Source organism: Nyctereutes procyonoides, unplaced genomic scaffold (genome assembly GCF_905146905.1).
Source record: "Nyctereutes procyonoides isolate TBG_1078 unplaced genomic scaffold, NYPRO_anot_genome, whole genome shotgun sequence".
Lineage (NCBI taxonomy): Eukaryota > Metazoa > Chordata > Mammalia > Carnivora > Canidae > Nyctereutes > Nyctereutes procyonoides.
The window spans coordinates 81,646,520-81,767,176 of record NW_026575146.1 but is presented as its reverse complement, the minus strand read 5'-3'; the positions used below and the strand labels follow the sequence as shown (position 1 = coordinate 81,767,176).

Genomic DNA, 120,657 nt, shown 5'->3' with positions numbered 1-120,657 from the left:
AAACCCACCTCAAAAGAATCTTAAGCCCTAGCTGACCAATGGGTTACTTACATGTGGACACAGGTACCAAAAAAGGAAATTCTGTACTTCTCATACCTTCACACCTTCCCCCTTTAACTACAGCCCCCCACCCCTGCCTCACAGCAGACAGTTTCTGCTTTGCTGTCCCACCCACTGCTCCCTTGCAGTGTATTCGATAAACTTCTATCTCCCTTGTTCTGCCTTGAATGAATCCGGCTTTTACTAGCTTGGCATACCCCCACATTTGGTGGCCTCCACCAGATTAGGGGACCCCACAAATATCTTAGTTGTCAGTTATCCATCTTTGAAATTTGTATAAATGCAAATCAAATTGTATGAATTTATCTTGCTTAGATATTAAAACTCCTAATTGAATTAACTTAAAGCTCTATACTTTAAAGTTTTTGCAAAAGGAAAAGTATGCCCATTCAGTCATGAAAATTATTTTCCTCAGTTATTACTGTGTTGTGGGACCCCAAAATCAATACTCCCTCCAAGGTTGAATGATTCACTAGAAGAACTCGCAGTGAAACAATACAAAGCAAAATTAGTAAGGAGTTAAGGTGCATGGAGTAAAGTCCAGGAAAAACCAGGTGCATATTTCCAAGGATCCTTTCCAAGTAGAGTCACACAAGACATTAATTTCCCCTGCAATGAGTTGTGACAACACATGTGAAATGCTGCCAACCAGCGAAGCTCATTAGACATTCAGTACCTAGACTTTTTATTATGGGCTGGACACATAGGCAGCTTCTTTTAGGTGCATACCAGAATTTCAGAATAAAAGCAAGTGTTTAACATAAACTATATGATATGTACAAACAGGCATAGTAGGCCATTCTTATCAGGATATTGGGAACCCCCTCTGGAAAACGAAGTTCTAGATGTAAGTCAAGCCCAACTGTGAATGCAGGACTACAGGGATAAGAATTCTCGGGTCTGGGGAAGCCTGGATGGCTCAAGGTTGAGCATCTGCCTTCAGCTCAGGTTGTAATCCCTGGGTCCTGGGATCGAGTCCTGCACTGGGCTCCCCGGGAGGGACTGCTTCTCCCTCTGCCTATGTCTCTGCCTCTCTCTGTCATGAATAAATAAATAAAATCTTAAAAAAAAAGAATTCTCAGGTCTGCTGTGTTAAGGCTTTTCTGCACACTACTGTCCTAAACAAAATGTCTGGCTTTCAACAACAACAAAAATTATAAGACAAATGAAAAGGCAAGGAAAAAAAATCAAGATGCTCCCAAGAGACCAAAAAAAAAAAATCATAACTAAACTCCGGTGTCCTCCACTTGTTGCTGCATAAGTTCAGTCTCTACCTCATCTTCACAAGGCCTTCTCTGGTATGTCTTTTCTCTTCTGTTATAAAGGCACTTGTTTTTGGATTTAGGTCACACCCAGATAATCCAGGATGAACTCCTAGAGATCCTTAAATTAATTGCATCTACAAAGCTCCTTTTACCAAGGAAGGTTAATGAGGGAGCAAAAGGTAAGCTGAGGACAAGGCACAAGCTGAGACTGTCCCACCCCCAGCTCCCAGGAGAGATATGTGTAACATTCCTCAGATACTTTTGGCTTCCCTAAAACTAAGGAAAAGGAAAAACAGATTGTTTCTGATAAAGATCACAGTTCTTTTTTAATATTTTATTTATTGATTGATGAGAGGCACAGAGAGAGAGGCAGAGACATAGGCAGAGGGAGAAGCAGGCTCCCTGTGGAGTCCAATGGGGGACTCGATCCCAGGACCCCGGGATCATGACCTGAGCCAAAAGCAGACACTCAACCACTGAGCCACCCAGGAGCCCCAAGATCACAGTTCTGCAGGACATGAGTGTCCATCAATTTATAAATGTCTTAGTGATATACAAATAAAAAGCATTCTTATCAATAGCCTAACTTTCAGAAACCTATAACTCAATTTCCTGGAACCCTAACATCACCCTCCCCTCCATGAGTGATGGAGGCAGAAGGGAATGTAAACAAAATTAAGTTTCTTTATGACCTGTAGTCCATTGACAAATACTTGAGATAGAAAGTCCTTTTGGAAACCTCCCTTTTCCTTACTTTCCCCAACTCCCAAGTATATAAAAGTGTGAGGTCACCCCTCACACTTGTAATGCAGCTCTTTATGTCCACGAGTCCTGTCACTGTGCTTTAATAAAGTCACCTTTTTGCACCAAAGATGTCTCAAGAGTCCTTTTCTTGAACATTGGCTCTGGACCCTAACACTATCCAAAACTACATCAAGATCACACACATGTCTTGGGAGTTAGGATATAGACATATCTCTGGGGTGCCACAATTTAGCCCTCTACGCGTTATTATCTTTAGTCTTACCCTAATAGATTTCTTTAGAATTCTCATCCTCTCACTACTATAAATGCCACCTAGGTACTGGCAACATGTAAATGTTTTTCCTTATTTTAAAAAAATATTTTATTTGTTTATTTGAGAGAGAGAGAGAGAGAGAGAGAGAGAGCTAGCACAAGCAGGGGAAAGGGAGAGGGAGAAGCAGACTCCTGCTGAGCAGGAAGCCCAATGCTGAACTCATTGAGGGGCTCATTCCCAGGACCCCAGGATCGTGAGCTGAGCCAAAGGCAGATGCTTAATCGACTGAGCCACTCAGGTACCCCAAATATTTCTCTTTAACATGGACTATTTTGGTTTAAGAGAGCAAAGAGAAAATTCTTCATACACCCCCTAAAGCTTGTTCATTCCATAGTTGATTTTTTAAAAAGATTATTTATTTATTTATTTATTTATTTATTTATTTATTTATTTAATTAATTTGAGAGAGAGCTCATGCACTTAGGCGAACATGGCATGCAGAGGCAAGGCAAAGGGAGAGGGAGAGAATCCCAAGTAGATTCCTCACTCTTCCTTGAATATACCAGGCTTATATCCAATGCCTGGCATTTATGTTTTGGTGTTTTCTTTGTTTATAATTTGCTTTATCCAAATATATTCAAATGTCACTGCTCCTTCCTTTTGGTTTTGTTAAAATATTTTCTTCTTAGTTAGGCTTTTCCTAACTATTTCACTTAAAATTGCAATTCCCAGGACATCTGGCTTCTAAGTCAGAATAGCATGCAACTCTTGGTCTCAGGGTTGTGAGTTCAAGCCCTACATTGGTGTAGAGACTACTTAAATAAAACTTTAAAAATGCAATTCCCCTGGGACTCATCCCATTTCCAAGCTTTATTTTTCTCTACAGAGCATAACTTTATCTAGAATACTACATATTTCATTGACATGTTCATTGGCAACTTTCTCTGACTAGAATGTAAACTCCTTGAGGAAAGGAAATTTTGGCCATTTTGTTCACTGATGCTTTTCTATAATAGAACATGGCGCAGATAAAGGGCTCAATAGGTCACACTGAGCTGCTAAATGAAGGAATACAGTGTTTGACAGGAACAGGAAATAGGCACTCTCATAAATTTTTTGATGGGAATGGAAAGTGATTCATCTTATGTGGATTGCAAATATTTATAAATAAGCTTTGGCCCGGTGCTTCTTAAAGGAATTTATTACAAAGATGCATGCACATCTATCCAAAGCTGAAATTTTGGTATCCCAGAATTATACAAACCTGAAAACAACCTAAATATTCATTAATATGGTGTTAAAATATGACATTTCCCCTACCACAAAATACCGTACCGCTATACGAAGGAATAAGGAATATGTATTAATATGGGATGTCTCCTAAGAAATAATAGTGAGTAACAAGCAGGATGTTTTATAGTATACTAACATTTGTGAAAAACAAAGATGAGGGGCTTTATGTACATAGATATGTTGGTATAAATATAGAATTACACAAAGTAGTTTACATATAAACTAGTTACAGTCGATGCAAGTGGAGAAGAGAAATAGTTGAAAGGGACACTTCTTTTTTCATTATAACCTTGGTCAAATATTTAAGATGAGTAAGATGGTTCCTTTAAAAACAATTGCAAAATTTAAAAAAATTGACAGAAAGGAGAGCTGGGGGAAAGCAGCAATGATTTCTAGGCTAATAACCTCAAGAGATGATGAAAGTTGCTGAAATATGACTGTGGGAAATAAATGATAATGGGAAATGCAGATGTAAAAAATAAACATGAAGCTTTTAGCACTAGGAAGATAGAAAATGGAATGTAGTAAAACAGAAACCGCAGTGTGCAACAATAATAGTTTTGAAATACTGTTGATTTGTAAAGGACTGACGGCACATGTAGGCTATGACAATGAAGAGAATATGCCTCCCCCCCTTTTAGGATTACTTAAATAAAAGAGGGCACTGATACAGGGAGAATGATGACAGAAGGATTCACATCAACCAAGACTGAAGGATAGTAGGGAAATCCTGAAAAACATTTCAGTGGTGTCAGCTCTCCCACTGAACACTTGGGTCCTGCCTTATCCCAGGCAAATCTGGCTGGTTCTCACTCACGCACTTGGAGAGTATCTCCTTCACATTTCCTCTATTCACCACCCATGGGTCTCTCTTCTTGTTCCAACCTAAATACTTTACCCAGTTTGGTGATGTGATAGCCTATATCTAGGAAAGTGACATAAGATTGAATTTCAATTCACACCATCCCCAAAATCAGACAGAGCCTGGGTCTTTAAGGAGGTTACCACATAAAGAAGAACAAAGTAAATGACCTTTTACCTTAAAGGTTGAGCATATACAATCATATGGCAGAGGGCTTGAGAATACCTGAAACATGTATCTCAAAGCTGAATATATTATGCCATGTAAAGTGTCTAAATATTTCAGAAATGGAAAAGAGACAGCATTTTACTTTTAAAAATTGGATTATAGAGGAGCTCTCCATGACTATTCTGGCTGTGTTGCTCTAGGTCTCCAGCATCACTTCCCTGTACAGCTTCCTCTGAACATCTTTTAATTGTGGTTGATACTTCTGGTTGAATTGAACAATTACATCTCCAAATATTTGTTCTATCAATGACTCCAAGAGAACAGAAAAAAGTAAATGGGGGCAAGACAGTGGACAAAACAAATACTCCTATATAGAGCAAAGTATACCTTGTTAAAATGTCGTACTGATTTGTTTTTCTATTCCAGAACAAATGGTTGGAACCTTAAGAGTTCATGTAAAAATAACAGGTTATTTATTGTATAAATTAAAATGTACCTTTCCCTCTTAAAATAGAAGCTCCAGGAAGATATACCCTTATTATCAGTTTGAAGAGGAAATAAGGCTTGCAGGATTCAGATTCCTCAGGCACCCATACTGAGATGACCCACATTCATGTGATCACACACATACTCAGATCCATACCTGCAGGGATCCAGACACTCTTGCCCTACCAGCTGTACACAATTACCTCAACCACACATCCCCATGATATGACCCTCCAGCCTCACAAAGCCACACATAATTTTCATTCTACCACTCTGTCACACTCACCAATTTTACCCACCTGCAGTTTTTCTTTCACTCAACTGTCCTTTCCCCGAACCAGTCACACATATAATCTCACTACTGTCTTACACGGGACCTCCTCTGTCCACTTTCACATATATGACTGGGCTTGAAGATTCCTCTCTTTGAAACTCCCCAGGCTGATTTGGTCACAGATGCTCAGGTCCACATTTGGGTTGGTTCTTCTGACAAGGTCCTCAACAGCCTGCCTCAAGAGCGCTTTTGTATTTCCAGGGAAAAACAGAATTCCGAGCACCCTCCAGGGCACTTAAAGTGAGACCAGGCCTCACCTCAGTGCCTAGCGGATGCAATTTACCTTGGCCTGGTCCATCTGGCCTTTGGCAAAGTCCAAGACTGCATTTCCCAGGAGGGCCCAGTATGTTGCAGAGTGAGTGGTCAAAGCCTGAGAGAGCCGCACTGGGGGCTATGTCAACGAAAAACTTTTCTAGGCAAGTTAAATAGGTAAGGAAGACTTTCTTAAAGACTGTGGCAATGGAGAAGAGAGGCTGAACTCAGCTCAGTATATAACAGTAGCTTGGATTTATAGCCAATGGGCAGGGTGAGGGAGTCAGTGAATAGAAATTACTAAGAGGAGCTTGGTTAAATATCAAGAGCAGGGGGACTCTTGCTGAACTATAGTCAGCAGGTCAAGAATGAGACCTAGTCAAGAGGAGGCTCAGAGGAGCCTGAGCACAGTTTGGTCGAAGGACTCCTAGTTAGCTGACACTCGCGGGAACCTCCAGTGCGCGGCTCGGCCAGAAGGCGCAATTCTGGCTGGGTCCAGGCTCCTTGCCACGCACCAGTGGAGATACCCAGAAGACAGCTTTTTAACAATGTCCCTACTACAGCTGTACTACATCTCCCAGAGGCCTCTAGGCTCAGTACTCCCTCTCGCGAGAACTATACCTTCTCCTGAGGAGTGGGCGGGATCTTCTGGCGGGTTGGGGCAAACGACCTCCGGGCGCCGTAGGAGCTGCCGCGTTCGACCCGTTCCAAGCTGAGTAGAGGGGTGCTGACCCTCCCGAAGGAAGCATAGGTGAGGTGGCCGGGAACCCGGGGTTGGGGCCGGCGTGTCTAGGACCTCTGGCCTGTGCGGGCTGTGTGGCGGAGCCAGCGGAGCAGGGGAGATTGTGAAGAGGGTGTGTGTCTAAATGTGACTGTGTCTCTGTGTCAGTGAGAGCGTGTACGGAACTGTGAGGGCGGGGAGGAGGTCTGGATTTGCGGGTGTGATTGTTCAGGTGTGATGAGGTTTAATTGTGTGACCGGGTGTTTGCTAGCGTAGCGTTCTTTGACCGCCGTTGTAAAACCGGGTGTCTTCTTGGTGCGTGTGTGTTTATGACCATTTGCTGAACCGTGAGTGCGGGATGCCTTGACTGTGAGGTCTGTGATTGTGTTTACCCATGCTGTTATGTATTTGTGATATTATTGGTGTAGGATGCGTGTCAGTTCGTTGTTGTCACTGTGTCCCCGTGAAGTGTGGCCGTGGGAATGTGAGTGTGTGGGGTGCCTATGACTGCGATTGTGACTGTGCCCGTTCCTGTGGTGTGTATGCCTGTGTGACCATGTGCAGCCGGTTGTGTTTAGGTTTGGGGTGCCTGCGTCCCCATGGTGCGAGTTTGTGAGACTCTGTCCGTATAGCACTGTAGTTGTGGGGCGCCTTTGTCTGTCTTTGTGACTCCAGCGCTCTGCTCCCAGGGGACCTCTGTGAGCTCAGGGACAGATTTCTGCCCAGAACTGCAGTGACCCTGCTCTTGTACAGGACGTCCTAGCCTTGCCTGACTTAACATTTAAAGGTGGCGGGAGGTTGGTTGACCTGGGGTCCCAGAAGAACCTGATGTTTCCTGACTCTTTTCTTCTTCCCCAGCTCTGCTTTGCTTGCACAGAGGCTTCCAGAGTGGAGTGAAGAATGGCTGTGGAACATGTACAAGGCTCCAGCAAGGTAGTTTGTCATTTCCCCTTGTTTCCTGAAATCCCCTTTTCTTTGTCAAGACTTGACTTGCTTTTCTCCGCTTGAAAATTCTTGCCCGTTAGGTGACTTGATCCCTGGAATTTCCACTTTGATAAAATGTGATTGGCTGCAAACCCTAAGTCTTCAGGGCCACCTGATTTTCTCTTACTAATTTGTCAATGGTTTAATTTTCCTTTATGCTTCTTTTTTTTAAATACTATTTCTTCCTACTTGTAAAAGTAAAATGACTATTTAAAATAATTTCAAAAGTGTGTCTTTTGAAGAAAATTTCAATTCCCAGTTAAAGCCAATACTTTTTTGTATTTTCTGTTTTATGTACAAAATGTGATCCTGTTCTGTTTTATATAATAAAATGTGAATTTTGAAGATTGAATTCATTCAGCATTTACCATTATAGCCTGCATTTTTACACAAAATTGTATTCAAGTATTTTCCCACATGATTTAATATTTGAAACATTTTTAGAAGCGCATGTTTATTTGAATGCCTGTGGCTTTTTTTCTCCTCCCAAATTAGGAACAGAAATGGCATAACCTAGTCATATGTGCCATTTCATACATAATTATAAAGACTCACATAGGGAGTACCTAAGATATAAAATACAATCATTTCTAAAGAAACCTCTGATGTCCCATTAAGCAGTCACAAATAATTGTGTTCCTCTGGTGATGACCACTGTGATCATTTCTTTGCCTTTCATTAGAACTTTAGTGTATGAATTCCAAAATCATATAGGTTTAGTTTGTGTTTTCTCTTTGTATGAATAGACATTCTTTTATGTCTTTTTTTTAGTAAAAAATAAGACCTTCATTCATGTTTCCTCTAACTACAGTTCATTTTTTCCCCGTTGCTGTACATATATTATCTTGTATGATGGCATCACAATTTACTATTTATCCATTCTACCTTTCATGGATACATGACCTGCTTCTAGTTTTTGGCTGTTACAAGCAATGTGACTATGAATATCTTGTACACATATTTTGGCACATGTGTGTTTGCATTTATTTAGCTGATATGCTAAAATTATGATTAAATTGCTGAGGGATGGAATTTGTACGTCTTCAGTTTTACTAGAGCATGTCAAACTGTTCTCTAAAGACACTGTGCAAGTTTTTTACTTGTATGAGTAGTTTGTAAAGGTTCTTTTTGTTCCACATCCATGCCAGCCCTTGGCATTGTCATACTTTTAAATTTTTGCCAATTTGGTGGATGTCTAATGTTATTAATCACATATTTAATTGATATTTCCTTGATTAGCAATGAAACAACACAATTCTTGCCCAACCAGATGTCCTCTTTTATAAAATGCTTGTTCAAATGTTATTCCAATTTTTAATTGGGTTTTCTCTGATTAATGTGTGTGTGTATTTATCTTCTGAATAATGATGACTAAATATTTTCTTCTGCTCTGGCTTGGTTTTTCATTCTGGTGACTTTTGATGAACAGAGGTTCGAGATTTAAATGTAATGAAATCTTTTTCAGTGGTTAGTGTTTGTTTAAGAAATTTTCTGCTACCTTGAGGTAATGAAGATTTTCTTATGTTCTCTTCTGAAAGTTTTCTAGTCTTTGGCTTTAACGTATAGGTCTTTACACTACCAGGAATTGATTTCTGTAGGCAGTGATGTAATTTCATTTTATCCCCCATGTGGGTATCCGGTTGTTCCAGTATCATTTATTGAAAAGTTTATCTTTCTTACACTGATCTGCAGTGGCTATTTTAGTAAAAAATCAAGTGATCATATATATCTACATCTATTTCTGGACATTATATTCTGTTCCATTGCTCTGTTTTTCTCTCCTTGCAGCAATATCATGCTATCTTATTCACTGTGATTTTATAATATTTGGAGCAAGTCCTCTTACCTCTTGTTCCTGAAGAGTATCTTCGCTGTTTGTGTTCCTCTACATTTCCATATAAATTTTTTGAAATAGCTTGGTTTCATTCAAGCATCTTTTGTAATTTAGGTTGAATTGCATTGTATCTGTAATTGTGTGAGTAGAAATTTGGGATCCTTGTAATAACATAAACCTCTCGGTTGTTCTAGGTCTTCGTAAGGTTTCTCAACAAGTTCTTGCTTATCTCCTGTAAATAGTTCTAGGCCAATAGGAACCATATAACCCATTGTATTAGTGTTTTCCTTTTGCGTTGATTGCCAGTAATGTAAGCACTTCAAATAATGATCAATCATAGTAATTTTTGCCTGGGTTAATGATATTGAGTACCTATTACCTATGACCATTGTGTATGATTAAAAATTTTTTTCCTTAATTCTTAGCCCCCTCAAATACATTTTTGGAAGTGAGGATATAAAAGTTGGGTAGGGGATGCCTGACTGGCTCAGTCAGTGGAGAGAGCACCTCTTGATCTTGGGGGTTGTGAGTTCAAGCCCCACTTTGGGTGTAGAAATTACTTAAAATCTTTTAAAAAATAGGTATAGCCTTAGATACAGATGTAGCTATCTATTGTCTAATATTTTTATTTTAATAACATTCTGGTCCAGCCAGTTCTGCTTTTTATGGTACCTTTACTGTTCTCTCCTTATTATATTTCTTTTTTATTTGCCTTTTCCTCTTCCCTCTGCCCTCCATTGTCCTTTGTCAGGTGGTTTCTGCTTCTGCATCTTTGCCATTTATTCTCGTTAACTGTTTAGTTTGTTTATTTATTTATTTTTTTAAAAAGTCAGTAATATGTTACTCTTGAGAATTTTACTTTTTTAAAAAAGATTATTTATTTATTTATTAATGAGCGACACGAGAGAGAGAGAGAGAGAGAGAGAGAGAGAGAGAGGCAGAGACACAGGCAGAGGGAGAAGCAGGCTCCATGCAGGGAGCCTGAGGTCGGACTGGATCCTGGGTCTCCAGGATCACACCATGGGCTGAAGGCGGCGCTAAACCGCTGAGCCCCCCGGGCCGCCCAACTGTTTAGTTTAAATATTGGCTTCTTCAGAAAAAAAAAATCATCTCTCAGATTATTTTACCTATGCTAGTCTCTCTAACATGGTGTGAAAAGCATAGGTTCTAGTATCATATGTGGCTTTTGAGCTTAGCTGCACCACCTGTAGCTGTTTATACTGTAAATGAGAGGTTCTTATTCTCACTTAATGTTGAGAACGAAATAAGATATATGTAGAACACTTGGTACACATCAGAAGTTCAATAAATGTTAGCTCTCTTCTCTGCTACTTCTCATTTTTAGGACCTCTATATCAATTACAGTATAAAGCAATCATCTAAAGATCTTTGGTGATTCCCAAAAGAATTTTTTAAATTGAGGTGTAATTGACATGTAACATTATATTAGTTTCATAAGTACAAGATAATGAATTGATATTTGTGTATATTTTGAAATGACCCCACAGTAAGTCCATCACAATTAATATCCATCACCATTCATAATTTTTTCTTGTGATGAGGATTTTTAGGATTTAGTCTGTTAGCAACTTTCAAATATGCAATGCAGTATTATTAACTCCCCCTGACTTATTTGTTTTATAACTGGAAGTTTGTACCTTTTGAACCCCTTTATCCATTTCACACCCCCACTCCCAGTCTCTGGCAACTACAAGTCTGTTCTCTGTTTCTATGAGCTTGGTTTTTGTTTGCTTAAATTTCATATATAAATGAAAGAATATGGTAGGTATTTGTTTTTGTCTGACTTACTTCACTTGGCGTAATGCCTTCAAGGTCTACCCAAGTTGTCACAGATGGCAAGATTTCTTTTTTTTTTAATTTTTATTTATTTATGATAGTGTGAGAGAGAGAGAGAGAGAGGCAGAGACACAGAGACACAGGCAGAGGGAGAAGCAGGCTCCATGCACCCGGAGCCCGACGTGGGATTCGATCTGGGGTCTCCAGGATCGCGCCCTGGGCCAAAGGCAGGCGCCAAACCGCTGCGCCACCCAGGGATCCCAGATGGCAAGATTTCATTCTTTTTTATGACTGAATAATATTCCAATAATCTTTATTCATTTATCATTGGTTATTCAGATTGTTGCTGTATCTTAGCTATTATAAACAGTGCTGCAGTGAACATGGGGGTGCATATATCTTTCTGAATTTGTGTTTTCATTTTCTTTGGAAAAATACTCAGAAGGGGAATTGCTGGATCATACGGTAATCCTATTTTTAATTTTTTGAGGAACCTCCATACTGTTTTCCATAGTGGCTGCACCAATTTACATTCCTGTCAGCAGGGCACAAGGGTTCCCTTTTCTCCATATCCTTCTCAACACATTATTTCTTGTCTTTTTGGTAATAGCCACTCTAATAGTCATAAGATGATATCTCATTGTAGTTTTGATTTGCATTTCTCTGATAGTAATGTTGAGCATCATTTCACATACCTGTTGACCCTTATGTCCTTCTTTGGAGCAATATCTGTTCAAAACCTCTGCCCATTTTAAAAATAAGAATATTTATTTGCTGTTGAGTTGTATTCTTTATATATTTTAGATATTGTCATATACCCCCTTATCAGGTATATGATTTGCAAATACTCATTTCAGTAGGTTGCCTTTTTATTTTGTTGATGATTTCCATTGCTATTCAGAAGCTTTTAAGTTTGATATAGTGTATTTGTTTATTTTTGCTTTTTTGCCTTTGTTTGTGGAGTTATATCTAAAAAATCATATCTAAGACCAATGTCAAGTAGCTAACAGCCTCTGTTTTCTTCTAGTTGTTTACAGTTTCAGGTTTTACATTCAAGTCTTTAATCCATTTTGAGTTATTTTTTTGTATGGTGTAAGATAATAATCTAGTTTTATTCTTTTGCATGTGGCTGTCTAGTTTTTTCAATACCATTTTTTAAAGAGATTGTCCTTTCCCTTTTGTGTATTTTTGGCTCCTTTGTTGAAATTAATTGACCATAGTTTATTTCTGGGTTTGTGGTGTGTATGTTTATTTCTAGGTATCTATTCTGTTCCACTGAATGTGTGTCTATTTTTATACTAATACCATACTATTTTGATTACTATATCAAAACAATAATATACTTTAAAATCAGGGAACATATGTCCAGCCTTGTTCCCCAAAGGATCTTCTAGGCAAATTTTGCTCCCCAAATGCTTTGTAAATCATTGGGCGCCAGGACTCTGTGTGTGTGTGTGTGTGTGTGTGTGTGTGTGTGTATGTATATACATATATATATATAATATAACTTTTTTTTTAAGATTTTATTTATTCATGAGAGACACACAAAGAGACACAGGCAGAGACACAGGCAGAGGGAGAAGCGGGGTCTGTGCAGGGAGCCTGATGTGGGACTCGATCCCGGGACTCTAGGATCATGCCCTGGGCCAAAGGCAGGTGCTAAACCGCTGAGCCACCCAGGGTTCCCGTTATATAGATAACTTTTAATCCATTTTAGATTTGTTTTACTGTGTATTGGGGATCTAAATTCAATTTTTTTCATTTACTCAGTATTGTTCCAGTATCTTTTATCCAGTAATAACTTATTTCCTTTTCCATTACTTTGCACTATTTACTTGGTATTATGTTATTTAAATAGGCTGTATTATCTATTAAATTTTTAAAGAATTTATGTCTCTGTGCTTGTACCTGTGCCATGTTTAGATAATTTCCTTTTACAAGTTTTTGAATACCTGATCAAATATGTCACTTTTTTCTGATAATAGCTGTATTCTCTGTTCCTTTCATTACAAAATAATTCTTATTAATAACAAATTTAGAAAATAAAGAGAAGCAGAAATAAAAGACAAAGGTCATCTGTAGTCCTATCAATTAAAGACTGCTGTCAAATTGTTAGAGCAAATGCTTAGAATTCTTTCTTTAATGTGATCATACTATGGCCACTGACTTGTAACTCATCTTTATCATGCCAAAATACATAATGAACAGCTGTCATGTTTGTTCACATTTATATTCACCATGAGTTATAATGGTCTCATAGTGTTACCATTTTTTTTAGATTTATTTACATATTCATGAGAGACACACACACACACAGAGAGGCAGACACATGCAGAGATACAAGCAGGCTCCTCACAGGGAGCCCAATGCAGGACTGGATCCCAGATCCTGGGGTCATGACCTGGGCTGAAGGCAGGTAGCCAACTGCTGAGCCACCCAGGCATCCCTCGTGTTACCATTTTAATCAAGCCCTTCTGTGTTGAATATGGTTTGCTTATAGACTATTGCCTTTGTAAATAAGTATGTCCTTATCCTGAATGCTAGTGTTTTCCTTTTTAAATTTTAGTTTTTTTTTAATTCTTATTTATTTATGATAGTCACAGAGAGAGAGAGAGAGAGAGGCAGAGACATAGGCAGAGGGAGAAGCAGGCTCCATGCACCGGGAGCCCGATGTGGGATTCGATCCTGGGTCTCCAGGATCGCGCTCTGGGCCAAAGGCAGGCGCTAAACCGCTGCGCACCAGGATCCAGCCACCCAGGGATCCCTTAAATTTTAGTTTTAGTTAAATCATAATCATATATTTTTTCTTATACTTTATATGTTATGGAGGGGCTCATGTGACCACAGTCCCCAATCCCAGGTGTCTATCCAAAGTACCCAAAGGTAGCCACTGTTGTAATTTAATTATTTATAACAAGTTTTGGCTTTTGGTGCAGTCAGAAAAAGGAGTTTAGAGACATCCAGGAAAGATGACTTACCTACGGCGGAATTTATGTGTCTATTTCTCAAATCATAAGTAGATTTTGAACATAAATGAAGAATGTAACACTTCCCTCCCCAACATTGGTATGCTTATCATATATGTTAAATCATTTTATAAAGTTGTGATATCTTAAAATGGTAAGACTTAAAACGAAATTCTAATACAACTGTATTAGAGAATCAGGAGGAAAAAAGTAATAGGTTATCTGACGGTTCACTGGATGAAGTGTCTAACAGAGTACTTTTTATTAGAATTTTGTGGACTTACACAAAATAACTAGCATAATAAGATAGGGATAATTGATAAATAAAAATGGCATTTCTTGAGCTTTATTATGTTCAAGGCACAATATATACGTTAGAAACTGATAATTTTTTTTACCAATATTCTATAGAGGAGAAAACTAAGTTTTAGTGGGACAAATAATTTACCCAAAGACATAAGTGTTAGGTCCTAGATTTTAGGACCTGGATTGAAAGCTGAGTTTGTCAGACTTTAGAGCTAATGATCTTAACCAAGATAGTTTGGATTGAAATCTCCAGGAAAGATATAAAAAATAAAATTAGCTAACATATCATGGACAAAATGGAAGTTTATTCTCACTTAGGGAAAGGCAGTTTTCTTGAATGTTCTCAAACTTTTCAGTTGTACTAAGAAAAGACAAGATTTGTCTTGCTAAATCGTGCTGTACATGTACTATGATTCTTACTTAAACAACATATACACATACACATATATCTATATGCTATTTCATTTCAATAGCTGTATGACTTTATCATACTTTACCCAATATATATATTTTGTGTATTTTTGGGTTTTCAACTATTTGCTCTTAATAAAAACTGTTGCTATGAACATTCTAGGATGTGTTTTTCCCAGGAGTGCAATTGCTGAATCATAGGAATATGTATATTAACCTAGATAATACTAAACAGTTTCAGAGTGGTTCTATGAGATTCTGTTTCGAAAAGGGTATGTTTATGTGTACTGCTTTACATCTTTGCCAATATTTGAAATCCTTATGCTTTTTATCTATCTGACTTATGTATAGTGATCTGTCATTACAGTTTTAATTTATAATATATTACTAATGAAACAACATATTTCTGTTCTGATTTTCTTTTGGCTTTTTTTCAAAAATTTTTCTTATTTGAATTCATATAATAGTTAACCATTTTATTTTTATTTTCTTAAGATTTTATTTATTTGACAGAGAGAGAGAGAGAGAGAGTGAGAGGAGAGAGAGAAGCAGGCCCCCTACTGAGCAGGGAGTCTGACAAGGGTCTCAATCTCAGGACCCTGGGATCATGCCCTGAACTGCAGGCAGACGCTTAACTGAGACACCCAGGCACCCCAATAGTTAATCTATTCTAATATTAGAATGTACAGTTCAGTTGTAGTAGTGTAAATTCTATGGTATTTAACCTATCTTTGCAATGTTGTGCATACACCAGCTCTCTCTAGTTTCAAACTTTTCTTCACCCCATAAAGCACCCTTACCCATTTGAAGCACAAAACCTTTAACTTTGATGATTTAAAATGTATTTTTTATTACTTATATTTTTGGTGTCAAATCTAAGAATATATTGCCAATTCCAAGGTCATAAAGATTTATAAATCCCTGTTTTCTTGAAAGAGTTTTATATGAGGCACCTGGGTGGCTCTGTTGGTTAAGTATCTGCCTTCAGCTTAGGTCATAATGCTAATCAAGTCCCATGTTGGGCTCCCTGCTCACTGGGGAGCTTCCCTTTCTCTGTCTGCCCCCTCTACTCTGCTTGTATTCTCTCTCTCTTGCATTCTCTTTTTCTCTCAAATAAATAAAATCTTTTAAAAAAAAGAAAAAAATTAATGAGTTAGCTCTTATATTTAAGCTATTGATCCATTTTCAGCTAATTTTTTAATTGTTAAGCCAATTTTTATGAAAAAGGGCTTTAATTTTTTTTAATTCTAATACAATTAATATACAGTGTTATATTAGTTTCAGGTATACAACATAATGATTCAGCAATTCTATACATTATTCATTGCTTATCACAATAGTGTACTGCTAATCCCTTTCACCTATTTCAGCCATCCCCCTACTGACATCTCCCCTGATAACCACCAGTTTATTCTGTGTATTTTAGTCTTTTTTTGTCTCTTTTTTCTTTCTTTGTTTTGTTTCTGAAATTCTACATATGAGTGAAATCATATGATACTTGTCTTTGACTTATTTTACTTAGCATTGTACCCTCTAGATCCATCCATGTTGTTGCAAATGGTAAGATTTTATTCTTTTTTATGGCTGAGTAATATTCCATTGAATATATATACCACATCTTTATCCCTTCATCTATTTATGGACATTTGGGTTGCTTCTATAATTTGGCTATTGTAAATAATGCTGTGTTAAATATAGGGGTACATATATCTTTTTGAATTAGTGTTTTCATATTCTTTGGTTAAATACCAGTAGCAGAATTACTGGATCATATATATGGTCATTCTACTTTTAATTTTTTTAGAGGAATCTCCATATTATTTTCCACAGTGTCTGCAATAGTTTGCATTCCCACCAACAGTGCTGGAAGGTTCCTTTTTCTCCACATCATCACCAATACTTGTTTCTTTGTTACTGATTTTAGTCATTCTGACAGGTAAGAGGTGCTATTTCATTGTGGTTTCTACTTGCATTTCCCTGATAATAAGTGATGTTGAGCATCTCTTCATGTGTTTGTTGGCCATCTGTGAGTCGTCTCTGGAGAAATACCTGTTCATGGGTTTTGCCCATTTCTTAATTGGATTATTTGGTTTTGAGGTGTTGAATTGTGTATATTCTTTATATATTTTGGATTCTAGCCCTTTATTGAATATATCATTTGAAAATATCTTCTTCCATTCAATAGGTTGTCTTTTAGTTCTGTTGATTGTTTCCTTTGCTGTGCAGAACCTTTGTATTTTGATGTAGTTTATTTTTCCTTTATTTTCCTTGTTTCAGGAGACAAGCATCATGAAAAATGTTGCTGTGACTGATGTTGGGGAAATAACTGCTTGTGCTCTGTTCTGAGGTTTTCTGGTTTCAGGTCTCACATTAGGTCCTTAATCCATTTTGAGGTTATTTTTGTGTGTAGAGTAAGAAATTGGATCCACTTTCATGTTAATTTTTCATATGAAGTGAGATTGAGGGTTTGACTTCATTCTTTTGCATATGTTTATCCAGTTTTCCTAGCACCATTTGTTAAAGAAATGTTTCTTTCCCCACTGAATAGACTTGTCATCCTTGTTGAAAATCAATTGGTCATAGATGTTTAAGTTTATTTCTAGATTCTCAGTTCTATCGCATTAGTCTATATGTCTAACCTTGTGTCAGTATTGCAATATTTTGATTACTGTAACTTTTTGTTAGTAAGTTTCAAAATGGGGAAGTAATTGTCATAGTTTGTTTTTCTTTTGTAATATTGTTTTTCATTTCTCCAGAAAGACCATTGAAATTTTGATAGAGGTTACATTGACTCTGCAGATTGCTTTAAGTTTTGCCATCTTTTAACACTAAATCTTCCAGTCCATGCATGTGGGATGTTATTCTGTTTTAACCCCAAATGGTTATTGCAGTTGAATTCTGTCACTAACCACCCTGAGTTAGTGTCAGACTCCACAGGTTTTAACTGTTTATCTCACTCTACTTTAGACCAAATCTGTTTGGGAAGAAAGTCCCCATGACTGTCCTTGCCAAATTTAATAATTTACTAGAATGACTCTTAGAATTCAGGAAAGCACTATACTCAAAATTAAAACTTTATAGTAAATAATAAAGATACAAATCAGGAATAGCAAAATAAAGAGATACATAAAGTTGGAAAGGAATCCAAGTACAGTTTCTGTAGAATTTCCTTGTGAAATTAAGGGTACATTACCTTTCTGGTTCATCAATGTGTTCATCAACCAGAAAGTTCTACTGAGCTTCAGCGTCCAGACTTTTTATTGGGGTTCCATTATGTGGCGTAAATGATTTATCCCTGGCTTAATGATTGAACTCAATCTCCAGTTTCACTTCCTTCTTCCAGAGGTTGGGTAGGTTCATTCTTTCTGGTGACCATCTCTAAGCCTGAAGCTACCTATACAGTCACACCATGAGTTACCTCATTAGCAAAACTCAAGTGTGATCCAATGACAAAGACACTTCTATCACTTGGGAAATTCCAAGAGTTTTAGAAACTATGATCTAGAAACCTGGGACACAGACCAGATAAATTGTTTATAACGTAACAGATATCTTATTTATTTAGTGGTTCCTTTTCTCTTGGATTATTTAGCTTTTTATTAATGATTTGAAAAAGATCTTTATATTTTGGGTACTAGATTTTTGATAAATATTTTATAAATATCTTCTCCATTCTAAGGCTCCTTTCTTTACTCATTGTCATGGATTTATTTATAACTGAGGTGTGAGTCATGTTTGCCTTGTTCTACAACTTTATTTTCTATGTAATTAATATTGCCTGTTTTTTTTTGCCTGTTTTTTAAGTGAGGGTTATGCCTCATTGTTCATATAATATCACTAATTCATACTCAGAGTCTTTCAGAAAAAAAATTTCTGGGAATTCTGTCAGTTTCCTATGTTTAGACCACACTCCTTCAATCCTTTGTCCTTCTCTGTCTACTATTATTCCAAATTTTGCCTTTTTGAATTCTGCGCTCTTCTGTGTTGAGTTGTTATTTCTTAGATTTCATGCCTTCTTGTTTCTTGGTTTACTCCAAGAAAACTTCAAATTATCAAAATTGTTTTTTTGGGGTGCCTGGGTGGCTCAGTCAATTAAGTGTCTGCCTTCAGCTCAGGTCATGATCCCAGAGTCCTGGGATCGTGCCCCATGTTGGACTTCCTGCTCAGTGGGGAGTTTGCTTTTCCCTCTTCCTCTATCCCTCCCCGCCCCGGCTTATGTGAGTTCGGTCTCTCAAATAAATAAAATCTTTTCAAAATATTGGTATTTTATATATGTGGCATGTAAGAATGGATAAATGTGTTGAACTTGTGAGATCTGATAAGGGCTTTTTCAACCAGTACATTGGTTCTTTTGCAGGACAGGAATTCTACATCAAATTACTTTAAAAAAAAAGATTTTATTTGTTTATTCATCAGAGACACACACACACACAGAGGCAGAGACACAGGCAGAGGGAGAAGCAGGCTCCACGCAGGGAGCCCGACATGGGACTCGATCCCAGGTCTCCAGGGCCACACCCTGGGCTGAAGGCAGCGCTAAACCGCTGAGCCACCCTGGCTGCCCGAAATTACTTTTCTTTAGAACTTTGTAGCTATGACTTCTGGCTTAAAATATTATTAAGAACTCTAAAGCCATTTTCATTCCTGCTCTTTTATTTATGCCCTGTTTTTACTCTTTGGAGCCTTTTATGGTCTTTTCTTTGTTTCTAGTGTCCTAGAACCTAATGTAAAATACATCTTAGGGTGAATCATTTTTATTCTTTTTTTTAAGATCTTATTAATTTATTTGAGAGAGAGCACCAGCAGGGGGTTATGGGGTAGAGGGAGCAGCAGACTCCCCACTGAGCAGAAAGCCCAACGTGGGGCTTATCCCAGGATCCTGGGACAATGACCCAAGCTGAAGGCAGATGTCCAACCAACTGAGCCACTCACCCAGATACCCCAGTCATTTTAATTTTTTATGCTATCAAGTGAATCCATTAAATGTGGAGATTCATGTCCTTCAGGTATGGAGAGTTTCTTAAATGCTACTTTCTAAAACAACCTGTAATTTCTGAAAATTTTCTGATATACAGCAAAATTGAAAGAACATTCCAGTGTATATTATATAGTCATCACTTGAAATTGCCTATTGTTCATATTTTGCCACATTTGCTTTATGTGTCTAAACACACACGTGCACACACACACACACACACTTTTTTTTTTGTCTTTTTTGCCCTGGAATCATTTGAAAATAAGTTGAGAATATCTGGACATTTTACCTTTAATACTTTTAGCTTGTATTTTCTTTTCTTTAAAGATTTATTTATTCATGAGAGGCACAGAGACACAGGCAGAGGGGGAAGCAGGCTCCATGCAGGGAGCCCAATGCGGGACTCAGTCCCTGGACTCCAGGATCACACCCTGGGTGGAAGGCAGGCACTCAACCACGAGCCACTCAGGCACTCTGTGCATTTTCCGAATAACAACAGTGACATAGCAAATCTATGAAAATTTATATTAACTCATTAATATCACCTCCAACATTTCATATTCAAGTATTTCCAATGGTTCCCAAAAATGTTCTTTTAGCTGATGTAATGTTTTTTGTTTATTTGCTTGGTCACTTGCTTGATCTAGGATCCAGTCCCTTTAGTCTCTTTTAATCTAGAACAGACTTTCATTGTTTGTTTAATATGACACTGAATGTTTTAGACAATTCAGGACAGTTGTCTTATAGATGGTCTCAACAACCTCCATTTGTCTGATGGCTTTCTCATGGAAATTGAAGGCTTAGATTCAGTGTAAGTATTTAGTAAGCATACTATATAGATGACAGGATGGTGTAGCTTTTATTCTATTACATTGGGAGGCATAGGTTGTTGCACCATTCATGATGCCCAGTTTTATAAATTAAGGTTAAAGGTGGTGAATACTAAATCTTCCCAGTGTAAAGGTATATTTTTCCCTTTATAATTAGTAAATAGTCTGTAGAATGATACTGTGAGAACAGTAAATATCCTTTAACTCAACAGCTATTCACTTTCTAGTTTTAGAATTTACTGAGAATCTTTTCCTGAGTCAATAATTAGATTGCTGTTTTCAAAATGATGATTTTTCTGGTTTCTTCATTCCTTCTAGCACACTGCCTGACTTGGCAGATGCTTAGCACACTTTTAAAAATGATCTCTTTCCATTAGATACTGAGCTGCCTTGCATGACCTTCCAATTTTCATTCATTTTCCATTTCCGTATCTTGCTGTACTTTTTTAAATAAAGATTTTATTTATTTATTCATGAGAGACAGAGAGAGAGAGAGAGAGGCAGAGACACAGGCAGAGGGAGAAGCAGGCTCCATGCAGGGAGCGTGATGTGGGACTTGATCCCAGGACCCCAGGATCAAGCCCTGAGCCAAAGGCAGATGTTCAACCACTGAACCACCCAGGTGTCCCCTTGCTGTACTTTTTAAAGAAATGTCTTTCATTTATTCTTTAACCTTTGTAATTGTTTATTTTTATTCCCACTTTATATTTTCATTTCCTAAGATTCTTTTTTTTCTCTCATTCTTTTTAGGTTGTCCTATTTTCCTATCATGTGAAATAATTTCTTGTGACCCCCTTAGGATATTGATGGTGGTTTCTGAGATTTTTTTTTCTTATGTAGTTTCTCTTCTAAGTTCTTTGGGGTTTGTTCATTTAATCATTTTTTTAGTTATACATTTTCCTTAAATATGTGATGATTTTTTGCCTTTCTGTATTTTAGAGTGGACACTATGAACCTGACCTAACTTTTTGTATGATAACTGGTAAACCTCCATAGGTATGTAGTGCCCCCATTTCTTAAACCTTTCTGGGGGTTCTGCAGGATAAATCCTCCTCCTCTGGGTTTTCCTTATTTTTTGAGTTAAGTTTCACCATTCTTTGGTTTGCTAAGTTAGTCATCTTTTATCTTCATGCTTCCCAACTTGAAAAGCTTTGTTGCTGCTATCACCTCTTTAACTCTCTTTGCCTTTTTTAAACATCCATTTCATTGGTTTTAGTGAAGCTTTTAAAAGGGCAAGAAAAACTGCATGTGATCCACTTGTCCTCCTTGAGAGAAAGTGTATTTCTAGAGAAATCTTGTTTTCAGAAGTTTATTTTTAAGGACAATGAATTTTGAAACTAATTTATTACATTAGGCATTCATTAAATGTATTTTGGTCTTTTTGCATGTGCCAGAGTTTAAGGTGATTAAAGTAACAGACATTGGTTATTATTCCTTCCTGAAGGTTGGCTCCACTGTAGCAGACAGACATTAAGCAAACTTTCACATATGAAATTTGTGATTGTAGGAGACAAATGTGTAATCAACCATTACCCAAACAAAATACAAAGAATGGGGGGAAAAAGGTGGGGGAAAATACTTGAGAGATAATGGTGAGATGTGCATAATTAAGATTGGATATTCAGAAAAGATCTTTATTAGGATATGCCACTTAGCAGAGACCTAAACAATGCCCAAGAACTGGTAAGGCCAAGAGAGGGTAGTGGAGAGTGAGTATGGACAAATATGTAGGGTAGATGAAACCATTTTGGGTATGCATGCCGGGAAGCATTACAGTTAGTGCATTTGAAGCACTGAGAAGACTAGTGTAGCTGTAACTTATTATTGAGGGGAGAGAAGTATCAGGTTGGAGATGCAGGCAGGAGGAAGATTACTGATGAATTATTAAGATATTTATTATTAAATATTAATAATATATAATAATAATTATTATTAAATCGCCAAGGTGAGGAGTACAGGTCTTATCCCAAGGACAGTGGAGAACCCTTGAGGCCTTTTGTTGTTTTTTTTTTTTTAATTTTTTATTTATTTATTTACGATAGTCATACAGAGAGAGAGAGAGGGGCAGAGACACAGGCAGAGGGAGAAGCAGGCTCCATGCACCGGGAGCCCGATGTGGGATTCGATCCCTGGTCTCCAGGATTGCACCCTGGGCCAAAGGCAGGCACCAAACCGCTGCGCCACCCAGGGATCCCCCCTTGAGGCCTTTTGAACAGAATAGTGCCAGGCTGAAATATCACTCTGGCTGCTAAAGGTAGAAAACTGGAAAGGCAGACAACTAGATAAAATATTGCTTTTATTTCAAATCGAAGATCATTTTGTCCTGGATCATCTATTGACAGTGGAGATGGAAAGAACAATTTCAGGACTTATTTAGGCTTACCCCAAACAAACTTACTGTATGAGTGTTATGAGAATGGAGCTCAGATGTTTTCACCTTTGGCGCTTGATGTATTTGCTCAGGGACTTAATTGATGTCTTTAAGTTTATTCCTTTTCCTAGTCCCTTTTTTTGGCAAGTAAGTCTTTCAAAATAATAGCTACTGAACACTGTGCAGCTACTTTATAAAACTACATAAATATATTATGTGTTATCTCAGAATCATTCAGTAATCATTAGAGCTGGAGTTCAGAATACTTGTCGATCTGCATCCTTGCAATCTGCCAATAGTATCACATTACCTCTATCTGCTCTTCCCTTCTTTCAGACTTTAAAACTAGATTCTCAATTATAGTAGCTTTTGCTGAGTCCCCTATTTTGTTCTCCCAAGATTAGCCTCATAGACTTCCTAGACAAATATGGATTTTATCAAATTTTTATGGATTATGTGGCATAAATAAGCCACATTCTTACCACAGTAGATTCTTCCTTTTGCATTGCTCATTCATCACGTTAATTTTCATCAGAACACTGCCATATCTTCTATTTCCTTCAGATTACATGCAATTTATGTTGATATGCAATTAATTATTTATCCTAGATTTTTCCTTCTAGTTGTGGTTTCTTAATGCTCCAAAAACCCCTAAGAAATGGGTTAAATAGTAATTACCCTCATTTTAAAATGTATATGACACCAGATTGAGGTAGAGCTTAGGCATCTTTATATATATCAAGTTCCCCATGTTTAAAGGGGATTTTTAGTTAAATCACTATTTAGGAATAACTGACTAATCTGTTTTCCTAAATATCTCCTTGGCCTTCCAGTGTGACTTCTTTTTACTTTCCTTATCTATTTGTCAAATTGCCCAATCATATTTGAGAACTGTATAAACCACTAATTTTTTTATGAAAATTAGTTTCAGTTAAGTCTTTTCATTTCTATTATAAAAGTTTTTTTTCCTCCCAGAACACAAAAAAAGTGAATGTTTGCTTTTATATTTTCTTTCAGACTGTGAATCAAGGTTGAGACCAAGAAATTATTTCTGAAAAAGGATATTTATGGAATAGAATCATCCTGATGAGAGATAATGGAAAGACTTATAAAAAACAGCATTGAGTGTTCAAGTTTCAGAGGTGATTGGGAATGTAAAAGCCAGTTTGAGAGAAAACAGGAATCTCAGGAAGGACATTTCAGTCAAATGATATTTACTTCTGAAGACATGCCCACTTTCAATACCCAGCATCAGAGAATACATACTGATGAGAAACTCCTTGAATGTAAGGAATGTGGGAAGGATTTTAGTTTTGTATCGGTCCTTATTCGACATCAGCGAATTCATACTGGTGAGAAACCTTATGAATGTAAAGAATGTGGCAAGGCCTTTGGTAGTGGTGCAAATCTTGCTTATCATCAAAGAATTCATACTGGTGAGAAACCTTATGAATGTAGCGAATGTGGAAAGGCCTTTGGTAGTGGCTCAAACCTTACTCATCATCAAAGAATTCATACTGGTGAGAAACCATATGAATGTAAAGAATGCGGGAAAGCTTTTAGTTTTGGATCAGGCCTTATTCGACATCAGATAATTCACAGTGGTGAAAAGCCTTATGAGTGTAAGGAATGTGGAAAGTCCTTTAGTTTTGAATCAGCCCTTACTCGGCATCACAGAATTCACACAGGTGAGAAACCTTATGAATGTAAGGATTGTGGGAAGGCCTTTGGCAGTGGTTCAAACCTTACTCAACATCGAAGGATTCATACCGGTGAGAAACCTTATGAATGTAAAGCATGTGGAATGGCCTTTAGTAGTGGTTCAGCCCTTACTCGGCATCAGAGAATTCATACTGGTGAAAAACCATATATATGTAATGAATGTGGGAAGGCTTTTAGTTTTGGATCAGCTCTTACTCGACATCAAAGAATCCACACTGGTGAGAAACCTTATGTATGTAAGGAATGTGGGAAGGCTTTTAATAGTGGCTCAGATCTCACACAACATCAGAGAATTCACACTGGTGAGAAGCCCTATGAGTGTAAGGAATGTGAGAAGGCCTTTAGAAGTGGTTCAAAACTTATTCAGCATCAAAGAATGCACACTGGTGAGAAACCCTATGAGTGTAAGGAATGTGGGAAAGCCTTTAGTAGTGGTTCAGACCTTACTCAACATCAGCGAATTCATACTGGTGAGAAACCTTATGAATGTAAAGAATGTGGCAAGGCCTTTGGTAGTGGCTCAAAACTTATCCAACACCAACTAATTCATACTGGTGAAAAACCATATGAATGTAAAGAATGTGGAAAGTCCTTCAGTAGTGGTTCAGCTCTTAATCGGCACCAGAGAATACACACTGGTGAAAAACTCTATGAATGTAAGGAATGTGGGAAGAATTTTGGTTCTGGCTCAAGCCTTACTCAACATCAGAAAATTCATACTGGTGAGAAACTTTATGAATGTAAGGAATGTGGAAAGGCTTTGGGGAGGGGCTCAGAAATTCATCAACATAAAAGAAGTCATACTGGTGAGTAGTTCTGTGAATTAGAAACTTTCTAAGTTAAAAAAAAAGAAACTTTCTAAATTAGAATTATGTGGTTAAGGAAGGACACAGGACACGTAAGAAAATTCATACTAGTGAGAGTCACTACAAATGTAAGTAAGGTACAAACGCCTTATTTATGCTTTACCACTTAGTCTGAGAGAATTTTATACAGGAAAAGAAAAACTACTCTTAAGATCTTTATCTGTATTCATTCTTTCATTATTTTGGAAAATTCATACTTGTTAATATTAAAATTAAAAGATTGTGTATTGTATTTTGCCTTTATTTTAAACATTGAAAAATTCAATTGGGGGCTGTCCCTGCTACTTTTGTTTATTGATCCATCTCAAAATTATTTTAAATTATTTATTGAGTCTAAATTTGCCCTTCTCCCTGTTTCTCATTTTGAATGCCATTTATTTAATAGCCATATCTATTTTTGTATTTTTTATTGCCTGTTTGATGGTAAACAGTAAGTTATATTTTTATACATATAAAGCAGGTCAGTCTTTGTTTTCTAAATTTGCATATATGTGTTTGTATCTGTGTTCCATTTTGTTTGTGTTAAGCTACTATTTTAAGTATCCTTTAATATCTTATGGATCTGTATCTTTTGTTTTGGAAGATTGTTTTACTTTTATAAAGTTTATACTCTTTTTACAAAACAGTTCCTCTCTATATTAATGTAGATATGAACAAAAAATAGTTATCTGTAATCATACCAATCATAGACAATCATTGTCAAACTTTTGTAGTAAACCCTTTAAGACTATGTCATTGTTTTTGAAAGAAAGTGTGATTATGCTATACTATAACCAGCCTTTAATTCTTTGTAAATATGTTGTTACTCTTCTATTGGCTTGAAACTATTCACCTGTCTTTTTCAAACACCTATTTTTGTCAAATATTGAGAATTCTGCCATTATAAAGAGTTACCTTAATGGCCCCTTTTGAATGTGTCTTCTTTATTTTTTATTGTCCATTTCAGAAAAAATGTATGGGGTCTCTTCTGGCTTTTAACGATTTGTGCTATAATCTGTAAGCTCTGCTTCCCTTGACCAACATTTATGACCCCAGTTATTTCCCCAAAATTAACCAACTTACTTATTCTTCCAGCTCCTTTTATATGCTTATATAATGTGCTTTTGGTAATGTAAGCATAATCAGCTCACTTCAGAGGCTTGTTATGTGGATTCTACAGTTGTGCCTATCACATAATAAAACTTGCTTAGTGTTAGCCTTCGTCATTATCATCTTTTCAATTTTGTTATTTATGGAAAAGCTTTTAACTAGTATTCATGTTTTATTGAACATCAAAGACATTATAATGGGAAAAAAGACACTTATGTAAATTAGTATAAGAAAGTTTGACCAACATTTATTTCCTATTGACAAGAGATAATTCATCGTAAAGAAAAATATAAAATGATAAAGTGTAAGAAGGCAAAATTCATACCGAGGTGAGAATAAAAATTCTCCATAGAAATTTGAGTTTTGAGGAATGACCTCAGCATCATGGCAGCATAAGATGCCCACCTTCATTTGGCCCCCCACAATTAACAAGTAGAAGTGCCTCTGTGGTTCTCGTGGGATCTAACACCATAAGCTAAGGGACCTGAGAGGAGTCTCACCCGCATTGAGTAATAAGCTGACAGTCCTTGATACAGACTATGGAACTAGCAGGAGTCAACTAGCCCAAGCCCCTCTTGGCTGCATTCAGGGCAAATCTGGAGAGTGCTGATTTGAGTAGACACTCACAAATGAGAGAGCCTTTGTAGAACTCTAGATATCCTGAGGAGATATACTAGCACTCTATTGGCAAAAAAAAAAGAAAAAGGGGGGGGTGAGTTGAATTTTACTAAGGCCACTCCTTCCCCAGGGTGGCACACTATGGAGCCGAACTACCCAGTGATGACTTCTTCCATGGGGAAAAACAGTGAGTGATTGCCCCAACTTCCCTACTTGTATAGGATGCTGCAGAAGAAACTGTTACTCTCTTGCAGCACCCACAGCATTGAGGCAGTACCTGCATGACTTGGAGGGAAGAGATCAGGATATAAGAATATCAGAGTGTATTAAAGGAATACAATTCCTACTGGCTGCATTCAGGACTCCAGCAGGAAGCCCATCACAAGCTGCTGGGAAAACCTTGCACAAGGATCCCTCACATGGCTTGCATGCGCCCCCAATGCCCCAATCCACAGTTACTCTAATTCTTCAGCTAACTCTGTGTATGCTCCCAAGTATGGGCATAAGGGCCAGTTTTGGTAGACAGCATGCAGAAAACAGGACAGAGTCTGTGGCAAGGGAGAAATCACAAACTTGAGCTGTAGTATTATCTTAGGAAAAACCAAAGAGGTTTCCAGCAGCCAGCCTGGTGAGTTGTAAGGTTGAGAGACAACGAATAAGCTTAAAATTTCTGCCACATGGGGACAAGAAGCATGGAGTATATGTATTCCTATAAGGACAGAGAAAGCCCCAGTTATGGACTCATAAAAAAGTATCTGACCTGAAGGCAAACTAGAAATGTTTGGAGGAGATGACTACTTCAAATGAGAAACCAGCAATGCAAAACTCCAAGAAACACGAGGAATCAATGAAACATGGCATCACAAGATCTAAATAGTTCTCTAATAACTGAACTCAAAGACAACGAATTCTGTGATTTGCCTGACAATTCAAATTAGCTGTTTTAAAGAAACTCAATGAGCTACAACAAAACATAGAACTTAACAAGCCAGGATAATAACACATTAGTAAAATGAGAAATTCAACAGAGAAATCATAACAAACCAAACAAATCTGGAGCTGAAGAATTGATGAAATGAGAAATGCAATAGAGAACATCAACAGAAGAATAAACCAAGGAAATAAAAAACCAGAGAGATACAAGATAGGGGCTGTGAAATACTCTTGTCAAAGGAGAACAACAAAAACAACAAAAAAGGTTGAAAGAGAATGAAGAAAGCCTACAAGATGTATGGGACACCATAAAATAAACAAGACTATAAAAAATAACTAATTTGTTAATCAATTCAGAATATAAAGAGAATTTAAAAAAATAGTAAAATTAAAAACACAAAAGGGGGCAGTAAAAGAGTAGAATTTTTGTGTGTGATTAAAGTTGCTATCTATCAGCTTAAAATGGATTATTTTATAAGGTTTTTAAAAGATTTATTCACTTTAGAAAGAGAGCAGGGAGGAGGGGCAAAAGGAGAGGGAGAGAAAGAATGCTCAAGCAGTCTTCTCAGTGTGGAGCCTGACACAGGGCTCAATCCCAGGACCCCGAGATTATGAACTGAGCTGAAATCAAGAGCCAGCTGCTTAATGGACAGAGCCACCTAGGTGCCCCTGTAAGATGTTTTATATATATTTTTTGTTGTTTCACAATAACCACAAAGCAATTATCTATCGGATTCACAGAAGATAAAGTAAGGGGAATTGGAATGTTTCCTCTTTCATTTCTGATTTTATTTGGATCCTTTTGCTTTTTTTCTTATTCTAGATAAAGCTTTGTCAATTTTATCTTTCAAAAACAGATTTTGGCTTTGCTAATCTTTTCTATTCTTTACTAATCTCTATTTCAACTCTGTTCTTTGTTATTTCCTTCTGCTAACTTTGGCCTTAGTCTGTTCTTTTTCTAGTTCCTTGACATTTAATGTTATTGTAAATCTTTCATTTTTCCTTATATATGCATTTATTGCTTTAAACTTCCAAGAACTGCTTTTTAAAATTTTTAAATTTTTTAGAGACTTATTTGTTATTAAACTTATTAGAGACAGAGAAAGAGAGAGCACACATAGAGGGAGAGGGAGAAGCAGACTTCCTGCTGAACAGGGAGCCCAATGCAGGGCTCAATCCCAGGACCCTAAGATCATGACCTAAGCCAAAGGCAGACACTTAACTGACTGAATCATCCATTCCAACTGATACCACAGCAATACACCTGCTGAACAGGGAGCCCAATGCAGGGCTCAATCCCAGGACCCTAGGATCATGACCTAAGCCAAAGGCAGACACTTAACTGACTGAATCATCCATTCCAACTGATACCACAGCAATACAAAGGATCAAAAGAGACTGTTATGAACACTTGTATGCTAACAAATTGGATAATCTAGAAGTGGATAAATTTCCAGAAACATATGACCTATCAAGACTGAATTTTGAAGGAATAAAAAGTCTAGACAGACCAATTACAATACTTGTAAGGTGATTCAATCAGTAACCGAAAATTTCCAAAGAAGAAAAACCAAGCACCAGATGGCTTTACTGTTGATTTTTATCAAACATTTAAAGAATTAATGCTAATTCTTCTCAAATTTTCAAAAATTGAAAAGGAAGGAACACTCCCAAGGTTAACCTTACCTTGACTGATGCTAAAACTAGACAAGGACACTAAAAGAAAACATTACAAGGCAATAATCCTGATGAATATAAATGCAAAAATTCTCAATATTAGCATTGAATTCAGTAGGGCATTAAAAGAATCATACACCATGATCAAGTGGGATTTATCCCTGAGATACAAGGATAGTTTCACATATAGAAATCAATAATTGTGGTATACCACATTAATAGAATGAAAAATAAAAATCGTATGGTCATCTCAACAGGTGCAGAAAAGCATTGACAAAATACAACATCTTTTCATGGTAAAAGAACTCAACAAATTTGGATATAGAAGGAATGTCCTCAAACAATAAAAGCCAAATATGACAAACCCAGAGCCACCATCATACTTGACAGTGAAAGGGGGAAAGCTTTCCTTCCAGTTTGGGAATAGCACCAGGATGTCTACTCTCACCACTCTGATTCAACATAGTAGTGGAATTTCTAGCCAGGGCAATGATATGAGAAAATAAGTATAAGACATCCAGATTGGAAGAGAAGAATAGAATTTTCTCTGTTTAGATGATATGATCTTATATATAGAAAATCCTAAGGACTCCACCTTGAAACTGTTAAGAGCTAATAAAAACAATAAAGTAGGATACAAAATCAACATGCAGAAATGAGTTGTGTTTCTATACACTAGCAACAAAATACCTGAAAAAGAAATTTTAAAAAATACTATTCACAATAGCGTATAGGTACACAGAACAATAGGTATATAGAAACAATAGGTATATAGAAAACAGAAATAATAAAATATGTAGAAATAAACGTAACCAATGAGGTGAAAGATCTGTGTGGTAAAAACTATGACTTTGATTCAAGTAATTGAAGAAGACACAAATAAGAGACATCTCATGTTCATGGATCAGAAGAATTATTATTGTTAAAATGTCCTACCCAAAGCCATCTATGGGTTCAATGTAATCTCTGTCAAAAATCAACTGGCATTTTGCACAGAAATAGAAAAATTTATATGGAGCCATAAAAGACCATGAATAGCCCCGGTACTCCTGAGTAAGCAGAACAATGATGATGGCATCACACTGCCTAATTTCAAACTACACTATAAAGCTATAGTAACTAAGACTGGTTGGTACTGGCATAAAAATGGACATATAGTCCAATGAAACAGAATTGAGAATCCAGAAGTAAACCCTTACATATACAGCCAGCCAATATTTGACAGAGGAGCCTAGAGCATTCAGTGGGGAAAAGATAGTTTCTTCATTAGATGGTGTTGGGAAAACTGGATATTCACATGGAAAAAAATGAATTGGACCCATATTTGTACTAACAAAAATTAACTCGAAATGGATTAAAGATTTAAACATAACTAAAACCCTAACATATGAATAAAATATAAGAAAAACCTCTTTGACGTTGGTCTTGGCAATGATTACTTGTGTATGACACCAAAAGCACAAACAACAAAAGCAAAAATAAATATGTGGTACTAAATAAGTAAAATTTTCCTGCACAGCAAAAGAAACCATCAACAAAATGAAAAAGCAACCTATGGAATGGGAAAAAATATTTGCAAATCATATTTCAAAATGGTTTAATATTCAAATACATAAACTCATACAACTCAGTAGCCAAAAAAAAAAAACCCAAAAAACAAAAAACATAAAAAAACCCACCAAAAACAAAAAACAATAAATCTAACTTAAAAATTGGGCAAAATTGGGATCCCTGGGTGGCGCAGCGGTTTGGCGCCTGCCTTTGGCCTGGGGCGCGATCCTGGAGACCCAGGATCGAATCCCACGTCGGGCTCCCGGTGCATGGAGCCTGCTTCTCCCTCTGCCTGTGTCTCTGCCTCTCTCTCTCTCTCTGTGACTATCATAAATAAATAAAAATTAAACAAAAATTGGGCAAAATTGAAGACACACTTTTCCAAAGAATACATGCAATAGGTAATAGGTATATGAAAAGGTATTCAATTCAACATCACTAATCAGGGAAATGCAAATCAAAGCCACAATGAGATATTCCCTCACACCTGTTAGGATGGCTATTATCAAGAAGTCCAGAGTTAGCAAGTGTGGTTGAGGATGTAGAGAAAATTAAATCCTGTGCACTGTTGTGGAAATGTAGATTTGTACAGCTACTATGAAAAAACAGTATGGAAGTTCCTTTAAAAATTAAAAATAAAACTTTATATAATCCAGCAATCCCACTTCTGGGTATATATCCAAAGGATATAAAAACAGATATCAATGAAATATATACTTCTGCATTCTTTTTTTAAATGCTATATTTCATTTTTTAATGTTATATTTCTTTTTTGTTTCAAGTTTTTGTTTAAATCCTGAGTTATTTAACATATAGTGTAATATTAGTTTCAGGAGTAGAATTTGGTGATTCATCAGTTACATGTAAACATCCAGTGTTCATCACAATAAATGCCCTCTTTAATATCCATCACCCATATAGCCCATCACCCCACCCACCCACCTCCCCTCTAGCATTCCTCAATTTGTTCTCTATGCTTAACAGCATCATTTTCCTCTCTCTCTCTTCCTTTCTCTATGTTCATCTGTGTTGTTTCTTAAATTCCACATATGTACACTTCCATATCCTTGCAGCATTATTTATAATAGCCAAGATATGGAAACAACCTAAATTGGTCAATGGATGAATGGATAAAGGAGAAGTTATATATATGAATGTGTTCAAAAGGAAATCTTGCTACTTGTGACAGCTTATATCAACTCTGAGGGGATTATGCTAAGTGAAATAAGCCAGAGAAAGAAAAATATTATAGGATATCACATGTATGTGGAATCTGAAATAGGTGAACTCATAGAAACAGTATAGTGGTTGTTACCACAGGATGGTGGGGGATATGGGGAGATGCTGGCCAAAGGGTACAAACTTTTACTTATAAGATGAATAAGCTTTTGGGATCTAACGTACAGCATGGTGACTAAATACTGTATTAAATACTTGAAAGATGCTGAGTGATAGTAAATGTCTCAATAACTGCAAAAAAGAAAAGGTAATTATATTACATGATGGAGGTATTAGCTAACACTATGATGCTAATCATTTTGCAACATGCATGTCATATCAACATGTACACCTTAAGCAGAATTATAGTCAATTATATTAATAAAGCTGGAATTAAATTTAAAAATTTAAAAGCTATACTAGGGATCCCTGGGTGGCGCAGCGGTTTGGCGCCTGCCTTTGGCCCAGGGCGCAATCCTGGAGACCCGGGATCGAGTCCCACATCGGGCTCCCGGTGCATGGAGCCTGCTTCTCCCTCTGCCTGTGTCTCTGCCTCTCTCTCTCTCTCTCTCTCTCTCTCTCTCTGTGTGTGTGTGACTATCATAAATAAATAAATAAATAAATAAATAAATAAATAAATAAATAAATAAATAAATAAATAAATAAAATTTAAAAGCTATACTAAAAGTCAAATACCTTGATAGGGAGAAATTATATTTTATGTCTACGTGTGTGGCCTTTATTATGTTGAGGTATTTCTTCACTATACCTCCTTCATTAAGAATTTTTATCATAAATGGATGTTGAATTTTGTCAAATGTTTTTTTCTGTACCTGTTGGGATGATTATATGATTTTTATCCTTTATTTTGCTAATGTGGGTTTCTCATTAAGTTGTGGGTGTTTAAGCTATTCTTGCATCCATGGAGTAAATCCCATTTGATTGTATTTGTGAATTTTCCAGTTTTCTTCTTGTAATTGATTTCTAGTTTTGTATCATTGTGGTCAGAAAAGATGCTTGATATGATTTCAGTCTTCTGAAATTTATTAAGGCTTGTATTGTAGCCTACAATATGATTCCGAGAATGTTTCGTTTGTGCTTGAGACGAATGTGAAGTCTGTTTCTTTTGAAGGGAATGTTTTGTGTATGTCTGTTAAGTCCATCTGGTTTATGTTTAAATACTTAATCCTTTTTCAGTTAATTTTTTTGTTTATGGTGTGAAACAAAGGTCCAATTTCATTTTTTGTGTGTGTTGATAACCAATTTTTTCAACACCACTTATTGAAGGGCCTATCCTTTCCCTATGTTGTATTGGTGCCCTTCTCAGAGATTACTTGGCCATATATGTGAGGTTTATGTCCGGGCTATTCTATCCCATTGGTTTATGCACATGTTCTTGTGCTGGTACCATACTGTTTTGATTACTGTAACTTTGTAACATGTTATAAAATCAGGGCACTTAATATCTCCTGCTTTGTTGTTCTTGCTTAAAAATGCTTTCACTGTTCAGTGTTTTTTTGTGGTTCTAAATGAATTTTAATTTTTTCCTATTTCTGTAAAAAGAAATGCCATTGGTATTTTGATAGAGATTGCATTGGATCTGTAATTTCTATTTATTTATAAATTTTCCCATTTTATTTCCATTATTGATAAATGGTTTTATTCTGTTGTGATATGGAAAGATACTTGGAATAATTTCCAATCTTCTTAAATTTATTAAGACTTGTTTTATGACTGCATGTGATGTACTGAATAATGTTGCATATATGCTTAAGAAGAATGAGTAGTAATCTGCTGATTACTTGAGTGGAATACTCTATATATGAGTGTTAGATTCATTTAGTCTATTTTGTTGTTTAGTTCTACATTTCTTATTGGTTTTCTGTTTGGATGATCTCTCCATTAGTGACAGTGGGATTTTGAAGCTTCCTATGATTATTGTATTGCTGTTTTCCTTTTAGATCTGTCAATGTTGGCTTTATACGTTTAGGTGCTTTGTTATTAGGTGCATGTATATTTATAATTGTTATGTATTCTTGTTGAATTGTTCCTTTTATCATAATATGACACTTTGATTTTTGTGAAGATTTGTGACTTAGAGTTTTTTTTATAAAAGTAAAGCCACCCCTGCTTTCTTTTGTTCCATGTGCATAAAATATCTTCTCTGCCTCACATTTTCAGCCAATGTGTCCTTAATTCTGAAGTAAGTATTTTACAGACAGCATTTGTTTGGGTCTTGTTTATGGTTTTGGGTTTTTTTTTTTTTTTCAGTCTGTTTTTTCAGCCAGTCTATGTCTTTTGACTGGGGAGTTTAGTCCATTTACATTTAAATTAACTATTAATAAGTAGGAACTTATTTTAATTTTGTTAGTATTTTATCAGTTTTGTAGTTCTCTTGTTCCTCTCTTCCTTTTTTTGTTTTCTTCATTATAGTTTGATGACTTTTTGTACTGATATATTGTGATTCTTTTCCTTTATGTTTTGTTTATCTAATATAAGTTTTTCATTTGTAGTTACCATGAGACTTGAATAAAATAATTTATAGTTATGACAGCTATTTTAAGCTATCGATTTAATTTCAATTGCATACATAAGCTATACACTTTATTTCCCTCCACATACACACATTATGTAATTGTTTTTCAATTTTTTTATATTGTATTTTCATTAGCAGATTTTTCTGGTTATGGTTATTCTTAATACTTACATCTTAAACTTTTTATTGGTGTTAAAATATATGTGGCACAATTACAGTATTGCAATATTTTGTCTTTGTTTTTACCAGTTAGATTTATGTTTTCATATGCTTTCTTTTAAAAAAATTAGTTTCAGAGGTAGAATTCAGTGATTCATCAGTTGCAAATAACACCCAGTGCTCATTACATCAAGTGCCTTCCTTAATCCCCATCACCCAATTACTCCATCCCTCCACCCATCTCCCTTCCAGCAGCCCTGTTTGTTTCCTATACCTAAGAGTCTCTTATGGTTTGTCTCTCTGTGTTTTCATTTTATTTTATTTTTCCTTCCCTTCCCTTCCCCTATGTTCATCAGTTTTGTCTTTTAAATTCCACATATGAATGAAATCACATGGTATTTGTCTTTCTCTGACTGATTTATTTCATTTAGCATAATATCCTCTACTTCCATCCATGTCATTGCAAATGCAAGATTTCATTCTTTTTGGTGGCTGAGTAATATTCCATTGTGTGTGTGTGTATCACACTTATATATATAAGTATATATACAAAGTATATATACACCACACTTTATTTATCCATTCATCTATTGAGGGACATCCATTTGCAGGTTTTTGTGTAGTCATAAATTTTCACCTCTTTTGGGTAAATACCTAGAAGCCCAACTTCATCATATGTTAAAAATGTTTAGTTTTATAAGAAACCACCAAAGTATCTGAACCATTTTGCATTTCCACTAGTAATGAATGAAAGTTTCTGTTACTTTCCATCCTCATCAGCATTTGGTATTGTCAGTGTTTAAGATTTTGGCAATTCTAATAAGTGTGTACTGGTATCTTGTTGTTATTTTAATTTGCATTTCCCTGTTGACTTATGATGTAGAGCATTATTTTATGGGCTTATTTTCTATCTGCATATCTTCTCTAATGAGATTTTTATTCAGGTTTGTCCCATTAAAATTTTTAAAAATATTTTAATTATTTATTTATTCATGAGAGGCACAGAGTGGTAGAGACATGGGCAGAGGGAGGATCATGGGAAGCCCGATGCAGGACTTGATCCCAGAACGCTGGGATCATGCCTGAGTTGAAGGCAGATGCTCAACCACTGAGCCACCCAGGCATCCTTTGGCCCATTTTTAAAATGTGGTTGTTTATTTTCCTATTGAGTTTAAAGTATTTAAAACAATAGTCTGGATAATAGTCTTTTATCAGAAGTGTCTTTTACAAATGTCTTCTCCCATTCTGTGGCTTTGTTCTAATTCTCTTGAGATTGTCTTTCAGATAATAAGAGTTTTTAATTTTAATGAAGTCCAGCTTACCAATTATTTCTTTCATTATTCTTTCATACCATTCTTTCATACCATACCATACCATTCTTTCATACCAATTATTTCTTTCATTATTTTAATGAAGTCCAGTTTACCAATTATTTCTTTCATAAATCACGCCTTTGGTGTTGCTGGAAAGTCATCACCAAACCCAGAGTCTTCTAGATTTTCTACTATATTAACTTATAGGAGTTTTATAGTTTTGTATTTTACATATAAATCTATTGCCCATGTTTTAGTAATTTTTGTGCAAGATGCTCTGTTTAGATTCATTTTTGCATGTGGGTGCAATTTTTCCAGCACCGTTTATTGAAAAGTCTGTCTTTGGTCCATTATATTGCCTTTGCTATTTTCTCAAAGATCAGTGATTATATACAATTGTTTCTGGACTATTTTGTTCTATTGATCTTTTTGTACTAAATAAATTTGACCTGTAACATTGCCTAGGGTTAAGGTGTACAGTGTATTATTTTCATACATTTATATATTATAATATGGCTAATGTAGCAGTATTTTTCACATTATATAATTATAGTACAATATTATTATCTATATTCATTATATCATGCATTGGGTCCTATGGCTTATTTACTACTGACTGCAAGTTTGTGCCCTTTAGTGTCATTGTTCATATCCACGTCCACCATCCCCTTGTACCCATTTTACTCTGTTTTTTACACATTTAGTTTTTTTTTAGATTCCATATATAAGTGATAATATACAGTACTTGTCTTTGACTTATCTCGCTTAGAATACAAGGATATCCTCCTTTCTCATGACTGAATAATATTCCTTTGTGTATATGAACCACATCTTTTCTATCTGGTTATCCTTTGAGGGGTATTCAGGTTGGTTCCGTATTTTGGCTATTGCAAATAATGATCTGATAAACATGGGATTGTATATATGCAGTCAAAATTCTGTTTTCTTTTCCTTTGGCTATATACCTAGAAGTGGAATTGCTGGATCATATAGTAAATCTATATTTATTTTTTGAGGAACCTCCATATTGTTTTCCAAAGTAGTTGAATCAATTTACACACCCACCAGATTTTTGTGTATGTTCATCAGGGATATTGGTCTGTAGTTCTCTTTTTTAGTGGTATTTTTATCTGGTTTTGGTATCAGGGTAATGCTGATCTCATAGAATGAATTTGGAAGCTTTCCTTCCTCTTCCATTATTTGGAATAGTTTGAGAAAAATAGGTATTAATTCTTTTTAAAATGTTTGATAGAGTTCATCTGTGAAACTGTCTGGCCCTGGACTTCTGTGTGTTGGGAGACTTTTGATTACTAATTCAATTTATTTTCTGGTAATCAGTCTATTCAGATTTTCTATTTATTTCTGATTCAGTTTTGGGAAGTTCCTTCCTTCCTTCCTTCCTTCCTTCCTTCCTTCCTTCCTTCCTTCCTTCCTTCCTTCCTTCCCTCTTTTTCTTTCTCTCAGTCTTTCTTTTTCATTCCTTTTTAACCCTTTATCTCTGTGGTAAGGGTCTCATCAATGTCTTCTTTTATCATGCCTAGTAATATCCTTATGATTGTTGCTTTAAATTCTACATCAGGTATATTATTTATATCTGTTTCATATACATCTCTTGCCCTGGCTTCATCTTGTTCTTTTATTTGGGATAAATTCCGCCATCTTTGCTTTTTGTCTAGGTCTCTGCCTTCTTGTGTGTGTTAGAAAGCCTCTCCGTGTGTCTCTCATGAATAAATAAATAAAATCTAAAAGGAAAAAGAAAGCCAATTATGTTTCCTGATCCTGAAAGTAATGACTTTCTGAAAAAGGTCATGTAGTGCTTAGGGCCTGGTGCTTCAGGGAGGTCTCTGATGTGTGCTTCGTATGCTTTGTTATTGTGTTTTTATTGCTCTGTCCTTCAGCCCAGACGTCTGCAGAGGCTCTCCTTGCATGCTGTGCTGTGAGCCATTTGGCTCTTGGCCTGAATGAGTTTTAATTAGGTGTGTTCTGGTGTGCTTGTGAAATCCAACCTGACTCATCTCCACCAGAACTGATGTCCTGCAGAATTCTCTGTTTGGGAGACATGGTGTGGTCAGGGGTTTATGCTGGTCTTCTGAGGGAAGGTCCTGCCACACTGGAACTGAGGCAGGAATGACTGAGAAGGGCAGTCCCTTCAGAGCAGAGGGGGGTAAGTCTTGGTATTTTCAAGTTAGGCAGCCAGTGGTGGAGCTGCGCTGCTTCCTGCAGGTGGCTCTATGTTTATACTGAGGGGACGGGGAGGTAAATGGTACTGGCCATTTGTTTACAGAGAGGTGTCTCTGTGAACACTCTCACTAATACACTCTAAGAAGAGTAAATAATCTCCTAACTCTGTGTCCCAGGTGTTCCTCAAATCGCTGTTTCCATGCTGTCTGTCCCTGGATTGTTTGCCTTCTCTCTAGGAGCAGCACAGTGCCCTCCAGGCTCTATCCCAGCCAAGGCTGCTGACTTTTAAAACTCCAGGCTTTATGCCCCATTGATTGCAAGAACTCCAGTAGTTCAGCCCTCTTATTTTCTAAGCTAAAGGTTTTGGGGAAACTTTCTCCTTGTGTGTTCCCTTGTGTGTTCCTCTCTCACCCTTATCTATGGCCATGGCTCCCTCCCCTCTGCAGAACCAGTGATCTTTTTCTCCCATGAAGCATGTCCCCACATTTCCTACCTTCTTCAAGGTGGCCTCTTTTCTCCCTTTAGTTGTGTAGTTTGTCCTGTCAGTCTTCAGGTTGATTTCTGGGGTAGTTAGAATGATCTGATAGTTATCTACTTGTGTTCATGGGACAAATTGAGCCTAGGATCCTCCTACTGTGCTGCCATCTTCCCCTGTCTGTGAGTGTTTTATCACAAATGAGTGTTAGATTTTGTTGAATGCTTTTACTGCATATATTGATCATGTGATTTTTATTTTTTAGTCTGTTCATGTGGTGGATCACATTAATTTATTTTCAAAGGTTGAGCCCACCTTTTGTATTTGGGATAAATCCCATTTTGTCATGGTGTGAATAATTATTTTTATATATTCTTGGATTCAATTGCTATTGTTTTGTGAGGATTTTTACATCCCTGTTCATGAAAGATACTGGTCTGCAGCTTTCTTTTTTTGTAATGTTTTATCTGGTTTTGGGGTTAGGGTAATATTGACCTCAGAATGATTTGGGAAGTAATACTTCTGCTTTTATTTTCTGAAAGACATTGTAGAGAATTGGAACAATTTCTTCCTCAATTGTGTGATAGAATTAACCGGTGAATCCATCTAGGCCTGGTGCTTTCTGTTTTGGAAGGTTATGAATTATTGACTCAATTTCATTTATATGTCTACACCTATTCAGATAGTCTTCTTCATCTCTTTTTTAAAGATTTTATTCTTTTATTCATAGAGACACACACACACACAGAGAAGGGCACAGACACAGACAGAGAGAGAAGCAGGCTCCACGCACAGAGCCCGACACGGGACTCGATCCCGGTCTCCAGGATCATACCCCGGGATGTGGGCGGCGCTAAAGCGCCGCGCCACCAGAGCTATCCAGTCTTCTTCATCTTGTATGAGTTTTGGCATATTATATCTTTCAAAGAATAATTCCATTTCATTTATCAAATGTATGGGCATGTTTCTTGTATTTTTTTATTTTTATTTTTTATTTTTTTTTAAATTTTTATTTATTTATGATAGTCACAAACACACACACACACACACACACACACACACAGAGAGAGAGAGAGAGAGAGAGAGAGAGAGAGGCAGAGACACAGGCAGAGGGAGAAGCAGGCTCCATGCACCGGGAGCCCGACGTGGGATTTGATCCAGGGTCTCCAGGATCGCGCCCCAGGCCAAAGGCAGGCGCCAAACCGCTGCGCCACCCAGGGATCCCCGTTTCTTGTATTTTTAATTAACTTTTAATATCTATACAATGGAATGCTGTCCCCTCTTTCATTTCTTATATTAGTAATTCATGTCTTCTGTATTTTTCTTAGTTAGCCTAACTAAAGGCTTATTTGTTTTATTGATGTTTTAAAAATATTTTTTAGTTTTCTGTATTGATTTCCTGTTTTCAACTTCATTGATTTTTGCTCTCTTATTATTTATTTTTTCTGCTTCCTTTGGATTTTTTCTTTTTCTAGTTTCTTAAGGTGGAACTTAGATTTTTGGTTTCAGGTCTTCTTTTCTAATATATACATAATATATATAAATTTCCCTCTGAGCACTGCTTTTGCTTCATCCCATAAATTTTTATAGTCTGTGTTTTCATTTTCACTTAGTTAAAATGTTTTTAAATTTCTCTTGAAAGTTCTTCTTTGACCTATCTATTAGAAATCTGTTCAATCTTCTTATATTTTGGAATTTTCTAATTATCTTTCTGTTGATTTCTAGCTTAATACTATTATTATTTGAGAGTAGATATTATATGATTTCTATTCTTTTAAGTGTTAGGGTATATTTTATGCTCCAGAATGTGGTCTATCTTGGTGAATGTTCCATGTCAGATTGAACAGAATGTCATATTTTTTAATAATGAGAACCCAGGAGTCCCTTGTCAGATTGACAAGTATGACTTTTTGCCTATTCTACAAGTGACAAAACTATGGTACATTTGTAGCAAATTATAAGTTATTACTAATCTCAATAAGAGAAAAGCACAAAAACCTCATTAAGATCTAGCCAGAATATAAAAAAAAATTCATAGTATAGGAACTGCAGTAAGAACTAGACAGAAGTACTCAACCTTATAATATTATAAAAATAAATAATAAAAATAAAATAAAATAAAAAATATATATAAAAAATAAATATTTGAAATATAAATGAGAACTTCCAGTTTTACTTCTTACATTGGCAAAGATAAAGAAATTTGGTATTAATTATGCCAGCCATAGTGTGGGGAAGAATATTCTCACACCATCCAGGTGGGTAGAATGAATTGGTAGGTATTGCCTCAATAGAGGTCAGTTGGACATTTCTTTCCAACTTTAAAATCCATGTAGTGTTGGCCAGCACTTCCAATTCTAGGATTTTATCCTGGTGATGTCAGACAAACACACAAGGATATTGTTCATGGAAACATTGCTTGTATAATTATAGCAAAAGCTTAGAAGCAATGTTAATTTTCACTAATGCAAAATGCAGTTTTCACAGGGTAGAACATTGTTAGCTGGGGAGTGTCTCATAGTCTTCCATCTGCCTACTGATCCCATGTGGACAGATTTTTCTTTATGCTTACTTAGCACCTGTTGTCCTACACTTTGTATTTTATATTTATATGGGAATCTTCTCTTGCCACTATGCTAAAGCTTTTTTTTCCTCTTTCTTGATTTCTTGTGTAACTTTTTGCTCTTTTACACCCTGGCATTGATATAACACATCCTTTACTACCTTAGAATACAGGTCCACAGAAAAGGCTGAAAGAAAGTATTTCTCAAAAAAAAAAAAAGAAAGAAAGTATTTCTCTCTTGAAGCAAGTCAGCAAAGACTAGAGGAAGAATCTGCTTCTCCAAATGTGAACACACAATGTAAAACTTGAAGGAACATCAAGGAAACATGGCACTACCAGGGGAACATGATAATTTCACAGTGATTGACCCTAAAGAAATAAAGATATGCAATTTACCCAATAAAAAATTCAATAATCATTGTTTTAGGAGGCTCGGTGAGAAGAAAATACAGTAAGATAATTCAATGACGTCAGAAAACCAATATACTAACAAAGTTTAACAAGGAGATAGAAATCATGAAAAAGAAAAACAAAATATGGAGCTGAAAAATACAGTGAATGAAATGAAAAAAAGCAATAGGATGCATGAACAGCAGACTTAACCCAGCAGAAGAATGAATCTGTGAGGTCATAGACAAGTCATTTGACATTATCCAGTCAGGAAAAAGTGAAGGAGAGAAAAAAAGAATGAAGAAGTGAAGAAAATGTAAGACCTGAAACCATAAAACTATTAGAAGAAAACATAGGGAGACAGGTTTTTGACATTCATCTGGGCAATGAATTTGGATATGACATGAAGAGCATAGGCAACAAAAGCAAAAATAAACAGGTAGGACTACATCAAACAAAAAAGTTTCTGCCTAGCAATGGAAACCGTAAACAAAATGAAAAAGCAATGCATGGAATGAGAGAAAATATTTGTAAACCATATATCTAAAACCGTAAATATCTAAAATTATAAGGATTTATATAACTCAATAGCAAAAAAAAAAAACAACAAACACACACACACACACACACACACACACACACACACACAAATACCCTGATTTATAAATGGGGAAAGGACCTGAATAGACATTTTTCCAAAAAAGATATATTAATGGCCAGCTGGTATAAAAAGAGCTTAACATCACTAATCACTAGAGAAAGCTGAAGACTGCAAGGAGATATCACCTCGTACCTGTTAAGATGGCTTTTACCAAAAAGACAATAGCTAATCATTGGTGAGGAAGTGGAGAAAAAGAAACATTTATAGACTGTTGGTTGAAATATAAAGTGGCACAGCCACTGTGGGATACAGTATGGAGATTTCTCAAGAAATTAAAAATTGAATTACTATGTGACTCAGCAGTCCTACCTCGGAGTATATATCCTAAGAAATCAAAATCAGTATCCTGAAGAGATATCTGCACTACCATGTTCATTTTTATTGCAGCATTATTGCCAATAGCCAAGATATGGAAACAATCTAAGTGTCCACTGATGGATGAATGGATAAAATAGACATGGCTATCTTTATAGATAGATAGACAGGGACATATATAGTACAATATTATTCACCCATGAGAAGGAAGGAAATCCTGCCATTTGCAAAAACATTGATATATCTAGAAGACATAGAGAAAAGCAAATACTGTAATGATCTCACTTATGTGTGAGATCTAAAAAAAAAGTCCAATTCACAGAAGCAGAATAATATGGAGGTTACTAAGGACTGGGTTGGAGGAGATAGAGATATGTTTGTCAGAGGGTAGAGGCCTTTGGTTATATATGAATAAACTCTGGGTATCTAATGTACACCATGGTGATTATAGTTAATTATACTATGTTATGTACTTGAAATTTGCTGAAAGGGTAGACCTTGGGGTGTCTGGTTGGTTCAGCTGCTTAAGAGTTTGCCTTTGACTCAGGTCATGATCCTAGGGTCCTGGGATTGAGCCCCACCTTGGGCTCCCTGCTCAGCAGGGATTCTGCTTCTCATTCTCCCTTTGCCCCTCCCCCTTGCTTGTGTTCCCTCCCTCTCTCTCTCTCTCAAATAAATAAATAAATAAAATCTTAAGAGTGACTCTAGTAGAGAGTTCATTCTCAGTATTGCAAAATGTGTTACATTTTTAATTTTGTTTCTTCATTTCAAGGCACTATTGAGCAGGGCATCCTGTTTCTATTTTCTGGTACCTTTCATGTGACCTACTTTCTGATTGTTGAAAATGTTAGGATCTTTATATTCTTTTTTAAAAATATTTTATTTATTTATTCATAGAGACACACACACACAGAGGCAGAGACATAGGCAGAGGGAGAAGCAGGCTCCATGCAGGGAGCCTGATGTGGGACTCAATTTTGGCACTTGATCCCAGGACTCTGGGATCATGCCCTGAGCCAAAGGCAGATAGATGCTCAACCTCTGAGCCACCCAGGTGTCCCTATATTCTTGTTATTCTAAAATTTTATCCTCTTATACCTTTCCCAGAGCTTACCAATTATTTATAACTTGATTTTTCAGGGGGGAAGGGGAAGCAAGAGGGTACTTCCCTTTACTGAGAATATACTATATATCAGTTAGGTTTTTAAATAGATATTCTTCTTAATTGTATTTAGTATATTTTAAAACCAGAATGGATCTTGGAATTCTCTCATTCTGTACAGGAGTTTTTATCTGCAGAAATTGGGTTGTGTGAGGCCTGCTCATTGAATAACACTAACTCTAATCTTCACCCTTATCACAGGTATTGAGCCCAACCTGTTTGTGTTCCATTTCACTCCTTTCCTCTAAAACTCTCCTTTACTTCTCTTTTTATGTTTCTCATCTCTTCTACCTTGAAGTCATTTATTTTCATTATACAAGTATAACACAGGGTTTTTGTTTCAGGGATTTGTGATATTCAGGGATGTGTCTATAGACTTTTCTGAGGAAGAGTGGGAATGCCTGGATTCAACTCAAAGGAATTTGTACAAATATGTAATGTTGGAGAATTACAGCAACCTGGTCTCAGTCGGTAAGTATATCTTTCTCCAAAAAGTCTACAGCCCTCCTGAATATTTGCTTCCCCTGAGAAGAATTTCTCAACTTCTTTCATATATTCTATGTGTTTCTTTTCCCTATTCCTAAAGAAATGAGCTTTGTAGAGTTGGGAATGTATGGTGTCATTGGGCCTACGGCCAAAACTCTACCTTTTCTTTTTTTGTGTGGCCCTTCCAATAGTGACATCATATTTTATTTGCTGATCGCAGGATAGGATTTGAGTCCTGAAACAGCTACAACATAAAAAGTCTCTTTTGTTCTCTTATGAGTAGGAATTTGCATTCCCAAGCCAGATGTGATCTCTTTATTGGAGCAAGGGAAGGAGCCTTGGAGTGTTTTTGACGGTGAGCTGACAAGGGGCCCGTACCTAGGTAAGTGATTGAGGATTATGTAAGGGAAGAGGAATGTAGGGTATAAACCAGATGCTCAGTGAGGAGACCACATCTTTGAGATGCTTGGAGGAATTTCCCCTCAAACACCCACAACTATTAAGAAAAGTAATCCTCATCATCATGAACTTCCAAATGCCCACACTTTCACCTTCAACTTAATACTATCTATGCTTCTTTTCTCTTATTTTCTGTTTATTCCTAGTAATTTTAATGAGAAACATCTACCTTTTTTTTTTTTTAGAAACATCTACTTTTATGTGAGATCTAATTCCCATTAGTTCATTCTTTCTTGCCTTTTGGTCTATACATATGTCACTCCTTTAAACATTTTGGTATTAAATACATTCCATTTTTAAATTAATTTTATTCATGTATTCATTCTTTGAGCCAACATTTCCTTATATTCGGTGTTGTGGAGAATATTTTTCTAGGAAACATAGACATTATAAAATATATCAGCTATGAAAAAATTTATAGCATAGGGATTGAGGAAAATAGTTGATGGGGATTAAGGAGTGCACTTGCTGTGATGAATACCAGGTATTATATGGAAGTGTTGAATCACCATATTATACACCTGAAATTAATATTATACTGCACGTTGCACATTAACTAACTGGAATTTAAATCTAAAACTTTAAAAAATCCATAAATATCTTTCAAAATGTAGAATTAATTGCAATTGTAGAATTGATTGCTGTTCAAATGCCACAACCAGGAAAAATAACTAAAGATTGAAAGGTGGAAAAGTTTCACAGAGCTATAATAGTTGGAGCCCTGGGAGTGATTGCAGTCACCTTTGTAGAGAGTTTTGGGTATAAAGGTTATGTGCTTGCAATGGGACAGCAGAGGTTGTAGACAAGACAAAATTGAACTAAGGGAGGAGGATCAAATAATTGCATGATGCATGCAATCAGCATAAAATAGAGTGGGAGAGAGGGAAAAGGTCATAAACATGGATGATTCAGGGTAAAGGGCACAGTAAGTACAAAAGTCCTGAAGCAGGCAGGCTCATTGTGTATGAGGAGTACCAAAGTGGCCAGTATGGGGGAATGAGTAAACAAAGAGGAGAGGAGTTTGATCTGTGATCAGAGAGGTATGAGCACATAGAAAGAGTCAGTTTATGATGACCTTGTAAATTGTGATTAAACTTTTCCTGAGTGAGATGGAAAGAAGTAGAAGATTTTAAACAGAGCTGTGATGTGATTAGGCTTTTTATTTTTCAAAAATATTATTTTTCCTATTTACAGAAGAGGAAACTGAGACACAAAAACTTGAAGTAACTTGTCCAAAGCCAACAACTAGTAAGTGTTGGAGATAAGGTTTAAAAGCAAATTGTACATCTCTTAACTCAAAAGCTATTTTGCCTCTCCATGTCAAATCAAGGGGAGTATAGTAAACATACTTTCATCTTAAATGCTTGTGAACAGATAGAAGTTAACTTTTTAAATTCAATTTTTAAAGTGAGTTTTTACATCCCATAAATAGCTAACTATAGCACACATATTACATGTATTTATATATACAAATACACATTAGATGTATATAAATGCATCATGGATTTTCTCTAAAACACTTTGTCATATGCCTTCCTTTCTTTTTTTAATATTTTATTTATTTATTCATGAGAGACACAGAGAGAGAAAGAAAGAGAGAGAGAGAGAGAGAGAGAGAGAGAGAGAGCCAGAGATAGGCAGAGGGAGAAGCAGGCTCCATGCAGGCCTGATGTGAGACTCAATCCCATGACTCCAGGATCACGCCCTGGGCCAAAGGCAGGCGCTAAACCACTGAGCAAACCAGGGGTCCCTGCCTTCTTTTCTTAATAAGCTTTTAGATATATCAATATTATAATATAAATATATTTGCATAATGAAGTTGTCTTCCATATTCTCCAATTTCAATTTCTAATTGAAACTTCCTGGGATGTCTGGGTGCCTCAGCAGTTGAGTGCCTGCCTTCGGCCCAGGGAGTGATCCTGGGGTCCTGGGATCTAGTCCTGAATTGGGCTCCCTGCATGGAGCCTGCTTCTCCCTTAGCTTCTCCCTCTGCCTGTGTCTCTGCCTCTCTCTCTGTGTCTCTCATGAATAAATAAATAAAATCTTTAAAAAAATAAACTTCCTTTCTTCTATACTTTTGTAAATAAATTTTTCACATTTTTCATGATTGATTTTTTAAAAGAAGACTATTTTGAAATCTTTTCCAGCAAGGTATATAATACATATGTCCAATTTTATTGCATCATGTTCAGAAACGTGTACCTTTTAAAAAATAAATTATTCTATGCTGTTTTCATCTTGGAATCAAGAACAGTGTCTTGCATATTTTTTTGTTGTTTTTCAAAATAAGAATATTTTCAATAGTGAGAGTTAATTTGTCCTGTAATATTTTACATTCAGGATTTATCTAATTGCAGCCCCATGAGTAGAGTCACATTAGGCAATTTCGTCTGATCTGATACTTAATTAGGATTGTGTACTTCATTTTTAAAAAGATTTATTTATTTATTTCTGAGAGAGAGTGGGAGAGCACACACAAATGGGAAAGGCAGGAGAGGAAGAGAGAACTTCAAGCAGACTCTATTCTGAGCATGGAGCCCAATGTGGGGCTCATCTCATGACCCTGAGAACATAACCTGAGTCCAAACCAGGAGTCAATTGCTTAACCAAGTATGCCATCCAGGTGCCCCTAGGGTTGTGCACTTCTTAATTCATGATATCAAAATGCAAAGTCAAGTTTTTTCATTATACTAATGGTAATTTTGATCAGGTTGTTGGAGATGACTACCAGATCTTTCCATTAGAAAGGTACATTTTCCCACTTATCATTACTAAATAATCCATGTAGTAATACTTGGAGACCGTGTAATTATACTCTAGAAATTTTTCACCCAAAGTGTTTGTTATTCATTTTTTCTTATTCAAAACAATTATTAAATTGAGCTTATAAAAAAAGTGAAGTTCTACTTATATCACTTTCTTTCTGCATTTATTAATTGGCCTTGCTTTGTTAAAGAAAAAAAAAGCTTTTCCTCTCCATTTTTGTTGAGAAACACTACAGATTCGTTGATTCTTTTAAAAATCAATATTTTATAACCCATGGTAATCAATCTTTTTTTTATGATTAAACTATCATTCATGGTTAGCCATTGAAAGCCCATTTCAGGTGGCTTCTGCATCCTTTTTCAGGGATGCATGAGTCTTTAATGACCTTCTGTTTTTTGGCACAAAAATATGTTCCAGTCTCATATTATTCTTTCCCCCAACTTGGAATTAACCAGCTCATTAAGAAGCCTTAGTTTCTTTTAATAAGGAATGGTTTTCATTGATTAACATCAGTGGTCACTGGGCTCATTACTACTGGATTATCATTGCTTTTCTATCCATTAAGTGCAAAGAGACAGGGAACATATTTTTTATAACTGAATCATACTAATAACTCTAATTGAAATCTGAAAGACAAGATTCTCACTTTTCTGCATTTCAGTTTTGTAACCTTTTCATGAATGGTAGAAACTCTATTTCCCACAGTGTGAGTACATTTATTCAAGTCTTCTGCCCCAAATTCCACAGAATGTTATCAAAATGAGAATAACAGTGCAACTACTGACTGAAAAACCTACCTGAAGTCATGTTCAAGATTCATTACAGTTTTCTTTCCCTTTTTCCATTAGGATGTGCTACGCTAAGGATTTCCAGTCAGAGTACCCTTTGTAAAGTTGCTAAATTAAGTATTTTTTGTGCATTTTCAACTTAATATACCACTTAACTATTGCATTTAGATTTTTTTTAGTTTATAATTGGAATATATAAAACATTTACATGTTTCAAAAATCATTATAAAAATATATGTAAAGAAGTTATGTGGGCAGCCTGGGTGACTCAGTGGTTTAGTGCTGCCTTCAGCCCAGGGCATGATCCTAGGGACCCGGGATCAAGTCCCACATTGGGTTCCCTGCATGGAGCCTGCTTCTCCCTCTGCCTGTGTCTCTGCCTCTCTCTGTATCTCATGAATAAATAAATAAAATCTTTAATAAAAAAGAAGTTATGTTTACATTCCTATCTACTTCATTTACTGCTACACTCATTCTAGGTAACTTCTGGGGGCGGGGTGTTGGGGGTATTCTGATCAATCCTTTCTGCCTTTTTCCTCCAGAAATAGAGCATGTTCACATTTACATTCCCAATTCCCCTTCTGTCTTTTACCTGGGATATTATTCTCTCTGCACTCTTCTTTGCTGTCCTGGTTTTTGTTTTTGAGAGAAAGAGAGAGCAAGTGGGGGGAGGGCAGAGAGGGAGAGAGAGAGAATCTTAAGCAGACTCCACTCAGCATGGAGCCCGATGCTGATCTCACAAACCTAAAATCATGACCTGAGCCAAAATTAAGAGTCAGACACTCAACTGACTGAGCCATCCAGGTGCCCTGACCTGGTTTTCTTTTGATAATTATTAACAAGTTATTGTAGAAATATTTCCATTTAGATATGGTGGCAAAATTAAAAAAGATATATAAAATTAACTTATTAATAATTCCAATAATTAATGAGTTATGGCAAAAATCAACATATAACACCAAGAAAGATAAGTTAATTTAATTCTAATAATAATAACTCTACTGTTAATTCCAATACTTAGTAGAGTTTCCATGCAGTCACAAAATTTATAAATATTTTCAGTTTTGTTCCTTGCTTTCCTATGTTTTTAACTTTGATACTCCTTTCTAGTCTTATCACTGTGGCTACACACCTTTCTGGAAGTGTTTAATAGAAATAGCACTACTGTATGTTTTCATTTTTTTTCATGATTTTTATGGGCATCACTTTTTCTTCTTTTTAAAAGAACTTATTTTTGTTTTTTTAAAGATTTTATTTATTCATGAGAGAGAGAGAGAGAGAGAGGCAGAGACACAGGCAGAGGGAGAAACAGGCTACATGCAGGGAGCCCAATGTGGAACTCAATCCCGGGACTCCAGGATCATGCCCTGGGCCAAAAGCAGGCACTAAACTGTTGAGCCATCCAGGGATTCCCCCAACATTTTAAATTTTGGAATAATTTTATATTTGCCAAAAAGCTGCAAAAATAGTATAGAGAGTTCCCCATATCTCTCACCTAATATCAATTTCCCCTATATTTCTGTGGTATATTTGAATTTACCCCATCCCCATTGTTTTCATTCCCTCCAATATAGTATACCTTTCATAAACTTCATGATTTTTCCTTTCTTTGTTTAGTGTGAGCATCTATGCATGTATCTTAATATATCTCTTTTCTTAGATAAATAGCAGTAGCATACACTGTTTCTTCCACCTTGTTCTTTTACTTTAAAAAGTCATGAAGATCATTCAATAGGAATATATAATATATAATATATATTATTATTATATATTATATATATTTCTCATATAATATATATATATTTCTCATTTCCTTAGAAAGTTTCTTAGAACTCTATTGTGAGCATACACTATACTGAGTTCAAGTATTAGTAATTTGGTGGCTATTTGATTCATTATAGTCATTTGCTATTTGATTCATTATAGTCATTTGCTCTTACAAATAGTTCTATAGTACATAAAGACTCCTAACTCTGGGAAACGAACTAGGGGTGGTGGAAGGGGAGGAGGAAGGGGGGTGGGGGAGAATGGGTGACGGGCACTGAGGGGGGCACTTGACGGGATGAGCACTGGGTGTTATTCTGTATGTTGGCAAATTGAACACCAATAAAAATAAATTTATTATTAAAAAAATAGTTCTATAGTGGATAACTTGTGAACCTCTACAGATTCTTTCCAGAAGTATATGTTTGGGTTTCTAGAATTGGGATTGCTTATTCAAGGGATAAAGAATTATATAATTTTGCTAGAAACTGGCAAATATCCCTGTATGGTAATTGTATCATTTTAATTTGCTATACTGAATTGTGAGAGAGGCTACTGAGCTATAAACTTCTAACAGACTAGGTTATCAGACTTTTGAGTTTTTGCCAAAGTATACTTTAAATTTATTCCAAAATTTAAGAATCATTGATTTAATCTTTTTCTGATCACCTTCCCCTGTGCCTTCCCATATGGCTTTCCAGTTTCTATACTTTATCTCTCAAATTGCACCACCATATAAGAACTATAAATCCTATTTTCATTTATAAACATTAATGTCAATGTAATTATGCCTTTTCTAAGTTTTTGTCTTCTCCCCTGCAAAAAAAATGAATGTTTTTATATGTGTTTTCTTTCAGAATATAAATCTAGATGTGAGAACAAGGAATTATCTCTGAAAAAGGATAACTATAAAATAGATTCATCCCAATGGGTTATAATGGAAGAATTTACAAAGCATGGACTTAAACAGGGATCTCAGAAAAGACATTTTAGCCACATCTCTGAACACATGCCCCCTTTCAGTCAGCATACATCTCTTCCTCTACATCAAACATTTAATACCAAAGGGAAATCTTATGAATGCCAAAAATATAAAAATGCCTATGGACAGGGTTCAAAATTCATTACACAGCAAGAAGGCCATACTGGCAAGAAAGTCTATGACCATAAGGAATATCGGAAGGGCCTTAGTAGAACTTCAAAAGTTAGTTCATATCATTCAATGCATGTTGATATGAGACCCTATGAATGTGAGGAATGTAGTATGTCTTTGAATAATGGCTCAGACTTTATACAACACCAGATAATTCTTACTAGGGAGAAATCTAATGAATTTAAGGAAAGCAAGAAGGCCTTTACTAATGCCTCACAGTTTTTTCTACATCATAGCATTCATACAAGTGAGAAGCCCTTTAAATGTAAGGAATGTGTTAGAGAATTTAGTAATGGTACAGCCCTTATTCGTCATCAGAGGATTCATACTGGTGAAAAGCCCTATGAGTGTAATGAATGTGGAAAAGCTTTTAGTACTAGTTCAATTTTTAGAGTACATCAGAGGATTCATACAGGTGAGAAACCCAATGAGTGTAAAGAATGTGGAAAAGCCTTTCGTCATTCCTCATACCTTACCCAACACCAAAGAATTCATACTGGTGAGAAACCTTATAAATGTAAGTACTGTGTTAGGGCATTTAGTAATGTTTCAGCCTTTATTCGGCATCAGAGGATTCACACTGGTGAGAAACCCTATGAATGTAAGGAATGTGGAAGAGCCTTTAGTACTGGCTCAATACTTACAGCACATCAAAGAATTCACTCAGGTGAGAAACCCTATTTATGTAAGGAATGTGGGAAGGCCTTTCGTCAGTCTTCAGACCTTACTCAACATCAGAGAATTCATACTGGTGAGAAACCCTACAAATGTAAGGAATGTGGAAGGGCCTTTCGTCGTTCATCAGAACTTTCTCGACACAAGTTAATTCATGGTGATGAGAAACTGTATGAATGTAAGGAATGTGGAAAAATCTTGAGTAGAGATTCAATACTTATACAACATCAGAAAATTCACACTGGTGAGAAAGCCTGGGAATGTAATGAATGTGGGAGAGTTTTTACTTGTGCAACATACCTGACCCGGCATCAGCGAATTCATACTGGTGATAAACCATATACTTGTAACAAATGTGGAAAAGCCTTTCTTCGTTCTTCAGACCTTATTCTGCATCAAAGAATTCATACTGGTGAGAAACCCTATGAGTGTAAGGAATGTGGGAAGGCTTTTGCAAGAGGCTCAAATCTTAATCGCCATCAAAAAGTTCATACTGGGAAGAAATAGTATGAAAGGAAGCTTTGTAAGACCTTTAAGCATTTCTTGCAGTAACATGACATGAAAGATAAACCCTAGAAATGTAATAGGAGAAATTCTAAGAATTTATTGGTAAGAAAATATAGAAATAAAATTAATACGACAATGCCTTATGTGCCTTATGTGTTTACAGTTTAACTACCATAAGAATAAAATGAATATTGTAAGACCTCTATTAATAGTTCATTCCTTTTAAATTTTAAAAACTTACTAACCATGAGTGGAGGAAAGTGAAAAATCTCTTGTTGCATTTTCATATTTTAAAATATTTTAAACCCACTTTATTTTTTATAAAGCTATAAGTAGTTTGGTTTATGCATAGCTAAAATACTATATTATTATACATTTTATATTAAATTTTTAAATTTATATTCTCACCAAAATTCTTATTCCAGTACAACTTAATCAGTAACGACTTCCTGATGCTATTTATGCACAGTTTTGTGACATTTTATATTTTTAGTGTTATAAGCTTGGATTTAATGACCATCTTTTTATACTCCAACATCCAATTTGGGAGATCTTCAATTGATCTTTTTTATAATAAATTTTTACCTGCATGTCTTTGCATCTATACCATTTTATTTAAAATATCATTACTGGGACACCTGGGTGGCTCAGCAGTTGAGTGTCTGCCTTTGACTCAGGGCATGATTCCAGAGTTCTGGGATTGAGTCCCACATCAAGCTCCCTGTGAGCAGCCTGCTTTTTCCTCTGCCTGTGTCTCTCTCTCCCTCATTACTTTAAGAGGTGCCTGGCTGGCTCAGTCAGTAGAACATGCAACTCTTCATCTCTGGGTTGTGAGTTTGAGCACCATGTTGGGTGAAGAGATTACTTAAAAATAAAATCTTTAAAAAGTAAAATATCATTAGTTTAAGATATATATTTTGATATTGATAAAGTGATAGAACTATTTGTATATGTAAATTAATATTTTTATTTCATAAATTTGATATTTTATTGTAATAATTTTCTCTGAATTTTTAAATTCTACAAAGAAGTCAATAAAGTTAGCTTTCTTCCCCCAAAGTGGCTATAACTATTGTCAAATTGCTGGAACAAATTCTTTTATAAATTTTTTAAAGCAAGTGTAATCATGTTATTCAAATTGCCTCATAAATTGCCTTTTTAATGACAAGGTGTGTCATATAGGACATTCCGTAATTAAGTGTTTAATAGTTTTAATATATATGATTGTACGATTATTTTTACCAAACATCTATGGTCAAATACTCTGACTGACTCCACTTTTTGTATTTATAAGGAATGCCATGTTTAGCATCCTACTTGGCATACTGTATTCACTTGTCTACTTTACATTGTTTTTGAGATAATCCATGTATACCTTTTAACATGTACATATTTTAAACATGACAGATTAAACTGGCTGCCCTTTTGACCATACTGTGTTATGCCATTTTTCTCTCCTCTCTTCCATGTTACTTATCCTTGCAGAATTTTTCCTAATGATTTTGCTCAAATATAACATAGGGACATTTAATTTTTTAAAAAATTATTCATTTCCACTTCAATGTATTTACATTAAAAGCCTATAATATATCATTATTCTTTATGTGAAATAGGCATGGCTATATTCACTAACATCTTGGGTTTGGTAAGGATCAAATGAGTTAATCTACACAAATGCTTATAATTAAGACTTTAACATACTCAGTAAATATAATCCGTTGTTAAAATTATTTTTTTCTTTTGGCTATTTTATTATTTATAAAGGCTCTTAACTATGGTGTATATTTGATTTAGTATTAGAAATTTAATACTGGAGAAAAATATAAAACCTCTAGTGAATATAGCAAAGCCATCATCATTCATTCCTTCTTGGTATTGAGATGATCTATCCTGAAGGAAAAAAAACCCATAAAATTATAATGAATAATGCCTTTACTCATATCTAATTTTATATGTTGAATTTATGTCAGCATGAAACATTATTGAGAATATTATTGCCCTCATTATCTGACTGATTAAAAATAATACTGGATTGTAGAAATATTTGACTCTTGATCCAATGCATGTTTAAACCAACATTTGGCTAAGGATGAAATTGAACAAACTGTGATTTCTTTGAATATAAAGGACACTAGTATCCTATACAGCAAAACCTGTGGGAGGTGGACAAAATTACTCATAGAACTTGTAACTCTAAGTCCAGACATGTAAAAAAAATTAAAACATAAATCCAGACATGTATTACAATAATTAATACCTAAAATCTGGTACTGGTGCCACAGGGATATGGATGAAGTTTCCATGTATCTGGGATTCAGACTGCCTTAAGAGTGGGGGTTAGCTTGGCTAGTGCTGTGCTGATGTCTCTGGGGAGGTATGATACAGGTGATTCTGAAAGTTTGGAACAATGTCAAACAGGAATCAACAGCTTCTACTAGGAACTATGGCCACTAATAGGGTTTATTACATTTCTACTGCTGCAAAACAAATTGCCACAATTTTGGCAGCTTAAAGAAACACACTTCTCATCTCAAAGTTTTCATGGGTACATGTGAGGGCATAGCTTAGCTGGGTCCTCTGCTCAGTTTTACAAGGTGGCAGTTGAGGTGTCAGCTGGGGGTGGTGTCTCACCGAAGGCTCAGGATCATCCAAATTCACTTGTTTGTTGGCAGAATTAATTTCCTTGAAGCTGTACCAATGGTGGCTTGCTTTTTAAGGACAGCATAAGATATTCTTACTTCTGTCTCTGACATATAGATCTTTTTAAAAGCTCAGATCCTACCCAGTCAGGATAATCTCCCTTTTGATTAACTGTTTAGGGACTTTTGTTTTATCTTCCAAAATCCCTTCACCTTTGCCATATAACTTAATTATATACCATAATTTCTGCCACATTTTATTTGCTTTACAGTCAAATGTGTGTCATTAAGGAGTCATCTTAAAATTCTGCTTTCTGTCTTCTGCCACACAATGTAAAGAGCATTTCTGGAGAAAGAATAGTTAACGATACAGAACTGGGAGGCAAGAATGAGCTGGCCAGCTTCTTTTTCCTCCTTAAGACTTTCAGTATTTTTTTGAAACTCCACTTAGCAAAGCCTAATAGGAATCGAAAAGCTGGAATACGAGTCTCTAATTCCAAAATCGTAAAGCAGTGTATAAAGGTTTTAGGGTTGAAGCACAGAAATAAGATATAATTACTTCAATGGCCTCATTGCTTGTTTTTGAGGCAAGAGGAAAACAACCATCTTTTCATTAATGAAGGTAGGAATACACTACACAAAACAACTTTTGTTACTGAGTACCTCAGTTCTTGTCCCAGATGCACCAAAGAATTGGGAGACCTAAGACCAGAATGGAGAAAGAGAGTTTATTGAGTAGATAAGTGTGCATGTGCCTATGCATGATGCAGTCTATCATAATTAAATTTATTTGTATATTGTTTGAGTTTCTAATGAGCTTTTGCTGTGACCCTAAGGTTACTTAAGAGAAAGTTGCACCTTTTGTGTGCATGCTCAGTTCTTGGACATCCCCTTGTGGTTTTTGAGCCAGCTCTGTGGCTAGGCCTTTCCTGTTTTGTGACCCTTAGAGGTGGCTCTAAAGGTATGGCTGTTAACTCTGAGGGATGGCTCTGAGGATGTGGCCAGCATCTGCTTTATCCCTCCTTGCTCATGTGTAGCTAACTACCTAACACTTTTAAGTAATTCTTTATCTCAAAGCCAATCCTACTTTTCATCATCTTTGATATTTTTACCCCTTAGTGTTCATTACATTAACAAGTAGACACATGTAGCTATTTAAAGTCAGGTTTAAACTAAAGAAAATTTAAAATTCATTTCCTGTTTCATTAAGCACATTTCAAGTGCTCAACAGCTGTTTGTAGCCAGTGGCCATTGTATTGGACAGCATATTATTGAACATTTCTGTCACTGCAAAAAATTACGCTGCACAGTCCTATGATATAAATGATCTTTCAGTTCTTGAATTATAGGAGAAAATTTGGTGTTCATTGGTTCTGTTGCATACCCTGCAGTGATATCCACAGACAGGGAGACAGGGAGAGATATCCACAGTTACTTTGTGGCTTCACCTAGATCCAGGAGAAAAAAAATTACATTTTATCACCCTTTTGCACATTAAACTATAATGAGAGAGAGACCAAACTGAAGTTGCCTTGGTAGAAAATTAACATAGAGAAGTCAATGAATTCATGTTCAAATATTCTTTAAAAATAGAAGATCCAACAGAAAAAAAGTGCTTTTATAGTCACGCCCCCCCCAAAAAAGAGCTGATAGCTCAAGAAATTAAACGAAATAGAAATGTTCACAATCATTATAGAAAAATAAATAAAAATTTTCCAAAGTAATCAGAAAATGAAAAAATAAAAGGATATGGTGGGATTGCAGTTCTGACATCATTAAGAGTCCATCATTCCTTAGGTTATAAATGTGATGCAATCCCAAAATCCCAGGAATTTTTTTAAACATGAGTTCATTCTAAAGTCTATATGGAAAAATAAAGAAATCAAAATAACCAGTAAAATTCTGAAGAAGGGGAATTGCATAATTAGAACTATCAGATATTAAGATATAACTCTATAATAATTAGGAGTGTAGCTCTAGCAAAAATATAATGAACCACTAGAACTACTTAAAAGTCCAGATCCAAACACATAGGAAAAATAGTATATGATAATGAAGCCATTTTGGATCATTTAAGACCCTTTGAATTGTTATAAATCTTGAAAAGTTGGATGTATTATTTCATATGTATGTATTACTCATAGATTTTTCAACAAATGTTTTTAGTAGTCATATGGCATAAATAGGACAAATTTGTATCCATATTTATTCAAACAGTCTGAAAGCATCACTCCATAGTTTACTCAAAAATAAAAAGAGAAAATATAGCTTTAAGTAGATAGGACTGTTAACTACAGTCTTAAGGAAATAAATTAACATCAGAAATGGGAAAAAGTGACATCAAGTGGCCCTTGATATGATACATTAAAAAAGACACAATATCACCTATGGATTATTCTTGTCTAAGATATTTAACCTGACGTTCAACAAGGGGAAATAATTTTCTTAAGTGTGTAGAACGTTCTGGGAGAGAAAATCAGTGTGGATACCAAAAGTATGAACTTTGAGGTACAAGAGAGCTGTGAACTGTTCTAGATCAAAGCAGACTAATGAAATATGCCAACTAAGTGGAGTACATGATATTTGTGTCTTGGATTTTATAAGAAACTTTAAAATCATTGTTGGGGGTCACCTGGCTGGCTCAGTCAGAAGAGCATGCAACTCTTAATCTCAGGATAATGAGTTCAAGCCCCACATTGGGTGCAGAGATCACTTAAAATAAAATTTAAAATAATCATTAGGTTAATTGGGAGAAATTTGAATATGTACATATATTAGATTAATATTGTGTGATTGACTTAAATTTCCCAAGGGTATTTATTGTGACTATTTTACAGAGTGTACTGATTTATAGGACATGTTTAAAATATAGACATATCTGTAAAACATAGATTGAAAAATTAATGGCCTTATCTAATTGAGTAGCCACATGGGAGAGAGAAAAAAATTGGATCCTTAATGGGTAGCTCAAAGCAAAATAAAATGCAAATGAATCAAAGTTGTAGATTAAGAATTGAAACCAAAAAATCCTAGATAAATCCATAGAAGAAAATAATGTGAAATTAACTCAAAACCATAAAGCCACTGAAGTAAAATATACTTGTGTATTTTGCATACAAAACTATGCAAACACAATGTTTTGAGACACTATTGAAATATATAAATCCCAAGTTGAGAAAAATTTTAAATATAAAACTGTCTATATAACTTAATAACAAAAGTAGGTAACACAAATCATTAAGAGAAAATACAAACAGTGATCTAAAAGAAAATAGGTGGGTATGAAAAAGATATATCACAGCAGAAAAGCTGCAAAGGAATTATTATTCCTTTGAAATAAAATTTTTTATCTCCTTTCCCAATAAGGTATATGTAATTTAGAGATGTAGCTTTCACTCATCAGATTGACACGATAAGTGTGGTATCTAATATCTTAGCCACAGACTGGGAAAACGGGGATCTACACATATTGCTGTTGGACAGCTAAATTGCCATAACCTAAAGGAGGGCAGTAGCAAATACCTATCAAAACTTAAAGTGCAGGTACCCATTTCTCCAAAATTTATGAAACAGATGTCCTGAGACATATCCACAGAAACGAGAACATAATTTATGGCATTAGTGTAGTAGCAAAAGGAGGAGGAAGGGTCAATTATAGTAATATATTGGTTAAATAATCATACATCTATTCAATGGACAATACATAGCAAATTAAAAGAAAAGGGATATATATTAATATGAAGTTACAAATATTTTAGGTGTGTATAACAAGTTAATATTTTTGATAAAGTCTATCATATTTATTACACACATATAAACTGCACAAATATTGTGGTGGGAGGGTGGTGAACGCACTGTTTGCTTGGAGAATATTGGCTATCTGGGAGATAAGGGTGCAAAGTGTTCAGTTTTCTCCTTCCATCATTTATCTTTTATTTACCATATGCAAAAATTAGTCATCCATGGACAAAAATTTTAAATCATTAAAAAAAATCAATCTTGGGTCGTAATCCGTTTATACTTCCTAGCTGTCACTAAACTTTTTTGTTCTTTTTTTTTTAAGATTTTTATTTATTTATTTATTCATGATAGACACAGAGAGAGACAGAGAGGCAGAGACACAGGAAGAGGGAGAAGCAGGCTCCATGCCGGGAGCCCGACGTGGGACTCGATCCCGGGTCTCCAGGATCATGCCCTGGGCCAAAGGCAGGCGCTAAACCACTGCGCCACCCAGGGATCCCTGGAAAGACCTTCTGAAATAGATTTATGCTTATAGAACATCAGAGAATTCACACTGGTGGGAAACCATATGTGTGTAAAGAATGTAAAGGCCCTTTAAAAAAAAAGATTTTATTTATTCATGAGAGACACAGAGAGGCAGAGAGAGAAGCAGGCTCCCAGCAAAGAGCCCGATGCAGGATGGCTCACCATGCCCTGAGCCGAAGGCAGATGCTCAACCACTGAGCCCCCCAGGCATCCCTGGAAAGGCCTTTGATCACCCTTCAGACCTTAGTCAACATTGGGGGATTTTTAAAAAAATTTTTAAATTAATTAATTAATTTATTTATGATAGTCACGAGAGAGAGAGAGAGAGAGAGAGAGAGAGAGAGAGAGAGAGGCAGAGACACAGGCAGAGGGAGAAGCAGGCTCCATGCACTGGGAGCCCGATGTGGGATTCGATCCTGGGTCTCCAGGATCGCGCCCTGGGTCAAAGGCAGGTGCTAAACCGCTGTGCCACCCAGGGATCCCCTGGGGGATGTTTTTAAAAGATATTTTATTTATTTATTCATGAGAGACATAGAGAGAGAGGCAGAGACATGGCAGAGAGAGAAGCAGGCTCCATGCTGGGAGCCTGGTGTAGGACTTGATCCGAGGACTCCAGGATCATGCCCTGGGGCTAAAGGCAGCTGCTCAACCACTGAGCCACCCAGGCATCCCAACACTGGGAAATTCATATGGGTGAGAAACCCTATGAGTGTAAAGAAAGTGGGAAAACCTTTAGTAGTAGCTCTGCCATTACTGACAGCAGAGGATTCATACTGGTAAGAAACCCTTTGAATGTAAGGAATGTAGAAAGGCCTTTCATTGTTCCTCAGACCTTTCTCAACATCGGAGAATTCATAATGGTGAGTAACTTTATGGATATGAATACAAAGAATGCGGGACGGTTTTTGTGTGTAGTTCAGATCTTAACATCAGAAAGGTCATGCTGGTAAGAAGCTCTGAAAATTATCTGTGGGAATGGCATTATGGATTTCACCTAATTTGAGATAGAACCTCATTAGATCCTATAATTAATATGAAGAGCCTTTTATTTGCTTTTCACAATCAAAGTTGCCTAAAGGATGTATAGTAAATATCAGAATACCATCAACAGTTCACTCCTTTTTTCAATTTTTTATTTTTTTTAACAGTTCACTCCTTACTTAGGAATTTATAACTGTGAATGAAGAAAATCAAAACTAGGGCACCTGGGTGGCTCAGTGGTTGAGCCTCTGCCTTTGGCTCAGATTGTGATCCTGAGGTCCTGAGATCGAGTCCTGCATTGGGCTCCCCATGGGGAGCCTGCTTTTCCCTCTGCCTATGTCTCTGCCTCTTTCTCTGTGTCTCTCATGAATAAATAAATAAAATCTTAAAAAAAAAAGAAAAACTTCCATGCTCGTCAACCTTAAATATCAGAGAATTTAAGGAGTAGTCCTAGAATTTCATTTTACTTTTCATAATTTACCTCTAGATATTTTTGTCTTATGTATATTTACTAGTCATTAAAATTGTTAATTCTGCTGGCTTTTTTTTCTCCAAGATTTTGAACCTATAACTACTTATTCTTTCCAGTTGCTTTTCCTGCCGCTTTGGTAATATATTTTAATTTATATAAGCTTTTTTTTATATAAGCTTTTTTTTTATTTTATAAGGTTAAGTTTCAGGATAACAATTTAAATATCATTAATATGTATATGTTTACATATATATACATATACATATATATATTTATATATCTGTAATTATGCCTGTACCTTGTTTGTTATTTTTACTTTGTTTATATCTTTTTGTTTGTTTAACTTTTTATTAAAATGCTTAGATACAGATTGACTTTCTTTTGTAAATGACTGTTTTAACTTTTCCTGAAATAGGACATATATGCACTCTGATAAAACAGAATGAAAAGTCTCAATTTTGGGGAATTCCTGTACAAAGTTCTGATCCTCACTGTTAAGAGCCAAGCTCCTCACAGTAGCTTCTTTTGCTATCTTATTATAGGAACAGTGTTTTCTGTGGAGCAAGAAATAGACGAATGCCAACTGACTTTTCAATCCCCTCTTTCTCCAGTGGTCAATATAAACCACTTTCACAAAGAGCTGAGCTGTGTAGAATCCACAGTTTTCTAGCTTGCTGCAAAGTGATTAGGGACAAATAGGAAAAAAGTAAAACAAGAAAACTAGCACTGCAATCATACTTCTCATGTCTCTGGATAAAGAAGTATGGGTTACCTTTAGCCAAAGGAATTAAAAGTGTGCAAGGTAACTACCTAGTTCATTCACCATTAGCTAGATTTGTTCATTTAAGGCTTTCACCTCTTTCCAAACCCATAATTTTGTTTTATTCCAGCTATGCCTGCTAATAAAGAAAAAGGCATGCTCTCTCCAGATTTATTCTTTACTGAGCCTCTGCATTTGGTACCTGGCAGTGAGGAAGTATGCTTTTCTAATAGGTCAGTGCTGAAGACTAACAATGAGAAATCCATTAAAGAACAATACTCTCACCTCTGGAATATGTTATCCACACTTTCCTTACCCTCACATTAGACACAAGAATACACTGAATTTAGTTCAATCTTTTGCAAATAAACATCATCATCACAATTTTGTTTTGAGGAAACTACTTTTAATCTCTCATTAAAGAAAAATGAAGATATCTACTCATCTTAAGAAAGATCTAATATTGGTCAAGATCATGAAAATCCAATTTTACATGTGGCACCAAGAAAAAGGAGTGCTATAAAAATTATCTTCATCACACTACTGGGCATGCTGAGGCTTTTTATACTGAGCTCTTACAAGTGATGCTGGCTCAAAAGGAATAGCACTACACAAAGCCCTTAGAGTTTCCCCAGCTTACTTCTGGAATGGAGAAAGGCAATTTCATACCAAAACAAAACAAAACAAAACAACAACAACAAAAAAACACAAGGTAACCGATAAAAAGAGCTCATGAACAATCCCACAAAGAGACCAAATCCTGCAAGTGAGAATTTTAAAGCCCACTAAGTAGTGCTCACTTCAGCAGCACATATAATAAAGCCCACTAAATAAATCTTTCCTGGATCCAAACAAATGCTACAAATACCAGATTTTTAGGTTCTCAACTCACAGAATTAAAAGCCTTTTGGCTGTTAATTGTCCTGTGGGACTCACCTCTTCAAAAAATTTTCCCCTAGAATGTGTGCAAAAGTAACAGACACACACCTGCAGTGTAGGACAACATGGGAGATGTTCTCTTTCATGAGGCAAGAGTCATTTTTTATGAAACTGAATGAAAAAGGTGCTATGGAGAGAAACAAAGTTTCCCAACAGTATAAAAACAAAGACTGGCTGAAATTTGTAACTTTAGAAACAAAAATAATAAAATAACCCCTCTCTAAAGAAGTCCTCCACAGTGAACAATCTGCCCTACATACCACAATGAGGAATGATCCTGGCTTCCATGGTGGAAACCTGCTACAAGTGCCAGGCCAGGCCCCACCCTTCCTGGCTCCTCAGTGCACAAGGTGGGGCCACCTACTGCCCTGCAGCCAGACACAGGGAGCTTCTCTCACTGACCTGCTAACGCAACATTGGAGTTCTGGCCTCCAATGTGTTTCTGTGCATAATTTTATGAAGTATCTAAATGCCATTCACTAGATCAAAAAAAAAAGAATAGAAAACTCTGGACCAAGGAAATTTTTAACTCAAAAAATTAGTAGGAGGGACACCAATTACATTAACAACACTTTTCTTAAAAAGTAGAATTAATTTCTTTTGAAATCAACCACAGTGGTGAGATGTGTTTTTCTTTTCAGGTGCCCAATGATGGCACACACCTTTACTCAGTAAATCCTGCTAGCATGTGGGGCAGCATCACCTCCCAACAGTGTGGAGAAGAGCACGTGTCACCACTGGGCAATGAGAGAGCTGACAGAGATTCTTGGCTTCTCAACGCCTGACATGGTTGAGCTTTCCTTGTTCTATTAGAAAAGTTCATGAGGAAGCTATGAATAGGATCAGCCCAGAGAAGGAAAACTTTTATTTTCATTGTCCAAACATCAATCAATATACTGGGAAAGCCCTGGAAGCCCTCACTGTAGCCTTGCCTCTTGAGCACACTACACATGAACACTTCCATGGGGCACGCATTCAGTTCCTTCAGGGTCATGTTTACCTTTTCTGTGGTCTGTCCATAAAGCCCAAATATCTCCCAGAGTTTTTCTTCACTGATTGTGTCTATCTTGTTACCCAAGATCAGGATTGGCACATTGGATATTGTCTCATCAGTCATTAGAGCATTTAGCTCAACTTTGGATACCACGAGGTGAGGATGATCTACACAGTCCACCAGAAAGACAATCCCATTAATTGCTGGGAGGTAATTTTTCCAAACCCGGCATGCTTGCCCAGCTCACCAAGCTCAAAAGTTGTAAAAGTCATTCCAGCAATTGTCAGCTCTTCTGATGTCAGATGTAATGTCGGAACATGTTGGCCCAATCGGTCATCTTTGAGCATGTGTAGAAGAGTGGTTTTGCCTGCATTGTCCAAACCTAAAAATACAAGTTTTACAGATTTCTTGTAGAGTCCTAGGAACTGGAGCACACTGCTGAAGCCATTGTATATCCACTCAAAGATGAAAGGCATTATTGATGGTTACTATGGCCAAGGGGGTGCTTCCCCGGCGGTGGTGGGTGGCTTTGACTACTTTTTTTATATCAACACAAATAGAGCTATATTCCTTTTTGAAGAGAGTTCCTCTTAATATTAATATTTTGTTGTATTTTTTTTTAATTTCAGAAAGCACAAAAGAAACCCACTCTCAAAATTGTCAAAATAAATCCTTTCAGAAAATTTTAAAAGAAACTCCATGTTATAAATTATCTTTTCTATGGTAGAGTATATCATGAATAGTTTTCCAAGTCATTAACTATTATATCATTATCCTAATTTAATACAGTTAATATTGGGACACCTGGGTGGCTCAGTGGTTGAGCCTCTGCCTTTGGCTTAGGGCATGATCCCAGAGTCCCAGGATGGAATCCCACATCAAGCTCCCTGCATGGAGCCTGCTTCTCCCTCTGCCTATGTCTCTGCTTCTCTCTCTCTGTGTCTCTCATGAATAAATAAAATCTTTAAAAAAAATAGAGTTAGTATTCATCTGTATGGCTCTACTATTATTTTATTAATATATTGATAAAATGTTTTTCTTCTAAATTTTGCCTTTAAAAACAATGCTCCTTTCAACATCCTGTTTGCGTTTTGTAAGCTTGTTTCCTTTTCTTACTTTTTATTTCTGAAATAATCTATGGATGTCTTATACTTACAAAATTTTAAACATTACAGATAAACTAAACTCCCCTTTGGCTACTTCTCTTTCCCTAGTTTCTCTAAATTTACCACTGTTGGCAGTTTCATTCAAGAGCCTTTTAAAATGCAATTACACCCACACATATTATACATATAATGTATATATGTATATACACATGTATAATGAATTACATACATTACAAGTATGTACATGTATAATATGAGTGTATATATTCAGTGGAAACATAATATTTCTTTCAATCTTAAGTATTTCACTTCAAATATAGCAAATTGGAGGTGACTAATAAAACTCATTGGTGTATAATGAGGAAGAAATGAGTTATGAATGCATGAATATAACTAGTGAATTGTTTAGTAAACATTAGTATTTTCATCTATTTTATTTATGGATTGGTATTTAAACATGATGCATTTACCCAATAACAGACATCCCATATTGGAAAAAAACTTAAAGCCAAAATAGATGTTAAGATATAGTAATCTCATCCTACAGAACTCAATATTTATGCTGATCGTACATTCCTACCAGAGACAAAGTGTGTATAAATGTGTATGGGGTAGTTGAGATCACAACTGTTACAGCATAATGAGAAGAGGTTTATTACAAAAAGTATAATATAGAACATATCTGACTGACAAGAGAACACATTGGGTAGCAAAAATATCTGACTACTGATTCGATTCTCATCTAAGTTACCCTTTTATTAAGTGTGAAATCAACACAAATTACAATTCCTCTAGGAATAAATAACAGTGGGCATTATGTGTGGAAAGTGGTGCCTGACCAAACTACATGAGGGAAAATTCAGAGCTCTACATTCATGCAGGCATTAGAACACTGGAAACTTTTAAGGTAATTATATAGTTTCAAGAAAGTAAGAAAAACCACAGGGATATCTAAAGACAATGGAATGCATTTGCAAAAATAACTGAAATAAAGGTTCTCCTACTATTCATAAGTAGAGTGTTCCTATGAAATCTTTTGTAAGCTGAAATGCTGTAAATCATAGGGTATCCCCTGCTTCCCAGACATTCTCCTTATGCCACTTTGCTTTTAGAAAAGACCTACATTAGTATGGTAACAGCTTTTTTGTAAAGCTTTTTTTTTAAATTTTATTTCTGTTACCAAAAACAGGTGCTAAGGTAGGCCTTTTGTTTTCGTTTTAAGATTTTATTTATTTGATAGAGAAAGCGTGCACACAAGCAGGAGGACGAGCGCGCACATAAGCAGGCAGAGGGAGAGGGACTCTCCACTGAGGGAGCCCAACATGGGGCTCAATCCCAGGACCCTGGGATCATGACCTGAGCTGAAAGCAGACACATAAGTGACTGAGCCACCCAGGTGCCCAACGTGGGTCTTTTGTATGAGATGGTGTAATGCAAACTTTTGGAAAGTGGGGGATACTTGTAATGAATAGTTTAAATGGATGAACACAAATGGTATGTTTTTTTTAAAGATGTATTTATTATTTGCAAGAGAGTGTGTGCAGAGAGGTGAGGTAGGGGGAAAGGGGAGAGGGGGAGAGAGTCCCAAATAGACTCCAACACAGGGCTCCATCCACAAATTGAGATTACCACCTGAGCTGAAACCAAGAGATCCCTTTTTGTGCAAAAAAAGGGATAAGCATTATGACTGAGAAATTGATGTTACTACAAATCAGAGATTTTGTAATATATATACTCTTTTTTCTAATAATTTCACAAAAGTAAAATGCATAATGTTCTTCAAAAACAAATCTCCAGAACTCAGGCAAGAGAAATATAAACATTCAATAGGCAAATAAAAGCTAACTAAATAACTTTCTCATAGCTAAAGAAACCACCTGATCTTTAAGTTTTTATTTAAATTCCAGTTAGCACAGTGTAATATTAGTTTCATGTGTACAATTTAGTGATTTGACACTTATAACACCCAGTGCGCATCACAAGTGCCCTCTTTAATCCCCATCTCCTATTTAACCCCACCTCCTCTGGTAATCATCATTATTCTCTATAATTGAGTCTGTTTCTTAGTTTTCCTCTCTCTTTCCCCCATGCTTGTTTGTTTTGTTTCGTAAACTTTGCATATGAGTGAAATCTTACGGTACTTGTCTTTCTTTGACATTTCACTTAGCATCATACTCTCTAGCTCCATCCACATCATTGCAAATGGCAAGATTTCATTCTCTTTTGTGGCTGAGTCATATATTTATATATAATCCATTCATCAGTCAATGGACACTTGGGCTTTTCCCATAATTTGTCTATTTAGATAATTCTGCTATAAACATAGGGGTGCATATATACCTTCCATTTATATTCTTTGGGTAAATACCTACTAGTGCAATTGCTTAATCATAGGGTAGTTGTATTTTTAGCTTTATTTAAAAAAGATTTTGCTTATTTGAGAGATAGGTAGACAGCATGAGTGTAGGAGAGGGGCAAAGGAGAGGGGAAAGTAGACTCCCTATTGAGCAGGCAGCCTGACAAAGGGCTTGGCCCCAGGACCCTGGGATCGTGACCTGAGCTGAAGGCAGATGCGCAACTGACTGAGCCATCCAGGTGCCAGTCTTTTCAATTTTAACTATTTAACTAGGTATGTAGTAGATTAAATTTTGGTTTTAATTTGCATTTCTCTGAGAAGTACTGACTTTTAGCATCCTTTCCTATGCCATTTATGTTTTTTTTTAATTTTTATTTATGAGAGTCAGAGAGAGAGAGAGAGAGAGAGAGAGAGAGAGGCAGAGACACAGGCAGAGGGAGAAGCAGGCTCCATGGCTCCATGCACCGGGAGCCCGATGTGGGATTCGATCCTGGGTCTCCAGGATCGCGCCCTGGGCCAAAGGCAGGCGCCAAACCGCTGCGCCACCCAGGTATCCCCTCCTACGCCATTTAAATATGCTCTTTGGTGAAGTGTCTGTGCAAATCTGTTGCCCACTTTTATTGTGTTGCTTGTCACCTTTTTCTTATTGATTTGTAGGAGGGTTGTTTTTATATGTATAAGTCTATAATGTATTACAAAGACCTTTTTCAAATCTGTGGTTTATCTTTTCACTTTCTACATTGTGCCTTTTGATGAATGATATTTCTTAATTTTAGTGAAGTCCTACCTACTTTTTCTTCTATGGTTTTAAAAACCATAAAAGGACATACTTATTATGACCTGTTTAATAAATCTTTTCTTTTCCCAACAACACGAAGATATTTTTCTACATATATATTCTTTTAAAGTTATATAATCTTAATTTTTACAGCTAAGTGAAAATTTCACATTAGGCATTTTGTCAAAGAAAATCTTTTTTTAAAGATTTTATTTGTTTATTCATGAGACACACACACACACACAGAGAGAGAGAGAGAGAGAGAGAGAGAGAGAGGCAGAGACAGAGGGACAAGCAGGCTTTATGCAGGGAGCCTGATGTGGGACTCGATCCCGGATCTCCAGGATCACACCCTGGGCCCAAGGCGGCCCTAAACTGCTGAGCCACCTGGGCTGCCCCTTTGTCAAAGAAAATCTTGCATTAATTTTGTGTACTATGTAAGATAAGGATAAAGATTCTTCTTTTTTTCCCCTTTGTGGATGTCTAATGGTTTCAGCACCATTTACTGAAAAGATTATACTTTTTCCAATGAATTGACACGGAATTTTTCCATAAAATGACTATCTTTTGTTTTTTCTATTGCATTCTCTTTGTCTATGTTTTATTCTTGTACAAATACCATACTGGAAGATGGCGGAAGAGTAGGGTCCCCAAATCACCTGTCCCCAACAAATTACCTAGATAACCTTCAAATCATCCTGAAAATCTACGAATTCAGCCTGAGATTTAAAGAGAGAACAGCTGGAATGCTACAGTGAGAAGAGTTCGCGCTTCTATCAAGGTAGGAAGACGGGGAAAAAGAAATAAAGAAACAAAAGGCCTCCGAGGGGGAGGGGCCCAGCGAGGAGCCGGGCTGAGGCCAGGGCGAGTGTCCCCAGGACAGGAGAGCCCCGTCCCGGAGAAGCAGGAGCTGCACCAACCTTCCCGGGCAGAAAGGGGCTCGCAGGGAGTTGGAGCAGGACCCAGGAGGGCGGGGGTGCCCTCGGGCTCCCTGGGACACTAACAGACACCTGCGCCCCGGGAGAGTGCGCCGAGCTCCCTAAGGGCTGCAGCGCGCACGGCGGGGCCGGAGCAGCTCGGAGGGACTCGGGCGGCGGTTCCACCGAGGGAGCTGCGGGGCGGGAGTGCGAATCCAACAGCGCAGGCCCCGGAGCACAGGGCGCCGGGACACAGCCCAGGATCCGGCCTCCCCCGGGACAGGCAGAGGCCGGGAGGGCCCAGGACAGCAAGGACACTCCTGCCCCGAGCTGAGCACATCAGCGGCCCCGCCCCGGAGCCTCCAGGCCCTGCAGATGGAGAGCCCCGTAGTTCCTGCGGGGGGGGCTGAATCCAGGCTTCCAGAGTTGCCATAGCAACTGCGGCTGTTCCTCCTGGGGCCTCACGGGGTAAACAACCCTCGCTGAGCCCTGCAGCAGGCAGGGGCAGAGCAGCTCCCCCAAGTGCTAACACCTGAAAATCAGCACAGCAGGCCCCTCCCCCAGAAGACCAGCTAGATGGACCAGTTCCAGGGGAAGTCAAGGGACTTAAAGTATACAGAATCAGAAGATACTCCCCCGTGTTTTTTGTTTTGTTTTTTTTTCTTTTTTCTTTTCTTTTTGATTTCTGATTGCTTCCCCCACCCCCCCTTTTTTTCACCTTTCTTTCTCTTCTTCTTCTCTTCCCCCCTTTTTTTCTTTTTCTTTTTTCTTTTTCTCTTTTCTTTCCTTCTCTCTCTTTTTCTCCTTTTCCCAATACAACTTGTTTTTGGCCACTCTGCACTGAGCAAAATGACTAGAAGGAAAACCTCACCTCAAAAGAAAGAATCAGAAACAGCCCTCTCTCCCACAGAGTAACAAAATCTGGATTACATTTCAATGTCAGAAAGCCAATTCAGAAGCACTATTATACAGCTACTGGTGGCTCTAGAAAAAAGCATTAAGGACTCACGAGACTTCATGACTGCAGAATTTAGATCCAATCAAGCAGAAATGAAAAATCAATTGAATGAGATGCAATCCAAACTAGAAGTCCTAACGACGAGGGTTAACGAGGTGGAAGAACGAGTGAGTGACATAGAAGACAAGTTAATGGCAAAGAGGGAAACTGAGGAAAAAAGAGACAGACAATTAAAAGACCATGAAGACAGATTAAGGGAAATAAATGACAGCCTAAGGAAGAAAAACCTACGTTTAATTGGGGTTCCCGAGGGCGCCGAAAAGGACAGAGGGCCGGAATATGTATTTGAACAAATCCTAGCTGAAAACTTTCCCAATCTGGGAAGGGAAACAGGCATTCAGATCCAGGAAATAGAGAGATCCCTCCCCCTAAAATCAATAAAAACCGTTCAACACCTCGACATTTAATAGTGAAGCTTGCAAATTCCAAAGATAAAGAGAAGATCCTTAAAGCAGCAAGAGACAAGAAGTCCCTGACTTTCATGGGGAGGAATATTAGGGTAACAGCAGACCTCTCCACAGAGACGTGGCAGGCCAGAAAGGGCTGGCAGGATATATTCAGGGTCCTAAATGAGAAGAACATGCAACCAAGAATACTTTATCCAGCAAGGCTCTCATTCAAAATGGAAGGAGAGATAAAGAGCTTCCAAGACAGGCAGGAACTGAAAGAATATGTGACCTCCAAACCAGCTCTGCAAGAAATTTTAAGGGGGACTCTTAAAATTCCCCTTTAAGAAGAAGTTCAGTGGAACAATCCACAAAAACAAGGACTAAATAGATATCATGATGACACTAAACTCATATCCGTCAATAGTAACTCTGACGTGAACAGGCTTAATGACCCCATCAAAAGGCGCAGGGTTTCAGACTGGATAAAAAAGCAGGACCCATCTATTTGCTGTCTACAAGAGACTCATTTTAGACAGAAGGACACCTACAACCTGAAAATAAAAGGTTGGAGAACTATTTACCATTCAAATGGTTCTCAAAAGAAAGCAGGGGTAGCCATCCTTATATCAGATAAACTAAAATTTACCCCAAAGACTGTAGTGAGAGACGAAGAGGGACACTATCTCATACTTAAAGGATCTATCCAGCAAGAGGACTTAACAATCCTCAATATATATGCCCCGAATGTGGGAGCTGCCAAATACTTAAACGAATTATTAACCAAAGTGAAGAAATACTTAGATAATAATACACTTATACTTGGTGACTTCAATCTAGCTCTTTCTACCCTCGATAGGTCTTCTAAGCACAACATCTCCAAAGAAATGAGAGCTTTAAATGATACACTGGACCAGATGGATTTCACAGATACCTACAGAACTTTACATCCAAACTCAACTGAATACACATTCTACTCAAGTGCACATGGAACTTTCTCCATAATAGACCACATACTGGGACACAAATCGGGTCTGAACCGATACCAAAAGATTGGGATCGTCCCCTGAATATTCTCAGACCATAACGCCTTGAAATTAGAACTCAATCACAAGAAGAAGTTTGGAAGGACATCAAACATGTGGAGGTTAAGGACCATCCTGCTAAAAGATAAAAGGGTCAACCAGGAAATTAAGGAAGAATTAAAAAGATTCATGGAAACTAATGAGAATGAAGATACAACCGTTCAAAATCTTTGGGATACAGCAAAAGCAGTCCTGAGGGGGAAATACATCGCAATATAAGCATCCATTCAAAAACTGGAAAGAACTCAAATACAAAAGCTAACCTTACACATAAAGGAGCTAGAGAAAAAACAGCAAATCGACCCGACGCCCAGCAGAAGAAGAGAGTTAATTAAAATTCGAGCAGAACTCAACGAAATTGAGACCAGAAGAACTGTGGAACAGATCAATAGAACCAGGAGTTGGTTTTTTGAAAGAATTAATAAGATAGATAAACCATTAGCCAGCCTTATTAAAAAGAAGAGAGAGAAGACTCAAATTAATAAAATCATGAATGAGAAAGGAGAGATCACTACCAACACCAAGGAAATACAAACGATTTTAAAAACATATGATGAACAGCTCTATGCCAATAAATTAGGCAATCTAGAAGAAATGGACGCATTCCTGGAAAGCCACAAACTACCAAAACTGGAACAGGAAGAAATAGAAAACCTGAACAGGCCAATAACCAGGGAGGAAATTGAAGAAGTCATCGAAACCCTCCCAAGACACAAGAGTCCAGGGCCAGATGGCTTCCCAGGGGAATTCTATCAAACGTTTAAAGAAGAAATCATACCTATTCTACTAAAGCTGTTTGGAAAGATAGAAAGAGATGGAGTACTTCCAAATTCATTCTATGAGGCCAGCATCACCTTAATTCCAAAACCAGACAAAGACCCCACCAAAAAGGAGAATTACAGACCAATATCCCTGATGAACATGGATGCAAAAATTCTCAACAAGATACTAGCCAATAGGATCCAACAACACATTAAGAAAATTATTCACCATGACCAAGTAGGATTTATCCCCGGGACACAAGGCTGGTTCAACACTCGTAAAACAATCAATGTGATTCATCATATCAACAAGAGAAAAACCAAGAACCATATGATCCTCTCATTAGATGCAGAGAAAGCATTTGACAAAATACAGCATCCATTCCTGATCAGAGTGTAGGGATAGAGGGAACTTTCCTCGACATCTTAAAAGCCATCTACGAAAAGCCCAGGGCAAATATCATTCTCAATGGGGAAGCACTGGGAGCCTTTCCCCTAAGATCAGGAACAAGACAGGGATGTCCACTCTCACCACTGCTATTCAACATAGTATTGGAAGCCCTAGCCTCAGCAATCAGACAACAAAAAGACATTAAAGGCATTCAAATTGGCAAAGAAGTCAAACTCTCCCTCTTTGCCAATGACATGATACTCTACATAGAAAACCCAAAAGCCTCCACCCCAAGATTGCTAGAACTCATACAGCAATTTGGTAGCGTGGCAGGATACAAAATCAATGCCCAGAAATCAATGGCATTTCCATACACTAACAATGAGACTGAAGAAAGAGAAATGAAGGAGTCAATCCCATTTACAGTTGCACCCAAAAGCATAAGGAACCTAGGAATAAACCTAACCAAAGAGGTAAAGGATCTATACCCTAAAAACTATAGAACACTTCTGAAAGAAATTGAGGAAGACACAAAGAGATGGAAAAATATTCCATGCTCATGGATTGGCAGAATTAATATTGTGAAAATGTCAATGTTACCCAGGGCAATTTACACGTTTAATGCAATCCCTATCAAAATACCATGGACTTTCTTCAGAGAGTTAGAACAAATTATTTTAAGATTTGTGTGGAATCAGAAAAGACCCCGAATAGCCAGGGGAATTTTAAAAAAGAAAACCATACCTGGGGGCATCACAATGCCAGATTTCAGGTTGTACTACAAAGCTGTGGTCATCAAGACAGTGTAGTACTGGCACAAAAACAGACACATAGATCAATGGAACAGAATAGAGAACCCAGAAGTGGACCCTGAACTTTATGGTCAACTAATATTCGATAAAGGAGGAAAGACTATCCATTGGAAGAAAGACAGTCTCTTCAATAAATGGTGCTGGGAAAATTGGACATCCACATGCAGAAGAATGAAACTAGACCACTCTCTTACACCATACACAAAGATAAACTCAAAATGGATGAAAGATCTAAATGTGAGACAAGATTCCATCAAAATCCTAGAGGAGAACACAGGCAACACCCTTTTTGAACTTGGCCACAGTAACTTCTTGCAAGAGACATCCACGAAGGCAAAAGAAACAAAAGCAAAAATGAACTATTGGGACTTCATCAAGATAAGAAGCTTTTGCACAGCAAAGGATACAGTCAACAAAACTAAAAGACAACCTACAGAATGGGAGAAGATATTTGCAAATAACATATCAGATAAAGGGCTAGTTTCCAAAATCTATAAAGAACTTATTAAACTCAACAGCATGGGGATCCCTGGGTGGCGCAGCAGTTTGGCGCCTGCCTTTGGCCCGGGGCGGGATCCTGGAGACCCGGGATCGAATCCCACGTCGGGCTCCCGGTGCATGGAGCCTGCTTCTCCCTCTGCCTGTGTCTCTGTCTCTCTCTCTCTCTCTCTCTCTCTCTCTCTCTCTGTGACTATCGTAAGTAAAAAATAAAAATAAATAAAAATAAACTCAACAGCAAAGAAACAAACAATCCAATCATGAAATGGGCAAAGGACATGAAGAGAAATCTCACAGAGGAAGACATAGACATGGCCAACATGCACATGAGAAAATGCTCTGCATCACTTGCCATCAGGGAAATACAAATCAAAACCACAATGAGATACCACCTCACACCAGTGAGAATGGGGAAAATTAACAAGGCAGGAAACAACAAATGTTGGAGAGGATGCGGAGAAAAGGCATTCTTACACTGTTGGTGGGAATGTGAACTGGTGCAGCCACTCTGGAAAACTGTGTGGAGGTTCCTCAAAGAGTTAAAAATAGACCTGCCCTATGACCCAGCAATTGCACTGTTAGGGATTTGCCCCAAAGATTCAGATGCAATGAAACGCCTACACCCCGATGTTTCTAAAGCCATGTCCACAATAGCCAAACTGTGGAAGGAGCCTCGGTGTCCATCGAAAGATGAATGGATAAAGAAGATGTGGTTTATGTATACAATGGAATATTACTCAGCCATTAGAAACGACAAATACCCACCATTTGCTTCAACGTGGATGGAACTGGAGGGTATTATGCTGAGTGAAGTAAGTCAATCGGAGAAAGACAAACAGTGTATGTTCTCATTCATTTGGGGAATATGAATAATAGTGAAAGGGAATATAAGGGAAGGGAGAAGAAATGTGTGGGAAATATCAGAAAGGGACACAGAACATAAAGACTCCTAACTCTGGGAAATGAACTAGGGGTGGTGGAGGGGGAGGAGGGCGGGGGGTGGGGGTGAATGGGTGACGGGCAGTGAGGGGGACACTTGACGGGATGAGCACTGGGTGTTATTCTGTATGTTGGTAAATTGAACACCAATAAAAATTAATTTATTAAAAAAATGAAAAAAAAATACCATACTGTTCTGATTACCATAGCTGCATTAGGTAGAATTCTAAGAAGGCCCCCATGATATACATTCCCTGCTATTACTCCTGTGATAATGTTATAATACCTGGCAAAAGAGATTTTGTGCATGTATTTAAAGTGACAAATCAGAGCCCTTAAGATAGTTTAATTGGGCCCTTTAATCTAAAATAAGCCCTTTAAAAACAATGTTTTCTCTGACTACCAGCAAAAAAGAAAAAAAAAAAAGAAGTCTGAGAGATGTGTTGTAGCTGGCCTGAAAGAAAGCAAACATACATATTGTGAATTGCCTGTGGGGGTCATTTGGAAAATATCTGAGAGTGGTCTCCAGCTGACAACCAGTAAGAAGGAAAAAGGGACTTCTGTCTTGCAACACAAGGAACTGAAATCTGCCAACAAGAATGAGCTTGGAAGTAGATTTTTCTCCAGATGCACCAAATGAGAACTCAGGCCAGCGAACATCTTGATTTAGCCAAAGGGGCCAGGTGACTGCAGTGGGATATCCACGATTGCTGAGGAGTCAGTCCTAGGAGGAGTAGTCCTAGCTACAGCTAAGCAGTTCCATATTTTGATAATGTTTGTTTTGTTTTGTTTCAGCTCTATTCTGTGGGGTGGGAGTTGGGCAGAAAGCCCTATACTTCACCAGAACCTGGATGATGATGAGAAACTACCACAAAATAGTCTCCCAAGGTCTCACATAAAGAGGCAAGTGGGAGATGGTCTTGTAGCAGCTCCTTAATAGTCTTCAATTCTCTCATATTTTGGAAGAATCTTAAGACATTCTGCCAAGACTCAAATAAGCTATATTTCAAGCCTTTGCCTTCATGGGTGCATGCAAGATGGCCATGTTGCCATAGTGTGCTATTCCCTACAACTCCACCCTCTGACCTTTTAGCATCCAGCTAAGAATTCTCAGGATTGCAGACTACCTCATGGACTACTCTAATTAGTTTTTACAGATAGGGGCTTTGACCAAATATGTTCCATTGTCTTAAGCAACATAGTGACCACAAGTACAACTTCCAATCTGGAGCCAAGTCAACTAATTATGTCCCAGGTGCTATCAGGATCAACCTTAAGGACCCATATTACTTTCTAAGGTGAAAATGGATTGCTCTGCTTTTCCTTATTCATTGATCCACTGTAGCAAAAAATGTTAGAAATTGCCCATGTATTGTTTGTACTGGCCAGCAGGGAGTCCAGGGTAATACAATGGTCATTACCACTCATCTTAGAGAGTTTAGAGCCATCAGTAGTCTGAAAGACAAGAGTCTGAGAATAGGTTAAAGAAAATAGGTTAAAGAAAATCGTATTAGTCATGAATTATAGTGTCCAGAATGTAGCCTTGTTCTGTCATCTTAAGCAGGAGCTCTTACATTCTGAAGTCAGTAGTTGTTGGAAGGTTTATCACTTGTTGGTCAACAGTTAAGTTGAGATGATGGTGGCAGTTTGGGATAAATTGGCCAGATGCCAGGCAGGGATAAGATCTGAGAGAGATCATGGGTCCCTACCTCTACCCAGACTTCAAAGGGTCTAAAGTGCTCTCTACCTAATAAGAGTTGCTCCTTTTCTTCTGCAACCTTATGATTGCCCCCTGCCCCAGTCTCTGCAGCAATAACTTTACTCTCTTTCCAACCTCCCCCACGTCTCACTGACATCATATGATATAACTGGTCCCTGGGTCCCTCTGAAGTTTCTTTCTATAACCTGGACCATCCTAAAACTACTTCCACTCCCTGATACGTATGCCATGCCAACATTACCTTAGGAATCATCACCTCATATTCATGATCATTGTCATCAATATCCAAAATTGCCAAATCCAGCAAGGACAACCAGGAGACAAAAGAAGTACTAGGTTAGAGTTTCCCAATTTCCTGTTCTCCAGGGGTAAGTGTGGGAGGAAAAAAAATGTAGAGTGAGAAGTTAATTATGTAGATTGGGTTTCTTACAGCCTGCTCGGCCTCTTGCTTCCTCTTCCTCATAACTGAACATTTTATTTATTTATTTATTTATTTAAACTTCAATTAGCCAACATATAGTTAGTTCATTAACTATAGGGTATATTAGGGTATAATAGGGTATAGGGTTCATAAACATTATATTTAAACAAAAGATAGCATTTTGGGGAAATTGCCACATTTAGAGCCCAAACTGCCTGTCTTAAGTGTGTGCTGCATTGGCATTGGGGCTTGGTTGTCCAATTTTGCTTTCCAATTTCTCTCAAGAGTCCATTCCATCTTTCAGTGACACTTGCTGCATAGCTATGACATGGCCATGAAAGTTCCAATGAACATCCCAGGTAGCTGCCTACTAACGCATTTTTTTGTTTTTTGTTTTTTTGATTCGCGGGAGAGAGTGGAGCGGCAGCGGGTCGCGGGCAGACGCCTGGGGAGGATTACTCGGGTCGAACGCTCTCTGGGGTCTTTCATGTTTTGGACTACATTGTCCAGAGGCCTCCGGGCGTAACGTCACTTCCTTCTAAGGCGGGCCGCGCGGTTGTGCTGGAGCAAGCTGCGCTGCGCCCCAGCGGAGAAAGCGCTGTCTGTTGCTTGGTTCCCGGTACCGCGGGACGCGAGCCTGACGCGGGGGAGGCTGAAGGTGAGGCGTGTCCTAGCCCGGGAGCCAGGCCGGCGGTGTGTGGAGCCTCAGGCTTTAACGCCGTCTCGTGTGTGTGTGTGTGTGTGTGTGTGTGTGTGTGTGTGTGTGTGTGTGTGACGTAACGTGCCTGTGGGACTACATGGTTATGTGTGACCACATGAAGGAGTGGTAATTGTGCCTCCAGCTGGGACAGTGCTTGTGAGGTTGACTCCTCCCTTAATTATGTCAATGACTTTTTTCGAGTCTGTCTGTGTCTAGCCGACGGTGTCTAGCGGGAGCCTGTGGGCGGAGGGGCGGCGATGATAGGGAAATGGACACCCTGAGGGCATTTGTCGGTTGGAGGGTTCCTGGAAGCTTGTGGTTGTGGGGTCTCTCTGGCTGGCTGCGTGGCGGAAACCCAGATTGGGCTAGAGACGAATTTTGCCTGGAAAGGAATCAAATTCCCTTTGAGAGAGGCCGGCCACTTGGGGAGAAGACAGGCTCTTGGCCAAAGGGCCAAATCAGGTTTCTTCCTGGCCAGAGATGGTGGCCCAGAGATTTTGATTCTTACTTTTAATTTATTGTTTTGTTATTTTTGGCCCAGTTTCTTTAAAGATTTTATTTATTCATGAAAGAGGGAGAGAGCGCAAGAGGCAGAGACACAGGCAGAGGGAGAAGCAGGCTCCATGCAGGGAGCCCGACGTGGGACTTGATCCCGGGTCTCCAGGATCATGCCCGGGCTGAAGGCAGCGCTAAACCACTGAGCCACCCGGCTGCCCTGGCCCAGAGATTTTTTTTTTTACATTTTTATTTATTTATGATAGTTACAGAGAGAGAGAGAGAGAGAGAGAGAGAGAGAGAGAGAGAGGTGGGGGGGGGCAGGGCAGAGACACAGGCAGAGGGAGAAGCAGGCTCCATGCACCGGGAGCCCGACGTGGGATTCGATCCACGGTCTCCAGGATCGTGCCCTGGGCCAAAGGCAGGCACCCAACTGCTGCGCCACCCAGGGATCCCTGGCCCAGAGATTTTTAAAAGGGGTTTAATCAGTTAAGGGAGAGCCGAGGTCTGTGACATTTCTTGATCATATGCAGACTTGATGCTGCCTATAGAGTTATCTCGGTCCTTGCACGTTGTGCAAGAAATTCTAGTTCCTTAGTGCTCGGGGTTTCTGTGGGTTGTGCAAGAGTACTCTGTTCTTTTCCAAAAGGAGGGCAAAGTCTACAAACGGGCAGAGGGAGGTCAGTAAAATCCTTGTGTGACCTTAAAAAGGGAAAACATTTTGCTAAAAGATTGTTGGGCAAGCAGAAAGCTAAAGGGACTTCAGACAGGCTTGCTGGCCTCAGTGGCCTGGGGAAGTTCTGCTCTTTTATTCCTGAAGACCAGTGGCCTGCATATCTCAAAGAAAGCAAACTAGTCCTGTCACAGATCGAGGGACTTAAGTTAGCAAGCTAGGACTGTGTTAACTTGAAGTGAGTTAACTCATAAGACTGGCTGGAGTGTTGTTACAACTGCCCCTTCTCCTAGTAGCCACGCGGGGGTGGGAGTGGGAGTGGGGGGCGGCAAGTTCCTGGAAATGTCTGATGTGGGAAGATAGAAAGGTGAGTCCCAGATTAAAGATTCTGGATAAATTTATCTCCAAGTCACAAACCTGATTTCAGATTGAGACTCTAAGAGCCAAAAACAGTCCCAAGTTGGTGGGAGAGGCTGAGAAAAGGGAGGAAAAAAGCTGGGGTTTTAAGATTCTAATCTGTTGTCTCAGGAAATCACCTGGGGAGACCTGTGGGGATGCTTCACTTTCGCGCTGGTTCTCAGAGAGGGCAACATTGCTCAGATCTCTCTCTGACCTTCCTCAAAATGTTTATTTAGTTTGAGGAGTGGTTGGGGTGGAAGTAATTGCTTGTTTCTAGCAAGTCAGTCTGGGCTCAAAGAAAGGCGTGGTGTCTCAGGATTCTTTCCCCTTACCAGTTAATGGACTTGTCTTATACAGATGACCAGAGACTAAGGGAATAGCTGCTGTCGGACAACTGAGAGTTCTGTCCAAGGTAAGTTGTTATTTTTTATTTTGTATCTCAAGTATTTTCTGGTTTTTCATGATATGGAAACATTTACTTTCTTCTTTTTGAAATTCCTTAACAAGGATCCTTTAGTGTTCTGGTCTTTGGGCCTGGCTATTCCAAAGAATAATGGGGTCAGAAGGAATGGACCCAAAGAGGTTATTCCACTCCATTTTGCTCCCTTTGACCTGAGGTACACATATTCACCTGGCAAATACTTCAATTCCATTTTTATACTTAGTCTTTTTCTAAGATTTTTGAAGGAATGGAATGCATCTCTGAGAGTGAAATTTGAAAGCCTTGATTTTTAGTATTTTGTTTTCAATTTTATTGCTTAAGAGATAAGTATTTAAAAGGTTCATAAAAGTATACAGTGAATTCTCCTCCCTGGCTCTACCACTAGTCATGAACTTTTCCTACTTAGAAGGCAACCAGTGTGCCTAGTTTCTTGAGTACTTCCAAGGGAATTGTATACATCTATTAGTACATGAAGGACTTCACTTTATGGCTGCACACATATTACATAATTCCCTAATTTTAAGAACTAACTCTTATTAATGCACTTTCAGATGGCTATCAGTCTTTGGCTGTTAATAAACAATGGTGGGATAAATATCCTTGAATATATGTAATTTAGCACATCAGAGATTTTGTTTGTAGAATAAATGCTAGTTTCTCAGACATTTATGTAGACTTTAAATTTTAATAGTTTTTGCTATTTTGTCCCTTGTATTAGCACTTTTCTAACCAGTATTTTCTGATTTTATGTTTCATTCAAGGTATTTTGCTGGTTGTTGGAAAATTTAAGGAAATTATTAATATGCTGTTATAGGATTTTTCAAGCTATGGGGTTGTTACCTGATTTTTGTGTGTGTGATAAAATCAATTTACTAAGCCCTGATTAACATTTTCTTTAACTCTTCATTGTAAAAAATTCAAACATGTACAAAAATGGACAACATAGCAATGAACCTCTATGTATCACTTTGCTCAGCTTTAATATTGATTGACTTATGACCAATCTTGTTTAATCTGTATCTCTACCTACCTAGGATTATTTTGAAACACATATCAGAAGTTGTATCATTCCATCCATAAATGTGTATGTAAATGATAGTCTTTAAAAAACTTAATCAAATACCCTTATTTTCCCTAAAAAAAAAAAAAATCCTTAATATCAGATTTCCAGCTAAAGTTAATGTTTCCCCACAGGGCAAATAACTTTGTTTTTAATTTTAAGATTTCTTTGAATCTGGGCTCAAAGAAGGTCCATGCATAAGTCTTTTAATAAAGTCTTTTTTAAAATCTATAGTTTCTCATTTTATTTATTTATTTATTTATTTATTTATTTATTTATTTATTTATTTATTTATTTATTTATTTATTTATTTATTTATTTATTTGAGAGAGCATGTAATTGGGGCAGGGACAAAGGGAGAAGGAGACAGAATCTGAAGCAGACTCCCTGCTGAGTTTGGATCCCAATGCTGGGCTTGATTCCACGACCACCAGATCATGACCTGAGCTGAAAACAAGTGTCAGACACCCAATGACTGAGCCACCCAAGTGCCTCTCATTCTTATTCTTTCCCTCTTTCCTTGCAATGTATTTGTTGAAGAAGCTGGGTGATTTGTCCAGTAAAGTTTCCCACAGTCTGTCATCATTAACATGTTTTTCTGTATTTCTCTAGTTAGAAGTTAGATCTAGAGACTTGATCAGGTTTAGGTATCTTCCCTCCATTCCCTGCCTTCCCCCTTTTTTTGGGCAAAATCACTTCAGTGATGCTAATGTATACTTCTATGAAGAGGCACATAATGTCTGCTTACCTCTTCTTGTGATATTTTCTATTATTATTTAATTAGAGATTGCTAAATACAGTCTAATTAATTATATCTTTATTCTTTAATGGAGTAATTATGTAAAGTGAAAAGCCTCTGTATGAACTAATTGGTTCTCTTGAGGTACAGATTACTTAGGGAAGCAGGAAAGTTTTTTTCTCCTAACTTACCAGTTTTCAAAATAAGGAAATAATGAACCATAATGAAATGATGGTTTGCTAGCATTCTCTCCTGGGGACCAGTGATTGTTATTTTTTATTGTTAAGATTAACAGATTGTTATACCTGTCATTATAAAGGTATGGATTTTGATACATTTACATGTTTCAATCTATTGCGGTTGTTTTATTTATGTATACTTAAATTAGTATTGTGCCATATTTGACTATTTGGAGCCTATTTAGTTAGGTTGGCTCATGGGTCCTTTTGAATTGATCTTAGTAGTCTTTGCTAGCTTTCTTGATTTTTGGTAGATCTCAGTCAGGGGTTGACTAACTTTCTGCAAAGGGGGATCTAGTTAGTGTTTTAGGTTTATGCGTCATACATTCTGGTTGCAACTACTCAAGTTTGTTGTAGAGTGAAAGCAGCCCTATATAATACATAAGCGAAAGGACATGGCTAAGTTCCAATGAAACTTTGTTTCCAAAATCAACCAAAAGTGTAAGGAATAGGGGCAGAGGTTAAAAGGTGAAATTCAGTGTCTGATACAGTGAAGGCTAATAGAGACGATTTCATTTTCACAGGGGGTAGGTGCCAGCTGCAATTTTTAATCAAACACTGCCCACATACATACCTTCTAAACACACTCTCAATGAAATCAAATCTTCTGTAACACCCATGAAAGAGAGATGCTATTACTTTGTTTCCAAGCAGTTTTCAGATTTCTAGTAACATTTCAAATCAAAACCTTGCCTTTTATGTGAAAAGGTCTCTTACAGACTTGATAGCTTGTTAGGGAAAAATAAATGAATAGATGGAATTTATTGGGGTTAAATTTGAGAGAAAAGGAAAAATAGAAAACTCGTATTAATATGTGTTATTTTATTCTTAAGCATTTTTACCCTTGTTTCTGAGGTCATTGGTTTAATAATGCCCCAAATAGGACTTTTCCCATGGCAGGGATCTAGAGTACTTGAATTGTATTGAATTAAATTTAACTGAAATAGATTGTAATCAGCAAAGAAAAAGTCAAATTTTCACTCTTTGCAGATGACATGATACTCTACATAGAAAACTTAAGACTCCACCAAAAAATTGCTAGAACTGATGTAAGAATTCAGCAAAGTTTCAGGATATAAAATCAAGACACAGAAGTCTGTTGTGTTTCTATACACTAACAATGAAGTAGCAGAAAGGGAAATCAAGGAATAGATCTTATTTACAATTACACCAAAACCCACAAGATACCAAGAAATAAGCCTAACCAAAGAGGTAAAAGAGTTGTACTCTGAAAACTATGGAACACTTATGAGAGAAACTGAGGAAGACACAAAGAAGTGGAAAAACATTCCATGAATTGTAATAACAAATATTGTTAAAATGTATATTCTACCAAAAACAGCCTATACATTTACTACAATTTCTATTAAAATATCATCAGCCTTATTCACAGAGCTGGAACAAAGCTAAAATTTGTATGGAAGCATAAAAGACCCTGAATAGCCAAAACAACCTTGAAAAAGCAAAGCAAAGCTGGAGGCATCATAATCCTAGACGTCAAATTATATTACAAAGCTGTAATGATCAAGACAATATGGTACTGGCACCAAAACAGACACATTGATCAATGGAGCAGAATAGGAAACCTAGAAATGAACCCTCAACTCTGTGGTCAACTAATCTTTGACAAAGCAGGAAAGAATATCCAATGGAAAAGTACCCCATTTGTTAGTCTCTAACAAATGGTATTGGGAAAACCGGACAGCAACATGCAAAAGAATGAAACTGAATCTCTTTTTTACACCATACACAAAAATAAATTCAAAATGGATGAAAGACATAAATACAAGGCAGGAATCCATCAAAATCCTAGAGGAGAACACAGTAAACTTTTGTTCATTGGCTGTAGTAATTTCTTACTAGATGAGGCAAAGGAAACAAAAGCATAAATGAACTATTGGGACTTCATCAAAATAAAACTTCCTCACAGCAAAGGAAACAATCAGCAAAAGTAAAAGGCAGCGTATAGAATGGGAGAAGATATTTGCAAATGACATATCTGATAAAGAATTAGTGTCCAAAATCTATGAAGAACTTATCAAACTCAACCCTCCCCCCAAAAAAAATCCAGTTAAAGAAATGGGCAGAAAACATGAATAGACACTTTTCCAAAGAAGACATCCAGATGGCTAACAGACACATGAAAAGACGCTCAACATCACTCATCAGGGAAATACAAATCAAAACTACAATGAGATAATCACCTCGTACTAGTCAGAATGGCTAAAATCAACAACTCAAGAAACAACAGATGTTGGGCAAGGATATGATAAAAGGGGAACCCCCTTACCCTGTTGGTGGGAATGCAAACTGGTGTAGCCACTCTGGAAAAGAGTATGGAGGTTCCTCAAGAAGTTAAAAATAGAGCTACCCTATGACCCAGTAATTGCAGTACTAGGTATTTACCCAAAGGATACAAAAAAATACTGATTCAAAGAAAGGGATACATGCATCCCAATGTTTTTAGCAGCATTACAACAATAACCAAATTATGGAAAGAGCCCAAATGTCCATTGAGTGACAAATGGGTAAGGAAGATGTGGTATATATATATGCAATGGAATATTACTCATTCATAAAAATAAATGAAGCCTTGCCATTTGCAATGACATGGATGGAGCTAGACAGTATTAGGCTAACTGAAATAAGTCAGTCAAAGAAAGACAAATGCCATATGATTTCACTCATATGTAGAATTTGAGAAACAAAACATTGATGAACATAGGGGGAAAAATGAAAAAGAAGAGCTAACCAGAAAACAATGCTAATTCTAGAGAACAAACTGATTATGATTGAAGAGAAAGTAGGTGGGGGGATGGGTTGGGTTAAATGGATGATGGGTATTAAGGAAGGCACTTGTTGTGATGAGCACCAGGTATTGTATGTGAATTTTTTAAAAAGATTTTATTTATTCATTCATGATAGGGAGAGAGAGGCAGAGACACAGGCAGAGGGAGAAGCAGGCTCCGTGCCGGGAGCCCGATGCGGGATCTGATCCCGGGACTCCAGAATTGCGCCCTGGGCCAAAGGCAGGCGCTAAACCGCTGAGCCACCCAGGGATCCCCTATTGTATGTGAATTATGAATTACTAAATCCTGTACTTGAAACTAATATTACACTGTATGTTAACGAACTGGAATTTAAATTAAAAAAACTTGAGGACGGATTAAAAAAAAGAGCTAAAATCTTAAAACTCTTGAAACAAAGGAGGTCTCCACTATCTAGGTTAGACAGTGGTTTTTTATTTGACACCAAAAGCACACCAAAGGAACAAAAATTATACAAATAGGATTTTAGCAAAGTTAAAAACTTTTGAGTTTCAGAAGACACCATGAAATAAGTGAGAATTTAGCTCACAAAATGAGACCAAAATGTACAAATTGTATGTTCAGTAAAGGAAATGTATCTTACAACATATGAAGAATTGTTTCAAGGCATCAATAAAATGACAACCATATTTTTTAAATGAGCAAATAATTTGGAAATATTTTTCCAAAGAAAGGATAGAAATGATCAATATCATTAGGGAAATGTAAATCAAAATCACAGTGACATACCACTTTTATTCACAAGAATGACTATAACCGAGGGAGGGGCAAGATGGCGGAAGAGCAGGGTCCCCAAATCACCTGTCCCCACCAAGTTACCTAGATAACCTTCAAACCATCCTGAAAATCTACGAATTCAGCCTGAGATGTAAAGAGAGACCAGCTGGAATGCTACAGTGAGAAGAGTTCGCGCTTCTATCAAGGTAGGAAGACGGGGAAAAAGAAATAAAGGAACAAAAGGCCTCCGAGGGGGAGGGGCCCCGCGAGGAGCCGGGCTGAGGCCGGGGCGAGTGTCCCCAGGACAGGAGAGCCCCGTCCCGGAGGAGCAGGAGCTGCACCAACCTTCCCGGGCGGGCGGAAAGGGGCTCGCAGGGAGTTGGAGCAGGACCCAGGAGGGCGGGGATGCCCTCGGGCTCCCGGGGACACTAACAGACACCTGCGCCGCGGGAGAGTGCTCCGAGCTCCCTAAGGGCTGCAGCGCGCACGGAGGGACCGACCGGAGCAGCTCGGAGGGGCTCGGGAGCGGCTCCAGGGAGGGGGCTGCGGGGCGGGAGCGCGAATCCACAGCGCAGGCCCGGAGCACAGGGCGCCGGGACACAGCCCAGGATCCGGCCTCCCCCGGGACAGGCAGAGGCCGGGAGGGCCCAGGACAGCAAGGACGCTCCTGCCCCGAGCTGAGCAGATCAGCGGCCCCGCCCCGGAGCCTCCAGGCCCTGCGGACGGAGAGCCGAGAGCCCCGAGCCCCGTAGTTCCTGCGGAGGCTGAATCCAGGCTTCCAGAGTTGCCATAGCAACTGCTGCTGTTCCTCCCTGGGTCCCACGGGGTAAACAACCCCCGCTGAGCCCTGCAGCAGGCAGGGGCAGAGCAGCTCCCCCAAGTGCTGACACCTGAAAATCAGCACAGCAGGCCCCTCCCCCAGAAGACCAGCTAGACGGACCAGTGATACTCCCCCGTGTTCCAATACAACTTGTTTTTGGCCACTCTGCACTGAGCAAAATGACTAGAAGGAAAACCTCACTTCAAAAGAAAGAATCAGAAACAGCCCTCTTTCCCACAGAGTTACAAAATCTGGATTACACTTCAATGTCAGAAAGCCAATTCAGAAGCACCATTATACAGCTACTGGTGGCTCTAGAAAAAAGCATTAAGGCCTCACGAGACTTCATGACTGCAGAATTTAGATCCAATCAGGCAGAAATTAAAAATCAATTGAATGAGATGCAATCCAAACTAGAAGTCCTAACGACGAGGGTTAACGTGGTGGAAGAACGAGTGAGTGACATAGAAGACAAGTTGATGGCAAAGAGGGAAACTGAGGAAAAAAGAGACAGACAATTAAGGGACCATGAAGACAGATTAAGGCAAATAAATGACAGTCTGAGGAAGAAAAACCTACGTTTAATTGGGGTTCCCGAGGGCGCCGAAAGGGACAGAGGGCCAGAATATGTATTTGAACAAATCCTAGCTGAAAACTTTCCCAATCTGGGAAGGGAAACAGGCATTCAGATCCAGGAAATAGAGAGATCCCCCCCTAAAATCAATAAAAACCGTTCAACACCTCGACATCTAATAGTGAAGCTTGCAAATTCCAAAGATAAAGAGAAGATCCTTAAAGCAGCAAGAGACAAGAAGTCCCTGACTTTCATGGGGAGGAATATTAGGGTAACAGCAGACCTCTCCACAGAGACGTGGCAGGCCAGAAAGGGCTGGCAGGATATATTCAGGGTCCTAAATGAGAAGAACATGCAACCAAGAATACTTTATCCAGCAAGGCTCTCATTCAAAATGGAAGGAGAGATAAAGAGCTTCCAAGACAGGCAGGAACTGAAAGAATATGTGACCTCCAAACCAGCTCTGCAAGAAATTTTAAGGGGGACTCTTAAAACTCCCCTTTAAGAAGAAGTTCAAGTAACTCTGAACGTGAATGGGCTTAATGACCCCATCAAAAGGCGCAGAGTTTCAGACTGGATAAAAAAACAGGACCCATCTATTTGCTGTCTACAAGAGACTCATTTTAGACAGAAGGACACCTACAACCTGAAAATAAAAGGTTGGAGAACCATTTACCATTCAAATGGTTCTCAAAATATACCCTAAAAACTACAGAACACTTCTGAAAGAAATTGAGGAAGACACAAAGAGATGGAAAAATATTCCATGCTCATGGATTGGCAGAATTAATATTGTGAAAATGTCAATGTTACCCAGGGCAATTTACACGTATAATGCAATCCCTATCAAAATACCATGGACTTTCTTCAGAGACTTAGAACAAATTATTTTAAGATTTGTGTGGAATCAGAAAAGACCCCAAACAGCCAGGGGAATTTTAAAAAAAGAAAACCATATCTGGGGGCATCACAATGCCAGATTTCAGGTTGTACTACAAAGCTGTGTTCATCAAGACAGTGTGGTACTGGCACAAAAACAGACATATAGATCAATGGAACAGAACAGAGAACCCAGAAGTGGACCCTGAACTTTATGCTCAACTAATATACGATAAAGGAGGAAAGACGATCCACTAGAAGAAAGACAGTCTCTTCAATAAATGGTGCTGGGAAAATTGGACATCCACATGCAGAAGAATGAAACTGGACCACTCTCTTGCACCATACACAAAGATAAACTCAAAATGGATGAAAGATCTAAATGTGAGACAAGATTCCATCAAAATCCCAGAGAAGAACTCAGGCAACACCCTTTTTGAACTTGGCCACAGTAACCGGAGAAGGACAAACAGTGTATGTTCTCATTCATTTGGGGAATATGAATAATAGCGAAAGGGAATATAAGGGAAGGGAGAAGAAATGTGTGAGAAATATCAGAAAGGGAGACAGAACATAAAGACTTCTAACTCTGGGAAATGAACTAGGGGTGGTGGAGGGGGAGGAGGGTGGGGGGTGGGGGTGAATGGGTGACGGGCACTGAGGGGTACACTTGACGGGATGAGCACTGGGTGTTATTCTGTATGTTGGTAAATTGAACACCAATAAAAATTAATTAAAAAAAAAAAAGAATGACTATAACCCCAAAAGGTGGTAAGGATGTAGAATAATTGGAAGTTTTACAGATTTTTGTTGGAACTATAAGATGATGCAGTTGTTTTGGAACAGAATTTGGCAGTTCCTAAAAATGTTAAACATAGAGTTATCATATGACCCCATAAATCCATTTTAGGTATATATATCTAAGAGAAATGAAATATATGTCCCCATAAAAAGATGTAGCTGAATGTTCTTATAGTAACAAAAGGTGAAAACAGTGCAAATGTCCATCAACTGATGAATGGGGGAAAAAAAGATGCTCTATCCTTACAATGGAATGTTATTTGGCAATATATAGGCATGAAGTCCTGGTCCATGCTGAAATATAAATGAACTTTGAAACTTTATAGTACATGAAAGAAGCTAATCACAAAAGACACATACTGTATAATTTCATTTATACAAAATGTCTATCTAGAATGGACAAATCTGTAGATTCAAAGAGTAAATTAGTAGTTGCCAGGATCTGGAAGAATGGAAGTAATTATTATTATTATTATTTTTAATAAATTTTTTATTTGTTTATGATAGTTACAGAGAGAGAGAGAGAGGCAGAGGGAGAAGCAGGCTCCATGCACCGGGAGCCCGAAGTGGGATTCGATCCCGGGTCTCCAGGATCGTGCCCCGGGCCAAAGGCAGGCGCCAAACCGCTGCGCCACCCAGGGATCCCGGAAGTAATTATTAATGTGTATGGGTTTTTCATTTGGTTTGGTTTTTTTAATAATGAAAATACTCTGCAAGTAGATAGTGGTGATAGTTGCACATCTCTATTAATATACTAAAAACCATTTACTGGTATTTTTAAGAGTATGAATTTATGAAATGTGAATTTTTGTCAGTAAAGCTGTTAGAAAAAGAAACAGATACAAGGAAGATGCTAGAGCTGGTAGTGGTGGAGAATGGTGGTGGTGGTGGTGGTGGTTATATTCACAGACCTATTTGCTGATCAATTAAGTATTAATGTATATAAGGCATCAAGCACATGGTATGTGCTTGGGGGAAATTATTTCTTGTACAGCCACTTTTTAAAAAAGATTTTAATTATTTATTCATGAGAGACACAGAAAGAGAGAGGCAGAGACATAGGCAGAGGGAGAAGGAGGCTCCCTGTGGGGAGCCTGATGCAGGACTCAATCTCAGGACCCCAGGATCACAACCTGAGTGAAAGGCACTCAACCACTGAGCCACCCAGGTGCCCCTGTACAACCACTTTCTTAAGCTCCTCAATGCCTTTAACTTGACATTTATTTTTTTTAAATACATTTATTTTTTATTGGGGTTCAATTTACCAACATACAGAATAACACCCAGTGCTCATCCCGTCAAGTGCCCCCCTCAGTGCCCGTCACCCATTCACCCCTACCCCCCGCCCTCCTCCCCTTCCACCACCCCTAGTTCGTTTCCCAGAGTTAGGAGTCTTTATGTTCTGTCTCCCTTTCTGATATTTCCCACACATTTCTTCTCCCTTCCCTTATATTCCCTTTCACTATTATTTATATTCCCCAAATGAATGAGAACATATATTAACTTGACATTTAGAGACAGAATGATGTTAAGCGGGATTACAGGGAGGTACTGCCTCCAAAGTTCCTGAATTCAGCTAAGGCCGTAAGTCAATGCAACAGGCAGTTGTTTTCTGTTAGATAATGCTTTGAATTTGTTCCTTGGTTACTGGGTGAATGTAGTGGGACTTTATGTGGCCTGGATGAAGCCTGTGCTTTGCATTCAGCATCCTTCTTGCACTTGGAATGTGAGAATGATCCAGGGAAGCACCTGAGGTATTTAGTGTGTTGTGACTGGGGGAAAGAGGTAGATCTTAATCATGGAAAGGGTTTTCCCTAGGAATTGGCCTACATAGTTACAGAGTATTTCAAGGCCTGAGGACACTAACAGTGTTCTTGAGGTGGGTACTACATGAATAAATTTGGATCACAGTCCCCTAGGTTGTAAAAGATGAACTACTAAGACCAGGTCAGGGAACTCTTAACAACATCATGGGGATTGGGTACTGCTTTAGCATAAATTAGTTCTTCTACATCTCTGTTTTCTGGAATTAGGGAAGGAATGAGATTGTCTGGACTTCTGCAGTATGTATTTTGGAACATAGAAGAGACCAGGCACCATGAAAAGGGGAAGAAATATTTAATCTAGTCATTTAGAAGTAGGCCTTTTTTCATGGTTTCTTTTTTCTTCCCTGTTTCTTAGGACTGCACTTCTCCATGAGGAGAAGCCAGAGGAGGACTCATAAGTTGCGATTCTAAGCCATGCCTTGTGTGAGTTCATGTTTCTTCTTCCCCTTTGTTTTTATTTTTTAAATTTTATTTATTTAAGAGAGTGAGCGAGAGAGAGAACCACAAGTGGGGAGGGGCAGAGGGGGACAGAAAGAAGAGGCTCCCCATTGAGCAAGGAACCCAATGCGGGGCTCAATCCCAGGACCCTGGGATCATGACCTGAGCTGAAGGCAGACATGTGACTGACTGAGCCACCCAGATGCCCCTCTTCTTCACTTTTTTTTTTAAAGATTTTATTTATTCATGAAAGACACAGAGGAGAGAGAGAGGCAGAGACACAGGCAGAGGGAGAAGCATGCTCTACGCAGGGAGCCTGACATGGGATTTGATCCTGGGCCTCCAGGATCACGCCCTGGGCTGAAGGCAGGAGCTAAACCACTGAGCCACCCAGGGATTCCCCTCTTCTTCCTTTTTTATATCAATCATTGTTGAATGTTCTGTATTCTTATCTCCAGACTTTCTGTTTTACCAAGTGTTTGCTCTCTTGCTCACTCTCATTCTAGTGAATGATGGGAATGAGTCCCAGGTCTTTCTCACCTGTTCCTCCCTTCCCTAATAGTGTTTTGGGATCCATTTGCAAATCACTAAATGTATTTGAGGAAAGTGTAGAACCTCTCCTGTCAGAATGTGTTTTGATGAGATGGTACTACATATGAAAACTTTGGTCTTTCTCATTGACTTGGATTTTCTCATCGATTAAGATGGAAATTGGTATTAGTCTCAGAATATAGTAAGATCTGCTCTATGAAGCTTATAAGATTGGGAATGTGATCAAATGCAAGAGTGAGGAGAGAGAGAGAGAAAGAGAGAGAGAGAATTGTGTCAGGGAATACCTAAGAAATTAATACAGTGACAGGGTTCATTTTGAATTTGAGTAGCATATATAGGTCAAAAGCCACATCTGAGTGAGTGTAGCTCATCTTTCATTAGCTTTCTGTTGCACATAATAAGCAGAAGTGTATAGGGAGCAATGGTAAGTGATAATATGATCAGCCAGATGATTAAACGATTGAGGATTTTAGAAACAGCTGCGAAGGATGTTAGAGGAGGGGTGCAAACTACTGCAAAATAAGAAATTGATTACAATCATAATATGGAATATTATGTAATATCTAAAAATGATATCTGTGAAAGGATTTTCCAGGACTAGGAAGAAAGAATATTATTACTAAATTATTCTGAGACTTAACTTGGAAAGAAATTCTGAAATTATGTGTAAATCTTATTTTCTAAGATAACATTTTTTAAAAGATTTTATTTATTCATGAGAGACACAGAGAGAGAGAAAGAGAGAGAGAGAGAGAGAGAGAGGAGAGAGAGAGAGAGAGGCAGAGACACAGGCAAAGGGAGAAGCGGGCTCCATGCAGGGAGCCTGACATGGGACTCAATCCTTGGTCCCCAGGATCAGATCCTGGGCTGAAGGTGGCACTAAACTGCTGAGCCACCTGGGATGCCCCTAAGATAAACATTTTAAGAGAAATTTTGGAATGTGCCTATTAGATTTCTTTTTATTTTCTCTTCCCTCTCTCCTTCCAGGCCTCCCTTTTTTCTTCCCTTCTTTTCTTTCTGTTTTCAGTTCTTTAAAAGGACAAGGAAGGAAGGAACTTTCATTTTATTTGAGGATTTGCATGTGTTATGTGCTAGCACACATTATTTCACAAAACTATACTTACCTGACTTCTGTTCATTCCCATTGCTGTTCATTCCCATTGCTGTATGTGATAGAGTAAATAGGAATGTTCAGGAATTGTTTAGGTGCTCTGTATTTCACACTCACTTACCTTCTATTATCTACCCACATCACAAGCTTCCAGCTTCAACATATTTGCTATTTGGCCCCTTTATGTAATACTTTTCTCCTCCTTTTATTACTGTGTGTATGTGGTGCTCTCATTCTAAAAATATTTCTTTATTTTGTCAGTAACACTTGGGTTTGCCATTTCAGAGGTTGGTGTTGTTCAAGGATGTGGCGGTAGATTTCTCTCAGGAGGAGTGGGAGTGCCTGGACTTGGAACAGAAGGATTTGTACAGAGATGTGATGTTGGAAAACTATAGCAACCTGGTCTCGCTGGGTAAGTTTGGTCCCAATAATTTGACTTCAAGCAAATTTGTGAAATTTGGGAAATGTTTCAAGTACCTAGGTGAATTTCAGACCCCTAGTCCCAACTAAGTTATCTGTGGTTTATAGACTTCAAAATGAACAGCTCCATTGAGTACCTTTATCTTTGCTATTCTTCAGATATCCTTCCTCTGTATCTTTTTTAAAAAAGATTATTTATTTATTTATTTATTTATTTATTTGAGAGAGAGAGAGAGAGAGTACATGAGAGTATGAGGAGTGGGGAGTCGATGGAGAGTAAGATGCATACTCCCTGATGATCAGGGAGCCCAATTCAGGGCTCGATCCCAGGACCCCTGAGATCATGACCCCAGCCAAAGGCAGACACTTAACCCTCTGAGCCACCCAGGTGCCACCCTCTGAATCTTTCTGTAATTGACATTCTTACTTGATGAACAATGGACTCAATTTTAATCCTGGGAAAGCAGAGTATAATCATATCTTTTTCCATTCTTATAAGCAGGATTTTCCATTTCTAAAGCAGATGTGCTTTCCTTGTTGAAGCAAGGGAAAGAGCCCTGGAAGGTTGTGCAGGAAGTGACAAGAAGTCAGAGTTCAGGTGAGTAAGAGATGGTCAGACAAGAGGAGGCCATGTGGAGAACAGTCAGATCACTTAATTTGTTGGCTACAACTTTGGGATATTAGCTGAGAAGTTCTCCTCAAAGAGGAGACCAAACCAAGGCCATTGGCGTAAAAGCTTGAATACTGGAAGGCAAAATTGTTTTACCATCAGTTACCAAAGGAAACCCCTTCTTCACCCCAATTACCACTTCCTTTTACATTTCCCTGTATTTTCAAATAGGGAATAGCTCTTCTTCTCCAGTGCTAACAATTTTACCTATATTTGATCCAGTTAATGAGGGAGAATAAAGGTTGGAAATGAGGTCAGAGAGGAGATGGGACTAGGTCATATAGGGACCTGTATGCCATGAGAAAGAATTGGGATTACATTGAAACTACAATGAGAATGATTGGCTGATTTCAATGAGGAAAGTGATGTGATTAAACTTGTTATTTTCAAAGACTAATCCAGATATTGTATAGAAAATAAAATGGGAGCAAGAGTGAAGCAGAAAGACCAGTTGGAAAGCCATTTTTTAAATTAGAAATTGTGATGGCTTAGATGAGGGCAGTAGTAAGCGAAGGTGACATGAAGGTGTCAGATTCTGATCAGATTTTAATTTTTTTTAATTTTTATTTATTTATGATAGTCACAGAGAGAGAAAGAGAGAGAGGCAGAGACATAGGCAGAGGGAGAAGCAGGCTCCATGCACCAGGAGCCCGATGTGGGATTCAATCCAGGGTCTCCAGGATCGTGCCCTGGGCCAAAGGCAGGCGCCAAACTGCTGCACCACCCAGGGATCCCCCTGATCAGATTTTAAAGGTCGTGCCTCTTGCTCATTAATTGGAAGTGGTATATAATGAAAGAAAAATCCAGTATAACTTTTTAAATTTATGCCTGAACAATTGGATGTCTTTTTCTTAGTTGGAAAAGACAGATGTTCAAGAGTTCTGTTTTGTTCATGATACTTTAGGATTATCTGTTAGAAATAGGAAGAAATCAAGAAAGGACCTGGAAAAAATAATATATGTTTAAGTAGAATTGAAACCTTAGATTTGGAAGAAATAATTTATGAAGTTATATAATAGTTAAAAAAAGAAAAGGACCCTAATCCACTCTTTATTTTAGTTAGAAAGGAGGGAAAGGTCCGTCAGAGGAGACTGAGAAGGAATAACTCGTGAGCTAATAGGAAAATAAAGAAAATATGGTATCTCAGAAGCCACGTGGAAAAAGTATTTAAGAAGGGCAGTGTTTTTCATATCAGGGAACATGAGTAAGTTGAGGACTGAAAATTGATCATTGGATTTGGTAATGAGGGGAAAAAAGGTACATTGGTTCAGATAGAAGGGAAGAGAGGGAAATGAAAGGTAATATAGTATAAGGGATGATTGGAAAAACTGAAATCACTTAGACCAGAGTTTTATTGGCAGCTTTTATCTTAAGTAAATTACTTTACCAAACTTGACTTCCCCGTCTCATTTCCTCATAGTTTAAAAGGAAAAGAACGTCTAACTGATAAGATTGTTGAAAAGATTTGGAGTACTAAATGCAATTGTATTATTCTAAGTTCTTACTTAGTAAGAGATAATTTTTATGGAAGAAAAATTAGTAGAAATAGGATAACTACAATGCTGCATTCTGAAGTATAGACAGATTTCAAACCAGAACCTTGTGAAGATCTCTAGTCAGAAAGCTAGGAAACATTCTAGGGGCCACTCTATACTGTGATTACCATACAGTCAAATTTCGTTGATGATTTCTTCTAACTGAATTATCTCAATTCTGTGTGCTCTCATCTACTAGCAACACTTTAAGCCTATACTACTACTGATCGGGGCTATTGCAGTACTCTTCTAACTGGTTTTGACACAGTAACCAGAGTAATATTTTTTAAAAATATAAATCAGATTACACAATGATAAAATCAAAACTAGAAAACCTTGCTTAATCTGGCTCTTGAAGGAGCCTACCTCCTTATAACCCTACCTTAGATCTCTCTCTCTCTTTTCTCATTAGACTCCAGCCACAGGAGCCTTCATTCATTACCTCAGATACATCTAGAATCTATATATATATAGTACCTGTGCTCTACCCCCTTATGTCACTCACTCTGTGTAGTATGCGCTACTCACCTGACTAACTGCTATGCTGCTCTAGGTCTCAGCCTAAATATCATTACATTCTGAGCGTTCTTTCCTGACTTCATTCTCAGTAATGATCTTTTAGGTTTTCTTACAGTAATTTCCAAGCTGTGATCCAATAATAGTAATCCTAGTAAGATCATCACTCTGGCTACAACGCATCTGTAAAGGAGATCTGCAGAGCTCAGGCATATAAGCCTTCAAAATCTCATGTGGTCTTGGTAAGACCAGCCCCTGACAGGCTTCCAGCAGAATTTAAGGTAAACAAGATCCCTTCCTCGACTAGCATGGCAGTGTTTTTCTTACCACTAGAACTGTCTTCTTAGAGACCAGTTCCCACTAGCAAAATTACTCTCCTTCCCCTAAGGGGTGATTTAGGACCAGTTCCTATTTGTCTTACACCTTCAGTTATCTCACTGAGGTCCCGAAGTACAAGCTTTCCAGGGCTCTGATCATCAGTGGAACTCTTTTCATCATACAGATGTATATATCTCCCAGTCAACTTAATTCCCCACTCTTTCTTAAAATCGCTTCCACCGTACTGTTTGAAACTTTATAAGAAATATTGCATATTATCTTCAGCCTCTTTGAATATTATTTCACCTTTTGGCTTCAAGTGAACACTTTAGCCATGCCATGATATACAACTTTCCCTTATACCAGTTGATAATGGTTCTTGCTTTGTCTTCCCCCACAGTCCATTATTTTCCATTATCAGTCCCCAGCTCCTTTAAAGCACTTCAGAGACTGAATCACCCACTATGTGTTGTCATATCATTTACCAGTTTCCTCTCCTTGAATAGACTGAAGATCAGAACTGTTGGCCCACAGATTACACAATGATAAAATCAAAACTAGAAAACCTTGCTTAATCTGGCTCTTGAAGGAGCCTACCTCCTTATAACCCTACCTTAGATCTCTCTCTCTCTTTTCTCATTAGACTCCAGCCACTACACCTCCTCTCCTTCACTACACCTGTCACCATTGTTGGTGACTTCTGCATCCTTATCATAATACATGTTAATTCTCAATTCCTTAACCTCATTTCAAATGATCTTTCTCTTCCAAGTTCTTTCACTTATTCACTCCCCCTAAGTGATATGTAAACCTTGTATTTAACCAGCCCCAATTCTGTTTCAAACATTCACTCTCTTTGATAGCTACTTTAAAAAAAATATTTATTTATTTATTTATTTATTTATTTATTTATTTATTTATTTCAGAGAGAGCATGTGAGCAGGGGGAGGGGCAGAGGGAGAGAGAGTGTGGAGCCCAACTCCGGGCTCTGTCCCACAGCCACCAGATCATGATGTGAGCCAAAACCAAGCATCAGATGCCCAATTGACTGAGCCATCCAGGTGCCCCTGACAGCAACTTTTTAACTTTTCAACTAACTGATTCTTATGCTATTGCCTCAACCACATAGTATAATGTCTTCCTTATTTTAAAAAAGGTTGTGCTTCATGTTATATTTTCCATTCCGTTACTCTGCTCTTCTTGATGGCCATGAATTATCTATACTTCCTTATCTCCCATTCTCCCTTGCCTTTTTCAGCTGAACTTATAGCCATTGCTGGATCCTTTTTGTCTTTCTCCCTGGACAGTTTTATAGCATGCTGAAGAACTTGGTTATTTTAAAAAATTAGATTGTAACACATTTCAAACTTTAGATATAGAATAATTCCTTTGATCTCTAATTGATGGCAGACTCATTTAATACTTTTAGTATCTCTTAGTTTGATTCTTTATATGTATTTCTATCTTTTCACTTCTTGTTCTACCACAGTGCGCCAACTCAAACTTCTTCAGTTGAAAGGAGAAGAATACAAACATCACGTTCCAAATTTGCTCTGGATCCTGATGGGAAGCATTAGGGAGCATTAGGGAGCATTAGGGGAATCCATTGTTCTTAAAGAATTTTCAGTTAGGGAGTATTCCTAACATTTATCAGCCACATGACTTTAAAAAATCTATTTTTATAGTGAAATATACAGGAAAGTACATAAAACATATATACAGTTTGATGAATAGCCACCCATGACAAGAAACAGAACATTGCCAGGACTCCAGAAACACCCTATGAATATATATATTTATGACTATGCATACATTTCAAAAAGTATTGTTTAATTTAGCCCTTTTTAGAATTTAGGTGAGTGACATGATAATGTATGTATTCTTTTGTGTCATGCTCCTTCATTCATTATTGTATTTGTGAAAGTCATCCATATTGGTAGCTCCACTTCATTCATTTTTGTAAGAATTCCATTGTTTGGATATACTAAAATAACTCTTAACTCTTGGTTATTAACTTTCAGTATATTTTTGGTTAAAATTTGGGTTATTTCTAATTTGGCTGTTATAAATAATGATACTACAAATGTCACTTGACATGTTTACTAATATACCTGAGCATAAAGCCTCTGGGATATCTATCTAAGAGTAAAAGTGTCAGGTCAGAAGGTATATGTATCTTTGATTGTACTAGATAATGCCAAGCTGTGCTCCAAAGTATTATACCCATCTATACTCCTATCAGTAGTATATGAGAGGGCGCCTGGGTAGCTCAGTGGTTGAGTGTATGCCTTTGATTCAGGTCATGATCCTGGGTTCTGGGGATCAAGTCCCACATTGGGCTCCTCATGGGAAGCCTGTTTTTCCCTCTGCCTATGTCTCTGTCTCTCATGAATAAATAAATAAATTTTTTTAAAAAAGAATATATGAAAAAAAATAAAAAATAAAAAGAATATATGAGAATTTGGTTGTACCACACCCTTAAGTGCAGATTTAAAAATTTTTGTGGGTTTGCATCTTGTCATTGTACTTTTATTTCCATCTCCTTGATTACTAATGAGTTTGGTCTGTTTTTAAATATTTTTAAAATTTTTAAAAAAGATTTTATCTATTCATGAGAGACACAGAGAAAGAGGCAGAGACATAGACAGAGGGAGAAGTAGGCTCCCTGCAGGAGCCTGATATGGGACTGGATCCCAGGACCCTGGGATCATGCCCTGAGCTGAAAGCAGATGCTCAACCACTAAGTTACCCAGGTGTCCCTGATTTTTAATATATTTATTGGCCATTTAGAACTTTTCTTTTGTAGATTCTGTTCATGTCTTTGGCTTATTTTTGTATTGGTTTGATAATCTTTCTCTTACTGATTAGATGAGTTCTTTATATATTGTAGTTACTATATTTGTGTTTCAGATATCCTCTGTTATGTGGCTTGGCTTTCTACTCTTTTTCTGGAATCTTTTGATGAATAAAAGTTCCTAATTTTAAAGTAGAATTATCAGTCTTTTCCTTTGTGATGGATATTTTTTGTGAGCTACTACAAAGCTATCCTTCTGGGAGTACCTGGGTGGCTCAGTCGGTTGATTGTCCAACTCTTGATTTCAGCTCAGGTCACAATCTCAGGGTCATGAGATTGAGACCTGCACCTGTCTCCATGCTGAGCATGGAGCCTGCTTAAGATTCTCCCTCTTCCTCCCAACTCTGCTAGCACGGTCTCTCTCTCAAGAAAAATCCTTCTGTACCTTTAATTCATAAATATATCTATATAATTATTTTATTTTTTAAAGATTTATTTATTTATGATAGACTGGGGGCGGGCAGAGACACAGGCAGAGGGAGAAGCAGGCTCCATGCCAGGAGCCCGACGTGGGACTCAATCCCGGGACTCCAGGATTGCGCCCTGGGCCGAAGGCAGGCGCTAAACCGCTGAGTCACCCAGGGATCCCTATATAATTATTTTAAAAAAGCTTTTTAGTGTTGACTTTCACATTGAGGTTATTATCCTACCTATAGTTGATTTCTCTCATGATCTATCAAATAGGGGTCCAGTTTTTTCTAGTTGCCTTGGCAAGTTTGATTATAAAGTTTATTTTCTCCCCACCAAAGTGCTGCTTTTATGAAATATAATTTCCATATTTTTGGACTTTCTATATTTAAGCCTTGTGATAATACCACATTATTTTAATTATAATTGCTTTTTTTAAAAAATTTTTTATTTATGATAGTCACAGAGAGAGAGAGAGAGAGGCAGAGACACAGGCAGAGGGAGAAGCAGGCTCCATGCACTGGGAGCCCGATGTGGGATTCGATCCCGGGTCTCCAGGATCGCGCCCTGGGCCAAAGGCAGGCGCCAAACCGCTGCGCCACCCAGGGATCCCTTATAATTGCTTTTAATGCATCTGCTACCTGTGGAGAAAATACATTCATCTTCTAACAATGTCATGACTATTCATTGGTATCATGTCTTTACAATTAGCTTGGTAGCCCTCTCCTTTCAAATGTTTTGGGATTTTGATTAAGATTGCACTGAATCTACAAATCACTTTGGGAGAAAGTTGATATGTTTAGAATATTGAATTTTTCATTATGTTTCCTAATAATGTCATGATCACAGAACTGTAGACAAAGAAGTAGCCATTTTTGTACCTCCCCAATTGCTGCAAGCCCCTATCCCTCTGGCTGAAGTGACTTCCAGGATATTTAAAGGCCTGGCACCCCTTTTTCTTATCGTGTTCATTTTTCCCTTCCCCATTTGGGAGCCAGACTCTGACATTCAAAAACAACTGCATATTAGAAAAGTTAAAAAGTGGGAAAGTTAGAAAGTGACCATGCGTACCCAGAGAAAGGCTCAGAAAAGACCTGAAAAGACCTTAAGTTTATACCCAAGAGTGATCCTCACACAGAAGCCTACAACAATCAGAACAACAAAAATAGTAACAAAAATTAACAAACCCTGAGGAAGGGAAAGAATCTGATTTCTAGAGTTACCACATTATTATTAGGATTATATACAATTCTAGTGTTCTAGCAAAAAATCATAAGGCATACAAAGAAACAGGAAAATATGGTTTAAAGGGAAAAAAAGCCAACAAACTATTCTTGAAAAAGACCTGATGACATATATACTAGACACAGAGGTTAAAACAACTGTCTTAAAGATAATCAGACAACTAAAGGAAGATGTGGAGAAAGCCACTAAAACTATGTATGAACAGAATGGAAATATCAACAAAGAAATAGAAAACTTAGGAAGATTCCAAGACAAATTCTGGAGCTAAAAAGTAGAAAAACGCAAATGAAAAATTCACTAGAGGGATTCAAAGAAAGGTTTGAACAGGGAGAAAGAATCAGGAAACTTGAAGATCGGACAATGGACATTAGAAAGAAAAAAGGTTGAAGGAAAGTGAACAGAGCTTAAGGGGTCTGTGGGACACCATCAAGCAGTCAAACATACACTGTGGGAGTCCCAGAAAGAGCAGAGAAAAAGAGACAATATTTGAAGGAACAATAGATGAAAACTTCCCAATTTTATGAAAGACAAACATACAAGAAGCTCAACACACTTAAAGTAGGATGAATTCAGAGACCCACACCAAGATACATTATAATCAAACTTTCAAGTGCTAAAGAATGTTGAAAACAATAGAGTAGCAAATAATTAAACACAAGTGATCCTCAATAAGATGATCAGATTTCTCATCAAAAATGTTAGGTGCCAGAAGGCAGTGGATTTATATATTCAGAATGCAAAAAGACAAAAACTGTCAACCAAGAATCCCCTATGCAGGAAAACTGCTTCAAAAGTGAGGGGAAAATTAAAGATAAAAGCTGAGGGAGTTTGTGACCACTATACCTGCTCTGCAAGAAATGTTTAAGGGATTCTTGCAAGGTGAAATGAAATGACGCTAGACAATAACTAGACGCCAAAGAGAAATAAAGAAAACAAAGGTAAATACACAGGCAATTATAAAGTCTATTATTATTGTAACAGTGGCTTGTAATTACTTTTTGTCTTCTGTATGATTTAAGAGAGCAATACAGTTAGTGAAAGCAACCTGCAATTATTAATCTAAAAGCTAGTATTATTGGAACTTTGGTTTGTAGCTCCAAATCTTGTTTTCTGCATAATTTAAGTGACTAATGAATTAAGAAACTGAGTATGTTTTTTTGGCACAAATGTATGAAGATGTGATTCTGTGACATTGACAATCACAGGGATGAAGCCTGAGATGTAAAGGAGTAGTGTTTTTGTATGTTACTGAAATTCAGCTGGCATAAATTCAAATTAGAGTGTTATAACTTTAGGATGTTAAATGTAACCCCATCTCCCCAGTAATAACAAATAACAATAACAAAATAATAACAAAGAAAATAGCTATACATAAAAGGATATACAGTTGACTCTTAAATAACATAGATTTAAATTGTGCAGGTCCATTTACATATGGATTTTTTACATACAGTACTGTAAATGTATTCTCTCTCCCTTATGATTTTCTTAGTAAATTTCTTCTCTAGCTTACTTTATTGTAAGAATAGAATATATAATATATCATGAAATAAGTGCTAATTAAATTTATTATCATTAAGGTTTTTGTTTAATAATGGGCTATTAGTGGCTTTTTTGGGGGGTGTCAAAAATCACATGCAGATTTTTGACTGCATGGGCTTTTGGTACCCTTTAATCCCTTTATTGTTCAAGGTTTAACTGTACATAAAAGAATATGAGAAAGGAATTTTAATGTTTCTCTCCAAAAGTCAACTAAAAGAAGTGAAAAGAACAAAAAGAAGACAGTAGTAATGCAGGGAAGGAGAAACAAACTTGACTTCCTATAAAGCTGTAGTAATCAAGATGGTGTCATCGTATTGGGGAAAGAATAAATATGTCCATGGTACTGAATAGAAAGTCTGGAAATAGACCTATGCAAATATACTCAGCTGATCCTTGACAAAGGAGTGAAGGCAGTCCAATGGAGAAAGGATAAGTCATTTTCAAAAATGTTGCTGGAAGCACTAAACAAACACAGTTAAAAAACACAGTTAAAAAAATCTAGGGGAACCTGTGTGGCTCAGTGGTTGAGCTTCTGCCTTTAGCTCAGGGCATGATCCTGGGGTTCTGGGATCAAGTCCTGCATCAAGCTCCCCACAAGAAGCCTGCTTCTTCCTCCGCTTATGTCTCTGCCTCTTTCTCTTTGTGTGTCTCATGAGTAAATAAATAAAATCTTTTTAAAAATCTAGATATTGATGTTATAGCTTTCCCAGAAATTAACTCAGAATAGGAATCCCTGGGTGGCGCAGTGGTTTGGCGCCTGCCTTTGGCCCAGGGCGTGATCCTGGAGACCCGGGATCGAATCCCACGTCGGGCTCCCGGTGCATGGAGCCTGCTTCTCCCTCTGCCTGTATCTCTGCCTCTCTCTCTCTCTCTCTCTCTCTCTCTCTCTCTCTCTCTGTGTGTGTGTGTGTGACTATCATAAATAAATAAAAATTAAAAAAAAGAAAGAAATTAACTCAGAATAGATCATAATCCTTAATGTTAAAATGTAAAATTATAAAACTTCTAGAAGATAACAGAAAAATCTAGGTGATTTTGGGCTCAGAAAAATCTAGGTGATTTTGGGCTCAAAAAGTATAATCATGAACAAAAAAAGTGAAAAATTGGTTTTCATTAAAATTAAAAACTGCTGTGTGAAAGTCAGTTACGAAAAAACAAACCACAAACTGGGATATTTGTAAAACAAATATCTGATAAAGGACATATATAAAATATACAAAGAATTCTTAATACTCAACAATAACAAAACAACCCAATATAAATGTGGCCAAGAGATCTGAACAGATACCTCACTAGAGAAGATAAACTCATGGTAAATAAGTATATGAAAAGTTCCTCAGTGTTGTATGTCATTAGGGTATTGCAAAATTAAAAACCATAACTACACATCTCTTAGAATGACTAAAACCCTAAACACTCTCTGTTAAAATCCCTTAACAGCTCCCAATGCTGTTAAGAATGTGAGGCAACAGAAACTTCTTTCATTTTTGGCAGGAATGCAGAATGATACAGCCACTTTGTTTTGTTTGTTTGTGTTTATTTTGTTTTAGAGAGAGTGTGAGCAGGGGAGGGTGGGGGGGCAGAGGAAGAGAATCTTAAGTAGACTCCATGATGAGTGCCAAGCCTGACTTGGGGCTCAATCTCCTGGCCCTGAAATCATGACCTGAGCTGAAATCAAGAGTTGGATATTTAACTGATAGCCACTCAGAGGCCCCATGTACAGCCACTTTGGAAGACAGTTTGGCACTTTCTTATAAACATAGTCATACTGTGTGATCCAGTAATTGTGCTCCTAGATATTTACCCAAATAAATTGAAATTTCTAGTTTACACAAAAGCCTGCACATAAATGTTTATAGATGTTTTGTTCATAATTTAAAAATTTTTAATTAATTAATTAATTAATTATTATTTATGATAGTCACAGAGAGAGAGAGAGAGGCAGAGACACAGGCAGAGGGAGAAGCAGGCTCCATGCACCGGGAGCCCGATGTGGGATTTGATCCTGGGTCTCCAGGATCGCGCCCTGGGCCAAAGCCAGGCGCTAAACCGCTGCGCCACACAGGGATCCCTAAAAAAATTTTTAAATTGGAGTTCAATTTGCCAACATATAGCATAACACCCAGTGCTCATCCCGCCAAGTGCCCCCCTCAGTGCCCATCACCCAGTCACCGCAATCCCCCACCGATCTCCCCTTCCACTACCCCTTGTTCATTTCCCAGAGTTAGGTGTCTCTCATGTTTTGTCACCCTCACGGATATTTTCACTCATTTTCTCTCCTTACCCTTTATTCCCTTTCACTAATTTTTATATTCCCCAAATGAATGATACCATGTAATGTTTGTCCTGTTCTGATTGACTTATTTCACTCAGCATAAACCTTGAAAGCAACCAAGATGTCCTTCAGTAGGTGAATAACCTTATGTAGTTCATCCGTACAAAGGACTATTATTCAGCAATGAAAAATAAATTAATGACTGAGTCATGAAAAGACATGAAGAAACCTTAAATATGCTTAGCATTTTATTAAGTGAAAGCCAGTTTCAAGAACTTACATACTTTATGATTCCAACTATATCACATTCTGGAAAAAGCAAATAGTGGAGTTAGTAAAACAATTAGTGGTTGCCTGGATTTGGAGAGGAAGGAGGAATGGCTAAGTGGAGTACAGGGGATTTTTTTTGTGTGTATTTTTTTATTGGAGTTCGATTTGCCAAAATATAACACCCAGTGTTCATCCCATCAAGTGCCCCCCTCAGTGCCTGTCACCCAGTCACCCCATCCCCTCGCCTACCTCCCCTTCCACTATCCCTTGGCGTTTCCCAGAGTTAGGAGTCTCTCATGTTTTGTCTCAGTACAGGGGATTTTTAAGTAAATTACTGTGTGTAATACTGTAATGGTGAATAAGATGACATGATATGCATTTGGCAAAACCCATATAATACAACACAAAGAGTGAACCCTAATGTAAACTATTAAATTTAGTTAATAATAATATATTAATAAAACTTTATCAGTTGTAACAAATATACCACACCAATGCAAAGTATTAACACATAAGAGTGGAAAGGACAGGGGATCTCTGGGTGGGTCAGTGGTTTAGCGCCTGCCTTCAGCCCAGGGTGTGATCCTGGAGTCCTGGGATTGAGTCCCACATCGGGCTCCCCCCACCCTCTCTGCCTCTCATGAATAAATAAATAAAATCTTTTTTTTTAAAAAAGTGGGAAAGACAGAATGTGGGAACTCTCTGTTCAATTTTTCTGTAAACCTAAAACTTAAGACTGCTCTAAGAAACTGCCTTAATAAAAAAAGTAAACTAAAGCATGAATTTATACCAGTACATCCAATATAGTTTAATTATAGACTTTTTTTTCCAGATGCTCACCTTCTTTTTTTGTTTAATTTAAATTTTACTTGGTTAACATACAGTGCAGTATTAGTTTCTAGAGTAGAATTCGAAATTCATCACTTGCATAAAACATCCAGTGCTCATCACAAGTGCCCTCTTTAATCCCCATCACCTATCTAACCCATCCCCCATCCACCTCCTCTATCAACCCTGTTTGTTCTCTGTCATTAAAATCTCATATGGCTTGTTTCCCCTTCTCCTTTTCCTTTTCCCTCTTCCCATATGTTCATGTTTTCTTTCTTAAATTCCACATATGAGTGAGATCATATGGTATTTGTCTTTGTCTGATTTATTTCACTTAGCATAATTCTCTCTAGCTTTATCCACATCATTGCAAATGGCAAGATTTCATTCTTTTTGATGGCTGAGTATTATTCCAGTGTGTGTGTGTGTGTGTGTGTGTGTGTGTGTGTGTGTGTTCTTTAACCATTCATCAGTTGATGAACATTTGGGCTCTTTCTTTTTACTTTATTATTGATAATGCTGCTATAAACATTGGGGAACATGTATCCCTTTGAATCTGTATTCTTGTATCCTTTGGGTAAATACCTAGTAATGAATGCAATTGCTGGATTATAGGGTAGTTCTACTTTTAACTTTTTTAAGGAGCCTGCAAACTGTTCTCCAGAGTGGCTGCACCAGTTTGCATTCCTACCAACAATGCAAGAGGGTTCCCCTTTCTCCACATCCTCATCAATACCTATTGTTTCTTGTGTTGTTATTTTTAGCCATTCTGACAGGTGTGATGTATTTCATCGTGGTTTTGGTTTGTATTTCCCTGATGATGAGTCGTATTTTCATATGTCTGTTAGCTATCTGGATATCTTCTTTGGAAAAGTGTCTATTCATGTTTTCTGTCCATTTCTTAATTGGATTCCTTTATTTTTGGCTAAGTTTGATAAGTTCTTTATAGATTTTGGATACTAACCCTGTATCAAATATGTTGTTTGCAAATATCTTCTCCCATTCCATAGGCTGCCTTATAGTTTTGTTGATTATTTCCTTCACTGTGCCAAGGCAATTCTGAAAAAGAAAAATCAAACTGGAGGCATCACAATTCTGGATTTCAAGCTATACTTCCTCTTCCACCTCTCCTTCCAAAGATAAAAGGCATAATTATACGTACTTTGCATAGTACTCTGTGATGTGGATATACCATAAATGGATTCAACCAGCCAATTACTAATGGACAATTAGGTTATTTTTAATCTTTTGCTGTAACACATTATGCCTCAGTGAAACCCTTGTGCATCATATTTTTGACATTTTGCTAGTGCAATTTGGGGATTTATTTCACAGAAGTGGAGTTGTTGGATCAAAATATATATGTAATTGTATTAAATACTGCTATATTTCCTTTCTTTTTACTTTCTTTTTATTTTTTGTTTATTATTTTTTAATATATTTCCTTTGATAAGGTTTCTATCTTTCATATTCTTACTAGCAATATATGTAAGTACCAATTCTTTTACAGCCTTGGTAACAGTATTAGATGTCATATTTGGAAATTCCATATTCTAAGAGGTGAGAAATAGCAGGTCAGTGTTATTTTTTAAAACTACTTTACTGAGGGGAATCCCTGGGTGGCGCAGCGGTTTGGCGCCTGCCTTTGGCCCAGGGCGCGATCCTGGAGACCCGGGATCGAATCCCACGTCGGGCTCCCGGTGCATGGAGCCTGCTTCTCCCTCTGCCTGTGTCTCTGCCTCTCTCTCTCTCACTGTGTGCCTATCATAAATAAATAAAATAAAATAAAAATTAAAAAAAAAAAAAAACTACTTTACTGACATGTCACATGACATACAGTTTACCCATTTCTAGTAAACAGTGATTACTTTTACTATATTCAAAGTCTCATACAGTCATCACCACAATTTTAGAACATTTTTAACACCTCCCAAAGAAATCCAATATCCAATAGTAGCCATTCCCCATTTTTCTCTGTCCACCCCCCAGTCCTGTGCAGCTCTTGCTCTATCTGTATGGATTTGCCTATTCTGGACAATACATATAAAAGGAATCATACACTATGTGGTCTTTTGTGACTGGCGTCTTTTACTTAGCATAAGATTTTCAGTTTATTCATGTTGTAACGTGTCAGTATTTTTATTGCCAAATATTCTATTGTAAGGATATACCATATTTTATTTATCCATTCATCAATTAATGGATGTTTGTGTTGTTTCCACCTTATGCTTATTAAGAATTATGTTGTTATGAACATGGTATTCAAGTTTTTATATAGATATGTGTTTTGGGTTCTCTTGTCTCTGTACCTATGAGTGGGAATTCTGGGGTATGTAGTAACTCTATGATGGACATTTCTCTTGGTGATATAACTTGGCGTGAAATTGTAGGGTAATATGGCAACTCTATGTTAAGTTTTTGAGGAAGTGCTGTTTTATAAAGCAGCTTTAACATTTTACATTTCCATCAGCAAGCTATGAGAGTTCTAATTTCTCCATATCCTCACTTTTGTGTAGGTTTAATTTGCATTTATCTTATGAGCAAATTTGAATATATTTTCATATGGTTAAAAGCTATTTAAATTCTTTTCTATCAACTGTCCATTTTCCTAGTCCATTTTTATATAGTGCTGGTGTTCAGCTTTATATAGTAGGCTTTACTCTTTCTAATTTTATAAACTGTTTATATATTAGGTATATATTAGGTTATTGCAGCTTTGTAAATATTTTTCATTTGATTTACCCTATCTTGTTTTTGACATGCCAGTCCCTTTTTTTTACTATAATGTGGTTATTTTTTATCAAATTATTATTTTTCTTTTTAAAATTTATGTATTCATTAGAGACACACATAGAGAGAGAGAGGCAGACACACAGGCAGAGGGAGAAGCAGATTCCATACAGTGAGCCCAACGTGGGACTCGATCCCGGGACTCCTGGATCATGCCCTGGGCCGAAGGCAGAGACTAAACCACTGAGCCACCCGGGGATCCCCTTAAATTATGATTAACAAAGTTTTCCCCATTCCTAGTGTATAGAAGTCCACCCAAGTTTTATTCTAATTATTTATATGTTTTTATTTCTGTAAATATGGAAATCTGATCCATTTAGAATTTAGCCAACTGTACTATGTGAAGAAATAATGCAATTTTATCCTTTTTCTATTTGTCTACCCATGTTTATCAGTGTCATTTATTGAAAAGAGTTCATATTTTTCATAGTGATTTGAGCTGCCAGCTTTATCGTATACTAAATTTGCACTTATAATTATGTCTCTTTCTGGATTTTTCTTTTCCACTTTATTGATTGTATTGACATAAGGATGATATTCAGTTTGAGTTGACTAGTAGTACCTTAGAAGTTTTATTTTTAAGGAATATGAAAATAACATTTACTTTCTTGTTTCCTTACAGACTGGGAATCCAGGTGTGAGACCAAAAAGCTGTCCTCAAAAAGAGGAATTTTTGAAATAGAATCATCTCAATGGGAAATAATAGAACAGCTTAGAAGACATAAGTGTGAGTGTGAATGTTTCCAAGATGATAGGGAATGCAAAGACCAGGTTGAAAGCCAAATAGGAAATAAAGAGAGAGTTTTCAGGCAATTACTAATCACCTGTAAGGAAATTCCCAATTTTAGCCAAACCACATCCCTTACATTAAAAGAAAGAAGTCATTTTCCTGAGAAATCCTATGAATGTAAAGCATGCAGAAAATACTTTATCCATGGCTTTCAACTTTCTGAACATCAGAAAGTTCATTTTGATGAAAAATTCTATGAATGTAAAGAGTGTGGAAAGGCCTTTATTCGAGGCTCAGAACTTATTTACAATCAGAGAATTCATGTTAAGAAACCCTATGAATGTAAGGAGTGTGGAAAAGCCTTTATTTGTGCCTCACAGCTTACTTATCATCAAAGAATTCATACTGGGGAGAAACCTTATAAATGTAAAGAATGTGGGAAGGCCTTTATTCGTGGCTCTCATCTTACACAGCATCAAAGAATTCATACTGGTGAAAGACTCTATGAATGTAATGAATGTGGTAAGGCCTTTTTTCGTGGCTCTCAACTTACTTACCATCAGAGAGTTCATACTGCAGAGAAACCCTATCAATGTAAAGAATGTGGAAAAGCCTTTATTCGTGGCTCCCAACTTACTGAACATCAGAGAATTCATACAGGTGAGAAACCCTATGAATGTAAGAAATGTGGGAAAGCTTTTAGTTATGGCTCACAGCTTACTCTACATCACAGACTTCATACTGGTGAAAAACCCTATAAATGTAAAGACTGTGAGATGTCCTTTATTCGTGGCTCACAACTTACTGAACATCAGAGGATTCATACAGGTAGGAAACCACATGAATGCAAGCAATGTGGAAAGGCCTTTAACTATGGCTCACAACTTATTCGACATCAGAGGATTCATACTGGTGAGAAACCGTATGAATGTCAAGAATGTGGGAAATCATTTATTCGTGGCTCACAACTTACAGAACATCAAAAAATTCACACTGGTGAAAAACCTTTTGAATGTAAGGAATGTGGGAAAGCCTTTATTCGTGGCTCACATCTTACTCAGCATCAGAGAATTCATACTGGTGAAAAACCCTATGAATGTAAAGAGTGTGGGAAGGCCTTTATTTATAGCTCACAACTGACTCAACATCAGAGAATTCATACAGGTGAGAATCCCTGTGAATGTAAGCAGTGTGGTAAGATCTTTATTTGTGCCTCACAACTTACTCTACATCAGATTTCTCATTCTGATAGGAAACCATATGAATGTAAAGAATGTGGTAAGGCTTTTATTCGTGGCTCACAGCTAACTTACCATCAGAGAGTTCATACTGGTGAGAAGCCTTATGAATGTAGTGAATGTGGGAAAGCCTTTATTCGTGGTTCACATCTCACTCAGCATCAGAGAATTCATACTGGTGAGAAACCGTACAAATGTAATGAATGTGGCAAGGCCTTTAATCGTGGCTCACAGCTTACTCAACATCAGAGAATTCATTCTGGTGAAAAGCCTTATAAATGTAATGAATGTGGTAAGGACTTTAGACGTCATTCACACCTTATTCAACATCATAAACTTCATGATTGAGAAAAACTTTATGAAAATACAAATTTATCAAATCTTTTGTCTGCCCAGACAAAGCTTTTGTCTTCCAAAGCTGAGTGCCATTGACACTCAGCTTTGGAATATCAGATAATTAAGATTATGAAAAAGGAAATCCTTTTTTACTTTCACTGATGGTAACTGACTATCAGAAAATGTAAACAAAGGCTAGATTAATATAATGGAGAATCAGTTTCCATCATATTTCATTCTTTGTTAGACATTGGTGAATTCATGCAAGAACACAACCATAAAATTTAGGATTTTCTTGTTTGGCATTGTTCTCTTATTTACGTGATCTGAGCTCCACCATAGTAAATGTGTATTCCTTTGGGAAAGTTAGTTAACCCCTGTTGCTTTAGTTTTTTCATTTATAAAAGGTTAATATCATTCTCATCATGATTTAAGGACATAAATGCATATAAAGCCTTAAAGCAATGTGTAATACATAGAATATACTTAATAAACATTAGTTATTATTGAAATTTTATGTTTATTCAGTATTTAAAAGTTTCCTTCTAGGCTCAAGAGTAATTATTTTTTTATTAAAGTATAGTTGACATACAATGTTATATTAGTTTCAGCTGTTCACCATAGTGATTTGACAATTCTGTACCTCATTCTGTACACACCACAATGTATGTGGTTATCATCTGTCACTATACAACATTGTTACAGTAGTATTGACTATGTTCTATTGATTATGCTGTACTTCTCATTCCTGTGATTTATTTATTTTGTAACTGGAAGTTTATACCTTTTAATCATTTTCACCTATTTTATCTATACCCCCAATACCCCCCTCCTCTGACAACCACCAGTTCTGTGTATTTATGATTCTGTTTCTGCTTTTTGTTTTAAATTCCAGATATAAGTGAAATCAGATGATATTTGTCTTTCTCTGTTTGACTTATTTCACTTAGCCTAATGCCCTCTAAGTCTGTCCATGTTGTTGCAAGATGTTTCTTTTTATGGCTGAGTAATATTCCATTGTATATACATATGACATCTTCTTTATTCATCTATTGATGGACACTTAGGTTGCTTCCATGTCTTATTGTAAATAATGCTGCAATAAACATTGGGGTGCATATATCTTTTCAAATTAGTGTTTTCATTTTCTTCAGGCAAATAGTAGTGGAATTACTGGATAATATGGTATTTCAATTTTTAATTTTTTGAGGAAACTTCATGCTGTTTTTCACAGTGGTTGCATCAATTTACATTCATATCAACAGTGCATTGGGGTTCCTTTTTTCAGTATTTTAATTATATAATATTATAGAATTCAAATGAGAGGAAGACCTTCCAAATACAGACCTTCCAAATACATAGGTGAAACTTTAATCAATCCTACTAATCATCAGATAAATGATTTTAGAACAGAACATCCTAATATAATTAATGTGAGATTATAACTTGTTCTGAACATTAAATTTCTTACTAGAAGGAAACACTAAGCTAAAAAAATAAGTGGCTGTTACAAATGAACTTACAAACATTTGTGTGTAGGCTTTTGTGTGAACATAAATTTACATTTCCCTGGTATAAATGCCTAAGTGTGCAATTTCTGGGTCTTAGAGTAAATTCATTTTCTCTTATAAGAAATGAACAAATTATTTTTCAAAATGGCTTTCCCATTTTACATTCACATAAGGAGCATATGAGTGACTCAATTTTCAGCATTTGGTTTTGTCATCACTTTTGTTTTAGCCATTGTGATAGGAATGTAGTGATGTCTCTTTGTGGTCTTAATTTGCATTTCCCTAATGGCTAAGGATTTTAATATCTTTTCATGTGCTTGTCATGGGTATAGCCATTTTGGTGAACTGTCTGTGTCTTTTACTCAGTTTTGAATTGTTTTATTTTTTACTGTTGGGTTTTGAAAGAGTATTTTTATATTCTAGATGATACTAGTCCTTTCCTATGTGGTTTTAAATATTTTTTCCTGGTGTGTATCTTTTTTTATTTTTTTGAATGGAAAACCTTTTTTTAATAAATTAATTTTTTATTGGTGCTCAATTTACCAACATACAGAATAACACGCAGTGCTCATCCCGTCAAGTGTCCCCCTCAAGCCCGTCACCCATTCACCCCCACCCCCCGCCCTCCTCCCCCTCCACCACCCCTAGTTCATTTCCCAGAGTTAGGAGTCTTTATGTTCTGTCTCCCTTTCTGATATTTCCCACACATTTCTTCTCCCTTCCCTTATATTCCCTTTCACTATTATTTATATTCCCCAAATGAATGAGAACATACACTGTTTGTCCTTCTCCGATTGACTTACTTCACTCAGCATAATACCCTCCAGTTCCATCCACACTGAAGCAAATGGTGGGTATTTGTCGTTTCTAATGGCTGAGTAATATTCCATTGTATACATAAACCACATCTTCTTTAACCATTCATCTTTCGATGGGCACCGAGGCTCCTTCCACAGTTTGGCTATTGTGGCCATTGCTGCTATAAACATTGGGGTGCAGGTGTCCCGGCGTTTCATTGCATCGGAATCTTTGGGGTAAATTCCTAACAGTGCAATTGCTGGGTCATAGGGCAGGTCTATTTTTAACTCTTTGAGGAACCTCCACACAGTTTTCCAGAGTTGCTGCACCATGTCACATTCCCACCAACAGTGTAAGAGGCTTCCCTTTTCTCCGCAACCTCTCCAACATTTGTTGTTTCCTGCCTTGTTAATTTTCCCCATTCTCACTGGTGTGAGGTGGTATCTCCTTGTGGTTTTGGTTTGTATTTCCCTGATGGCAAGTGATGCAGAGCATTTTCTCATGTGCATGTTGGCCATGTCTATGTCTTCCTCTGTGAGATTTCTCTTCATGTCTTTTGCCCATTTCATGATTGGATTATTTGTTTCTTTGGTGTTGAGTTTAATAAGTTCTTTATAGATCTTGGAAACTAGCCCTTTCTCTGATATGTCATTTGCAAATATCTTCTCCCATTCTGTAGGTTGTCATTTAGTTTTGCTGACTGTATCCTTTGCTGTGCAAAAGCTTCTTATCTTGATAAAGTCCCAATAGTTCATTTTTGCTTTTGTTTCTTTTGCCTTCGTGGATGTCTCTTGCAAGAAGTTACTGTGGCCAAGTTCAAAAAGGGTGTTGCCTGTGTTCTCCTCTAGGATTTTGATGGAATCTTGTCTCACATTTAGATCTTTCATCCATTTTGAGTTTATCTTTGTGTATGGTGAAACAGAGTGGTCTAGTTTCATTCTTCTGCATGTGGATGTCCAATTTTCCCAGCACCATTTATTGAAGAGACTGTCTTTCTTCCAATGGATAGTCTTTCCTCCTTTATCGAATATTAGTTGACCATAAAGTTCAGGGTCCACTTCTGGGTTCTCTATTCTGTTCCATTGATCTATGTGTCTGTTTTTGTGCCAGTACCACACTGTCTTGATGACCACAGCTTTGTAGTACAACCTGAAATCTGGCATTGTGATGCCCCCAGGTATGGTTTTATTTTTTAAAATTCCCCTGGCTATTCGGGGTCTTTTCTGATTCCACACAAATCTTAAAATAATTTGTTCTAACTCTCTGAAGAAAGTCCATGGTATTTTGATAGGGATTGCATTAAACGTGTAAATTGCCCTGGGTAACATTGACATTTTCACAATATTAATTCTGCCAATCCATGAGCATGGAATATTTTTCCATCTCTTTGTGTCTTCCTCAATTTCTTTCAGAAGTGTTTTTTGGGTATAGATCCTTTACCTCTTTGGTTAGGTTTATTCCTAGGTTCCTTATGCTTTTGGGTGCAACTGTAAATGGGATTGACTCCTTAATTTCTCTTTCTTCAGTCTCATTGTTAGTGTATGGAAATGCCATTGATTTCTGGGCATTGATTTTGTATCCTGCCATGCTACCCAATTGCTGTATGAGTTCTAGCAATCTTGGGGTGGAGGCTTTGGCGTTTTCTATGTAGAGTATCATGTGTTCAGTGAAGAGGGAGAGTTTGACTTCTTCTTTGCCAATTTGAATGCCTTTAATGTCTTTTTGTTGTCTGATTGCTGAGGCTAGGACTTCCAATACTATGTTGAATAGCAGTGGTGACAGTGGACATCCCGGTCTTGTTCCTGATCTTAGGGGAAAGGCTCCCAGTGCTCCCCATTGAGAATGATATTTGCTGTGGGCTTTTCGTAGATGGCTTTTAAGATGTTGGGGAAAGTTCCCTCTATCCCTACACTCTGAAGAGTTTTGATCAGGAATGGATGATGTATTTTGTCAAATGCTTTCTCTGCATCTAATGAGAGGATCATATGGTTCTTGGTTTTTCTCTTGCTGATATGATGAATCACATTGATTGTTTTACGAGTGTTGAACCAGCCTTGTGTCCTGGGGATAAATCCTACTTGGTCATGGTGAATAATTTTCTTAATGTGTTGTTGGATCCTATTGGCTAGTATCTTGTTGAGAATTTTTGCATCCATGTTCATCAGGGATATTGGTCTGTAATTCTCCTTTTTGGTGGGGTCTTTGTCTGGTTTTGGAATTAAGGTGATGCTGGCCTCATAGAATGAATTTGGAAGTACTCCATCTCTTTCTATCTTTCCAAACAGCTTTAGTAGAATAGGTATGATTACTTCTTTAAACGTTTGATAGAATTCCCCTGGGAAGCCATCTGGCCCTGGACTCTTGTGTCTTGGGAGGTTTTTGATGACTGCTTCAATTTCCTCCCTGGTTATTGGCCTGTTCAGGTTTTCTATTTCTTCCTGTTCCAGTTTTGGTAGTTTGTGGCTTTCCAGGAATGTGTCCATTTCTTCTAGATTGCCTAATTTATTGGCATAGAGCTGTTCATAATAAGTTTTTAAAATCGTTTGTATTTCCTTGGTGTTGGTAGTGATCTCTCCTTTCTCATTCATGATTTTATTAATTTGAGTCTTCTCTCTCTTCTTTTTAATAAGGCTGGCTAATGGTTTATCTATCTTATTAATTCTTTCAAAGAACCAACTCCTGGTTCTATTGATCTGTTCCACAGTTCTTCTGGTCTCAATTTCGTTGAGTTCTGCTCAAATTTTAATTAACTCTCTTCTTCTGCTGGGCGTAGGGTCCATCTGCTGTTTTTTCTCTAGCTCCTTTATGTGTAAGGTTAGCTTTTGTATTTGAGTTCTTTCCAGTTTTTGAATGGATGCTTATATTGCGATGTATTTCCCCCTCAGGACTGCTTTTGCTGTATCCCAAAGATTTTGAACGGTTGTATCTTCATTCTCATTAGTTTCCATGAATCTTTTTAATTCTTCCTTAATTTCCTGGTTGACCCTTACATCTTTTAGCAGGATGGTCCTTAACCTCCACGTGTTTGAGGTCCTTCCAAACTTCTTCTTGTGATTGAGTTCTAATTTCAAGGCGTTATGGTCTGAGAATATGCAGGGGACGATCCCAATCTTTTGGTATCGGTTCAGACCTGATTTGTGACCCAGTATGTGGTCTATTCTGGAAAAAGTTCCATGTGCACTTGAGAAGAATGTGTATTCAGTTGAGTTTGGATGTAAAGTTCTGTAGATATCTGTGAAATCTATCTGGTCCAGTGTATCATTTAAAGCTCTCATTTCTTTGGAGATGTTGTGTTTAGAAGACCTATCAAGGGTAGAGAGAGCTAGATTGAAGTCACCAAGTATAAGTGTATTATTATCTAAGTATTTTTTCACTTTGGTTAATAATTCGTTTAAGTATTTGGCAGCTCCCACATTCGGGGCATATATATTGAGGATTGTTAAGTCCTCTTGTTGGATAGATCCTTTAAGTATGATATAGTGTCCCTCTTCGTCTCTCACTACTGTCTTCGGAGTGAATTTTAGTTTATCTGATATAAGGATGGCTACCCCTGCTTTCTTTTGAGAACCATTTGAATGGTAAATGGTTCTCCAACCTTTTATTTTCAGGTTGTAGGTGTCCTTCTGTCTAAAATGAGTCTCTTGTAGACAGCAAATAGATGGGTCCTGCTTTTTTATCCAGTCTGAAACCCTGCGCCTTTTGATGGGGTCATTAAGCCCGTTCACGTTCAGAGTTACTATTGACAGATATGAGTTTAGTGTCATCATGATATCTATTTAGTCCTTGTTTTTGTGGATTGTTCCACTGAACTTCTTCTTAAAGGGGAATTTTAAGAGTCCCCCTTAAAATTTCTTGCAGAGCTGGTTTGGAGGTCACATATTCTTTCAGTTCCTGCCTGTCTTGGAAGCTCTTTATCTCTCCTTCCATTTTGAATGAGAGCCTTGCTGGATAAAGTATTCTTGGTTGCATGTTCTTCTCATTTAGGACCCTGAATATATCCTGCCAGCCCTTTCTGGCCTGCCAGGTCTCTGTGGAGAGATAGCAAATATTGTACTACGTATTCACTGGTCTTAAACTTTCAATTCATATCCCACATCTTAATAATCCAGAGTTGAAGGCTTTCCACCATAACACTGGATAGCAGAGCTTCCTTGGGGCTATTAAGATGGGCCACCATTAGTGACTGTTTTAACCTTGACCGAACAGGCCTATCAATGAATCTCTTTCCACCTGCACAATCACTCTGATTTGCAACAATGATAACACAAGACCTGGATGAAAAGATTATGAAAAAAATGAACAAGAAATATCCTAAAAGTTATCATCTTCCTCTGACAGAATACCAGGGATTTTGTTTCTTTAACAGAGAGAGGCACAGATTTAGTTCTTCTATGCAGCCGTTGCTTACTGCATTTTTATTTCAATTTTAGATAAAAATGGAAATAGGGTTACATGGGAAATTATCATCAACACCTAGAGAATCACAAATCAAGATGAGACCATGAGATGAGATCACAAACCCTATGACAAATATGTTTGTTTCAGTCCCTTTTCTTCCAGAACTCTTTTACAACTCTGCTTTCTTGAAAGAGAATTCATGAGCTATAATACTTGAGATTTTCATCTGTAGGTTTTAGGATTTTCTTATCTGTCATATTCACCACCCGTCCAGGGGCAAGGCCAAAGAAAATCTGCCTTGGAACCTTTCGAGTACTAAGCATTTTGAGGAGCTCGTCTTTAGTGATATCAGGTAAAATATAGCCAGCCATACTTCTTGGCAAGTTCAAGTCTTGCTTTAGGATATTTGGCAGGATCCGCCAGGTAACCACGATTCTTTGCATCGGTATAACATGGTACCAGTGCTTCAGGAGAAAGCATTCGTTTTGGAATAGGTTGTCCACGCAGAAAGAATGGAACAGGTTTGCACAGAATTTCTAGACTTCTTGGATCATAGAAAGCTGTAGTAACAACATCACCATTTTTTTTCAGTTGCAGCAATGGCTAATTCTGAAACCAACTGTACTTCAATATTAACTTTTGCCTTAAAGGTGTCAGCACCCTCCTCTACCAGCTGGGCACCATAATCCCTTTTAAGTGGCTGGATGGTCATACCTCTCCCATTGACAAGTTGAGTTAGGTCAATAGGTTGAGTAGGATCCACTCGACCCAAATCAATAAGATATTGCAATCTATTGAGACTCAAAGGCTGATACTGGCATCTGAAGCTATGACCTTCATTAAACCCGTATTTTGGGATTCGAATGTAAAATGGGGTTTGGCCTCCCTCAAAGCCCAGTCTGGGCCGGGTTCCTCTCTGCCGCTCTCCTTTATGGCCTCGGCCACATTTTCTACCTCTTCTCCGACCTCTTTGTCGTCTTTCTGGTTTCCTGGAGCCTGGATTCGGTTTTAGGTTGGCCAAGCTCACAGGGGGCAAGGCCCAGAGCAGGTCCAGGGCTCTTGCCCCGCCACCCCACACGGGACCCACCATTGGAGGGCCAACACCCGCCACGGGTGCAGCCCTGGTGTGTATCTTATTGTTTTTTTATCCTTTTAATAGGGTCTTTTGAGGAGAAAAAGTTTTCAATTTTGTTTTTTTTTAAGTTTTCAATTTTTTTTAATTTTTTTAAGTTTTCAATTTTGATAAAGTCTTTCATTTTTTCTTTTTATGGGTCTTGCTTTGGTGTCAAATTTAAGGACTCCTTGCCTAGCCCAGATTACAAAGATTTTTCCTATGTTTTTGCATAAGGTTTTCATGATTTTATGTTTTACACAAGTCTAATCCATTTTGAGTTAATTTTCCATGTACAGTGAATGCTTTAACTTGATGGTGTCCATTTGCTCCAGCACCATTTGTAGAAAAGACTGTTTCTTACATTAAATTGCATTTGTACTCTGTCAAAAATCTATCATATATGTTTGTGTATATCGTACTTCAAGGTTTTCTGTTCCCTTAAAATGATCTATGTGTCTATCCCTCTGCCAATATCACACTGCCTTGATTACTGTCATTTTATAGGATGTCTTAATAGGATTTCTCCTACCTTATTTTTCTTTTTTTTTAAATTTATTTATTATTTATGATAGTCACACACACAGAGAGAGAGAGGCAGAGACACAGGCAGAGGGAGAAGCAGGCTCCATGCTGGGAGCCCGACGTGGGATTCGATCCCGGGTCTCCAGGATCGCGCCCTGGGCCAAAGGCAGGCGCCAAACCGCTGTGCCACCCAGGGATCCCTCCTACCTTATTTTTCAAGATGATTTACTTATTCTGAGTTTTTGTCATTTCATACAAATATACCTACAAGATCTTGCTGAGGTTTTAATAAGAATTCAGTTTAGAAATAATTGATATCTTACTAAGTCTTTTAATCTAGGAGTCTAGTATGTCTCTCCATTTTTAGGTTACTATTGTTTGTTTAATTGTGTTCTCCAAAATATTCAGGTCATAACTTCCAGTACTTGAGAGTGTGACCTAATTTGGAAATAGGGTCTTTGCTGATGTATTCAAGTTAAGATGAGGTCATATTGGATTGGAGTAGGCCCTATTCTAATTGCTGGTGTCCTTATAAGAAGATGTAAATATGGACACAAGCACACAAGGGATGCCATGTGAAATCAGAGACAGAGATTGGAATGATGCATCTACAAGCCAAGGGACACAAAAGATAACTACTAACTACTAGAAACTGGAAGGGAAAGGATCCTCCACTGCCTTCAGAGAGAACATGGCTCTGCCAATACCTTAATTTTGGACGTCTGTTCCTCAGAACTATAATACATTTTTGTTGTTTGAAAACACTAAGTTTGTGCTAATCTGTTATGGCAGCCCTAGAGAGCTAACTTTGTCCTTAAAATAATTTTTTTCATTAGGGTTTGTAATTTGGGGCATACAGATCTTATACATGATTTGTGAGTGTAAATAATTAAGTGTCTCACTTTCTTTGGAAAAGTTCTACCTGCTGTTTTGAGTTTCAGTTTTTACCTATTCATCATTAGTAAATACAAATTGTATAAGTGTATATCTGTATGTTGATCTGTGACTTTGCTGCAGAACTCACCAATTCTGGAAAGTTTTGTTTTTTATGAGTTCCTTGGGATTTTCTACATAAACAATCATGTCATCTATGAACTCATTTTGAGTTCCTTGGGATTTTCTACATAAACAATCATGTCATCTATGAACAGTTTTCCAGTTTCCAGTTTTCTTCCTTCTTCCTTTTCCAGTTTTTTTTTTTTTGGTCTGTTTCTTTTATTTCTTTTTTTTTTTTTGCCTTATTATGCTGGCTGTAACTTTTAGTGCTATGTTGAATAACACAGGTGAGAGCAGACATCCTTGCCTTTTTCCAGACCTTAGGAGAAAACATTCAATCTTTAACCATGAAGTACAATGTAAGCTATAGACTTTATGTAGATGTTCATTTACTTATTTACTTAAATTTAATTTCTCAACAAATAGTATAATACCCATTGCTCATCACATCATGTGATGTGCCCTCCTTAATGCCCTACCCACCTCCCCTTCAGCAGTCTTCAGTTTGTTTCCCAGAGTTAAGAGTCTTTCATGGTTTGTCTTCCTCTCTGATGTTTCCCTATTCAGTTTCCCCTCCTTTCTTATGGTCCCGTGCACTATTTCTTATATTCCACAGACTGAAACCATATAATTGTCTTTCTCCAGTTGACTTATTTCACTCAGCATAATACCCTCCAGTTCCATCCACATTTATATAGATGGTTGGTGTTCATCCTTTCTGATGGCTGAGTAATAGTCCATTGTATACACATACCATATCATCTTTATCCATTCTGAGATGTCAAAGGACATCTCAGCCCCTTCCACAGTTAGACTATTGTGGACACTGCAGCATTGGGATGCAGGTGCCC

At 37.4% G+C, this 120,657-nt stretch overlaps 3 protein-coding genes and 2 pseudogenes across 3 annotated transcripts; 3 read left to right on the top strand and 2 right to left on the bottom strand.

The window, feature by feature from the left end:
- The first annotated feature begins 7,315 nt into the window (after positions 1-7,315).
- On the top strand, positions 7,316-26,670 carry LOC129500349 (zinc finger protein 345). Its single transcript, XM_055310714.1, has 2 exons — positions 7,316-7,392; positions 23,951-26,670. The coding sequence occupies exon 2, from the start codon at positions 24,030-24,032 to the stop codon at positions 25,467-25,469; it is 1,440 nt and encodes a 479-aa protein (XP_055166689.1). The 5' UTR covers positions 7,316-7,392; positions 23,951-24,029; the 3' UTR covers positions 25,470-26,670.
- On the top strand, positions 7,319-111,039 carry LOC129500367 (zinc finger protein 850-like). Its single transcript, XM_055310746.1, is given in 8 exon segments — positions 7,319-7,392; positions 44,707-44,833; positions 45,132-45,230; positions 46,502-46,555; positions 51,483-52,947; positions 60,557-60,618; positions 60,621-60,729; positions 109,045-111,039. Coding segments are annotated over 8 exon segments (3,384 nt in total). The 5' UTR covers positions 7,319-7,359; the 3' UTR covers positions 110,480-111,039.
- LOC129500359 (GTP-binding protein SAR1a-like) lies at positions 63,902-64,496 on the bottom strand (annotated as a pseudogene).
- On the top strand, positions 77,794-97,578 carry LOC129500364 (zinc finger protein 566-like). The gene is made up of 6 exons (XM_055310744.1): positions 77,794-77,857; positions 79,824-79,878; positions 90,747-90,814; positions 92,778-92,904; positions 93,412-93,510; positions 97,441-97,578. Exons 3-6 carry the CDS (start codon positions 90,806-90,808, stop codon positions 97,536-97,538), a joined length of 333 nt encoding a protein of 110 aa, XP_055166719.1. The 5' UTR covers positions 77,794-77,857; positions 79,824-79,878; positions 90,747-90,805; the 3' UTR covers positions 97,539-97,578.
- Positions 111,040-117,371: 6,332 nt separating the features above from the next.
- LOC129500355 (39S ribosomal protein L15, mitochondrial-like) lies at positions 117,372-118,264 on the bottom strand (annotated as a pseudogene).
- Positions 118,265-120,657: the final 2,393 nt, after the last annotated feature.

Excerpts from the sequence above, each read along its gene's own strand:
- LOC129500364 (XM_055310744.1), top strand. Across the intron at positions 92,905-93,411 it reads TAGCAACCTGGTCTCGCTGG|CAGGATTTTCCATTTCTAAA; the intron begins GTAAGTTTGGTC and ends CATTCTTATAAG. Across the intron at positions 93,511-97,440 it reads GACAAGAAGTCAGAGTTCAG|TGCGCCAACTCAAACTTCTT; the intron begins GTGAGTAAGAGA and ends GTTCTACCACAG.
- LOC129500349 (XM_055310714.1), top strand. The coding sequence starts at position 24,030 with ATGGAAAGACTTATAAAAAACAGCATTGAGTGTTCAAGTTTCAGAGGT.